The 128863-nt window shown below is 38.2% G+C and overlaps 3 protein-coding genes and 1 pseudogene across 5 annotated transcripts; 3 read left to right on the top strand and 1 right to left on the bottom strand.

Moving 5' to 3' along the window:
• Positions 1 to 14714: 14714 nt before the first annotated feature.
• LOC133861509 (anaphase-promoting complex subunit 5) lies at positions 14715 to 59709 on the top strand. 3 transcript variants are annotated; one of them, XM_062297293.1, is made up of 20 exons: positions 14716 to 15216; positions 15393 to 15552; positions 15673 to 15794; positions 18793 to 19042; positions 24668 to 24845; positions 24952 to 25030; positions 25168 to 25253; positions 26561 to 26690; positions 26829 to 26861; positions 27920 to 28168; positions 36082 to 36159; positions 36274 to 36536; positions 46722 to 46781; positions 46891 to 46958; positions 51283 to 51388; positions 51500 to 51641; positions 52186 to 52284; positions 52869 to 53133; positions 58542 to 58600; positions 59336 to 59709. In XM_062297293.1, the coding sequence occupies exons 1-20, from the start codon at positions 15046 to 15048 to the stop codon at positions 59495 to 59497; spliced, it is 2760 nt and encodes a 919-aa protein (XP_062153277.1). In that variant the 5' UTR covers positions 14716 to 15045; the 3' UTR covers positions 59498 to 59709. The 3 variants fall into 3 exon arrangements, with proteins under 3 accessions (XP_062153278.1, XP_062153279.1, XP_062153277.1); XM_062297294.1 differs by lacking the exons at positions 58542 to 58600; positions 59336 to 59709 and adding an exon at positions 53758 to 53976 and having other exon boundaries at positions 14715 to 15216; XM_062297295.1 differs by lacking the exons at positions 58542 to 58600; positions 59336 to 59709 and adding an exon at positions 53747 to 53976 and having other exon boundaries at positions 14715 to 15216.
• A 10637-nt stretch (positions 59710 to 70346) lies between these two features.
• Positions 70347 to 73306, top strand: LOC133860337 (pentatricopeptide repeat-containing protein At3g57430, chloroplastic-like). The gene is made up of 6 exons (XM_062295963.1): positions 70347 to 70376; positions 71288 to 71529; positions 71827 to 71972; positions 72187 to 72206; positions 72314 to 72511; positions 73229 to 73306. Exons 1-6 carry the CDS (start codon positions 70347 to 70349, stop codon positions 73304 to 73306), a joined length of 714 nt encoding a protein of 237 aa, XP_062151947.1.
• A 769-nt stretch (positions 73307 to 74075) lies between these two features.
• LOC133861501 (4-hydroxyphenylpyruvate dioxygenase) lies at positions 74076 to 75926 on the top strand. Its single transcript, XM_062297287.1, has 2 exons — positions 74076 to 75369; positions 75456 to 75926. The coding sequence occupies exons 1-2, from the start codon at positions 74201 to 74203 to the stop codon at positions 75640 to 75642; spliced, it is 1356 nt and encodes a 451-aa protein (XP_062153271.1). The 5' UTR covers positions 74076 to 74200; the 3' UTR covers positions 75643 to 75926.
• A 38896-nt stretch (positions 75927 to 114822) lies between these two features.
• Positions 114823 to 121470, bottom strand: LOC133859234 (GDSL esterase/lipase At2g42990-like; annotated as a pseudogene).
• Between the last annotated feature and the right edge of the window lie 7393 nt (positions 121471 to 128863).

The following is a 128863-nucleotide window of genomic DNA, read 5'->3' as shown; positions in this document are numbered from 1 at the left end:
CTCAGTCGACCCGGCATCAATCGAGAATTAATGGAGCCCTACTGTACTTATTGCCTTAGGCTCGGTCGACCAAGGCATTTATTGAAACAATATGTAATACTTAAAAAATATCATGCTTAGGTTAATAATGCGCATATAATAATATTTACATGTGTGTGTACATAGGTATAAGACTTAATTAATGTTAGTTATAGATTAAATAGAATTGTGTATATGTACATATGCATGTATAGAAATCAGATAAGTAAAGATATTATTAATCAAAGTCGATCGAGCGACTATGGAAGCGAAGTTGATCGATCGAATATTAAATCGATCGAGCGACTTAATAACAGTGAGTAAATGGGAATCGATCTAGCGACTTTATAGAAGATTGAGCGATTCTAGGTCGAAGTCGATTGAGCGACTTAATTATCCAGTGCGATACAGTTTACGTGTAAACTACAAATGTCGATTTTCTACCTTTGATTCAAGAACTCATTCCGTGTTATTGGTCTCAGGGGATTAGAAATTCGTCTAGTTAGTATAGTTAGCCCAATTTGATTCAATACCAACTAGATTTTATATATATATCAAGCAATCATTACCTAAAGATTTGAAAATAGTATCCTAGTGGATTTGGGCTATGATTTTGGGAGATTATTTGGCTCCAATCCGACCATTGAAGGGGATTGTACTGGTTTAATCTCGACCATTCAGGATTTCTATATAAAGCATGCATGAGCAACCAAAATCATCACCAAATTCAGCAAATTCTCTCTTCTTTCTCCCTCATGTAAGCTTCATGTTCTTCCCCTGTTTTAGTGCAGAAACTCCAATAGGAAAAGTTCTCTCATTTTCCCTATGAAACCAGCGCTTAGAAATCAGAAATGAAGCCTTAAACCACCTCTCATTCTCAGCAAAACACTAGAAAACAATGTTTGAACTCCTTCCTTGTTTTGAACCAAAAACCAGCAACCTTCAACTCAACTTTTGAGTGTTCTATTCCAGACCATTTTTCCCTTTCTTCATTGGATTTTTCCGTGTAAATTCCAGTAAGTAATTCTTCATTTTGTTTCTCTGGATTTAGTGTATCATTCCCTTAATATATGCTCTGTTTTCCCCTTCTCCCTTGAAGTTGTAACAACCGGATATAAATATAATTCTCCTTACCTTCTCTTTTATTTTCAATAGAGGAATTTTTCCTTTTGGAGACATAACCAGTCATCAACAGCAAAATAGTGAGTATTGAATAGGATATATATATATATATATATATATATTAGTTAAAGGAAATAACTGGTTATGGGGATAGAAAAGAGAGAATAATTTACAAGAACACTTGGAGAGTTTTGCATGTATTACCTGTCATAAGATGTTTTAATTGATTGTGTATATATATAAGTGCAGGTAACCTGTGTGTGTGAATTGTGTTAGTGGGTAATATGGGTGATTGATAAAAGTATATATATATATATATATATATATATATATATGGCATTAGGATGTGCATGTGTTTATAAAAGAGTGGCAGTGTATGTGTGCGCCGGTATCAGTGTATGTGTGTGTAAGTTATTTTAATATGTATATAAATATATATACTAGTTGGAGCTAATGGTTAATAAAAAGAAGATATTTGATTATATTAGTGTCATTTCATTACTCAATAATTTAAAATGGCGTTCAATATCCTAGTTAAGAGAACAAAACATTAATACCATTATGTCATTCAATTTTTATAAATAGAAGTATTAGAATGATTATTATATTTAAATCTGTAGCCGCTATAATAGAAAATAATTTATTGAGAATAATTATAGTAATAATAATAAATACTTTTGTAGTGCCTATTATTACATGGCTTAAATTATGCAGTTTTTAAGGATAACTGTTGAAGCAAACGAGTAAGTATCTCTATACTTACTAAGGACGAAGCTAATTGATTTTTCCTATAATATTATGATTACTGTTTTATTTACCTGTTTGCGTACGTGACTTTGCATATTTTATTATTTTAATAATCTGTCTAATAACAAGCTGTTTGATCAAGATCCACAGTGGGTACATTAGGCTTCATTAGAGTTCTTAGGTTCTCGGTGAATGAGGAAATACCTAAAAAGAGAATAATAAATACAAAAACTGGTATACCAAGGTCACCAGGGAAACCAAGGTTTCCAGGAGCCTAGGCTCCCAAAGAATATAATTAAAAGTTAAAGTGAGGAAGCCATGACTTTAAATAAAATGCTAACCGTGCCAAGGCCAACAGAGGAGTGGAAAAATGGAAATACTTAAAACTCTGCATTTAAAACTGTCATTACTTTATGATTATGTTTATATTCAATCTATGTCTATGCTTCGCGACCATAGATTATACATTGCGTATACATGTGATTATAAAGTCATTGCATTATGTTACATTTATTAAATGAACCAGCATTCATATTATTATGGGAAACAATGGACTCACTTTAGTATTTTGTGTTATTGTTTTCTCTCTGAATTATGTGCTAAATCAGGTTATGAAGAGGAAGAATATCAGGACTATTCAGACCCTTAGATGAATCCTGATACTAGTATTTGAGGCTAGACTGCCTCCTTTTTGGGAACTATTATGATGTAATTCACTAACCTAGTTCCAAAAACAATATTTATATTTCCGCCGTTATGTAATTATTAAACTCTAAACATTTGGCTTGTAGAATTATATATGCCTTGTGAGGCATAACTACTACTACTACTTTTGTAAAATTATGCTGACTTACTTATTATATCTATTTTGAGGTATTTTCAGTAGAAGCTTTGAAGTGTTTTTAAATTCCCAAGTCTGTATTATATTTATATATTTCGTTGCTAACATTTAACTCTGATGGGATAGTAATGTCACGTGAAAATTCGAAAATTTTCACTTACGCTTTTTGTAAAAGCGGGACGTTAAACAATCTGAAGTTACTACCACATGCTTGGTCGACCAGATCTATGTATCGGTTGATTGACATGTTACAAACAGTAATCCAAATTTCTAAAAGCTGTCCCAAAACCTCATTTTTCAACCTCTTTTCACATAACGGATCTGTATACTACCATATATACAATGAAATATTCAGATTAAAAATGTTAAAAAGCGTCTAACTTTTAGATTTATTACAAAAACTCTAGTTTTGTAAAAATATCATTTTTATGCTTTGATTTTATCATAACAAGGTTTGGGTAGCACAATGACGTATTTACATACAATATTAAAATGCATGCAAACCCTTTTTACGTGGTTGTAAGAAAATAACTATAAAATCTATATTTTAATAAAAACCAAGTACGATAATACAATGACTTACGTGGTTATCATAATATTGTCAGTATTCCTATTATACTACATATACATTATATACAACATTACATGAGCATTATAATGACGCTTTAACAACTGTAGTGTATCCACATTTGATTTTATACGTGTATTACTACGGCACTATAACGATATATCATTATCGTGTATATTCTATATGTGCATTACAACTGCAATATAATTATGTTCCTCAACCACGTATAACTTTATACGATTATTACAACGACACTTTATCAAATTATCCAGCAAGAAAAGCTAGAGTTTAGTCTTTATACCTCAAAAACTCTGCTTTTCCAATTACTTCAAAACTACTACATCAAGATTTCACTTTTTTAGGGCTTCGTGACTAAAAAACCCTTCCCTTATAACTCATATACATTTTTCAGAGAGAGAGAAAAAAGATTTTTGACTGAAAAATCATTCAGCATTTGTGTAATACCTCAAAATATTAAATAGGGTTAAGTAAGCCTTATTTGGATTAATGGTAGGGTTAGCAATTTTTTACATGACCTGTGAATCCGACACAAAGTTATATGGTTAGGGTTTAGGCTAAACGAGTTGATGGGTTGACCTGTTTAGTGACATGTTTATAAACGGGTTGACCTGTCAACCCGTTTATGACCCGCCAATCTGTTTCTGACACATTTATGACCTGTTACCCGTTTATAACATGATTAGCTAAACGGGTTGACCCGTTTAGCTAATCGTGTCGAGTTCGTGTTGGCAGGTTGACTAGAACCCGGCACAATAACCCGTTTTGCCAACCCTAATTAATGGGAATGCTGGTGTCAGTTAATGGAGTGCATTTTTTACTTTTGTTCTGACCGAATGTTCAAAGTATTGGCAAAACGTTCGACCCTTGCCGCTCGAAGAACATTCGAGTAGCTATCCCCGAACATTCGAACATTTGTCGTATGTACAATCGACCGTATATCAGAAAGTACAACCCACTCGTTTGGTATGTATGTTAGATCGTACACAGAACGTTCGCAGAAACCCTAATAGTACACGAACATTCAACAGTTAGCCCGAACGTCTGTCCGGCGGCAGTATTGTGAAAAACACTTCATCCTTATCCTTAGACCCTTGGGGCAACTATAACTACCCCTCATCTTCGCCCTCTCACCTCCATTATGCCCCTCCACTGCTTGACATTCCTAAAGTGAGAGAGAATGTGTGTTTTGGAGAAAGAATGAACTTTCTTTGCCCTTTGTTCTTTAAATGAGGTAACTTTTCAAGCCTAACTCAATTTTGTTGGTGTTATTAGGTTGTTATCTTCTTTCTTATATACTGTTTAGTTAATTTTGGTGCCCTACCTTATGGTTTTGTATCTCTAGTTAAGTTTTAATACTATATTAGTGTTGGGTTAGTAATTTGATGAGGTTTTACGTACCAAGTTCTCCGTGAGAGTGTTATTATGGTTTAAGACTCTGTTAGGAATCATGCTAAGACCTTAGAACTTACCTAGAAGAGGTTTTGTTGCTTTTTGGTCAAAAAATGGGTTTCTACCCAGAACCGAACGTTCGACTCTTCTCTGGACGAACGTTCGATGTCTAGACTGAACGTTCGACCTCTTCTGTCCGAACATTCGATGGTCAGGCAGTAAACCTATTTTAAGCATATTAGGATTTAGGGCTTGTTTAGCTCAATGTTAGAACTAATGATGAGTCATTTCTCAAATTTAGAAGTTGTGGAGCCTTAGGAGGACTTTGTGGAGAAACCTTACGATACAAGTGAATAATACTCACATGGATACTTGCTATTATATTTTCTGCATCAGCATAATTATTTTATATATATTAAGCATGTTTGTTTACAACTCAAATGAAATACCTTTAAGACAACTGGGAACTATACTTTGTGAAAATGAATGATAAATTAAGAAGATGATGAAAATGATGTTTTGTAAACACATGCATATATTGTATTACAGGTCACTCGGGATAACGCCTTGAGCTATGACATGATTCTCTTATTATAACATATATCATATCTATATTGCATTCATGATAACATTGTCAAATGATAAACTTTAACCTTGCATTGCTGCTTGTGATTATAAATAACTGAGTTCACAACATAATAACCTGTACACCATGTGTAATATTACTTACTAAGTTGTGGACTTACGCTTATATCTTTTCTACCTATAAAACATGTGTTGGTTTATAATTGAATTACCTTTAGATGTCACATTTAAGATGGACCTCGAGGCTGATGCGACCGTTTGACATAGCGATATCAATCCAGTTAATGTTTGATGACTGATTGCAAGATTTTGAAAGCTGATTATGGTAATTAGTACTTTTGGGTGATGTTGTAGGCTTAACATTTAAGGTTCAATTGTCTATTTTATATCGATAATTTGTATAGCAATTTTAGTTAAAATGTGATGACTCTTAGTAGATATTCTCTTTTTAATTATATCAATAGAAATATCTTATGTTTCTGCTAAGTAATATTATCTTTTCGAGTATAAAAATCCTTAAGTCTTATTCCTTGTGGAATGAGACTGGGAAGCGAACTGTGAAGTTAATTAATTTTTTGGTGTGTTACAATTCGGCCTCTATTTATAGAATTTTCAAGTAGTTACAGTGGTCGGTCGATCGATCGAGCCTTTATGATGTGGCTCAATCTTAGCTTGCCACGTGTTCCTTATCAAATTAGAGTGAGGACAAGTCTGAACCAACCTGATCTCGATTGATGGACATATGTCTCGGTCGATTGAGGTCCAAAAATATATTTTTGTCACATGTCATTAGCCTTCTTTCCCAAGTCAAATGGCCTTTTGCCATGTTTCCCACATTCTTGGTCAACCTAGCTTACCCCTCTGTCGACCTATTCACAAAAACCCTAGTCCTTCGTTTCGTGATTTGTTTAGTCCCATTTTTCTCAGGCATTCCTGTGCTTATATTAATGTATTGTAAATGGTTATTTCAAATATTCAATCACCCTTAATATTATTTTGTGATTCATTTTCTTGGGCATTACACTCAAAGTTTGCTTATGAAAACAAAACTAAAAGTTTTCGCTTGGGGAAGTGCTATATTACATGTTGCATCTTTAGTTCGGATCATACCAAATATTTACCAAAAATAATCCTCATTGCAACTTACATTTGGTTAACCACCGAATATTTTACACATTTGCATTTTTGGTTATATTGTATATGTTTCAGTTCAATCAACCCCCCTTCCCCCCAAGTAATGTTAGAAGTCATTCTTTTGTTACTCTTGTATCCCTAAAAAAATGATGTGACTTTTAAAATCACCATTGAAATTGTGATTGATCACTATTGAATTTTGATCAAGTGGTGATTTTAAAAGCCGCATCATTATTGAAGGGACACAAAAGTAACAAAAGAGTGACTTCTATAATTACTCCCCTCCCCCAACCCCTAATGCACAAGTATGGGTTTTAATGTAGACTTGAAATTTATTGTTGGATTTGATTTCCATTTATCATTAGATACCTTAAACCCTAATGGTGATATTATTAAGATATTTTTATAAAGTATTATCTTAATGAGATATTCTTCACCTCATATATTTCACGCCTATTTAATTTCAATCAAAATAATTATGTATTTCATCTTGAGGAGTAGTGTTCTTATTACACTACATGTGATTATCTAACACACCAAGATTTTAATCGTACAATCTCACTCCTAAAGTGACCAAAACTTTACATTTAAGTTCATGTTCCTTTCAGGATTGAGAGTCAATGCTATAAGTAGTTGTGAGTTTAAGTTATTCAATCAAGTGAATCAACAATAGTTTATAAAATAACAACTTACGTGGTTCAGTTCAGTGTATTCTAATCACACCAACAAATCAATTATAAGCCTCTACTTTTATGATCAAGATGTATCACCATAATTGATATGTTATAATCTTATTAGCTGAAATGCACAATCTCATCACTAACTATAAACTAGAGTTATTTCAAAAAAAGAAAAAAACTATAAGCTAGAGTTTATAAGTCACAAAGTATTATGGTTTAGATCTTTGATGTGATAATCTTAATAACAAACCTAAACCATGTTTAATGTAATTTAAATACTATATATATATAAGGATATGCCTAATGTACTAATTTATTTTAAAAAATTAAACAACGATATTATTAAATGACAATGTTATACAAAATAAATTGACTTTTAGGGGACTATCATTAATACAAAATACCTATGTATGACACTTTGCACCATTTGTTATTTTTTTTTCTGTCATTTTGAATGGAACTTACGTCATGTTCACAATGCGTTACATTTTGCCCCTAATCACCCCAAAATGCCCCTAGAGGAGTAAAGTGTGTTTTCTCTCATAAACTTTGGAGGTATAAATGCTAACTCAACTTTTCATTTACAAAAAAATAAATAAATAAAAAGAAAAAAGTGAACTTAAAAAAAAATGAAAAACAAAATAAACTTAAAAAATTGAAAGGTGGTAGAGAGTCTCTCATCTCTACCACATGAGAATGTTTGAACCACCCTTAAAGACAATTTTGGGTGGCATGGGCCACCCCCTTGAGAGTTTTCATGGGCGAGCCACTTTTGTTAAAGTTTTTTGGGGTAGCTCAGGCTAGCCTCATAAACGTCTTTAGGGGTGGGTAAACCCTCACCCTAGGTGGTGGTGGTGGTGGTGGTGGTGGTGGTGGTGGTGGTGGGGGGGGGGGGGGGAGTCCACCATTAGTTGGTGGCAGAGAGGGGAGCTTTCCTCCACCTTATTTTAGTTTTTTTTTTTTTTTTTCCTTTTTTAATAAATGCAAAGTTAAGTTGGCATTTATATTTTCAAAATTTAAGAGTATATCTATTTATCACCCTCCATCACCCAAAGTTTATGTGCCATGGTTCCCCTAATAAAAAAATCATTTTTCATGCACCAAATGTTATGAGAAACTACGTCACATAAATTTTGAGAGATGGAGGATAATGTATAACATTACTCAGTTTTCAAACTTTGGAAGTAAGCGCCAAAGTGGTGATACTTTGGGGTTTTAAAAGTAAAAGCATTCCTAATAACCTTACCAAAATAGTTTTTTAACTATTTTGGTGAGACAATTTGGTGAAAACACCCAAAAACTACTTACAACAGCCTCACCAGTTTAACAAAAAAAAATTGATTTTGGTGAGTACTGTTCACTCACAAAATTATTAAAAAACTATAAAAATTGTCATTCCTTTTTTTTTTTTTTCTCATTTCTTTCTCATACAAATCAGTCTCAACACAACCCCAATAGGAAAAGACAAATTTTTAAAAATATGACCATTAGAATAAGACAAATATTCATAAATATCACCGTTAGGAAAAGACAAACATTCTAAAAAGATTAAATAGAGAAAGAATAAAGAAAGCTGAAAAAGTATTATTTAAATGAAATAGTGATAGCTAGTGATTAGTTAAAATAGTGAGACTGCTGTGGGTGCTTTAAAAAAGTTGCTCACCAGAGTAGAGAAAAGTGGTTTTTAGCCATTTTTGTTAGTAAAATTTGGTGAGGCTACTAGGAATACTATAGTTTGACATTGCTTTATGTAACTTTTTGCTTTTTAGCTAAAAGACAAAACATTAACTAAGAGCATCTCCAGTAGGCTAGTCAAATGCCTCAAAATAGTTAAATTTGACTATTATCACGTTTTTTCTCAATCCAACAAATAAGGCAAAATAACTATTTTCCTTATATATTGAATAGTGAATAGGCTCCATAGCTATTCACTATTCATACAATAACTAATAAAATATTGAGAAAAATTAAAATTAAAACAATATGATATTCATGTATTCTACTCTCTCTCCCACCTATTTTTCATTAAAAAAAGCATGCATAATAATGCATAAGAGTATCTCCAGCAATAAAATCTAAAATAGCTGTTGAAAAAGTACAACTCTCTACTTTAATTACTGATTTTCTATATTCTCTCCAACAGATTCTCTATTATACTCTCTACTTGCATTTAAATATTATTTTCCATTATTTTTGTTATTTTTGTTATTTTTATATGTTTTGTCAACACTCAATGAAAGAGAAAATATTGAATTTTCACATATTCTTTGAGCTACATTGCACCAAATACGTAAAGCAATTTCTATTCACTTTTTTTTTTCTTTAAAAAAAAAAAGCAACAAAAAACAACAATGTAAATAGGAAAACAAAGCAACTACAAACATACAATAAGGATCCGTTTGGGTTTGCGATTTAAAAAAGTGCGATTTTAAAATAACGATTTTAAAATATGCGATTTAAAAAAATGATTTTTAAAAACGCAGTTAAGCATTTGGCAAAATCGTAGTTTGACCTTTAAAATCGTAGGTTAGCCTTTTAAAATACTGTGTTTTCAAAAAAACACCCTATTGCCTGTGATTTGAATAAGCACTTTTTTGAGTTTTCAAATCGCAATTTTTTAAAAACGCAGTTTTTAAACGGTTCATTTTCTGCGATTTGGTTTAAAATCGCACTTTTTCTCTACGAAATTGCAATCCCAAACGCACCCTAAGACTAAGAATTCTTAAGATTGACTATGCAATTGCCATAGGTGCTCGATAAGGTCTGATTGTAGCTGAGAATGAGTTTGACCATCTCTAATGTTCACGTGCCTTTCAATGAATTCCAAAAATCCAGGGGTATGCTCGCGAGAAATTTGTACATAGAGAATTTCATCAATTTGTTCATAATCAATGTCACTAGCATCGTCAGTATTTCGTTCATCTTCAATGATCATGTTATGCATTATTATGCACACTTTTATAATGTAAGTGAGCGTTTAACGACTCCAACCACGTGCAGGTCCACGAACGATTGCGAATCATGCTTGAAGCACTCCAAATGCACATTCCACATCCTTTCTTGCATGCTAACTCTTGGGCTGCAACAAATAGTTTTTCCTTTTTTCTTTGTGGACATGAAATTGTCTTTACAATGGTTGACCATTGTGGATATATACCATCAGCAAGATAGTATCCTATTGTGTAGTTATAGCCATTGATTGCATAATTGGCTAGAGGAGCACGCCCTTCAATGATATGAGAAAACACAGAAGACCATTCTAGAACATTGATGTCATGTGAGAACCCGGTAACCCAAAAAACACATGCCATATCTATAGATCTTGTGAAGCCACTGCTTCCAAAATCATTGTTGGTTCATGGTAATGGCCAGTAAACATACATTTCCACGCAGTTGGGCAATTCTTCTATGTCTAGTGCATGCAATCAATGCTACCCAACATCCCTGGAAAACCACGACTTTCGCCAACTTCTAACAATCTAGCAACATCATTTCTGTTTGGAGACCTTAAGTATTTATTAGAAAAAATTGAAACCACCTAACAAATCTTTGAAGAGATTCTATTGCGGTGCTTTCTCCAATTCACACATACTCATCAATGTTGTCAGTTAGTACTCCATAAGCGAGCATTCTAAATGCAACAATCACTTTTTGAAGGGAAGATAAACCGATTGTTCCAGCACAATTTCTTCTTTGGACAAAGTACGGATCATATTTTTCTACCTTAGACAGAATAAGACAAAAAAGATGATGATGCATTCAAAACCTCGTACGAAATATTTTTGGAAGATATACTGGTGAATCAGTGAAATAATCCAGAAAAAGCTTTTGGTGGCCTTGCAAAGAATCACATTGATGAACATACGTCCCGGAACAAAATCACGACGACGTGAACTAGATCCTCCATTTCTTTTGAAATATCTACGTGCCAAAACAATTGCAGAAAGTAGTTCAAACTCATTCTCGAAGTCAGAGTCTTCCAGGAGCATTTTTCTTATAGAATTGATCGACATTGTGTTGACACTGAAGTGTATTTATGTATTGAAGTGGTAGTATAAAACAAAAAAAGCTCCTGGATGTTAATGTATTCACCCGTCTGTGTATTGAAGTGCATATTTTAATACACAAACGGATGTTAATGAAATCACTCGTTTCTTAAATGCCACCTACTTCAGCAAGCAACCGTAATAAATAGAAAGAGAAGCAAGCAACCATAATAAATAGAAAGCTTATTTTAATCACTTCTCTCACCAAATTGCTATTGAATTTACCTGTGTGTATTGAAATGCCAGTTGCTTCAGCAAGCAACCATAATAAATAGAAAGAGAACCATTTTGGAAATAAAATTTCTGCAAGTTGTCTTAACTAGAATTTGGCTTCTATGGTTCACTGAGTCTGAGACAGTGACAACGATTTAAAATTATGACTTCGTCCAAGAGATTCACATCGTTTGTGTATTGAAGTGCAGATTTTAATACAAAGACGGATGTTAATGAATTCACCCGTTTCTTAAATGCCACCTACTTTAGCAAGCAACCATAATAAATAGAAAGAGAAGCAAGCAATGTATTCACCAACTCACCAATACTCTTAAATTGCAACAAATGAGATTCACACCAATACTCTTAAATTGCAGCAAATAAGATTTAGTAAATGAGATTCAGTACAAGAGATTCAGATTTAAAAGCATATTTTATGCAGTAAATGAGATTCAGATAGAAAATATGTAGAAATGAACTTCGGGAACAAAAGAGAAAAGAGAAACCATCCCTTTAAAATATAAACAATCCACAGATTACAACAATCCTTTTAAAATAGAGAAACTTTTACACCAACAAAAACTATTAGCCAGAAGATGCAACAAACAATAAGTGAAAAACCAAATGATTTCCAGCCATAACTCAAGCATGCTTTACTTCATCCTTCGACTTTCAAGGCATTCAGATAAGCCATTTGAATATGTGAGCATGATTTTGTCCTCATCTGCTCGTAACTTAGCTTGCTCCATTTGAATCCTCTTTGCCTCAACTTGAATTTTTTCTACCTCAACTCGAATATTCTCTCCCTCAAATTGAATCCTAGTATCCTCTTGAACACTCGGTTTTTTTTTTTTCCATAAGTTGTAGTTTCCTCTCAATTGCTATCATTGCTCTTTTGTTCATCTAAGTTAGTAACCCTACAACAATATCATCATTGGTATCATTGCTCTCTTTTTTATTCCATCGCTCTTTTGCGGACTTCCTGCCTTCAGGTCTCTCCAAATCTACAAAGTTACTAGTGGAGATATTATCTTCCCCTAGATTTATCGGACCTTGAGTCAAAGGCAAAGATGCATTTCCAAACGATCTTTTTCTTGTTTTTTCATTGTTAGTATTCCATTTTGGACAATTCTTCAATAAATTCCAGCAATGTTCATAAGCAAATGGAACGCCAACCAAACTCCGGTACAACTCCTTTGCCTCAACAATCTACAAAATTAAGAAATAGGAACATAGTTATACCTTCAATAAAAATTGGTGGATTGATGCGTTGACACAATAATCAATAGAAATTATACCTTGTCTTACTGAGTAATCCTACTTTGATGTGCTGACTCAACCTGAGCTAAGCATCTACAAAACTTATTTACGCTCTTATGAATTACTCCCCATCTATTAAGTAGAGATGTCTCATTCAGACTAGCATTGAAGATCTTATATTCATGGTACTTCTCCCAAATTCTCCACCAATATTTCTTATTTGATTACTCATTTCCATTCATCTGATCAACACTAGTATTTATCCATGATTCTATAAGTGGAACATCTTTGTCAATGCTAAAGTTGCCACCTCTGGTTTCTTAAGATTGGTTGCAATCTCAGATTCTGGTTCATCATTTTGAACTCTTGGATATGAGATCCTATGGATTCATCATAATCCTGATTTAAGAGGTTGATGAAAGATGTGTCTCCTTGCCCTTGAGAATCCATTCAACAAAACCTTCCCAATCAACAAAGTTTTATAGTTAATACATTAGAGGGGGAGTTAATACGTTCAGGCATGCAAAGGGCTTTCTAGCATATATTCTACTTGAATAATGCTAGTTCCAAAAAATAAAATTTATCATTTGCATTCTACTCGATTTTTTTTTTAGATGAATCAAATCTTTATAGAACAAACATAGTATTCTACAACCCTCTCCAATTAAAAACTAGATGCAAAGGTCCCTAAACAGGGAACAATGTTGTGCATAATCAAAAGTTAGGCTTTGGTGGATTGCGTACAAAATAGCCAAAACAATACCAAGCTAAACAAAACAAGCTGTGTGTGGTCTACAAGAATCACATTTTAATTTGATTTGGTTCATGGATGATTACCTCATAGGTTGATTGAACATATAATTATCACTCAAAACAGGGAACTTAATCAAAATCCAACCCAATATCACAAATAGAAATCTAACCCACAACTCAAATACCAATTTCATATCAAAATCACCTACAACTAAAAAAAAAAAAAAACGAATGAAACTCACTTGCTCAGTGGTCTCTCCTCAGCTGCTGCTTTGTGGAATTCTGAAGCTCTGTGGTCTCGGCTGGGTAGCAACGCCTTCAACCGCCAAATACCCAGCTTTGTGGTCTCACTCGGCTCCGTCGCTCTCTCTCTCTCACTCAACTCTGTCGCTTCGCTCTATCTGGCTCAGCTCCGTCGCTCCGCTCTCTCTCGCTTAGTTCTCTTGCTTTGCTCTCTCCCTGTGAAGCTCAATGCATTTTTGTTCGGGAATGCTTTTTCTAGAATATATGAGAAAAGTGTAATGAAGGGAAAGAAGTTGATTATTTTATTCGGTAACTGATGAACAATGAATAGGCAGTATAGCCTATTCATTGTTCATGTGTTAAGAAAAAAATTTAAAGTGGTTATTCTGCTGGAGAGAAGAATAGGCTAATAATAGTCAAATTTGACTATTTTGAAGGTTTTAGCCACTCTGCTGGAGATGCTTTAACATTATTATTGAAGACGAACGAAATAATGACGATACTAGTGACATTGAATATGAATAAATCGATGAAAAAAATTTCTCACGAGCATACCGCTGAATTTCTGGAGTTCATTGAAAGGCATGTGAACATTAGAGAATGTCAAACTCATCCTCAGCTGCAATCCGACATTATCAAGCACATGTAGCAATTGCATGGTCAATCTTAAGAATTATTAGTCTTATTGTATGTTTCTAGTTGCTTTGTTTTCCCTTTTGTATTATTGTTTTTTGTTGCTTTTTTTTTTTTTTTTTAAAAATAATCATTTGCTTTGTTTTTGGTTGCTTTGCTTTCATAAATTGTGTAATTTTGCTAGAATATTGACCAGTGCAACATTCATATGGTGTAACTCAAAGAATGTATAGAAAGTTAATAATTTTTCTTTCATTGAGTGTTAGCAAAAATATAATAAAAAAGAATATTTAAATATAAGTAAAGAGTAGAATATAAAATCTGGTGTAGAAAGTATAGAAAAAAAGTAACTAAAATAGAAAATTGTACTTCTCAATAACTGCTCGACTATTATTACTTTAAATGCCATAAGTTAAAATACAAAACATTCGCAAACTGCTCAAAATTATTTGTACATTTTTATGCTACTGCTGCGAAAACATCCCTCTAAACAGTTTTGTCAAGCTGGTTTTCTCCAATATTGAATAGATAAAAGAAGAAGAAAATGGCTTCGCGGTGAAATTAAGGCCATTTTCTTTCCCGGTTCTTTTTTGAAACCCCCTTGTTGCCCCCCGAAAACCCTAGCCAAGCAAGCAGTCCATTTCCACGACCACCAACTCTGATCCATATCCATCTGCAATCTCCGGCTTCTGAGGATTATCGACCACCGCAGAACCAAGTCACCCCTTTAGCTCGCGTTCACATACGCCCACTTCCTTTACAAGCGCATTGAGAGAGAGAGCGAGTGCCACAATGGCAGGGATTGTGAAACCGCCTGGCGCGTTCGCAATCACGCCGCACAAAGTCTCGGTCTGCATACTGCTTCAGATCTACACTCCGTCATCGCAAATGTCGGCGCCATTCCCGTTCTCCTCCGTCGCTCAGCACAACCACCTAGGCCTGTTCCTCTTGGCCCTCACCAAGGTACTCACTCTCAATGTGATTCAATTTCTCTTTAACTTACTTCAAAAATTTTCTTCTAATCTATTGGCCCCGCTATTTGACCCCGCTGGATAGCTCAGAGTATGCGGAAAAGATCGTAGAAAATCGTTGAAGTTGTTTGATGTTGATTTGTCTCGTTTGTTTTTCTGTCCTTGCAGTCATGCGATGATATTTTGGAGCCGAAACTGGATGAACTCATTTGTCAATTGAGGGAAGTTTGCGGCTCATCAAATCTTTGGTTTATTGATCATCTAACGAGTAGGCTATCAGCTCTGTCATCGCCTGATGATTTGTTTAACTTCTTCACTGATGTGCGAGGTGGGTTGGTCGTCATCCTTGCTGCATCTTTTCTTTGTTTCTTCTTCATATCCTCCTCATTTTTCGTGTTTTTTTTTGGCTTCTTTTTCAATACATGATAAATTTTTGTATGATGTTTAGGGATCCTTGGTGGCTCCGAATCTGGTGTTATTGAAGATGACCAATTTATTTTGGAGCCGGGTAGCAACCTGGGGATGTTTCTGCGTCGTTGCATACTTGCCTTCAATCTGTTATCTTTTGAGGTACCATGTTTCCAATAATGTCTTGATAGCTATTGCGGAAGGACCTCCTAAGTTTCAACTGTTATTTTTGCAGTATCATTGTTGGTTTGCGTATATGACAGATCAATTTCTTTTTAAGTTTCATTTTAATTCTATACCATGGTCCCACTATATTGCTTGTTACAAACTGCTGTGTGCATGCCTACTATAGTTGAACTCTGATTTCGTATTTACTGATTTACATGATAGTATTCAGAAATGACGCCTTCCATGTTCCACTCCCCTGCTGACCAAAAATGGAACTTATGTGAAAGTTGTTCCTGGCTCTTACTTAAACACGTATATTGCCATAAATTTTAAGTATGGTAATGGTAAATATAATCTTAAGACCACTTATATTGGCTCTGCTGTTACATTTTTCTCTTGCATGTATTTCTTGCTCCCTTTAGCCACACGCAGTAATGTTTGAAGTTTCAAAAATGCTTACAACTTGATGTTGGTTTTGATTATAGCTGCAAAATGTGTTTGTTCCTGTGTAGTAAGTACTAGTTGAAAGGAGATTGGCTGGGTGGAAGAAGAAAAACTTAATCAAAAGCAGGGGTTGGGGGAGGCGAATCTTACTTTTCAATACCTTAACTAGTTTGCCAATGTATTTGATATCTCTTTTTTTAGATTCTTTTCTTTGTTGCAGGTAAATTCATGTAGGAGTAATTTTATCTAGTTTTGCCAGTTTATCGTCTCCTTTTTTGATTCCTGTGTTTGTTGCAGGTAGTCTTTGTAAACTTAGAAGAATATTAGGGTATAAGCCTTAAGCACTTAATGCTTAGGTTTAGTATTGAGACAGTATTTATAGGGATTTACAATATGCCGTGTATATGGCATGATATAATATCATAGGCTAGATAAGGTAAGTAACATTCTATCCTAGGAAGGTAAAGATGGCAATATAGCCATTGAGTGTACAATAGGAATAGCGTGTGAGAATAATGAGAGATATGCTAGCTATAGGTTTGGTATGGTGAGGAAATTTGGATCTGTTCATGTTGAGGAAGGTTCCATTGAATCACGGCTGATTGTTCTAGGGTTTGCCTGCTGTCTATGAGTGAGGCTGAGTCTGTAGTGGCGGCTGCTGAGTAGGATCTGGGTGTGTTGTGTGAGTTTACTATCTTATCCTTAACAGTCTTTTGGAGGGATATAGAGTCATATAACAATAGAAATTTATGGGGAAGGAATATTGATTATTTACTTGTAAATTACAATAAGATTTTCCCCCAAATAATTTTGATGACGGACAAATATTTTGATTATTAAGAAAAGTATTTTGCTTTCTTCAGGTCTCAATCCAAACCCAACTTAAGTTTGGGAAATTAAGGCCAAGTTTATGCATAGATAGGGTTGTTTCTGAATTAATCTTCTGGGTTGTAGTCAAGTTGCAAGGACTTATTCACAGCCTATAAATTTTCTAGCTCCTCTCATTGACTCTTCACAATAGTATTCATTTAGAGGCTTCTCCTTTGTATTTGATGGGAAATAACTTTTTGTACATTTGTATCTGGCAAATTGGATGCTTTTCTTTCAATTTTCTTCTTTCAGATTTTGCTGGGACCGTTTGGTAAAGAGTTTGGTTGTGGTTTTTTTGTTTGAATAGTAATAAGAAGTGATTGATGTGATATAAAGGTGAAGGAAGATTCGAATTTTTGGTGAGGCAAAAGTGAAGAAAGTTGTTTAGGAAAAAAAGAGGTTGACTTTTTTTGGGAGAAATGAAAAAAAGGGGAGGAGTTTGTTGCCAGACACACCTGCTGTAATTTGGAAGTTTAGGTGCTTTTGAAGCCAAAGCTTTTACTGGGTCAATGTCCTAGAAAAATTTAATCCTGGTGATCTGCTTGAGGAGACCAAAAAGGCATTGTTTCCAGGGTTATGCATTATGCAAGTGTAGAAGAAGTGTCCACTAGCTTAACTGGTTGAGTTTCTCACGATTTTATCAGAGACCTGAGATAAATTCCCCCAATTGGGTTTAGGAAATGAAAGCGTCTACCTTTGGTTTGGTAGCCCATGGTTCCATCTTGCCTCCAATTGGTGTAAACGGCCCCTCCACCCCACCAAGTATATCATGTAAAGCTTCAGACAGATGCTACACTCATTTACCTTAAGGTTCACCTTTTCTTTTTCAACCTTGGAAACAGAAATAAGCATACTTAACCCACTCAAAATAATAGTTTAGGAATATTTGTCATATGCTAATCCGTTTTTCCTATGAATTATTAGCGGTGTGCACTTTTTCTAAACGTTGGAATTGACAGGTATCCTATCATTGCTGTTGGTCAATTCAACAACCATGTTAGGCCCATTTCTAAAACATGCTCGTGCTAATGCTTTTAATAAATTTTTTGATTACGTATATAAAAAAATGATATGCTCTCCATTTCAGAGGTAACAACTTTTAATTGTACTAATTTCCTCTAGAAGTCTGCTATATCAAATACATAAGAGTATCACTTGTTCATAATAGTTGTACAGATGACTCTCTGTCCCTCCTTGCTTAATTCAAACGAAAAGTGGTCACTTTTTCACTTTTTATCATTCGATGACTTATCTGTTGCCATACATCTATAGCAAACATGTCTAACTGCCTTCTGCATCCAATGCTTCAAACCCGTCTGATGATATTAAAATTTTGATCCATTATTTTTTATAAATTCTATGGAACTACTTCGCACTGTTTCACTTTTTCTATTAATTTGAGGTTGGATGCAAAAGTTTTAAAATCAATGGGTTAAGAGCTAAAGCCATTAACATTTGATTGTGAACCTTGCACATATAATGTCTTCCTAATTTTTATTCTTTTCTAGCTCTCTAAGATATTCAGAAATTATGTCACCTCTGTGCTTGCTTTTTTTGTTTTCCCTTTTGTTTTAGTTGTTGTACCTTAAGTTTTTATTGGAAAAAGTGAAGATTAAACATGTGCTTTACTGTCTTATTTCACTATGAGAAAATAATTTCTCTTACTTCTAACTTGCAGGGTATATGCCATCTTTTGACAAATACAGGGATATACTATAAGGAAGCCCTCTCAAGTTGTCCTTCTTATGAGACAACTGGTGTAGAAGATTCCAGTTTCAATTTAGAGGCATTTTTAGAATATGAAAACATGGACCTGGAGAATTTTGTTTTTGAAAAAGTGACTGAAGAAATTGAAGCAAGAAAATGGGCCAGTGAAAGAGTTCCTTTTCATCTTCATGCGCCAAAAGCACTTTTTCGGTTGGTTGAAGGTATAAATACCAAACCTTTTTCTTGTGACGCACTTGCAGATTTCATAAAGCATTAAAGCCCCTTTTACTTGATGGAACAAAACTCCTCAGAAACTGAGTTTTTAGCAAATGAGGTAGTTCATTCTCTTAAGATTCCTTTGAGAAGGTATGCTAGAATTTATTATGCATATTTGAGCTACTGGATCTCTCTGCTGACTATTATAATGTTTCATAATAGTCCACGTGGCGATTAATTAGTTATGGAAGCGGTTATCTGATGTCTTCCTTATTCCTCAGCAATTATGTGGGCCTTTTTTGTGTGGATAAGTGCAGTCCAGAACCCTGCTAGGTAGTATCTGTGGACGGTGGCCTTTTTGTCACCTATGTCGATTAGCTTTTCTGATTTTCTTGTTCGTTTTTCTTTTTCTAGTTAGGTGTTTCCTTTTGTATACTTCCAGTGTACTAAGGGGCGCCTTACGCTTTCAATAAATCTAAAAAAATAAGAATATGGATTTGAAATGTTCAAATTCATCTTCATTTTGTTGTGCCCAGTGAAGGAACTTCCTCAGTATGCTTTTTCAGATCCGAACTTCTTTGTTCTTTCTGAGTACTCCTCTTGTATATAAGAACACAACCATTGCAAAAACAGGGGCTTATTATTCAAATTAGGCTCATGGGGAAATTTCAATAACATATAGAAATGATCAGTTTCAAATTTACAACTACTCTCGGCTATTACATGTGAGAGGGTTATTTCCTTTGACTGGCAAGTTACACAAGTATCTGATGGGTCTTAAATCAACTTCGTCACCCTATTCTTACAAGGGAAAGAGGCGCCATTTGAGCTAGAGCTCTTTGGGGGTGATTCATTCTCGTGTATCTAGGAAAGATAACCTCAGGAATTCATTCTACGATAACTAGGGTGATATGCACAAGCATATAATTATATTTTCACTCTCTGTTAGGAACAAAACTATTTAAGTGAAAAAGTACTGTATTGCAGGTGGTAAATAATCTTCCACAAATACAAACATATAGGGAACAAATAAATAGATATGGCACCTCTTTTGCTTTGGCATACGAATGGTGCTATTTAGAAAATTGAGCAGATGGTACCATACAAAATTGTAGGTGCTCTAGGTTATATGACATGCTATATTAGTTGATAGCTTGATGAAATTTATATTGATGTACGTGTTTGAAATTTTTGTGTGTTACTGCTGATTACTTGAAAAAACTGACTACCCTAGGCTTTCTAGATTACATTGAATCACTGAAATAAATATTTGATTGCTACATGAGTGGATTTGTCTTTGCTCTATTAGTTGAGGCGTAATATCTTTTCTTTCTAATAAGTATTTATTTGGAATGAAAGAGGAAGCATGGGCCAATTAAGAAGAAAGGTACTTTGGGCATACCAAAGACTTGAAAATGCTTAGAGCAAGCTACAAGATAGAGGAAAAAATAAATTAAGGAAGGTTTTGTGTAAAGAATGGATTTGTGGAAAAGCAAGATATAGGAAACTATTTTTTAACTTCAAACTGTTGGGGTTGTGATTTTTAATGAAATTCATTTACATATAAAAAAATGTGTTTATTCTCGGTATTTTTGAGTTTCTTTGCTTTTTCATATGCGCCACAGAAATGAAGCATTACGATTGGGAGGTGGATGTTTTTGCTTTGTTTTTCAATTTTTTGTATTCTTTCAGATTGAGACGGGGAGGTGAAGACAAGCTTTGCTAGGCCCCTTCCAAGAGAAGGTTGTTCATGTCATGTGGAAAAGAGTATTAAATAAGAAAGACTTTAGTTCGACCACTGTCTTGTTATAGTATTCAAAACTTCTATCACTTATTTCCCTCTAAAGACGCCACATTAAAGAGGATGGAACCAACTTCCACACTGTTGAGCTCTGAAGGGTAATCGGACTGCGATTCAAATTTGGCGCATGGCTCCGTTGTGTTTGATGTGGTGCGTTTGGAGGGAACGGAATGCTCGCTGTTTTGAAGATTGTGAGACTTCTTTGGTGAATTTGAAGAGAAAGATGCTTCAAATGCTGTTTTTGTGGAAAGATAGATTTAAGTTATTGTATGATTGTTCCTATTTAGATTTCTTAGATAGATGTTCTCTATGTTCTTTTCATTAGGGGTTCCTTGTATACTTCCTGTGTACTTTGGGTTGCGCCCCTTTGCGCCTTTTTTATATATTTTACTTATAAAAAAAAAAGACTGTCACCCAGCTCTCTCCAACAAATGAAAAGGTCTACCACACAACTGAAAATACCATTCCATAAGGCCCTAGTAATCTCACAATGCAATAGAAAATGATCCACAAACTCTCCACTCTTTTTTTTTTTTTTTTTGATAAGTAAGAGAATTTCATTAAAAAAGTGTAAAGCGCTCCTAAGTACACAGGATATATACACAGAAGTAACTCAGCTAGCCCACATAAAAAACCCAATAAAACCACAAGAAAACCCCTAACAAGCATAATAGAAACCTTCACAAAACAAAAGAATCCCCAATAGTAACCCCCGAATACAAAAAAACCCTAAAAGCACCCAAACCAACCCCAAAAACCCCCCAACAAGACCTCCTAAACCCAAAAGAAAAAAAAAAACCTAGAACCCGAGAAAAACCCAAGAGAAACACCCCTCAAAATAATCCAAGCAAAAACCGAACCCGATGAATGGCCCACAAACCCACCCAAGCACACAAAGGCATACAACTCTACAACATAAGGCCCTTTCCTTTCCTACGCCTAGCGGAAGATTTAGCGTCGCCATAGTTGATAGAGCTATGCAGGTTTAGAAGCTCCCTCTTGCCTTTGGACTTTTGGCGCGATATCATCTTGTCACGCTGAAATTCTTCTTCCATGGCATCCCGAATGGCCAACGCCTCGTCCCCAAAAGCGCCCTCTAACGCCCAATCCAAAGGCGAAACATCCCAAAGATCAACATCCTCCTCCCAAACCACAATCTCCCCGTTATGATCAAAACCGATCGGCCAATTCCGAGATTGGGAGAAACTATTACCCTCAACAGGTGAAGAAATGGAACAACCTCTAGGAGGGGAGGAAGGCCCAACCATCCCAACATCGAAGACCTTTCGAGGCGAAGCAGGAGTAGCTGGCATCTTTGGGCGAGGGTTAAGAAACCCCTTTCTAAGAATGCCCGTCTTCACTGGAGACTCTGCAACCTTCTTTGTTGGAGGCTCTGCAACCGCAACCTTATTAACAGCTAAGTCGGCAACCAACTTCGAGGCTTTCAGGGAATCTGATAGAAGCACATCGTTCCACTTCAACGAAACCCCTTCCCTAAGTATCCTCGCCTTCTTGATATAACTTTGAAATGGCTTTGAGACCACGGGGAAAGAAGAGCGCAACTTCTCTCCCAACTCAGTGGCTCCAATGGAAGGAGGGGTCGTGAGTTGAGAGACCGTTCGAGAAGCACCATCAGGATTGCACCGCAGAGGAGGGGACACCTGAGCCGGCAGAGAAACAACCTGGACCACCGGAGGAAAGGACACCTGAGCCGGCGAGGGGGGAAACCCGAAAAGCTTAGGGGCACTCCTCTTACAAATACAGCATCAATCAATCACTAGGACATCCCACTTCATTAAGTTATCCATTGTGAGGATCTTTCCTTATGCGGCCAACCAAGTGAACAATGCCACTCTCACAGGGACTTTATTCCACCAAATACTCTTCCTTGAATAATGGTTGTCTCAGTTCTGATCTTGTCCTGATTTTTGTGAGTTTTAATATGAAAAATAAATATGAAAAGTATTGGGGTACTATGGATATGATCAACTTAATGTTGTATGTTGCTTTTGTTCTTGACCCGTGTTCCAAGATGAAGGTGTTGGTGTTTTGGTTGAGAAAATGCAACGGGCCTGTGTGGATGGATCAAATAGAGCCAAAAGTGAGAGACCTCCTGAATCGTTTGATTTGGGTAATACGATAAGTTTCATTGGGAGGGGGGGGGGGGGGTCGTCTAACATTGTTGTAGATATAGGAAGATCAAACATCAATCCTTTGAATGTTCGTAGTGATGGTAGTAAGGAATATAGAGAGAGACAATTTACTTATATATAAAAAAAAGATAGAGAGAGACAATTTAGGAAGATAGTCTCCCAACACCTTAGGATGAGAATGACTTGGAATGCAGGTCGGAGGTGGATTGATATTTGTTGGATGGGTGTGAAGCATATATCATAGATTTTGATATCTTAACTTGGTGGTCTTTCTAGCTAGGTGTATCTCTTATATTTCCTGTATACTTGGGTTGCGCCTTTGTGCTTATTAATGATATTTCAATTACTTATAAAAAAAAGAAATAAAGCATCACCCTTCGAGTGTACGTTCCTACTTTTACTTCCACAAGGAGTATCTGGACCTTGAATTTCAGATTTACACTGAGGAGAAGATGAGACTCCAAAGTTTTACAGGTGTTTAAATTTGGAGAAATAGAAGTCTGTGGTTTTATCTGCTTTGGAGAACTAGGTGGTCTATGTGTCTGTCTGGTTTACATGTTTGGAATGACCTTTGTCCTTTCCAATAAATTGATTGGCTCTTCATAAGCACTTATGTTAGCTGCCTTCGAAATGAAGAAAGGTACCTCCAATGGAGGACTGTTGCTCTACACCCTACGTGATGGAGACATCCTCTGACTTATATGTTGACCTGAAATGCATATGGACTAGCTTCTTAAGGAGATTACATTGTGTCTTCTCTCCAGCAATAATCTTATCACTCTTTACTAATAGTGTCAATAAAGCTTTTAGAATAATATTGTAACCTTTCTAAATTCCCATTCTTGAACTATCTAAAGGATAGTTTTCAATGGGTATCCTCCGTTTAAACCATATAGGCCTTCATCCTTCCCCACCACAATGGAGTTTAAATTTGCCATGGAAAATTCTTATTAAAACAAAGTGGACTTTTTATAGTTGAAATAAAGTTAATTATACTTTGATTTGTTTTTTTTTTTTTTGATAAGTTAAAAAAAAAAAATAAAAAAAAATCATACTTTGATTTGTTTTATCAATTCTTTCTTGATTTCGGGGATAAGGGGGATAGAACTATGGCTTTCCTCTCTGCCCTTGATGAGGACCATAGGCGGTGGGATATGATTGAAGATTGTAAGCTTTAGGGGCTTAGGGTTGGGTTGTTTTGTGGGCTGTTCCTTGTAGGGTCGGTGGTGAGGCTGTTGCTTCTTGTATACTCCGTGTGTACTAGGGGCGCCTTACGCTTTTTTCTTAATAAAATTGCAATTACTTATCAAAAAAAAAATTCTTTCTTGATTTGCTTCATTATTGTAAATGTATTTATTAATAATTTGTTAATTCAATAAAAAGCTGTGCATTGATTCTAGGGAAGTGACTTAGACATATCTTTTTTGTCGATAACCTCATACCAAGAGGATGCCGTTAAAATATCCCAAAATTGTTTGGCCTGGAAAGAAGTCCTTGAAAACAACCTAATATGTGAAGACCATTGTCTCCCTTAGGCCCAAGATTATCTGCCATTGGTTGCACCTCCCTCCACCTACATATTTTGGATTACTTAAATGATGCTGGTTCTTTCAGATTTGATGCTTGATGTCTTGATGAAAGTGTAATGGTAATCATATAACAAACTAAACATGCAGATATTGAGGTTGCTGCTGACCCAAGATCCAAACACAGTGACAAAGGCAGGGAGGCTTCTCCCTATATTCATCCTCCAAAAGATGCATCAAGAGATTTTGAGCCCAATAGTGGGATATTCCTACGAACAAACTGGCAGATACAAGGATACTTACAAGAGCAGGCTGATACAATTGAAAAGTTAATGATATGTTCACTTGTTCTATTTAAAGTAAAGCTTTTCATCTGCAAACTTATAAAAGTGCACTATAGGTTGTACTGAATCTCAAGTAAAATCTTGTGGCAGGAATGGAAGCTCTTTCTCTTTAAATGCTTTTGAACTTATTTTAAGGCGGCTCCATAAATTAGCACCTGAGCTACATCGTGTAAATTAACTCCCCTTTTTTTCATACGCTTCTTTTTTGGTACTACTTTTTTATTTTTTATTTTTTTTCTGTCTTTTCTCTTTTCTTTCCTGCATTTTAAATCTGTTACCTTTTCTCTATGCTGGATTGTGATGTAGGTTCACTTCTTGCGTTACTTGAATAGCCTTTATCATGATGATTATCTTGCTGCTTTGGAGAATCTTCACCGCTATTTTGATTACAGGTGAACAAAATTTTTAGCTTGCTATTTAATTTGGAAATGTTCTGCTTAATAAATTGCCTTGATATATTTAAAACTGAAATTCCTATATAGAAAAGACGTTTAATGCCCAATAAGCTTTTATAAAGATTTTTAGGCTTTTAGAGCATCCCTCCGTCCACACTAGACATTATCAGAGAAGAGAGGTTTTTTATTTTTTATTTTTATTTTTTGATTTTTTTCTGAGAGGAAGAGGATTTTCCAGGAGAGAGTTAAGCATGAGAGGTTTGAGTTTTCATAACTTTCCATGAAAGATTTGCTCATTTTATTTTCTAATTTTATGTTTCGTTACGGCCAGAGGACTCAAATGACACTTAGATCTTTTGGTAGCTTATTTAGAAATACTATAGTTCAATAACAATACATCTCTAAGAGCATTAGTAGCAGATGCCCTATAAGTAGTTCTATTCCCTAAAATAGGGAAAATTTGAAAAAAATGTGCAAAATACGAGTCACAGCAGCTTCCTCATTTTAGATGAAGATGCTTGGGAAGTACTGTAGCTTCCCAACATATTATTTTAATAAAAAAAAAATGTTTCTCTCTCCTCTCTTCTTCACACATCATCATTCCTCAATCTCAAAAAACAGCTCTCTCTCTCCTCTCTCATTCAGTTGTCCTCATTCCTCAACCACAAAGAAGATGCAGACAAGAGAGAGAAAGAAGATGGACGGAGAGAGAGAGAAGAGTTTATGGAAGAAAGAAAAAAAATAGATAGACAAAATAGGAAGAAGATGGAGACGAGAGAGAGAGGGAGAGAAGACGGAAAAAAAAAGAAAAAAGAAAGAAAGAAGAGAGACAGACGAGAGGGAGAAGAAGACGGAAAAAAAGAAAGAAAGAAAGAAGAGAGACAGATGAGAGGGAGAAGAAGACGGAAAAAAAAAAATCTGAGAGAGAACCGGAAGAGAGAAAAAAAAAAAAGTCTGGAGAAAAAGAAAGAAGAAGAAGAAGAGGAGGAGGAAAGTTTGCAATGAAATTAAAAAGAAAAAAAAAAGAAGAAAACAAAGTAAAAGATAAAAGAAATATTATTTTAATTTATAGGGGAAGATAAATGGAAGCTGTTGTGTGGTGTTTTTGTATAGGGAAAAAAAAAAGTGGTTTGGTTCCCTAAATTTTCCCTAAAATAGGGAAAATGGTTGGGAATCTGCTGCTAGTGTTCTAAGAATTTGATCTTTTTGTTGTCATTATCCTCTTTCCTAGTCCTCTTGTGATAAATTCAGGCAGAAGTTTATGTATAAAAAATGAACTAATCTGGAAAATGTCACCACAAAAGTGCAGGGACAGAAGGAATTGACTTCGTTCCCCCTGCATCTAGTTGGAATGATTTCGGAAGATATGAAATTGCTTTATTATTTCTTGGGGTGATGCATTTCCAGTTTGGGCATCCAAAGCAAGCTTTAGAGGTGAGCATGAGGAAAGCGTCCTCCCAAAAGAACCCTCTTTTCCATTTTCTCTATTATTTCTGATATTTCAGACTTGTAGCAGTTTCTGTTAATACCCCTTGCAGTTGTTCAATAACAGTTTTGCTTCACACTGTTTAGGTTTTGACTGAAGCAGTTCGTGTTTCTCAACAGGTAATCTCCTTATTTATCTGCAATTATTGTTATTATTGGTCTCTTGCACATGTAGATCACTTATGCTTTCAGCCTTTAGAGGCTTTTTCGCTGATAGCTTGGATCAGTTGAAGTGATCTACATTGGGGGAATTGTTAACTAGAATTTGAGAATGGTGCTTGATGATAATATTACTCAAACAAAGATAAAGCATATGAAATCCAAACCCTTTTTGGAGGAGCACTTTGCTGGGTCGTGGTCTTGTTCACCATATTTGGAAGCAGGTTCCTCTATGTGTTTTGTGGGGCTTGTGGCGTGAGAGAAATTCTAGGCTTTTTGAGGATGTGGAGGTACAAGTTGGGGCTCTTTGTAGAAATGTACTTAATATGTTATATCTTTGGGTGTCGGCGCATAGCTTGGGTAGTATGCCGTACGCTGATTTTTTACTTTCTTGTTCGTTTCTGTCCTCTAATTAGGGGCACCTTTGTATACTTCCTGTGTACTAGGGTTGCACCTCTCTGCGCTTTTTAATGAGTTCTTACTTATAAAAAAAAAAGAATGGTGGGAAATAATATAGCTTTAAGATTTGAAGATTCCTACTTATATATTCATAAAAAATTTGAAATTGGTTGAATGTTGTCAATTTGACATAAGTGGTTCAGCTAAAGTAGGATTACAGTCTGGCTTTATGTGACTATTGCGGTATGGAAATAGAAAGAAGGGGATTGGCTTTCCTCACACTGTCTTCGTTTTTGGGTAATGTAGGAGATGGAAAACCAATTCAGTGTCAGAGCCTGATTTTCAAGTGTTTGGGTTTATGTGAAATATGTAATAGCTTAAGATGTGTGCATTAAAACATGTAGAAAACAACTTTTGATGGAGCACATGGAAACCAAGATTTGAGAGTGGGTTTGTCCCCCTAGGTCACATCAGGTGTAACTTGAATCCAATAGTGCATTACAATATGATGGTTATTTGTTGTAAAGCACCAAAATGTTTTCCTATTGGTTGTATCCTTTTTCGTTCCATTATTTGATGTCTTTTGTGCAATGGGGACTGATGTATACCAATTTGTGCAGCAAAGTAATGATACTAGTCTTGCATACACTTTAGCAGCTATCTGCAACTTGTTGTCTGAAGTTGGTGTCTCAAGTACAGCTGGGATACTGGGATCATCAATCTCACCCTTGACATGTATAGGCATTTCGCTGTCTGTTCAGCAACAACTATTTGTCCTCCTCAGAGGGTCTCTGAAGAGAGCAGAAAGTCTAAATTTGAGACGATTGGTGGCTTCCAATCATCTTGCAAAGGCTAAGTTTGATTTGATGGTAAGAATTGGAATTTCTGTACTTTGTGGCCTTTTCTCTTTGTAAGCTTTATTTGTTATGTCTTCCCCTTAAAATGAAATACTATGCATGAGTTACTGGTGCAAATTAGTCCACTTTGTATTAGTGCTTTAATGTACATGTTTGTCATTGGTGGATGGCTATCAACTTAGTGTCCCCCATTTAAAAAAGGCTTTAAGATGCAACAATTATATGACATAATAGTACCTCATTATTTAGATTGTTCACAACTCTTTCATCCAGTGCTGACCCATGCTTGCCCGCAAGATTTTGTCTTTATTGTTAAATAAATATGGAGTGCCCATGGAGTGATAGTTATTTTTACAAATAGATTCTTGCGATATTAAAGTAGAAAACTGCTGCCACTTTGTTACCTTTCTATCATTCAAATTCTCCCCCTGGGAAAATTTAATATATATTAAAAGATCCATGCCCATCTTGTTAATAATCTCTCACAATTGGAGAAGATAATGATTCCATAATAAGTTTTGCTGGATAGAACTTGTGACTAATGAAGTAAGGACATGACTACAATTTATTGAATAAATCTCTTCCAATCAAGGTTCAGACCTTCTAACAGAAATTAATTTCAAAAGTTTAACAAAAAAAGTGGAGGGTTGACAATTTTGTAACTTGGTTGAGTTTGTATTAGTTTTAGCCTATTGAAAATAACAAGTGAAGGGCATGGCTACAATTTACTGAATAAACCAATTCTTTTTTCAACATCAATTCAGACCTTCAAATGGAAATGTAATTCTATAAAATAAATGAAGGGAAGGAGGGTTGTAACATTTGTAACTTGGTTGACTCAAACTTAATTTTTGTTTTGACCAGGCAAAAGTTTTATTTCAACTTGAAGAATTAATAACTTTCTTGAACTCTTAATGTGCTTTCATTGTTAGATTTGAGTCTTGAACATGACGCTATAACCTTGTAACAGTTTTTTTCAGAGCTAGAAATGTATCCTATATTTCAATTTGGCTTTCTCCCTACAGTATTATGCATTCTGTAGTAGATAAAAGTTGATAATGCAATGGTGATCTCTTTGTACTAGCCTCATTGTCTCAATAGGCAGTTAAGAAGAGAACAACCGAGTGCCAAATGATACAATAACTCGAAAAAGAATTCCCCCACACTTTTATGTTTCCTTCTAGATATGTTTCACCGTGATCCATATGAGGCCATTCTCTGGATGCTTTATTTTCTAAATCAATCTTTCAAGTCGTCAAGTGAAAATTGTCTCTATTCAGTTTTGGATGCCTTCAGCAGTCATGGAACCAGTGGGAATCTTTATTCTAGTTATCTTCTTGCTTGCCTACGTATGCCCACTTTACCACTCCCTCCAGATTTGCCACTCCCTTCAATAGTCCTATGTGTTTAGGAGCCATGTGCCAGTTAGAGGCCTAAACAGTCCTCTGTGTTTAGTCAGGGCTGGCTCGCACCCTTCAGACCTTTTGGTTGCTTCGGATTCTTCTCCCTCAATTTCTTCGTTGGTTTTTGGCCCCTTATCCCATAAGTCATCTTCTGGGTTGAGGGTTAGGAATGAGCTGGATATTGTTCCGATCTCGGAGGAGGAGGAAGTTTTTTGTGGGGGTATTTCTAGTAAGCAGGAGGGCTCAAAGGAGTTATCCTCTGTTGTTGCTCAATCTGTGCTCAGTTCTGTTTTTGTGGAGGGTGGTGTAGGTGATGAGGTGGAGGGTTTGGGCCCGATATCGGTTTTGCCTTTGGTAGTGGAGATGGACAAGGATTCCAGTTTGATTGTGTCTCCTAGATGGGTGATGAAGAGGGTGAAGGGTTACTACAAACTAATAGGAGTGTCATGTGACCAATTTGAAGATAAATTGTTGGCTTTGTTTGAACTAATTGAAGCCAGGCGGGTCCAATCTTTGGCTATGGTTCCCTTTGTGTCAGGAGTGAAAGGTCAGAGGGAGATTAAGCGGCTGGATTGCTCTATTAACTATGACAAGAAGGGGGTTCAATCTTATAGAAGGAGAGGAAAGGGTAGGGGCTTGTTTTGCGTTAATGAAGCTTAAAATTCTATCTTGGAATGTTAGGGGAATTAATGAGCTAGACAAGAGATTGCGTATTAAAGGGCTCATTAGAGATTGGAAGGTTGATTTAGTATGTTTGATGGAGACAAAAATGGAAGTCATTACTAGAGAGGTGGTTCGAAGTTTATGGGGTTGCCAACATGTGGATTGGTGTTTTATGGGGGCTAGTGGGGCGTCAGGTGGGATTCTAATTATGTGGGATAGGAGGGCTGTGGAGAAGGTGGATGATTGCGTGGGACGGTATACTTTAGCTGTTTCGTTGCGTAACGTTGATGATAATTTTTTGTGGGCGTTTGGGGGTGTGTATGGGCCTAATGATGATGGGGAGAGGAGGGCGTTGTGGAATGAGATGGCTGGATTGATGAGTTGGTGGGATAGGCCGTGGTGTTTTGGGGGAGATTTCAATGTGGTGCGGTTTCCAAGTGAGCGTTTCGGAATTGGTGCTTTTTCTGCTGCTATGGAAGAGTTCTTGGAGTTCATTCATGGGTAGAGCTTGGTGGATATTCCTCTCCAAGGAGGGCAGTTCACTTGGTCCAATAATCAGGTATGGTCTAAAATTAATAGGTTTCTGTTATCTCCGGAGTGGGAAGAACATTTCCCTTATGTGTCACAAAGTCGTTTGCCTAGACTTTTATCGGACCATTTTCCTTTGATGTTGGATTGTGGAGTGCAAAGAGAAAGGAAAGGATACTTCAAATTTGAAAACATGTGGCTCAAATCCGATGGCTTTGTAGAACTTGTGCAACGTTGGTGGGAGTCTTATGATTTTCAAGGACTGCCAAGTTATGTGCTGGCTAAAAAGTTGAAAGCTTTAAAGGTGGACTTGAAGAAATGGAATGCAGAGGTTTTTGGTGATGTGGGGAAGAAGAAGAAGGAATTATTGGAAGGTATTAAAGAGCTGGAGTGTTTTGAAGAAGCTCGGGGGCTAGTGGAGGAGGAGCGGGTTCAGAAGTCAGACATGATCAGGGAGCTGGAAAAAATATTCCTGTGTGAGGAGGTTAATTGGAGGCAAAAATCTCGGGCTTTGTGGCTAAAGGAAGGGGATAATAATACTAAATTCTTTCACAGGGTGGCTAATTCCCATCGGAGGCACAATCATGTGGGAGTCTTGAGGATCAATGGGGCTCTGTCTTCTGATTCGGTGGAAATTAAGGATCATATTGTGAATTATTATGACTCTCTGTACACCGAGCAGAGTTCGTGGCGGCCTAGGGTGGATGGGATTTCTTTCTCCTCCATTGACGCGGATGAGTGTCTCTGGTTAGAACGAGGTTTTGAGGAGCAGGAGGTGTGAGAGATGAATGGGGATAAGGCTCCGGGTCCAGATGGTTTTTCAATGGCGTTCTTTCAGCAATGTTGGGGGGTTCTCAAAAAAGATATTATGGCGGTTTTTTCGGAATTTCATAATAGTCGCCAGTTTGAGAGGAGTTTGAATGCAACTTTTATTTCCCTAATTCCCAAGAAGGCAGATGCGTTGGAGGTTAAGGATTTTAGGCCTATTAGTTTGGTGGGAGGAGTCTATAAAATTATTTCTAAGGTCCTTGCTAACAGGCTCAAATCAGTGTTGGGGAAAATTATCTCGAGCTCTTAGAATGCTTTTATTGGTGGAAGGCAAATCTTGGATTCAGTTCTTATAGCCAATGAATGTTTGGATAGCCAAATGCGGTCAGGAGAGGCCGGGTTATTGTGCAAACTGGATTTCGAGAAAGCTTATGATCACTTGAATTGGGATTTCCTTCTTTACATGCTTCAGAGATGTGGGTTTGGGGAGAGGTGGAGGGAATGGATTAAATATTGCATTTCCACAGTAAAATTTTTCATTTTGGTTAATGGTACCCCTTCTGGTTTCTTTCAGAGCTCGCGGGGGATTAGTCAAGGTGATCCTCTTTCTCCTTTGCTGTTTGTGGTGGTTATGGAAGCGCTTAGCAGGATGTTGTATGCGTCTATGCGTCAAGGCTTGCTGTCAGGCTTCTCAGTGGGCATTAGGGGTAATGAAGCTTTAGTGGTGAATCACTTATTGTTTGTGGATGATACCTTAATTTTTTGTGGAGTACAGGCTGAGCACGTTCGAAATTTGAGGTGTACCTTCTTATGTTTTGAAGCGGTGTCAGGGTTGAGGATCAATTTAGGCAAATCCGAATTGGTCCCTATTGGCGAGGTGGAAGATGTGGAGTCTTTGGCACATATTCTGGGGGTGTAGAATTGGGTCTCTGCCGATGACTTATTTGGGTATGCCGTTGGGGGCATCTTTCAAATCTATTTCTATTTGGAATGGGGTTATTGAGAAGGTGGAACGAAGGCTGGCTAGTTGGAAGAAACTTTATTTATCCAAGGGTGGTAGGGTGACGTTGATTCACAGCACTCTTTCCAGCATTCCTTCTTATTATTTATCTCTGTTCCCTATTCCTGTGAGTATAGCTAAAAAACTTTCAAAGGAATTTTCTCTGGAATGGTATGGGTGATGAGACTAAATTTCATTTAGTCAATTGGCATCGTATTTGTTCTCCAATCAAGGCTGGTGGACTGGGAGTTCGTAATGATATTAATTTTAATCAAGCCTTATTGGGGAAGTGGATCCGGAGGTTTTCTCAGGAGCGCGATGCTTTGTGGAGATCGGTGATTGAGGTGAAGTATGGGAGTGTGAGGGGAGGTTGGTGTTCTTTACCGGTGACGGGGCCTTATGGTGTCAGTGTTTGGAAGTTTATTCGAAGGGGGGGATAATGTTGCCAAGTTTTTGCGTTTTGAGGTGAGTGATGGGTCCCATATTCGCTTCTGGCATGATTTATGGTGTGGGGACAGGCCTCTCAAGCTCCGTTTTCCAACTTTGTAGACTGTTGCGCGTTCTCCTGATGCTTGGGTGGTGGATAATTTGTCTATGGTAGGAGGTGTGGCTCATTGGAATGTTCTCTTTACGCGCAATGCTCAGGATTGGGAGTTGGAGATGGTGATGTCCTTCTTCGAACAGTTATATATACTCTAATCGGGTTCGGCATGGGGAGGTTGATAGGGCGGTGTGGATTCTTTCCAAGAGGAGGAATTTTGAAGTGAAGACTTTCTATAAAGCTTTAGTTTGTCACGAGGCGGCTTCTTTTCCTTGGAAGGGTATATGGCGTGTTAAAGCTCCGAAGCGGGTTGCGTTCTTTGTATGGACAGCAGCTTTAGGAAAGATTTTAACTCATGACAACTTACGAAAGCGTGGTATTGTGGTGGTTGAGTGGTGTGTTATGTGTAAAAAACATGGGGAATCCGTTGATCACCTTCTTCTCCATTGTGACGTGGCTCGGGTTGTTTGGAGTTTCTTTTATAGTTTGTTTGGGGTGGAGTGGGTTATGCCTAGTAGTGTCTTGGATTTATTGAGTGCTTGGGGCACTTTGCTGGGTCGTGGTCCTGTTCACCGTATTTGGAAGCAGGTTCCTCTTTGTGTTTTGTGGGGCTTGTGGCGTGAGAGAAATTCTAGGCTTTTTGAGGATGTGGAGGTTCAGGTTGGGGTTCTTTGTAGAAATGTGCTTAATATGTTATATCTTTGGGTGTCGGCGCATAGCTTGGGTAGTATGCCGTACATTGATTTTTTACTTTCTTGTTCGTTTCGGTCCTCTAATTAGGGGCTCCTTTGTATACTTCCTGTGTACTAGGGTTGTGCCCCTCTGCGCTTTTTAATTAATTCTTACTTATCAAAAAAAAAAAAAGATTCTCTTGGTTCTCTTTTTGCAGATAATCTCCATATTCCATTTGCAAATAGTAGCTTATTTTTGCTGTTTCCTCAGCTATTATATCTCAAGAGAATCTCGTCTGTATATCCTCACATAATTTCCTAATAAATGCAAACTTTTGGGAATCCTAAAGTTCTATTTCCATCGCATGCAGGTGGTAAAAACCTATGCATATGCTGCCATCCCAATGCCCAACACCAGTTCCTTTCATATGTTCATGCCTATTTTGCTTGTTCCCAATTGCCATTGCTTTTCTGCCACTTCCTCAGACTAGCATCCCATACCGAAGCTGCTGAAGAAAATTCAATGTTCAAATATCAAGAGTTGCTGGCTTTCATTGTTATTGCCATGGGAGCTACATTTGGAATTACACAAGATGCCTTCTCCATTAGCGAGCTTGTTCTGCAATCTGTCTTTCATTGTCAACCAGCGAATAAATCCTTTCCTAAGTATAATGTCTTTGGCTTATAGTAGGTGTTGCCAAGCTGCTCTTCCCAAATTTTCCTTAAGTTCCCACCAACCTCTGTTAAAGGTAAATTGTGCCTTGCTGTTTGGTGCTGTCCATTCTTTCCTCAATTAGGTAGTTCAGCTCTTCTGTCCAGTTCTATGCCCTTAGAATACCCCTCTTTTCTAACGTAGGAAGAAACCATCAACATTCCTCCAAAGACACTTTTGCTTGCATTGGAAACCCTGATTCCCCTATGGCCTCCTTGCCAAATATGTCTACCAGAGTCCAGAGCACCTGCTTCAACCAGTTAGCACATTCTAAATTCGAAATATTTTGACTCTTCATTATGAACATGTGCTTTATTTACTTTTCATCTATTTCTCTCATATTAATGTTTTCCTCCAATCCCAGCTGTAAGCACACAGAAGCTTTTGGCTCTGCACACTTCTAATTCTCGATTAGCAGATTAACACTAAGCGCATTCACTTGCCTGAAGTATTGGTACTTCTGCAATATATGCCCACATCATCTTTATGATGGCTGCAATATTCCAGTCATTGTGTCAGCTTCCATCATAATAGACGTGCTTCTGTATTAAAATTCTGACTGTTACAACCCTCTAATTCGTGACAGTCATGATTTTGGATCTGAAACTTCACCTAATTTTGGTTGATTTTGAAATTTAGGGTAGACTCAATTAGTGGGGTTGAGTCCACCTTATTTGAGCTATTTGATTGTATCAGCTTACGAATCTTAAAATTTACCACTCATTTGAATGTCGAAAGACCTATGCAACAATATAATATATTTCAAATGTCACTTCCATATCTGTAGTAATAGAAATAATATCAATAGAAGAAGCATGCAGGAAAAAGCAAGCATCTGATCAGATCAATCAAGAGATAGGGGTTCAGCCAAACATCTTTGACCTGCCTCTCATGGTTAAAAAAGTGGTTAACCATCTTGAAAAATTGCATATCATCCACCCGAAAAACGCATCTGGACTACAGCCAACTCCCCTGCTCTCATTCACATACCGTGCTCTTAAGTAATTCTCCTGCTACTGAAATAAGCCACTGGTTCTACCTACCCTTCTTCCCTCTCATAGGTTTGAGGGAGAGCACCGGCCAGCACAGGCACACTAGCTAACCTAGAGCCAGAGGGTGAAGCAGTGTTAACCTCTCCTTTCCAGCCATTCTTCCCCTCCCAACAGTAGAACTGACTCGCCCCACATAAAACTACAAGCTTGAAGCAGCATTTCACAATTTAATCAGAGATAGCTCAGCAAGTGCTCCAGCCACTTGTCATAGCGCCTTTCCACCAAGCTTGTGCACTTCTTTATATTTATGAATGCCCAAATGGAAGGGAATGTTCAGCCCGCCAAATGCTGGCATTTGATCCACTATCTTTGCATGTGTATATGCGCACCCAACCACCCACATGTGCTTATATTCATTGATATGTAACCACTACTATATTATCTAGATGCATGGTGACATAGTTGAAAGGTGATATTGTCATGCATCTGTGTGAGGATGTAGTTGAAAAAAAATCCAATATTCTTTGATCCCTGTGAAGTGATGAAATGCATGTTGGAGAGATTTTGAGAGGACAGTGGAATTTAATTTCCTATAAGTTTACATGATCACATCAAGGAAATTGAAATAGTTATGTCTTCATGTGCAGCATGTGCAAAGACCTTTACTATCGTTTGGTCCTAAAGCTTCCATGAAGCTCAGAACATGCCCAATTAATGTTTGCAAGGTAATATGAGCCTTTGATGATTATTCTTTGCTCTTTGTCCATTTCAGATAAAATTCTAAATCATTGATTTCTTAGTGCTGTTGCTTTCTTTCTTATTGAGTATAATATTTGCAGGAATTGAGGTTATGTTCTCATTTGATTAGTGAATTTGCATCTGAAAGTTCTACAATGACGACAGATGGTGCTTTTAGTACTGCCTGGCTTAAGAATTTACAAAAGCCATTGGGTTCAATGGTTTTGTCCCAAGATGGAGGATCTGGAAGCAATACTAATGCTTTCCAGTTTTGTGCACAACCAAGTTCAATTCCTAGATCTGTATTGCAATTAGTAGGTTCTTCATACTTGCTCCGAGCCACTGCATGGGAGATATATGGCAGGTATTTTTAACACAAACACTGTTAGTCTTGTTCCTTTTTTTAATGCTTATTTAATTTAGCTCTTGATAATTGTTTTTTTTTTTTTTGTTAATTTCTGTATAGAAGTAGCAAAAAAATGACAAACCCTAACTTTATTTTGAGTTGATTTCTAACCTGAAATGATCAGGTTGATCTTCTTGTATATTGGTTGCTTTGGACCCTCTTATCTAGTACTATCTAGAAAGAAATTATTAATGAAGTTTTGAGTTTATCATAAAAAAGAGGGGTAGCGGTGTAGCTGGAGAGGTCTGGTTCTGTTTCCCGACAGTTGTGATGGGCGGGGCTGGAGCCATGTTTCAAGCGAGCTATCTAAAGTCTTGATGACATTTCTTGAAGACGCTGGGAAGATGGGTAAGGCAGCTGGGTCTATGTCGTTCGCGGAGGTGGTGCGTACGGCGGCTCCCGTCTCTGTCAAGGGCTACGGGAAGAAGCACGATGGTGTGTACGGTGGGTCTGAGTTGGAAACACGGCAGGCGGTGGCTTGGGGTGTTTTGGAGGAGAATTTTCCGATGGGAGGCGGTGGATTGTTTTGATTTGGAGAAGCAATCGTTTTGTCCCCTAGGTAATACCCTTCGTGTTTCTGCTGGCTCCAGGTGCAGTTCGATGAGTTGCAGGGTTACAGAGGGTGATGTGCCAGATGCTCAAGAGGGCTAGGGCGGTTTTAAGAAGGGATTGGTTTTGGGTTGGGTCTAGTAGCTTGGGTTCCATGACCAATACCAAGAAGGCTATTTTGGTGTTCTGATGCAGTTGTGGATTCGAGCTTGGTGACTTCGTCGGGTTTTGGAGCGACTGATGGGCAGTTCTTGGTTACTCGTGGGATTTCAGGTTTGTCGTCGCCAACGGCTGGCAATGGTCCTGATCCGAGTTCCCTTGGTCCTGTTTTGGTGTGTTATGGGCCGAAATCTTCTGTGCAAGCCTTCGGATTAGATGCTTTTGTTGTTATGGGTTTTGTGACTTCAAGTTCAACGTCGTCAGTGGCTGCGTTTGGTCCTGTTTCGACTTCCTCGGGTCCTGTTATGGAGTCTTCTGGGCCGAAATCTTCTGTGCAAGCCTCTATCCCTTTTGATTAAGCTTCCTTTGGGCAACCCTTTGCGCAAGCCTTCTTTCTGGGGGTAGACTCGACTGATAAGGTAGACTTGGCTACTGAGGGGTCTCCTTCGGAGCCCCTTCTTCGGGGGCGGCCACTTTGGATGAAAGGCTCTGCTTTTATCTTTCGATGATGTCAGAGTGTGGGGCTCCTATCTACCCATTGGAGTCCAAATCGGTGTTGAGATACTACCGAAGATCGAAGGTAGGTAGAGGAGCTCAGTTGGACGCTTCTTTGATTGGGGAGGCTTTGATGGCAATCAGTACTCTGATGCTGCTGCCTTCGTCGGAGCTTGGTGGGGGAACAATCAGCAAGTCTCCTTCGGCTAGCCTTCTTTGGCATGGCTTCATTCTCTCGAGCGTTGAGGCCCTTCTTTCGACTGGAGTAGGTGGGTATCCTCTCTTCGACTCAGTTTGTGGGTGTGAAGATGATGGGCGTGCCAAGGCTTGGGTGCCCTCCTCTGTTGTTGTCTTCCTTAGAGGTGAGTGAATCTTCGAGAGATGAGATGTTTTTGAAGGGGTTGGTGGTTCTCTCGAGCCCGCGATAGAAGTTGATGGGGCGCAGCGTCAAGAGGTTTAGGTTTCATTCTCCGCTCCTAAGTTTAATGGGAGTAGAGAGGTGAAAAACTTAGAGTGCTCGATTAATTATGATACTAGAGGTTTTGGTTCTAGCCGGAGCGAAGTCAAGAGTGCCCTTGCTGTGATGTAATGGCCTCTGGGTTTTGTGGGCTGGTTACTGTTGGGGTGTTTGGGTTTTCTGGGGTTTTTTTTTTTTCAATGTCCTTTTTGTTTGCTACTTGTGCTTAGGGGTGCCTTTACGCTTTTCATAAATTTCTCTACTTACCTATAAAATAAAAAATAAAAAAGAGGGGAAGCAAAAAAGGGAAAGATATGTTTGGCACGATGGGTTCCATCATGGTTTCGGGCAAGGGCGCAAATCTGAATCCCTCTTCTAGTGAACCCGTTGGTTCTCCAAGGGCCCTGCTGCCATATCTTGCAATTGTTGTTGGTTGTCCGGGCAAAGCTTCTGGGTATTCATCAGACGTTGCATACGATTCTTTGTCACGGGTCTAACCTTCGATCACCCACCCGCTAACACCACTATCTTCTGGAGCTCTTGGGTACTCCATAATCGTATCAGCAGTGACACAGGTGTCGGTGTTAAGGGTGTTAGTCTGCGGGTTGATGGGCTTTCACAGTTGGGTACTCCTTTGGGCTTGTCCTCCGACGTAGATAAGGTTGTCGTTCCTCTTCTTGGCAGCATATAATCTGTGAGCTTTCCTAAGGTCGTGGAATGGGCGGTAGATCTAAGAGATGGGAAGTGAGTTGTGGTTCCAAGACTATATTTTGGGCCTTTTTCTACTCCTATGGGAAGAGGTTGGGTGAAAGCTTGAGTATGGAGCAAGATCTCTTGCTCTCATGCATACTTTCCTGTTGTTAGGTAGAAAAGCTGGTTTAACCCTGGCTAGTTGCAGTGGGCTTGTAGAGTCTTCTTTTTACTTGGTCCTCTATCCGAGGGAGGAGCTAGAGGATAGAGAGCCTTTGAATGTTCAAGCCCGTGTAGTCATTTAAGAGCTTGCTTTGCCTGCTTTTGAGGCTTCAGATTGGGTGGTTTAAAAAGTTAAGAGCTTTCTTCATTTTGTGGGTTTGTCCTATGGCTTGAGGATGAGGTGATGGCGCTGTTTAGTGCCACTGAAGCAAGCAGGGATCAGAAAGGGCTGGCTAGCCGTAGTTTTATTGCCAAGTTAGTAAACAGAAGGCATCGCAAACTAAGGAGGTTAGTTTGTTCTGTCAACTATGACCTTAAGGGTGGTCAGTCTACTAGAGGTAAATGCTAGAGTAGGGTTTTATGAGAGGGCCGTCTTGTGTCTAGGGCTGTCTTGCGCAGTTTATGGGGTTGTCTTCATGTAGATTGGTGTTACTTGGGTTCGATAGGGGCTTCTGTACGGATATTATTAATACGGAATAAAAGGGTGGTGGAGAAAATTGAGGAGTGTGGGAGTAGGGCTGAGCATGGGGCGCGGGGGCGGGGATGTATGGGGTGGGGATCCGCGGGTATGGAGAAGAATGCAGAACAATCAACAAGACCTGAATTCAAAGAACGATAAAACAACCCAGAAAATCATATGTGACAACCACTAACAGAGCTTTAAATTAATTCCATAAATGAACAAATCACTGACAACGCAAAGAACATAATAAGCAAAATATTACAAGATAAAGAAAACCCAAATGCTAAATGTTCCAAAGAAAGCACAACCAATCAAGAACACCCTCAAACAAAGCATCAAAAAACAAACCTTGACAGCGAGCAAATCAAACAACCCAACAGAGACAGAGACGTTAGGAGGAGCAAACAAGGACATATTCTAAGAAGAGGAAGAAGACGAAACGAGAAACGAGCAGGGGCCTTCTCTTTCCTTTGCTGCGGGTGCATGCGGGGTGCGGCGCTGTGCTTCACTTTTTTTTTTATTTTGATAAGTAATTGCAATTTATAAAAAAAACGCGCAGAGGGGCGCAACCCTTATACACGGGAAGTATATAAGAGAACCCATAAAATGGACGAACAGAGAATAAATTTAAAAAGTCTACATAAGTAAAAACACTCAAACTATGATGGGGCGCTATCCAAATATATAACGTATTGAGCAACCGCTTCCGTAGCTCCACCATAGATGTCTCTACATCTTCAAACAGCCGCGCATTCCGCTCCCTCCAAATACACCACAACAAGCACAGAGGAGCTAACCGCCAAGCCTCTTTAGCATGACCACACCCAATCGCCGCCCCCCAACTTTTCAACAACTCCAACACCGTTTGTGGCATAACCCACACTACCCCAAATAAAATAAGTATGTAGCTCCAAAGATCCCGGGCGACTTCACCAAGTGATCAACAGACTCCCCACTCTTCTTACATAAACAACACCACTCAATCATTATAACATTCCTCTTACGCAAGTTATCATGCGTCAATATTTTACCCAAAGCCGCTGACCATACAAAGAAAGCCACCCTTGTTGGAGCCTTAACACGCCAAATATTCTTCCAGGGAAAAGATGGAAAAGATGGGCCATCTTTCCTAATAAGCTCTTCATAGAAGGATCTCACCTCAAATAAACATTTTTTAGAGGGATTCCACACTAACTCGTCACCCTCTCCATGTCGAGCCGAAATGGAGTATAGTCGATCGAAGAAAGAAAGGACCATATCCATCTCCCAATCCTGGATTTGTCGCGTAAAGAGAACATTTCACTGAATTACACCATTATGAACAACCAAATTATCCGCCACCATTGCATTTTTGTTCCTTACTATACTAAAAAGAGCTAGAAAGCATTGCTTCAAGGAACTATCCCCACACCACCAATCATGCCAAAACTAATATTTGATCCATTCCCCACTTCAAAACGAACAAAATTACGAAATTTCTCCCATCCCCTCCTTATATGTTTCCATACACCCACTCCAAAAGAATTCGAAACCTCTTTTGAGCACCACCTACCCTTTAAACTCTCAAATTTGGCATCAATCACCGATCGCCATAAAGCCTCTCTCTCCCTACCATATCTCCACAACCACTTACTCAAGAGTGCTCTATTGAACTGGATGAAGTTGTGAGCTCCCAACCCACCTGCATGCAAAGGAGTACAAATCTTGTTCCAATTCACTAGATGAAATTTGGCCTCGTCACCAATGCCACCCCAAAGAAAATCCTTTTGAATTTTATCAAGACGATTAGCCACCCTCACTGGAATAGGAAACAGAGATAAGTAATATGTAGGAATATTGGAGAGCGTACTATTAATAAGAGTCAACTGGGCACCCTTTGACAAATACATCCGCTTCCAACCCGCCAACCCCCTTTCCATTTTTTCAATAACACCATTCCAAATAGAAGTGGACTTGTAAGAAGCCCCCAATGACAAACCCAAGTAAGTCATAGGCAAAGATGCAAAGAGTGGCGCTGTGCTTCACTGCTTTGTGCGACTCAAAGAGCAGCTAGGGAATTTTCAAGGGCCCCACCCGCACCGCACCGTGCGGGGGGCCCAAATAGAGGCCCGTGGCCCGCACCATAGGTGCGGTTTTTATGCTAGAGGGGGCGGGGCAGGGCGGGTATTGCAGGGATTTGCTCACTCCTATGTGGGAGTATATTCTATGCCATGCTCCTTTAGAAAAGTCGATGACAACTTTGAGTGAACTTTCACGGGTGTTTATGGACCTAATGTTGATAATAATAGAAGAATACTCTAGGATGATTGACTTTTGTACTTGATGCAAAGGTAAGAACATATTAGTGCCAGATCTCGTCTTCCTCTCTGCAAAAAAAAACCCTTAGCCTTCTATGTTTTGCCTTGTGAGGGTGGGAGCTCCCTCCCTCCCTCCTCTACCGGTTCCCATCTAGTGTTGGTCCTCTGTTTTTCGTCTTCTCTTAGGTCTTTCAGCTTTGGGTTCTTCTTGTTGGGAGTAGATCTACGGTGGTGGGATCTTCTCCGGCGTGCTCGCGCCTCGCTTGAGACCTCACCGGCTTGTTCCGATCCTCTCCGTCGGCATAGATTCTGTGTATGGCCGCCACGTCGTTGTGTGTGCTTTTTGGTTCTTTCGCATCTTGGGTTGTAGATCTACGGGTTTTGGGACCTCCTCTTTGTGCACATGCCTCATCGGGGGATTCTCCGTTGTGGTCCAGTTCTTCCCAGCTGTCGGCGCAGTTGCGGGTGGCCACCATGTGCCGTTCCAACGCGCGTGGCCGAGGGAGTTTCTGATTTTTGGGTGCTAGATCTACTAATTTTGGGACCTCTTCTTCGCGCACACGCCTCTTTGGTGTCTTCTCCGGCATTTTTTGCTCCTCCGATAGTCTTTCAGGTTGGTTCTGCGTCGCGTTGGTGCACGTGGTGCCATGCGCTGCCGGTTCTGCTGTTTTTCCCCCCCTGTATTTCTGGCTTTTTCTTTGTATTTTGGATTTGTTCTTTGTCGGCTTCCGTCAGCTCAGGTTTTGGCTCTTTCTTGGGTTTGTTTGTTGTTTTTTGGGAGGGTTCGGGGTTTATGGTGGGTTTGTTGGGTTGGGGTAGTTTTAGGGCTGGTTTGGGTGTTTGTTGGGGGCTTCTACTGTATTTTGGGTTTTATGTGGGCTTTGGGTGTTGTGGGTCCTTGTGGGTTTTCTTCGGTTCTTTTTGTAGGCTAGCTGGGTTGGTCCTGTGTATACTACCTGTGTACTTAGGGGCGCCTTATGCTTTTTTAATAAAATCTTCTTACTTATTAAAAAAATACTTTAGGATGATTAGTTGGTGGAATACACCGTGCTATAATGGGGGTGATTTCAATATTGTCCGCTTCCTGAGTGAGAGATCTAGCGATTCTCGTTCGTCCCCAGCTATGTTGAAGTTTTTCGAGTTCATTTTTGAACAAGGTCTTATGAACATTTCTCTGGTAGGTGGTAACTTCATTTGGTCTAATAATTGTGATCCTCTGTCATGGTTCAGAACTAACAGGTTTCTCCTCTCTTCTGATTGGGAAGCCCAGTTTCCTAATGCCTCTCATAGGAGGCTCCCTATAGTTTTATTGGATCACTTCCCTCTATTACTTGATTGTGGTGATGTTAAGGGCAGATGATACTTCAAGTTGGAGAACATGTGGCTAAAATCCTAGAGATTTGTCGAAAAGGTAAATTAGTGGTGGTTGTCTTACGACTTTCAAGGCTCCCCTAGTTTTGTCTTGGCTCGCAAACTAAAAGCCTTGAAACTTGACTCTAAGAAATGGAATGAAGAGGTTTTTGGCAATGTTGAGAAGCAGAAAAAGGTTTTTTAGGATGAAATCTGCAATCTTGAAGTTATTGCAACATATAGACCATTATCTAATGAGGAAAAGGGTAGAAAGGCTGAGATTACTACTAACTTGGAGATGACTACTTTTTTGGAAGAAGTGAGTTGGAGATAGAAATATAGGGCCCTTTGCTTGAGGGAGGGAGATAAGAGTACAAAGTCTTTTCACTGAGTGGCCAATTCGAATAAAAGGAACAACAACGTTGATTCATTGGTTGTTGATGTATCCATTTCTTCATATTCTACAGAAATAAATGAGCATATCCTGTAGCTTTACATTTGCCTGTATTCAGAACAATTCAGTTGGCAACCTAAACTGGATGGTCTTTCATTTAATTCAATCGATGCTGAGGAGGCTTTGTGGTTAGAAAGTTCTTTTGAGGAAAGTGAGGTCTTTGAGGTGTTGAAAGCCCTAAATGGCGATAAGGCCTTGAACCCTGATCGTTTTTCTTTGGCCTTCTTTTAGGCTTGTTGGGGGGTTCTTAAAGATGATGTCGTGAATGTTTTTCACGAGTTTCATAATCAAGGAAAGTTTGAAAGGAGTCTTAATGTCATTTTTATCGCCCTTATTCCAAAGAAGGTAGGGGCGATGGATATTAAGGATTTTTTGGCTTATCAGCCTCGTGGGTGGCATTTGTAAGATTATCTTTAAAGTTCTAGCTAACATTCTTAAATTGGTATTGAAAAAGGTTCTTTCAAAGTCTTAGAATGCTTTTATCAGGGGGGACAGATTTTTACCTCCATCCTCATTGCAAATGAATGCCTTGATAGTAGAATTCGATCAGGGGTTCTAGGTGTGCTCTGCAAATTGGATTTAGAGAAGGCTTACGATCATTTTAATTGGAAGTTTTTGTTGTATTTGCTGAGGGAGTTGTGGCTTCAGGGCAAAATGCCACGAATGCATTGCTTATTATATCTCTACAATCTGTTTGTTTGTTCTAATCAATGAAACTCCTCCTAGCTTCTTTAATAGCTCTCGTGGCCTAAGACATAGGGATCCTTTACCCTTTTTGCTGTTTTTTGTCATGGAGGCCTCGAGTAGAATGTTGTTCGCCACTGTGGACAGGGAGCTTTTTTAGGTTTTTCAGTGGGGCCTAGGAATAATGGTGAGCTCCTTGTGTCTCGTCTCTTATTTGCGGACGACACCTTATTTTTTGTGAGGCCAATTCTGCTAATCTCCGTAACATGCGTTGCCTTTTCTTATGCTTTGAAGTTGTTTCGGGGTTGGAAGTTAATATGGCTAAATTAGGTTTCGTCCTTGTTGGCAGCTTCGTTTAAGGCAATTTATTTGGAATGGTATTTTTGAGAAGATGGAATGTCGTTTGGTAGGTTGGAAGTGGCTTTTATTTGTCGAAGGGTGGTAGCATCACTTTGATTAAAATGTATGCTCTGGTGATTAGACCTTGAAGGTATCTTTCCTAGTGTTGTTTAATGTATCTCTTTTTTAAGGAGGCCCTAGTGGAAGACCATATGTTGTTTTCTAATGACACCGTTCAGTGGAATATAACTTTTATCATACTAGTGCATGATTGGGAGGTGGAGATGGTCACTTCGTTCTTTAATCTTTTGTACTCATTTAGGATGAGTTGAGGTGGTGAGGATAGAATATGTAGGACCCCTTCCAAATGGCGGACGTTCGAGGCCAGGTCATTTTATCATGTGCTTAGCCTATGCAGGCTTTTTTGTTTCCTTGGAAGAGCACTTGGAGAAACAAGGCCTCTTCGAGAGTGGCTTTCTTTGTTTGGACAACAACGTTGGGGAACATTTTGACTTTGGATAACCTTAAGAAGAGGCACGTTATAGTAATGGGATGGTGTTGCATGTGCAAAAAGAGCGGATAATCCATCAACCATCATCTGCTCTAGTGCAAAGTTGCTAAATATTTGTGGGTATAGGTTTTCATTCTTTTTGGGATGAAGTGGGTCATGCCTCAACGGGTGTTGGTGTGGGCTAGTTGGAGAGGCCAATTTGATTGCCACCGTTGTATATATGTTTGGAGGATGGTTCCTTTATGTTTGATGTTGTGCATTTCGAGAGAACTCAATGCTAGAAATTTTGAATATTGTGAGAAAAAGATGATAGAGTTTAAAGCAATGGTGTTCAAAACTCTTTATGGGTGGACGGTTTTGAACAATTCTCGTTTTCAAATTTTATAGAATTTCAGGATTTGTGTTCTTCCTCTTCTTAATTTTGTATCCCTCTTTATGCTCCATGTGTACTTGGGTTGCGCATCTTTGCAATTTTTTTTTATATTTTTTTTTTTTATAAATAAGATTGAATTACTTACTAAAAAAGGAAGAAAGAAAAAAGGGAAAAGCATTTTGATTCAATTCTGAAAATAATTTTTCAAAACATCAAATAATCAAAACAAAAAAAAAAAAGAAAAAGAAAAAGAAAAAGAAAAAATCTTGGGCTTGATGGAGGGTGGTCTCCACGATTGGTAGTCGGTCACCTCTCGTCCGTGAGGGTGGAGGCTGCCACCACTTCATTAGAAGGTGGATGTCTCACCCCCCCTCCTCACGAGGGATGGATGTCCAACCCCATTGCTCCCTTCTTTGTCCAACCGTTCAGGAGGGGTGGAGTTCCACCTAGCCCCTCATGTTGCGGGATGGAGTTTCATCCTCTTTGCCCTTTGCGAGGGTGGACATCGGAGGTGGGGAAGGGAGACCCACTTCCAGTGTAGGGGCAACCTCCATTTTTTTTTTTAAAAAATATTTTTTTATAAGTAACAAGGTCCGCTTCCGCATGTTATTGTGCATATTTGGACTAACTGAGCCGTGTTTTCAAAGGTGCTTTCCCTCGTTTTAGAAAACTGATCATGTGTTTAAAACATTCTTTTATGATGGTGGGAGAAGTTTTCTAAAAAGTGTTTTGTGTTTTGTTTTGAAAGAGTGTTTGTGGTTGGGGCAACATTTGAAAACTTGTTTGGATGACAAAATTTTACCAAACAAGGCTAGGATTTTCACTCTCTAATATTTTAAGCTTTTGGGACGAGTTATAATTTAATGGTAAGTTTGAATGAACTCTTTGAAAACGAGAATTAATATTGGTCCAGCATGATTATTCCCATTGGCTGATTCATCAAGCATTTTGCCTGTTTTGTATCGAGTATCTATCCATGAACATGTAGGGCTTTTAGGAGTTACTCTGTGATGCATTTGTGTTTTGATGTCCCATTTTATGGGCTACTTTTTGAGGCTTGCATGGGAAACCTCACTGATTTTTGTGTTGTTTGTTATTAGTGCCCCCCTTGCTCGAATAAATGCGCTGGTTTATGCAACTTGTTTTACTGATGCTTTGAGGTAATCTCTAGTAGAAAGTATCAATTGATATCCCTGTTGTTGATTTTCATTTTTTTTTTCCCATTCAAGTGGTATTTAACATGAGGTTGAAATTTTCTTGGATACTCAGTTCATCTGATGCAGCATTGGCATATGTGAAGCTTATCCAACATTTAGCAGTTTTTAGAGGATACAAAGGTTAGATTGAAAGCTTATCCATCATTTAAAATGAGATTGACCCTTTTGTGGAATATTGTTCAGTGTATCCCTCTTTTGACATGAGATTGACCTTTTCTTGGAATATTTGTCTTCATTAATACACGTTTTTAACTGGTGCATTTTCATGAAATTATAAATATTCAGAATTACTTGCCCACGTGAAATCCTTGAGAGTTGTTTATTTACTTAATCAGTGTAGTATTGTATGAGTTTGACACTCACAACTTATACAAAATATGGATGCAGACTCACGCCCTGGGCAATTCATGTAGTCTTAACGATATATTCCAATCCTCTAGGCCTTTGCTTCAATATTCTTTCTTCCTTGGTACAGTACATGGAGAAGATGCTACTCTTGCTACTTGTGTATAGTCCCAGGTAAAATTACTGGTAGCCGAGGTGGGTGGTGCAGGATTGAGAGTTAAGCGTCATTGTGTATAGTGCTATGGTAACTTCAACTGGCATCCAAAGTGAGTGGTGCAGGATTGAGAGTGAGTCATTGGTCTCTATATGGTGTTTTAGAAGATAAGATGGCTTGGTCACTATCAAAGAGTCAGAAATTTGAGGTTAAATCTTACTATTATATGTTCAGAGGGGGATTGGGTACTAGTTTTTTAGTCTAAGAACAGGTGTCCATGATAGTTAATAAGATGAGAAAACTTCACAAAACTCTCCTGAATTTTCACGCGTTTTGAAATTACTTTAAAATTCAAAAACTCTTAATTTCAACCATTGAACTTCTAATTTGTTGCAATGTCCACCCTTCGATAGGTTTTACTTTAAATCGAACGACGAAAGGGGTGAAATGACCTTTATGCCCCTGAAACTTTTATAAAATTTCAAATTAAAAATTTTAAAAAGTAGTTATTTTATTTTTTATTTTTAAAGGTGACGTAATGTGGGTCATGGCTGACCCACGGCTGGGTCACCTGGTGACCCTTGGAATGGTTCATCAAAATCATCATTGAAAGAGTTCCTTCTACTACCTATCTTACTACTTGATCTGAATTTTGTGTCCATTGTGAAGTTATGATTGTCACGACTTTGAGACTTGTTTCGTCTTCTATCAGATTCTACAGTATTCCCTCTCAATCTATTTCTAGAAGAACGCATATCATCATTGTCAAAATCAGGACCAGAAAAGTGACCGTCTTTAACATCAAAACTTCCTTTGCTCCGGAAATCCCTCCTACCAGAACCCAATTTATGTCCATTCTTTTGCCTGGATTTGAAATTCTCATCTAAATCATCATCCACATCATAGTAGAGGCCAAGTTCTTCAACAGAAACAAAGCCTCCCTTGGAGGGAGTTGCTTGACCTCTACCTCTACTTCCTTCTCTAGAATTAGCAACATGACTAGATTTCCTGTTGGGATGAACTGAAAGATCTTCATCTGAATCCAAATCATCCTTACAGTGGGACTGAGACCCATGGCCAGCTTGGGTGTGGGTCTACTTGACCTATGGCCGTCGGCCATGCTTGGCCGTGGAAGTTCATAGGGTTTTGTGAAGTTTTCCCTAATTAGATGAATAATATGATATTTTCTTTTGGATTTACTTCTTTAGAGTTAGGGTATTTTCATGATTTTGGAGTGCTGGTTATGAGCTTTGGGTTTTATTTTAGAGTTAAATACCTTTGACTCTATGTGGTATAAAGACTTTATTTTTTGTCCCCTGTGCTTTATTTTGAATCGTAGATGGTACTTCCGTCCAACTTCTGTCCAACTTCTGTCCAAAAATTGATGGGGAGACGTTATCACCCTTAATAAATTGACACATGCCCTATTCCCCATTAAAAATAAAATTAAAAATTAAAAAACTAAAAAATATTAAAAAAATATAAAAAAAAACTTAAAAAAAAAAAAGACAGGTAGCTCGAGCCTCCCCCATGGCCGGTTTGGCCCTTGGGGGTGGTTCGGCCACCTGCACAAGGCCAAAAAGATTTTTTTTTTTTTTTAAAAAAAAATGGTCATAGGATTTGGCCCTTGGGGGTGGTTACTACTACTCCCGTTTTGCTCTTTGGGGGTGGTTCAGCCACCCCACTTTTTTTTTGTCAAAACATATATATAGTTCAGGTCGCCATTAAGCACCTAACAAGGAGAGGTCTCAAAGCCGCTGTAATGTTAGGATTAAGAGATGCCCACTTCATAGATTGGAAGGATAGTCTTCTCGGTCTAATCGAGGCAACTATGCATGATGGGCCAGTCTATTTTGATTGTTACCCATATTTCATCATAAGTTTAAGTGATCCCCATATATTAAAGGCTTTAACCTTGAACATTAGAACTCAAGGATACAGAATCCTTGAAGGTGTTCAGCCTTTAGCTTTAATTTATAGGGATCTACTATAAGTGCACTGGAACAAACATGAATTTCCAGAAATCCCAGGAATCAAACTATGTTGATTCAGAGCAGCCAGAGTAACGCGAACATTCACGTTCCTCAAACCATAAGATGGACTGATATATATATTTTAAGTTTTTATTATTATTATTTTTTTAATTTTTAACTAGGCATAGGGACACATGTCGGTTTTTTAAGGCTAGTGACGTGAACTTCCGTCAAGTTTTTGGACGGAAGATGGACAGAGGTACCATTTCCGTCTTTAGCTATAAATGAGGTACCATCTACGATACAAAATGAAGCATATGGAGCAAAAAATAAAGTCGTTAAACCACATGGGCAAAAGTGTATTTAACCCTTTATTTCATTAATAGTCAAGGTGAAATAGAGAGGGAGGGAGGGAGAGAGAGCACTAAAAATTAGGGTTCTCATCTTAACTTTAAGATTGTATGAAGGATATTACTTGACACTCCTTTTGTTAGAATATTTGCAACTTGTTTTCTTATATGGCGTCTAGATTAGATCTGCATGTAATATATATTATTTTAATAAAATGCCTCGTAATCTCAACATGCTTGATTCGGTTATATTGGATTGTATTGTGAGCATGGTGAATTGCAGCTTCATTGGCACAATACAACCACATGGAATCTTTAGAATCATACCCCCAAGTTCTTTATACATTATCTTCAACCATAACATTTCACACACTCCTTGGATGTTTGCTCTGAATTCTGCTTCCGCATTGGTTTTAGCATCCACAAACTGTTTTTTACTACCACAAGTAACAAAATTACCTTCAACTACTGTACAATATCCTTACGTGGACTATCGATCCGTAACTGATCCAGTCCAATATGCATATGTGTAAGCTTCTATTTTGAAGTGCACTTGTGAGTTAACAGCCAAACCTTCCAAGTTGAGGATTTTAAGTAGTAAAGAATCCGGTAGACTGCCTCCATATGAGAGTCGCATGGTGAATGCAAAACTGACTTATCAGTTACCACACTAACAACATAGGCAATATTTGGACTCTCACTACTAATCGTTGATATCTGGAATTAACTTGCCAACCAATCCTTGATATCTACCTTTCTCCACCTGAGGACTCTCACTACTTTCACCAAATTCAACATTCATCGCCACTGGATTATCTATGGTTTTACACCCTGAGCATCCCTGTTTCCTTGAGAAGATCAAGGACAAATTTCCATTGGGAAATAAATATATCATGTCTTGACTTTTCTTGGATATATTTGATGGGCTCGAAGTTTAACTAACTAGCGGAAGTCATAGTTTAAGAGTTCGCTTAAAAAATTTAATATGGTGGCTAATTAGTTTTCTTAACTTTTCTTGGAATTTTGAGAGTTGTTGAACTATAGAATGGTAGTTTGTTTTGCTTTCCTCTTCAAGTGTTTCTCTTTTTTACTCCATGTGCTTTTATAATAAATTCCAATATATATATATATATATATATATATATATATATATATATATATATTTTTTTTTTTTCTGAATCAATTTTTTCTTTTTGTTTTTGCAAACCCCCACATCTGGAAAGGGGTTTGCCCCATTTTATTTTAATTTTTTTTTCCCGTGTTGCAGTTGGTAATTTTCACTGTGTTGGACCTTGTTAATAGATGAGTGAGCCATTGCTATGCAAGAGTATGTGGGAATGATATTTGTTAAATCACGACTTATTTTAAAAGCGTAAACTGATAGGAAGAGGTGAATTTAATTAACATTTAAAATGCTGAATTGTTTTTTTTCAGACCAGCTACTTTCCCTAATTGTTATGCTTGCTCAAAATTTCTTGTGAAGTTTTATGATGTCATTCAACTGTATGGGTTACCATATCATTTTATTTTGTGAGTAGCAACTCTCTTGTGCAGACATGCATGCACACATAAGATCCTTTCATGCTTGATGAACTGTGTTTTATTTTTCTCTGTATTTCTAGAGGCATTTGCCGCTCTTAAAATAGCAGAGGAGAAGTTTTTGTCTTTATCAAAATCACGAATCTTGCTACTAAAGTTGCAACTGCTCCATGAGTATACTTTACATCGGTAAGTTTATATGTGCATTGTTTTCATGATTTTCTAATTTAAATGCTGTGTACATGCTGTGCACAGTGATCATGACGTTTGATATAAATTCAATATTGCACCATTATACAGAGGGCATCTGAAGCTGGCGCAGAAAGTGTGTGATGAACTTGGAGTTTTAGCATCATCTGTCCCTGGTGTGGATATGGAGCTGAAGACAGAAGCAAGCCTTCGCCATGCTCGTACATTGCTTGCTGCAAACCAGTTCAGTGAGGTTTGATATTTCAATATACCTTATTTGCTTAAGCTAGTTTGCTCCATTTGCCAATTGTGTAGGTGAGCTTCTTTATATCTTGCAATCTATAATAACTTTTGCTTTAGCTTGTGTTATAAATGAGAAATGAATGTCCGTACCTGCACAGATTCTAAACATCAATCCAGTAGGTACAGTATAGAAAAGATAGATGTTATATATATTGCAAAATAAAAATTAGTAATGACCTCGGCATATATACTAAATATTAGAATGCAAGTATTCCTATGTATGATAGTTGGTATGTATGAAAAATAATATTAAACATATGGAGATGTTGGTGGGAGTTTCTGGGTATTGTCAATTAAGTTGTCAAGAGGAGCTGAGACAAACTATTTTATTGGCAAATTAGTGCTTGCTTTGATGAAATACTAAATTGCATAGTCTGACATCAAGATGAATAATCTGGAAATTGAATGTAGCTATTTGATAGAGGCATGGAGTTCAATTACTTGTTTGTATTTCCCAAGTTTGCTCATCTGTTTTAATACAACGTTATTTGCAGGCAGCGGCAGTAGCTCACTCCCTCTTTTGCATGTGTTACCAATTTAATCTGCAGCTTGAGAATGCCACTGTTCTTCTTTTGCTTGCTGAAATCCACAAGGTATAGCACATTTGACCATATGCTTGGTGATTAAGATATATTAAAGTTAGCTGTCCTTTTTTTTTTTTTTTTTTTTTTTTTTTTCTTGTGGTTTCAAGGTGTTCTCACTTTCACACATGCAAAAGAATAAAAGCACAACCAATTACATCTCAGTGTATTGTACAGGTAGGCCTAACCTAAAATAAAATGTAGATTCTATTATAATAAAAATTACCAGGAAAAAGAAAACTTGCATTAAGAGGAGGCCACCTAATGTTTGTCAATGAGACCCTCCCACCAACATAATTTCTGTGGAAGTATAACCTTATCATAAATAAGATCCACAGGTGCTTTTTTCCATATTGGTTAAAATCCTTATGTACATGACTATTGGTGTTGTGGTCCACTGTTTCTATGTCATAGAATATAATTTATATTGCGTCAACAAATCTTAAATAGATTGATTAATCACCATCTTTACTTCTCTCCTCTAGGCCTTGTGGCTTTGGAGTTATTTGTCAACCTTATATTTGCTTTGAGTTTTCTCTTCTAATTCTATATATATTCAAGTGCTCTAAGGGTAAAACTTCATTTCTTTTTGTCAGCGATCAGGAAATGCTGTTTTAGGTCTACCTTATGCATTGGCAAGCCTCTCGTTTTGCCAGTCATTTAATTTAGATCTTCTCAAAGCATCAGCCACTCTTACATTGGCTGAGTTGTGGCTTTCACTTGGATCAAACCACGCAAAAAGAGCTCTTAGCCTCGTACATGGAGCTTTTCCTATGATTCTTGGTCATGGAGGTTTGGAGCTCCGTGCTCGGGCTTATATTGCAGAAGCAAAATGCTACCTGTCTGATCCAAGCTTTTCAGGTATTTTTGGTCTCTCTGTTTTTCATTTAAAGTATCAAAAGCATCAGCACTTTTCCATGAATTGTGGTAAACTGTTAACATTTTATTTTTCTTAGCAAGTTATTCATAACATTAAAAGAAAATAAAACTACAATTATGGGGGGATTGGGGGGAGGGGTTCAGACTCAGAGGAAAGGTGGAGGGAGTATCGTGAGATTTGAAGTTGTTTATAATCTATGTGAAGGCCTTAGTTGATAGCAACTTGTTTTAGAAAATAGAAACAAATGGCCATGAATAAGGCTAAATGGTTACTAGTTTAAATTGTTAACATGTTGTTTGTAAAGTTACAATGTCGATTAATTTTTATGCTCTGTGAGCTAGATATAGGACATTATCCTCGTGTTTAGTTCAATTACCAATATGATGTTTCCTACATAATTTGTATTAAGCTTTACATACTAAATAAGTTTGGTGTTACTATATACTATATTGTAGCTTAATCTATTTTCAAAATACCGGTGATGATGCTATTCAAGTTTGGTGTTTTGCTATCCAAATGTATATGTAAGGTCAAGTTGCTAAGGCCATTCCCACTCTTTTCATAGAGAAGGGTTTCTGATTGTATATATTTCAGGATTCGTTCAGTAAAAATGGCATATTCCACTGTGCATAAGGGGGCTGTTATCAGGCTTTTCGGTGGGATTCAGGAATAACATTGTGCTTCTTTTGTCTCATCTCTTATTCGCGGATGACACATTGATTTTTTGTGAGTCTAATCCTTATCAACTACGTAATTTGCGGTGTCTTTTCTTCTGTTTTGAAGCTGTATTAGGGTTGAAAATTAATTTGGCTAAATCTGAGATTGGCCCTATTGGCACCGTAGAAGATGGTTGATGCTTGGTCAGTATTCTTGGTTTTAGGGTGTCCTTGTTGCCTATGAATTACTTGGGCCTTCTGTTTGGGGGCTCTTTTTAAGGTAAAATCTGTTTGGGTCGGTATTATTGAAAAGATGGAATGACGATTAGAAGCTTGAAAGCGGCTTTATTTTTCAAAGGGTGGGAGGATCACATTAATTAAAAGCACTTTGTCCAGTTTGCTACCTATTTTTTGTCCCTTTTCCCCATTCTAGTTGGATTAGCTAACTAAATCGAGAAAAATTAGCAAAAATATTAGGGGGGATGGGGGGGATTCCTCTAGATTTGTGAGATTTAAGGTAAAAGACACGCATAAAATTCTGTTTTGGCGTGACATATGGTGTGAAGATAAGACCTTGAAGGAAGCTTTCTCAGTGTTGTTTAGTGTTGCCCGTTTGAAGTAAGGAGCAAACCATTTGTTGTTTTCGAATGACACCGGTTAGTAGAATATTACCTCCATCAAATCCGTGCATGATTTGGAGATGGAGATGATCACCATTTTCTTCAATCTCTTTGACTCTATCAAGTTGAATCAAGGTGGTAGGGATAGGATTTGTTGGCTCCCATCCAAAAGGCGAACATTCAAGGTCAAAACTTTTTATTATGCGCTTAGCCCCCGCTAGCCTTGCTTTCCCTTCGAAGAGCATTTGGAGAAATAAGGCGCCTACATGAATGGCTTTTTTTGTTTGGACAACAACACTAGGTAGGATCTTGACTTTGAATAATCTAAGAAAAAGGCACGTCATAGTACTGGAATGGTGTTGCATGTGCAGGAAGTATGGAGAATCCATTAATCTTCTGCTTCCTTGTGAAGTTACTAGAGACTTTTGGTAATCGGTTTTTTGTCTTTTTGGGACAGAGTGGGTAATGCTCTTTCGGGTGGCAGAGTTATTGGTTAGTCGGAGAGGCCAGTTTGGTAGTCACTGTAATTTAGAAGCATGGAGGCACCCTATTGTGTGATGTGGTATATTCTGGAGAGAACGCAATTCCATAAACTTTAAATATTGTGAGAGAATGGTGATAGAGTTAAAAGATATAATGTCAAAACGCTTTATGGGTGGATGACCTGTTTTTCTAACTTCCTAGAATTTATGGATTTGTGTTCCTTTTCTCCCTAAGTGGATTTTTCTCTTGTATACTCTCTGTGTAGTTGGATTGCGCCCCTTTATTCTTTTAATAAAATTAATTTACTTGACCTCAAGGGGTTGGCTCAAGTGGTAAGGGCATTAGTCTTTGTGGTAGTCCCATGAGGTCTAAGGTTCGAATCCCCTTAGGTGCAAACAATTCCTTGGGACTAGTTCGCCGGCGAAGCCGGAGTATTATTCGATTCGTGTGGAGGGAGCGCTTTACACGGATTCGAGGTTTACCTGACAAGGGTGGGTACACGAAGTGACCCTGCCTTGGAGGGGTTCTTCGTCATCAAAAATAAGATTGATTTACTTATAAAAAAGAAAGCGCATGCCAAGGTCTGGTTAGGTCAAAGGTGAATTTGTTCTGTTTGGTACTAGACCCTTGCTGTTGAAATCTTGACTTAGTGAAATTTATGGGACCAGAATATAGTGAATAGTTCAGGACTTCAGGCCTATTAGTTTGGTGGTAGGGGGGGGGGGGTCTATAAAATTATTTCTAAGGTCCTTGCTAACAGACTCAAATCAGTGTTGGGAAAAATTATTTTGAGCTCTCAGAATGCTTTCATTGGTGGACGACAAATTTTGGATTCAGTTCTTATAGTTAATGAATGCCTGGATAGTCGAATGCGGTCAGGGGAGGCTGGGTTATTGTGCAAGCTGGATTTGGAGAAAGCATATGATCACGTTAATTGAGATTTCTTACTCTACATGCTTCAGAGGTGTGGGTTTGGGGAGAGGTGGAGGGCTTGGATAAAATTTTGCGTGTCTACAGTAAAATTTTTCATATTGGTGAATGGCACCCCAACAGGTTTCTTTCAGCTAGGCAAGGTGATCATCTTTTTCCTTTGCTATTTGTGGTGGTTATGGAAGTACTTAGCAAGATGTTGAATGCGTCTATGTTCCAAGGCTTGTTGTCAGGTTTCTCAGTGGGCATCAGGGATAATGAAGGTTTAGTAGTGAATCATTTGTTGTTTGCGGATGATATTTTAATTTTTTGTGGTGCATACGCCGAGCATGTTTGTAATTTGAGGTGTACCTTCTTATGTTTCGAAGCCGTTTTAGGGTTGAGGATCAACTTAGGCAAATCCGAACTGGTCCCCGTTGGCGAGGTGGAAGATGTGGAGTCTTTGGCACATATTCTGGGTTGTAGAATTGGGTCTTTGCCGATGACTTATTTGGGTTTGCCATTGGGAGTGTCGTTTAAATCTATTTCTATTTGGAATGGAGTTATTGAGAAGGTGGAACGAAGGTTGGCTAGTTGGAAGAAACTTTATTTATCTAAGGGTGGTAGGGTGACTCTGATTCATAGCACTTTTTCTAGCATTCCTACTTATTATTTATCTCTATTCCCTATTCCTGTGAGTGTAGTTAAGAAACTGGAGCGGCTTCAAATGGAGTTTCTGTGTAGTATGGGGGATGAGACTAAATTTTATTTAGTCAATTGGCATCGAGTTTGTACTCCAATCAAGGCTGGTGGACTGGAAGTTCGTAATGTTATTAATTTTAATCAAGCCTTATTGGGGAAGTGGATGTGGAGGTTTTCTTAGGAGCGTGATGCTTTGTGGAGATCGGTGATTGATGTGAAGTATGGGAGTGTGAGGGGAGGTTGGTGTTCATTACCGGTGACGGGGTCTTATGGTGTGAGTGTTTGGAAGTTCATTTGAAGGGGGTGGGATACTGTTGCAAAGTATTTGTGTTTCGAGGTGGGTGATGGGTCTCATATTCGCTGTTGACATGATTTATGGTGTGGGGATAGGCCTCTCAAACTCTGTTATCCAGCTTTGTACACTATTGCTCGTTCTTTTGATGCTTGGGTGGTGGATAATTTGTCTGTGGTAGGAGGCGCTGCTCATTGAAATGTTCTCTTTACGCGCTATGCTCAGGATTGGGACGTGGAGATGGTTGTCCTTTTATGAACAGTTATACTCTATTCGGATTCGGCATGGGGAGGTTGATAGGGTGGTGTGGAATCTTTCTAAGAGGAGTTTTGAAGTGAAGACTTTCTATAAAGCCTTAGTTTGTCACGAGGCGGCTTCTTTTCCTTAGAAGGGTATTTGGCGTGTTAAAGCTTTGAAGCGGGTGACGTTCTTTGTTTGGACAGCGGCTTTAGGTAAGATTTTGACACACTACAATTTGCGTAGGCGTCTTATTGTGGTGGTAGAGTGATGTTATATGTGTAAGCATGGTGAATCCATTGATCACCTTCTACTTCATTGTGACGTGGCACGGGTTATTTGGAGTTTTTTTTATAGCTTGTTCGGGGTGGAGTGAGTTATGCCTAGTAGTGTCTTGGATTTATTGAGTGGTTGGGACACTTTGCTGGGTCGTGGTTTTGTTAACCGTATTTGGAAGCAGGTTCCCTTGTGTGTTTTGTGGGGCTTGTGGCGTGAGAGAAATTCTAGGCTTTAGATGTGGAGGTACCGGTTGCTGCTCTTTATAGAAATGTGCTTAATATGTTATATCTTTGGGTGTCGGCGCATAGCCCGGGTAGTATGTTGTTTGCTGATTTTTTACTTTCTTGTTTGTTTCTTTCTTCTGATTATGGATACTTTTGTATGCTTCCTGTGTACTAAGGTTGCGTTCCTCTGCGCTTTTTTATTGAATTCTTACTTATATAAAGAAAAAGGAATATAGTGTATGGTTTTTTTTTTCCCTTGCTCAACCAAATTGACATGTGAGGTCAACTTGCTGAGAACATCTGCGGTTCAGGTTTTCTGGGCTGTGGAAATACCAAAGAATCTTGGTTTCACGAACATAATGTAAAGATAAAATATTTGTTGCCTGTATATGTTCTGGGGCTTCCCTAAATAATATTTTTGTGGATTGTTACTCTGCTATCTGGTTTAGTCAGCGCTTATCTTTTTTGTATTTGCTACTAAACTTTTTTTAACTATTGCGGATGGTGAGGACTGAAACATATTCCAAGATATATGTCCGTTGATGATTTCTCCAACTTATAGTGCTGAATAAATTTGTCTGGGATCTTCTGTTATATATAGTTTACAATGTTGGTTATACAACGAAATCATGTGAATACTAAGGGACAATACTGCAACTTCTGCCAAGGCTTTATTTTGGCATTGCAAAGAAAATTATTTATAATTTGGTGAAGATGATGCTATTTTTTCTTTCCAGACCCATATGAATGTGTGGTGCTAGTATGTCCGGTGCAGCTATTGAATGTGTACATTTATTTTTCCCTGAGCTGTTGAATTTGTACATACCATAATGCTTTGTGGATACAGTTAGTGTGGTGTCATTTTGTGTTCATTATGGATGCCTATTTTATGTTTGCCCTTATTTTGTTTTTGATTTTTTTGGTCAAGTAGACTATATTTGGAAGTATTATTAGCACACTTACAACTCCGTTGGACTTTTTCACCAGATTCTGAGGTTGTGCTGGATCCTTTGAGACAAGCTTCTGTTGAACTTCAAGTGTTAGAGGTAAAGTTATCTTATGAGTATGAATGTGAGATATCTGTGCATTTCTCAGCCAAATTTATGGGTTTTGTGTTTTATCTTAAACTCTGTAGAACAGCATGGTATGGAAGTCTAAAACTATGTCATGATCTCGTATACTGTAAATAGTGAAATCTTCAAGCATAATCTTTCTAAAAATCGACTTAATTGAGTAATGCTATATTCTACATTTTTATCCCACAATGCTGACGTGACAATCTCAATCAATTTTTATTTGTTATTTATTTTACATGGATTAGGATTGATTGGGACTGACATATCAATATTGTGGAATAAAAATGACTATTATGAATTATTTATATTAGCCATAGGTATGAGTTGAGGTGAATTGTTGTTTTAACATACAATGGTTCAAATCCACGAATTTGGCTTATGTGTTGTAAAAAAAAACCAAGAGATCTTCTATAGTTTTTCTATCTCTTGGTTTTTTTTTTAATAATCCGGATTTAATTCCAATCTCTCTCTCATAGAAAACTTGTCCTCCACAAGTCCTCAAATCTTGGTGCATACTAGGATCTCAAATATTGCCAAGTTAAATCGTCCAGCCCATCCAGTTCCAATGTCTGCTTTCAGTATGCCAAAGTTTTATTTTGTATGGATTGGTGCGCTGTTTTTGTTCTCTCTTTTTTTTTTTTTTTTTTTTTTTTTAGTGTGTACGGTATTCTCAGAGATGAGATGACAATGCTTTGTGATCTACAGTATCACGAATTGGCGGCTGAGGCTTTCTATTTGATGGCCATCGTGTATCACAAACTGGGGCAACTAGAGGAAAGGGAAGAAGCTGCAGCTTCATTCAAGAAACACATCATGGCTCTTGAGAATCCTCAAGATGAGGAAGATCCTCTCTACAATATGTTATGAAGGAAACCAAACTTGTGTATTCTTCTAAACAAGCCAAATTACTAAGCATTATAGTTGTCCTTGTAGGTCATAGATTTGTTTAAACTTTAATTTAAAAATCTTGCCCGGATTTAAATAATTCTCTCTGAAATTTCTCTTCCATAGCATATGGTATGAACAGTTTTCTTGTACAATACTCATGTATAATTTTTTTATTTAAAAAAAAAAATGGAAGTTATGAACTCTAAATCTAATAAATATAGAGGTAGTAATATTGAAACTATTTAATTTTTAAAAAGTTATTAGAGTTTAAACTTTCAGAGGATTTAGCGAATCACATCCTATATTTTCTATTTTCAGTTCATACTTGTTCGTAATCTTTTGGATTGGGGGTAGTTGCAGGGGTTTGCAATTCTTAAGATACTGTTCATTCAAAGTTAATGGTTTGAATTTAGTCACGTTAGTCTTGAAAAAATAACAAAGAAAAGAAGTAAAGTAACTAAAAGGGTGATTAGACCAAAAGCAGAAGGTTTTTGGTTCATGGCGGTGCCAGGTAGTTCTCTTTGGTTAAGAAATTCACACGCCTGTGAGTATATAAATGTTTTGGCTAATGTGTTGGTTGAAAAGCACGGGGCGTGACATTAGTGTTCTTGGAATAATTACGTTTAATTTATGGATTTTATTATATTGGGAGGTTTAAAGGATTTATGTAAATGTACAAATTGGTTTGGTTTGGAAAAACATTTGTTGACCAATGTCACTTATGAGCATTTTTAAAATGACACTTGACACTTAATTTTTGGAAAGTGGAAATGTGCACCTTATTAATAATTTTCTGAATTGTTAATTATAATTGTGAGCACTTTGATTATTATTTGAAATTCCCTGTGATGTGGTGAGGTAAGCTCGGTACCAAAGTTGGTGTTGATATAAAGACATTCAGGGTTGGATTCTAAAAGTCGGTAATAATAGTAATAACCACGCGGATGTCTCTAGAATATCATAATATTTCTCTTCTCTCCAAGCTTTGGTTGGAAAATGTTACATGATTAAGGCTTATTTTGGGTTAAAGTTTTTGCTTCCAAATATCTTCACAATGAGTAGTTTTTGAATTCGAAGCCTTCGTCCACAGATTCCTGGTTATGGAAAGGTTTTCTTAAATGTATGCCTTTTGTTTAAAATGGTGCTTGTTAGATGATCTCCTCTAGTCTGAATTTGAAGATCTGGTAAGAACCCTGAATTCTTAATATTGAAGGTTTTAAACCTACCCCTCATCTCTCTCTCCCTTCCCCTTACAACCTGAATGTTTATGACCTCTTCGCTTACCCCTATGGAGGTTGGAATACCCCATTTATACAATTTCTCTTTGATGCCCTCACAACATCTAAGATCCTTGATATCCACCTTCCTCAAACCCCCTCTCCTGATTGATGAACTTGGATCCCTTCCTCATCTGGTAGATTCTCAGTTAAATCAACCCATGAAGTGATTAATCCATTATCCAGATCCACCATCTCCCCCCTGTGCCCTTCGGATTGGAAGTTGTTGTGGAGTCTTAATATCTAGTTTCGACTTGAGCATTTTCTGTGAAAATTAGCTTAGAATATCTTGCCTATTAGACATAACATTTTCAGGTTTTTGCCTCAGCAAGACTCGAATATGCTTTGTTGCCCTCTTTGCCAACTCTCAGTGGAGTCTCTTCAACATCTATTCTTGAGTTGCCATTTCTCTAGAATTATGTGGTAGAATTCCCTCTAGCCTTTGCATACGGTTTATTTCTCCTATATGCCTTTTGTTGATCCTTTGCATATGGTTTCTTTCTCTCATATGCCTTTTGTTGATTAGATTAAGGCTTTACTTCAGCCTCATTTGTCTCTTGGCATATCGGTGAAAGATGTGCATAGTTTTCAAATTTCTGGTTTGCTAGGAATAAACTTATTCATGAGGCCATTACCCCTGTACTTCTTAACACTCTTAAATGTATCAAGAACACTACTCATCATCACTTGCTGGTTTGGCAAAATAGTAACTTGACTGATTGGGATCCTCCTCCCTTAGGTTCTTTTAAAGTCAATTTTGATGTGGCCATCTGTCCTACTTTTGCAGTTGCTGCTGTAGTTCTTTGAGATCACTCAGGAAAATTCCTAGCAGTCAATACTTTGAAGTTGCCCCCTATGGATGCCTTGGTGGGTGAAGCCGATGCAGCTTTATTGCCCTCCAGATTGGTTGTCTCAATGGGTTGCTCCCCTCTGATCATTGAGGGAGACTCTCTCTTCACTATTCTGGCTTTGAAGGATTCTTTGCTTTTCTCAGACTGGGATCTCTGCACCAATAATTTATGACTCTCTTGTTCAATTGCATTCCATAAATGTTTGGAGTGCTCTTAAGATATGTAGATGTGCTAATCTTGATGCACACTTTATAGTTGGATGTGCCGCTTCCCACCTTGTGTTCGAAAGCAGTCATACTTTTTTACCTTTCATTTCCTCTATCAGATTAAGGAGTGGAAAAGATCTCTCTTTGTAATTTTCCCCTTTCCCCATTTTCTCATATTTGAATAGAAAAAAAAGAAAAGAAAAAGAAAGTCACATGATGCGGATACAAATACTTAAAAATGATAACCGCATTATACGAATGCATTTTCACCCCTGCTTAGGGCTGGATCAACCACCCCTATGTGATTCGGGAGTTGTGGCCACCCCGAACCATCAGAACCACTTGGGGGTGGTCTGGCCACCACCCCCAACAACCACCACAAGGAATTTTTTTTTTTTTTAGTTTTTATCTAATTCTGAAGTTTTAATTTTGGTATTTTTTACGTTAATAATGTGTGTGTGTGTGTGTGTGTATATATATATATTTGAGGGTATTTTCCTCCAACAAGATTTATCGTCTTAAAAAAAAAATATTCCATCTAATGTAACGAAATTTCTTAATGACATGATTTTTTGTAATAAAATGGTAATTCAATGCAACTTTGTGTCACATGTGTCCGTTTATAACTTTATAGAGTCAAATTGTAAATGAATGGTAGTTCACGACTCCAAGAAAATGAGATAGGGCTTAAACTATACAAAAACTTTTTCTTCGTTCTTGGGTAATGAGAAGAAGATTAAATTCCAGAAATGGCAATACCATACCTTGTTTAAACAACCAAGAACCAGATATTCCTGAAGAATTTAGATAATTCAATATTTGTAATGGATATTTTAAGAGCATCCATGGCCGCTTATTTATTCTGATTTCTCGATTTGAATAAGAATTACAGTTTTTTCAATGTTGTTCGTGTCAATCCAATACAATATGTTTATTAAACGAGTGATACGAATCGTGTCGTGTTATTTCTTTAATTAAATAACTAGTATTAGGATCGGAGGATTTAAATACAATCAATTTTTGAGTCAACAACCCGTGTGATTGATTGTCTAGCTACCACGACCGAACCCTACTATGAACCGAATGGCCACCCGTATTTATAACCTTGACTGCTACCTACTCCATCTCATGGGTTTGGATATATATGACTACGATTCTATGGTGGGAAAATTCATGACAACTTGCACGTAGAAGCAATCCAGATGGCAAAATAGGGCACAAAGAACAAATGAAGAAGCAAAAAGCAACTTGCTTAGCTCTTTCGAAGCCTCATCCAAAGCCCCAACACTGGACACCACCACCACCACCAGTGCACCACCAAACTTGCTCCAACTCAAATTTAAAGCTAAAACCCACCGACTTACCGAGGCTCAATTTTCACACATGGACAGGAAAATGGGCATTCTCTTAAGTTCACGTAGTAAAATTTATTATTAAATTTAAAATTTAATAATGAGAATTTTTATTGTCTCGTTAGATTGGATGCTTAATCAGATCATCTTCAGCAAGAGTAGTTAAAATAATTACTGAAAAAGTAAAAAATGTCTATTTTAACTATTCATTTTTATATATGCACTTAATGGACTATCTATTCTATTATTTATTTGCTTTGAATATTATCTTGTGTGAGAGAGAGTGTGAAAGAAAGAGGAAGAGAGAGAGTAGAAGGAAAAGGATAGAGAGAATATTAAAAAGCTATTTGTAGTGTGAATAGTGAATAGGCATAAGAGCTTATTTACTATTCATGCTAGAATGAAAAACTCTATAAAGCCTAGTCTGCCAAGATAAAAAATGACTCGTAATAATCAAATTCATCTTACTATTCTGTTTGAGAATAATGTGCGTACCATTTCACTTGTTTTATTGAATTGTAATTTTCCCATGTCTTAAAAATATGTAATAGGGTTAAACACAATTTAGCTCTCTAAACTACCACCCATTTTTCGGATGGTTCTCAAAACTACCAATGCTTGCATTTTGGCCATCCAAACTACCAATTACTTGTTTTTAGCCCCTTCCGTCAGCTTAAGCCGTTTAAGTGGATGGAAAATGAGTAACGTGCATGGCACATGACTCTTTTAGCCCAAAAGTCCGAAAACAACTCTCTCCTAACACTTTGAAATTCCCATCGTTACTGCACGTTCCCCACCTTCTCTTCCACCACCTTCGCCTGAGTAATGATAGGAAGCCGTCCCCAACCCGGCCCTTTCCTACGTGTAAAGGGCCTTTTCCCTTTTAATATATATATTTTTTTTCATTTTTTTTTTTAAAAAAAAAAGAAAAAAGAAGAAGCAAATATCTGATTTTGAAAAAGCGCAGTGCGTCTTCTTCTTCTATACCCATTTTTTGTCTCCAAAACCCATTTTCCCCCCAAATCTTTCCCTCCCTCTCTCTCTCCATCTCCTCTCCTCAACCCCACAGTGAACCCACCACCGTCGACGACTCACGAGCCCACCACCATCGACCACTCACGAGCCCGCCACTCCACTGTGCGTTCTCCATCTCCGGCCAAAAGTCACCGTGTGTTCTCCATCTCCGGTTCGGTTTCGACGACCCAACCATCGTACTGCCATGAGTAGCCCCAGCCGAACCACCACCACTACCGCCGCCGAGCCCATTCACCGTAAGGTTTTCTTAGTTTTTTTTTTAAAAAATTTAAAATTTAAAATTTTAAAATTTTAAATTTTAATTTTTTATCTTTCCTTTTGATTTTCTCTCCAGATCCCATATTTTTAGTTGTTTTTGGTTGAGAAAATGTTGGAATTAGAGGGACAAAGTTGTCTGAGATTTGAGCTCCCTCAGTTCCGGCGACCATTTCCCTCATTTCCGGCCTAGATCTCCCCCATTTCCAACATCGGTAGCGATCTCCCCCATTTCTGATTTTTTTAGTTGTTTTTTGATCTGGCTTTTTTAGTTGCTTGCTATGATTTGTGGTTTTTTGCGATTAGGTTTTTGGTTATAAAATGCCCTCTTATTACATGTTTGTTTATGCAATATTTGCTTGTATTTTTTGCTATTGATAGAAGTACCATTAAGAGTAATATTAAGAGATTTTCAGATGAAACCAACCAATGACTTAATGCATTTGATGTTCCATCTCCTGCGGTTTGGAGAGGACTTAGTTGTTACTTCATCAATTAATATTTGCAGTAAGCACTTACATAAAAATCCTCTATAAGATGGCACGACCCTTGAAAATGATCTTGAATATAAGTATCTTCCAAAGAATAAAAGTCTTTTCTTTATTCTAATCTTGTTCTTAATTGGTAAATCAATAAAGAAACCCATCCCAGATGCTAAATTGCTTCTACCCTTGTTGTTGTGAAATTTCAAACAGTCCCAACAGTACAAGTAAGTTGGTTCTGGTATGCAAATTTAACTGATTTTTCATTGTCATCAATTACATTTAACTGTTTTGGGTTGATGTTTTTGGCAGCTGGAAGTTTTGCATGGCTAGAACTGAATGGAGGGGAGGGGAACGATATTTTTGGGTGTTATTCCTTTTAGGGATTTTGGTTGTGACAGGGTTCGAATTGGGGGTGATGGTTGTTGAGCATTTTTTTTTTTCTGGTTGAAATTTATGGGTTTGTTACTTTGTTTTGGCCGAAAGATAATGGTTTTTATGTTGAAACTTCTGAAGCGCATTAATCATGGTATGTTAATAATCCATGATTGTATTCTTTCTTGTTTGCGTTTGCTGAATTATTATCTTTAAAAACAATATAAGTCTTAAAAAATTGTGGGAACCCAATTCTATGGAGAATTTGATTTCTCTTCTGTATTGGTTGTAAGCTTGATCAATTCAATTGATTAGCATGAATGTATGAAACTAAAAAACAGTGGCCCTTTGCATGCTGGTTGTCCTCCAAGAAACCTCCTTCAGGTAAAGTTAAGGGTGCTGTTAACTTGAAAAGCCACTAACTATGCTCAGGAGAAGATTCAGAAAAAAAAAAAGGAAAAAAAAAGAAAAAAGAAAAAAAAAGTGAGATTTTGGGGTATCTTATGCAAATTACATATTAGGTTTGTCCATCTTTGTAGCCTATTCTGGAAACTAATGACAAGATTTCGCCTACCAATTTTAATCGATGTTATTTTTTCTAGACTAAACGTTAATCATATAGCTAATAGCTAAATGGATTACTGGTCTATAAAATGCTACTAAAAGTGGCAAAAGTAGCCTGATTTCTGAAATCTTTTGTAAGTGCTTTGTTTTAAGGAATGCTCTTTTCGAGTTTTTGTTTGAAGCTAATGTTCGATTTTTAACAGACTTGTCTAGGTATTTGGGATTGATTTTGTTGTGTAAGTAAATGAGTTAGTTTTATTTTCTTGTAAATAGAGTTATTTCTTTTCGTTTTGTGTGATTTTTTTTAGGTGAAAAGATCAAAATTAGTTGCATGCTGATGCCGGTTTTGTTGTATAGGTTAGTGGGAATAATGGGTTAGTTTCATTAGAAGTTTTGCTTTTGATTTGTTTTTACTCATCTTTTGCTTAAAAAGTAGGGTTTATCTGTACATGTATTTGTTTGTTTGTGCAATATATACACTTTTCAGAGAATTGCATATGGTCTTAAGTTTTGGATCCTTGTGTTTGTTAAGAACCAATTCCTTTGAAATATCTGTTGATTTTCTCCTTATATGGCATTTGGATGCTATAAATGTATAAGCTTTTCTTTTTAGGGCATATATCTAGACTGGTTTGATCATGGAGGAGTTGATTGATTTGATCATCTTCTAACATCTTGGAATCTCAGGCCTATTTGGTACTATGACTGTAAATGAAGTGCTATATATACCTTAGCCCATTTTCACTACTTAATACAGTTCTAAGCTTTGGAATGGGTTTGAGAATTGTTAAGCTATTTAGTTGCTTCAAGCTTTGGAATGGTTATTTGAGTGCAATATGTTGTGTGGTGTTTCAGATTTTTTGTTATTTGGGTCCTTTTAATTGTTTTTGTATTCCTTCATTCATTTTTGACTTGTTCATTTCACTAGCCTTCTCTACCTTCAAACGATTGTTGTATTCACAAGGAACATATTATTGCTCTCAAAGTGTTGATACTGAGATGGTGGAACCCCTACCTTCCTTGGTGTTTCAGCTCTGCACGTTCTAGGGATTGTCATGCTGAAGAAACTTGTGCCATTTGGTTGGTGGATTACAAAGATGGGGAAATTCTGTAGTTTTTATTTTTGTGCCTGTCCTGTTATTAGTTTATGGTATTATAATTTCAATTCTTGTAATTGCAGTGTTTGCAACATAAGCCTTGTATTTGGGTGCTTGCAAGAAATTAAAGTTATTATAATTTTAAGTATTACAAACAAGCAATTTCTCTTGTATATTGTATTTTTTGTTCTAATGATGCTGTCATTTTGTTTCGTGAATGTGTTATGCAAGATGGTCGATAAATTTATCACAGTTGTTCATGAATCAATGTCTTTCCCTTTCACTATCTATATGCACTGAAAAGCCTAGCAATGTCTTGCCCTTTCACTACAAAGGAATCCACTAGACAGAGCAATAGCAAATATGATATTACTATAAAAGAGCAAAGATTGGATCAGTACAAAGGAACCATTAGTAACGTAATACAACTAGTAAACCGTACACCTATTGAATGAATGTGTGTAGCATTGAAAGTGAAAGTAAATAACATAATGCTCCATAACATAATGCAATTATCAACCAACTACAATACAATTAAACATGATGAAACCAACCATGAACAAAAGATTAACATTCATATACAATACAATAACGTTTCCCTTTTTACCTCCAACAAACAACACCATTCAAATTTTAAGATAAACCAAAAATGCCATCAAGAAATAGTTTAAAGCATCATTTACATTGTACACAAACGGCTTTAACTAATGTACACCCTAGTATTGCTCCACACCCGGTTACTATCATCACAAGTGTAGATATTCTAAAATTTTAAGCAAGAAATTGTCATAAATTCAATTGCACCAATGCAATGTTTCCTTTAATAAACTCATATCTCGTCATGCACTCTAGTGAATTGGTCTTCACCCCATTCTGAATGTTGCCCACTTGATCAGAAGCCATTTGACAAGCTAAAGTAGACCACCGTAACATTCAACCTGACAAAAATTTCTCAAGGTGAAAACTAATACTGGAAAAAATTGACCAAGAAAAAAATAAAAATAAAAATAAAGTTGCACATACCTTGCTAAGTTTGAAATTACTAAATCATCATTGTAACTGGGAAAATCTCTTTGGCTTTCCATTTGGTTGCCAATAAAGATTAAAAGAAATGGAATTTTGTACACATAAACTCCCATGCAACTACAACAAATGCATGCACATCAAATGAAAGTGTACACTGCTAAAACACATTCCACACGTGTTCATAAATGAAATGCAAATATAGAACATATTGTTCATACTACCACCATTCATCATACAAAACATAGTAAGCCAAACACAGAATACAACTAAGTCAGAATGAGTTAAGAATAAAGGGAGCATCATCATTTGCATCCGCTTCTGGATGCCAGTAGGGGGAATCAACAATTTCCAAACCATTCAATTTATGGGGTTTAGCTATAGCCTCAAACCCAACAGCACCAGCATCACCATCACATATGGCAAGCATCACAGAAGTACAACAGTTAACATCACACTCAACATATTAAGGAGAGAGCTAGAGAAAATGAGACCAGATTTAATGAAGCATGAATTAAACGGAAAATTTATTCAATTTAGAATCATTAAACACAAAACAAAACAATGGCCACAGGCCCACAAATCTAATGAAGCATGAATGACATGGAAAATTTTCAATTGTGTATGAGAAAAAGGGCGACTAATAAATCAGACAAATCAGTCTTTCATTTTCTCTTTAAAAAACAAGTATAGCAAAAAAGAGGTATTTGAAAAAGAAAGAAACACAAAACCCAAAAATTTTCCTCTGCTTTCCCAGCAACCAAACAGTAAAAAACTAGACCTACAAAGAAAAGGAACTAAACCGATTCAATCAAGGCTCCACTAGCAAGAAACACATCTTGTCAGTAAAAAAGTATCAACTTATTGTGCGGCCAACAAATTACTAGTTGGGGTTATCTGGTTTTATTTCCCTGATCTAATTTCAGAAGCTTCATAAACATGTTAAATATACTGAAAAATCATTAAGAAACTAATAGGAGGCCATGTTCTGAACCGTGAGAGAAAGAAAGTTTGTTTATGTGTGGACGAGGAAATTCAATTAACACTTTATAGCAAACATACCCAATCTCTGGTGCCACAAATCCTCTCTACTCCATACTCCATTCCCACATAAACTCCGGCCACAGTTCCTGTAAATAAAAGGGATTTCTTAGTATGGCTCCTCATTTTGCAAAATAAAATCAACAAAAGCATTTACCAAACAAAATTGCATTATCTCATTGATAATAAACATTAAATACGACTCGTAGTTACCCCAATAGGCGCCTTCTTTACACATCTTCTTCAGCTGCAATAGCATTACTTTTCATTAGCAGGGCAAGATTGGCATGTCAAATTCATCTGTTGCTTAACAACTTTGACAATATTAGCAACACAATTACTAGGAGTCTACTTGGAAAGATTAGTGAACTAAAACCCCCCAAAACCAACATCCCCAGACAACATAGAACCTATCGATCAAACAAGTAACATTGTACCAATCTGTATGTTCTTGTCAATGTCTGAAGTAAAAATGTAGCTACCGAAGGAAACCACCATGACATCACCGCACCACATGTTAAATATAGTTTCATAGATCTCGTGTGCTCAAAATTGTGACTTGAAATACTCCCTGCAAACAGCACAGCGTGTACATTAGAAAAGAACTTGATAATATCTTCTTATTTTTGGGCTGAGAAACTGTAGCAGAGTAAAAATTCTAAAAGAACAAAAAAGAATTGAATCTTAGAATATATATATTTTTTTTTTTCATAGGACACATCCACTCTGGATTTGCAAAAACAGTTTAGCGTTATCGGAATAATTCGAAACCAAAACAACGGCAACGTGAAACAAAAGATTGAAAGTATATCTTTTCCATTTTTCTCAGTGGCCAAATTCATACCTTTTTTCACGACGTGATATGCATCCTCTGGTAGCTGCAATCTGAGCCAAAAATCAAGAACAAACCGTCTATTTCTCGATGTTGCGGTCTCAAATACATTACCTAGAAAGAGAAGAAGACAAAGAAGAGAGAGAAGGAGAAAATTAAACTTACAGTAAGAAAACGGCGAGAGAGAGGGGGGGTGCTCCGATGAGTGGCGGTCGGTGGGTCTGCAATGAGAGAGACCCAAAATCTGAGAGAGAGAGAGAGAGAGAGAGAGAGAGAGAGAGAGAGAGAGAGAGAGAGAGAGAGAGAGAGAGAGAGAGAGAGAGACTTGGTCGGAGATGAGTAGCGCTCAGTCTACTGGGCTACGATCGGTCGGTGGGTTGGTGGCTGGTGCTCCGTCGACTTTTGGGAAATGGGTTCACTCGGTGTAGACGGTCAGAGATGGAGAACGCACAGTGGAGTGGCGGGCTCGTGAGTAGTCGACAGTGGCGGGCTTGTGAGTCGTCAACGGTGGCAGGTTCACGGTGGGGTTGTGGAGAGGAGATGGAGAGAGAGAGAGGGAGGGAAAGATTTGGGGGGAAAATGGGTTTTGGGGACAAAAAATGGGTATAGAAGAAGAAGACGCACTGCGCTTTTTCAAAATCAGATATGTGCTTTTTTTCTTTTCTTTTTTTTTTTTTTAAATGAAAAAAAATATATTAAAATTAAGGGAAAAGGCGCTTTCCATGTAGGAAATGGCCGGGCAGGGGACGGCTTGCCTATCATTACGTCCTTCGCCTTCTCTCCCCTCTCATGCGTGCTCCATGCAAACCCCAATAGACCCATCGTCTCTCTCTCGCCTTCTGTCAAGTCCAACTTTTGTCCGACAACGGCTTTCAATACGAGCATTCCGAACCCAAACACATCCCCTTGCTTGTTAGCAATGGTCGATTCAGCCTTACCCAGAAAGAAAAGGAAACTGTAATCACCCAATACAGCTTGATAATTATTATGACAAGTGCCTTTGTTTCAGCAACTAGAGGTTGGGATACCAACTAATTCTTGTTAGCAATCAACCTTGTTTTGGGTTGTTCATTAAATAACGTGTCATTTTATTTCCAACTATCTCAATCCATTTCTTTTTTGCCTTCATCTTACTTAATATTGCATGACAACACAAAATCTAGCTTGTACAACCTTCCTCTAGCTCTTTTTGAGATCCGAATAGAGACAAAAAGTTCTTTTTTGCTGTTGAATTCAATAGAAAATACTAAACTCTAGTGCTCCATATGAAATTACAAAAACTTTTATTGTTAAGTACGTAAATACCAAACCTGTTATTTTGTGACCATGGGATTTTCATTTTCCTCGTAATTGCTACTGCATTTTTACTGTATTCTCAGCCCCTTGAAACCGAAAATGCTCGCTTACTTCATGATGGACAATGCACTTATGGACAAAATGTGTTTCGATTAATGCTGTTTGAGAATGAGGCGCCTAGCTCGTTTACGTCGATGATCAATGGCGCGCTAGCTTGTTCAAATTTGCGTAGGCATGATGGTTTGCGGCTTGGTAAGCAACTGCATGCGTATGGTTTAAGAACAGGAATTTGGAGAGCGTATACCATCAATGCTTTCATGGTTAAGTATGCTAAAAATTAGGAAGGGTTGCTGACTCGCAAGCTTTATTTGAGTTATTTGAGGACCGTGATATGGTTTCATGGAACACCATGATAAGTTCCTTCTCTTAAAACGATCAGTTTTTAGAAGCATTATCGTTTTTGCGTCTTATGGTTCATGAAGGAACTAAACCGGATGGGGTCACTTTTGCAAGCGTACTTCCTGCCTGTTCTCATTTGGAGATGTTAGATAGAGGGAAGGAAATTCATGCTTTTGCCTTGAAAACTACTACCTTACTTGAGAATTCTTTTGTGTACGTGTAGTGCTTTGGTTGACATGTATTGCAACTGTCAACAAATTGAAAGTGGTCGCCGAGTTTTTGATGGTATCTTAGAGCGGAGCATTGCACTTTTTAATGCTATGGTTACTGGTTATGCAAAAAATGAGCATGACGAGAAGGCCTTGGAACGTAAGAAAATTGGTTTGAAAAAAACTTAGAAAACTTAGAATAGACCATCCCGTTCAAACGCGGCGTTCCCTATTCGATTAGAGACCTACAACAAGCGGCAGCTTGAGGGAAAGATCAACGGTTTAGATTAGAGTAGACGAAATCAAGTGACTCAGTTCACCTCTGTTTTCATGTTCTAAAACAGAACATGTTATGTTTTCATGTTCTGTGCTAGCTTCCTGTCTCTTCTCTCGTGTAATGTAAGTCCAAAACCCCTTTAACTCCTACTAATTCCTTTTCTTCCGCTAGCATTAAAAACACACACGTTATAATGTCTTACTGGGCTTCTTTTCCATATGCAGGCACAGGATGTAAATTTTGCAATGGAAGCCTCAAGGAAATCACGGTTTGCTTTTGCAGCTGCTAATGTAAGCTTGGGTGAGAACAAAGGTGGGGAGAGTATCTCTTCCATTAAAACGGCTCTTGATTTTTACTTCCAAGATGTTGAGGGATGTCTACGTTTGGTACCGCTTGCGATGGCCGTTAAAGAATCAAAAGTGGTTATGGAGACAATTCAACCCTGGGAAGAAAGTAATTTTTGTTGGTGTATCCTGTGTATTAAGCCTTTAAGGAACAAAAGAAAAGAGGCTAACCTGGATCTCTCTGCCACACTGCATGATAGTTCTTGAGAGACTGGTCCTCACCAACTTGCAAAGTTAGTGCACTCTATACATTTTTGTGATGCAAGATGAGTAATGGCATCTTCAAATGAACATTTTAAGGGGCTGTATCTGCTTTCTGAATTTGACAAGGGACAAATTGAGGAAGTGTGAATCAATTAAGTTTCTACCAAAATGATTTTGAGATTTTTGATGTATGTGGATGGATATACGATCCTTCAGGATTGTGGTTGAAGATATAATAGTTGGGGTGTTTGAATTTTGATACCAAAACTTCAATTGGCCTATTTTTTTCTTAGAAGGAAGTCGTAGTTCTTCTGTCCTGTCAATTTGATGTTTACTTTGTTTGGAGACAACTTGAAGCATGGGGAGCTGCCCGAATGTGCATGGACTCTGTCATATTGGTTTACCAGCACTGACACTTCAGAGTATAGAGCATAAAAGAAATGGCAGTCTCATGTAGGCAACTTATTTACATCAATCCTTTCTTTTCCATCAACCTTTTGTTTCTAGTTCTCTGTTTTTTTATCTGACTTTTTGTTTCTAGGAAGTTTGCCAGAGTGTGTAGTACTCTTTGTTTGACTGTTATCATCGCAGAGAGACCTTCCTACTGGTGAAGCAAATCCACGGGGCTTCCACGGACTATCTGGCGAGATGGAAAGTCCCTGTGTGTAGTCTCCGATTCTAAGAACTGCTACTTTGTTTGACGGTAAGAAGGTGTTGTCATCGCTGTCAAAACATTGGATGCAAGTGAAATAGAGTCCTGTAAGGCACACGCCGTAGTCATCGCACACGTCGCAACCAACGAGTGAGATCGTTGCCAGAGTTGCAGGTGGCTAGCTTCTCCTCCTTAGTCTTCACTTCAGTTTGTTTCGTCCCTTCACTTTAGTTTTAGCTTCCTTCCTCAATAACCGCATTCCTTGCCTTATGAGGAATCTACCCGTGACAAGTTCTCACTTCCCACTCATTCTCCAAGCAACAACGCCGTCTGCAAACTCACAAAGTCCTTTGTTTCAGCAACCGTCCCCCACGGAGCTGAGAGAGATGATGCAAAAGCTTGAAGCCGCGGAGGAAAAGTGAAGACGCGCGGGAAGAGAAAAAAAATGATATTAAAGCGAATGGCGTTAGAGCAAATGGGGTTAAATTTAGAGAGAGTTTATGACGGGAGTTAGTTTGGAGAAATAATAGAGTTCAATGCATGGAGTTTTTTGAGAAGTTTTTTTAATATTTAAAAAAAAGTTCAAAAGAGAGAGTCTGATACATATGTTCTCTGATAAGTCAACAATGCCCTGGATGGGTTAGTTTTGTACTTTACTACTTTGTAGGTCCCGTTTCTGAACCACTTCCTTTTATACAAATTACAATTTAGGTAATGGTGTTTGGTTTTGATTTGATTAGATAGTAGATAGATGCTGATAAACATGCCACCTCACTCCGCTATTTTTATCCCAACACGGCTAACCCGAACCCCCCTTCACGTGGCTCTATTTTAAAGCCCACTGACGACGACTATCTCTTCTTCCAATCTCCTCCCCCGTTTGCAGTTTTCACCCACAAGCTTCACCAGCCATGGGTCATGACCATGACGCCCACAACAACGGGGCTCCGGCCGACACCGGGTTCAAGCTCGTAGGCTTCTCAAAGTTCGTCCGGAGCAACCCCAGATCCGACCGTTTCGGCGTGAAGCGGTTCCATCACCTGGAGTTCTGGTGCACGGACGCCACCAACACCGCCCGCCGCTTCTCTTGGGGACTGGGCATGCCCTTCGCGGCCAAGTCGGATCTGTCCACGGGCAACCTGACCCACGCCTCCTACCTCCTCCGCTCTGGCCAGCTCTGCTTTCTCTTCACCGCCCCCTACTCGCCCTCCATAGCCGCCATGGAGAGCGTGGGCCCCACAGCCACCTCCTCCATCCCTACCTTCGACCATGCTGCGGCACGCGCCTTCGCTGCCAAGCACGGCCTCGGCGTCCGCGCAATCGCCGTCGAGGTAGACGATGCCGACACCGCCTTCCACGTCAGCGTCTCCCACGGCGCCAGGCCCGTGTCCCCACCTATCGTCCTCGCCGGCCGCGCCACCATCGCCGAGGTCCACCTCTACGGCGACGTCGTTTTGCGCTACGTGAGCTACAACAGCTCCAACCCCAACCCGCAAGAGGCCCACGACCCAGACTCCTGGTTCTTGCCCAAATTTGAACCCGTGGACGAGCTCTCATCCTACCCGGTGGACTTCGGGCTCCGACGGCTGGATCACGCCGTGGGCAACGTGCCGGAGCTAGCCCCGGCCGTCTCCTACGTGAAAAACTTCACGGGATTCCACGAGTTCGCGGAGTTCACGGCGGAGGACGTGGGAACGAGCGAGAGCGGGTTAAACTCGGTGGTATTGGGAAACAACGAGGAAATGGTGCTGCTGCCGATGAACGAGCCGGTGCACGGAACGAAGCGGAAGAGTCAGATACAGACGTACTTGGAGCACAACGAGGGGGCGGGGGTGCAGCACTTGGCCCTGGTGTCCGAGGACATATTCAGGACACTGAGGGAGATGAGGAAGCGCAGTGGTGTCGGTGGCTTCGAGTTTATGCCGTCACCGCCGCCGACGTACTACAAGAATCTGAAGAACCGGGCCGGAAACGTGTTGACGGATGAGCAGATAAAGGAATGCGAGGAGTTGGGGATTTTGGTGGACAAGGACGATCAGGGCACGTTGCTTCAGATCTTCACCAAGCCTGTTGGAGATAGGTAATTGGGCAGAAATTAATATTTGCATAAATTAATTTGAGTTAATTAATTTGATGAATTTGATGGAGTGATTTGATATTTGACAGGCCAACCTTGTTCGTAGAGATAATTCAGAGAGTAGGATGCATGCTCAAGGACGAGAATGGGAAGGAATACCAAAAAGGCGGATGCGGAGGATTTGGGAAGGGCAACTTCTCGGAGCTCTTCAAATCCATCGAGGAATATGAGAAAACACTGGAAGCCAAACGAATTCCTGAACCTGCTGCAGCATGAGAATATATATATATATATATGATTCTGGAATTGGAATTTACATTCAATAAATGATTACATTGTTGCATTGCACTCTGGTGTAATTGTAACTTGTGAGAAGAATAAATTCTGGAATTTACTGTAAGAATTTGTTTACCCACATGATATGGCACATACGAAAATATTAAACTCCTTTGATAATTAAAGAGGAAATGGGTCCTACTCCTAGATCGAATGTGTTGTATATTATATGTTATTACTCTTGTAATATGAATGTGTTGTATATTATTATCACTCTTGGCTTTGCTTGGTTATTGTTTTGAATAGATGTCTATAGTATAAAATAGTTTGATGGTCACCAAAATGATTTAACTAAATTTATAGATTTTCAAGTCTTATGTTTGAAACTTATACCCCTATCTCAAATATTAAGACAATGCCACTCCAAATTTTTTGACAGTATATCCTTAATTGATAGTTGGAATTGGATACCGCAAAGTAACAAATCTATCAAATCACATATGCATTTTTAATTATTCCCAAGTGAAAAAGGGAATCTTCAGTCCTGACAGATTGAGTATTATATATGTTTATGCGAATGATCATTGCGAACAATATTAGGTTAATGCTTCTTGAATGTGAAAGTACTATAAGTTTTGTTTTTTACACTCTGCAAGAACGTTTTTGATTAGCTAACAAATTTCTTTTTGGGATATTAATGGTTGAACTTACCACCATGAAATTTGATGGTACATGTGGGATCACAACAAAAAAGTTTCATTTACTAACGTGTTTACAGTAATGCACTTTCTGGTACGTCACTAAACTTTTTAGTGACGTGTGAATTCTGGTGCGTCACTACTTAGTGACGTGTCAAATTTGATACATCACTAAACTTTTTAGTGACATGTCTACATTAATGCACTTTTTGGCATGTCACTAACTAACGCACCATTTTGGCCCGTCACTAAATTTTACACGTATTTTTAATTTTTCAAAAAATATATTGAAATTTAAATAATTAGTGACGCGCCAATTTAACACATTACAAAAAGATAAAATGAATTTAAATAATTTGTGACGCGCCAATTTGACATGTCACTAAGTAGTGACGCATCATTTTTGGCACACCACTAAATTTAGTGACGTGTCAAATTAAATTTTACACGTATTTTTAAATTTTCCAAAAAAAAAAAATATTGAAATTTAAAGAATTAGTGACGCGCCAATTTGACTTGTCACAAAATTTAGTGATGTATCAAATTTGACATGTCACTAATTAGTGAGGCGCCATTTTGGATAACCGAATGGGTTTTGTAAAATATTTTTGGGTCTTTATCTTGTTTTGATTTGGGTCGATTGATTGTGAAATTTTTTGGGTTTTCTGAAAGATTTTCTGTAGAAGATGAATGGGCGTTATGAATTTTGCGAAAGTTTTGGTTTGAGTTTAATATTGGAGGTTGATGCTTTCATTGTTAACAAGGATGCAATTCTTTTGAAAGGTCTAAAGATTTTCCAGCAGCTAGTGTCTTCTCTACATTTTCAGCCGGTTGCCTTCAGGTCTTGATGCCTCTATACATTCCAGCAGCTTGGGTTTTGTCTTCTTGCTTTTCTCCCCAACGAACATAGCCAATGACTAGAGTTGACAATTTTTGACGCGACCCACGAATCCGACACGAAGTTATAGGGTTTGAGTTTAGGTAAACGGGTTTGGGTCATAAACGGGTTGATCTGTTTATGACACGTTTATAAATAGGTCAAACGGGCCAACCCATTTATGACCGCCAACCCGTTTACGACATGCTTATGACCCAATAAATTAATTGTGTCGGGTTCAGGCTGGCCTAAACGGGTTGGCTGGTCAACCGGGTCGACCCGAGCCCGACACGATACGTTTTGCCAACCCTTCCAATGACTAAAAGAAATTGGGATTTATTTATTTATTTTTATATGTATTTAATGACGTGCCAATGTTTGACACGTCACTAATTTTAGGGACGTGTCTATGTCTGACGTGCCAATATTTGGCACGTCACTAAATCCAAATTAGCTACAAACACATTAACCACGTTGCAGACACGTCATGTTTTGCCCGTCACTAACATTTAGTGACATGTCAGACCCCCTGACACGTCACTAAATCCATGTCACTATTATTATTATTATTATTATTATTATTATATATTTTGAATTTTGAATTTTGAATTTTGAATTTTGAATTTTGAATTTTGAATTTTGAATTTTGAATTTTGAATTTTGAATTTTGAATTTTGAATTTTGAATTTTGAATTTTGAATTTGAATTTGAATTTTATTTTATTTTATTTATTTATTTATTTTGTAGTGGATGCATGAGCACATCCTTGAAATGTAAAATATAGCTGCTAAATTAAAGGCTATTGGGATGAATATGGATGAGTTCTTACTTGTGCAATTTAATTTGAACTCATTGCCTCCTCAGTATGGGCAATTTCAAATGAAAAATGCTAGATGTACAAAATATTTTACCAATAGATAAGTACCAAAATAATGTGGAGCTTATTCATTGGTACTCGTAACATTTTTTTATTAATTGTTTTGATAATATCAAATGAATAAGCTACATATTATCTTGGTACCCATCTTTTGGTAAAAAATTTGGTACCCCTAGCCTTTTCATTTCAAATTCATTACAACACTATTAAGGATAATTGGAATATAAATGAATTGGCTAGTAAGCTTGTTCAAAAAGAGGCAAGGCTTAAGCAACAAGGACATCATTCAGTTCACCTTGTAAGTCAAGGGGCCAAAAAGAAGTGGAAGAAGCTTAAGATGGAAAAAGGTAAAGCCGCCTAAGGTTAATGGGCCTCCTTAAGTAATTGAGGTTCATAAGAATGGACAAAACAGTGTCAAGTGTCGTTTTTGTAGAAAATTTGGGCATTGCCATAAGCGTAATGCATGGTTTGAAAATAAAGGTAAGCCTTTAGCTTGCGAATGTTTCGAATCAAATCTCATTGAAGTTTATTCCAATACTTGGTGAATTGATGTAGGTTATAATGTTCATACTACTAATTCGATGCAAGGTTTCCTTACTATCCAGAATTTAAACCTAAATGAAAATTTCATATTCACGGTAAATGAGGTTAAAGTTCAAGTTGTTGCCATTGGGGCCTTTCGTTTGTTTACAGATACCGGTTGTTACCTAGATTTGTTTTAAACAATTTATGTTCCTTCTATTTCTCAAAATTTGGTCTCTTTGTCTAAACTTGATCTTGATGGCTATTACTTTACATTAAAGATTCAGTTTATTTAAAAACACCTATTTTGTTGGTTTTGAGAAACTATGTGATGGTTTGTATAAATTGAATATTAATAGTCATTTTGCTAAAAACCTTCTAACCCTAAATCATATAATGTTGGAACTATATGGCCTTATTAATGAAAATTCATTAATCTTGTAGCATAGATGACTAGGTCACATATATATATATATATATATATATATATATATATATATATATATATATATATATATATATATATATATAAAGATTAGTGAGAATAGTAAAAAATGAGATTCTTTCGAATCTAGATTTTACTCATTTTGGTGTGTGTGGATTGTATAAAGGGAAAACAAACAAAACACACAAATAAATGAGCTACAAGAAGTGGAGGACTTCTTGAAATTGTCCATACAGAGATTTGTGGACCTTTTGACTCACCATCTTTTGGTAGAGAAAAGTTTTTTTTATTACATTTATTGATGACTTTTCATGTTACTGTTATATCTATTTGTTGCTTGAAAATCTCAAGCATTGGATGCCTTGGATGTATACATTATTGAGGTTGAAAGACAATTAGATATATAGAACAGTGAAAGTTGTTAGATCAAATAGAGGTAGTGAGTATTATGGAAGGTATAATGGATTGGGTCAATGCCTTGTCCTATTTGCTAGACTCCTTGAAAATCATGGCATTTGTGTACAATACGCTATGCCAGATACGCCTCTGCGAAATTGAGTAGTTAAAAGGCGTAATTGTACTCTAATGGATATGGTTAGGAGTATGTTAAGTAATTCCTCTTTACTCATTTCAATATAGATGGAGGGCCTTAAGAACATTGTGTATTTATTGAATAGAGTTTCTACTAAAGTAGTTCCAAAGACTCTTTTTGAGCTATGGACTGGAAGGAAATCAAGTTTGAAACACCTGCATGTTTGGGGTTGTCCAACGGAGGCTAGAATTTATAATCCACGTGAAAATAAATTGGATTTTTAGAATTATTAGTTGTTACTTTATTGGCTATCCAGAAAAATTCAAAGGGTATAGGTTTTATTGTCCTACACATAGTACACAATTTTTTGAAATCGATATTGCTAGATTCCTTGAAGATGGTGAAATCAGTAGATATGATAAACCATTAAATGTGGTTATTCAAGAAATTGGGGTACAAGTCCCACTACTCATAACTTCTAAAGAAGTTGTTCCTACAATTGTAGAATCGTTTGACAATGTTGAACAACAAGCTAATGACCAATCACTCCACGATGACATTATCACCAACGAACCAATTATAAAAGAATCACAACAAATAACATTAAGGAGGTCTCAAAGAGAATGGAGATCTGCTATTTCAGATGATTATGTGATTATTTTACATGGATCTGATTTTGATATAGGGACAAGTAAGGACATGATTTTGGTTTTCACAAGTCATTGAAAGTAATGGTTTTGTTAAATGGATTAATGCCACAAATTATGACTTGAAATCAATGGACCAAAATAAAGTCTGGGATCTCGTTGAATTTTCTAAAGGATATAAGACAGTTAGGTGTAAATGTGTCTTCAAGATCAAACGCGACTTCCATGGCAATGTCGAATGATATAAAGCCATACTTGTGGCAAATGTTTTACTCAGAAATGAGGCATTGATTATAAAGAGACCTTCTCTCCTATATCCAAGAACAATTCACTTAGAATTATTATGGATTTGGTAGCTCATTATGATTTATAGTTGCACCAAATGAATGTGAAAATTGCTTTTCTAAATAGGAGTTTAGAGGAGGAAGTCTATATGGACCAGCTTGAAGGCTTCTCAATAAAGGGAAAAAAGCACATGGTTTGCAAAAGTTAATATATGGACTTAAACAAGCTTTCAGACAATGGTATATTAAGTTCAATGATACTATTACTTCCTTTGGTTTTAAGGACAATACTGTTGATCAGTGTATATACTTGAAGATTAGTGGGAGCAAGTTTTTGTTTCTGATTCTATTTGTTGACAACATATTGCTTGCTGGTAGTGATCTTGGTTTGTTGCACGAAACTAAGGAATTTCGCTCTAAGAACTTTGAAATGAAAAGTATGGGTGAGGCAGCCTATGTGATAGGAATATAAATATTCTGAGAATGATCACGTGGTTTGTTAGGGTTGTCTAAAAAATGATATATTGAAAGGGTTTTAGAGAGGTTTGGCATGGAGAACTGTTCAATTAGTGTTGGTCCAATTCAAAAAGGGGATAAGTTTAGTCTCATGCATGCTCACAGAATGAATGGAAATGTACACAAATGGAAAGAATTTCTTATGCTTCTACTGTAGAAAGCTTGATGTATGCACATACTTGCACTAAGCCATATGATGAGTGCCAAATATTGTGTATTTGGACCCCTTGATTTGCACTAGTTAGACCTTTAGCCTTGTTATTTTCTAATGTTTTGGTTAGTTTTTGTGTTTTCTGTTTCTGTATGACAATAAGAGAGGAATGACAAATTTCATAAAGAAATAGCTGGAAATTCGGAGACCCTGACAAGTTGATCGATCGAAATAAAAGTCGATCGATCGAAATTTCCCAGAAACTGCTTTTGCAGAGCGCGCCAGAACGCCCAATCAGAAGCCAAAAAGCAGTCCTCCCTCTGATTTCCGCTGCAGAACACGCTAGTTTCGTGTTTGTGGTTGTCTCTAGCTGCAGAGGAACCCTAGAGGAGGGTAGAAGAGTCATTTCTTGCCCTAAGCTTTCTTCTATAAAAGCCATGGCCACCCCCTTGTTGAAAGAGAGAGTAGTAGAGAGAATAGGAGAGGAAAGAATAGAGCAGAAACTCTGTAGATAGGTTTAATTTCGTGCTTCTTGTAGTGTAATTCAGTAGTTTATTTTCAGATACTTTCTCTTTGTAAAGCTTTTTTTTTTTTTTTTTTTTTTTTTTTTTTTTTTATTTCCATGGTTGTTCATCATTTTCTTGTGGTGTTCTTAGTCATGGAAGGCTAGTAACCTCAACTAGGGTTGAGGATGAAACCTTTCCATTGATGACACTCACAATCTTGCTGTACCACTTGCACATTTAATGATATATCATATTAGTTGTTCAAGTTCCATTCATTTAAAGCTTTATCTTTTGCAATGAATGTGGTTAGTGGTGGATAGAGGACATTTTATGTGTTTCAACCGACTAATACATTGTTTTATCGGTTTGAATGATGATATCCATTGTGATTGAATGATACATTGGATGTTTTGATTTCGATCGGTACTCTTTGTGATTTGTCAATGTGTTGGATTCATTTAATGGTTCTTGGGTTTATGGTTAAGAGACTTGAATAACACCCTAAGCTTAATGTTCTTTGGGTGTTCAAGTGGAAACCAAGAGTGTGAGTTGTAGGATTTGGTTTGGTGGATTCCTTAACCTTAGTTCCTTTTAATTTGCATATTTCATTACATCTCTTTCCATTAGTCTTTTGTTCTTCAATCATTTCTCAAACCTTTGGAACTAGGTTAAAATGGGGTTAATCAAGCAAGACACTAATATTTGACCATTTCCCTGTGGGATCGACCTCGCACTTGCATAACACTATATTGCAAAACGATTCGTGCACTTGAGAGTACTATTTAAAATACACATCAAGTTTTTGGCGCCGTTGCCGGGGAAATCGATTCAAAAATTGGTTTTTGTTTGATTGATTTTGTTTTTCTACTAGTTAGATAGATTCTTGTTTCATTTTTACTGTTGTTTAGCTTCTGTTCTGCATTCTAAGTCTTTCCTTTGTTTTTCCCGGATCTGTTCTGCAGCTTCTACAACTTACTGGGTGCCTTGAAGAATCGATCGATCGAAAATAAATTCGATCGATCGACTTTCGATCGGTCGACTTAGAATCTGCACTATAAAAAAACGATCGATCGACAATATATTCGATCGATCGAAGTATACTTCGATCGATCAACTTTCTGCACAGCAGCAGCTCGGAACTAGGTGAGTATCTCTGTTCCAGTACCTTTTTTTTATCCATTTTGTTCATATTTTGTTTTTGTTTAATAGTATTTTGCTGCTTGTTTAATTTCCTTTTAGTTCATTATAACTTAGTTCAAATTCTGTTTAGTTTGTGTTTTATATTATCCTCAATTTGCTGTATTTTGTTCTAAAAAAAAAAAAAAGAAGAAGAGATTTTCTGTTCTATTTCTGTTCCTGGTCCTGCAAAATTTCGAATATTCGATCAATCGAATATTAGTTCGATCGATCGACTTTCGATCGATCGACTATTACATTCGATCGATCGACCTCAACTCAGAAGGCAGCTCCTGGATAAGATCAGTAGCAGAAATTTTTTACCAAAAATTCTTTTTGGTCCCAACTTGTAAGTATTCTTATCTTTACTTTTACTACTGTCTTAGTGTAAATTGTATGCATTTGTGTTAGTCTTTACAGTTTATCGTAGTTGTGTTATTTTTCTTTGATAAAAAAAAAAAAAAGAAAAAAAAAAAGAAAAAGGAAAATATTTTGCTAGTAAGGGTACTTAGCAATCTAAGGGCAATGACAAGGTAAATTCTGGCAAGGATTGGTCTTGGGATTTAAGTGTGTCCATTGTGACCCCCCTCACCTACCTGGGAATTAGCCTAGATTGTACTTTGGAGAACTTTGTTCCCTATTAGCAAATTGTTTTCTTTATTTTTGGTTTGCTTGTTTCTTTTTCTTTTGGTTAAACATTTGTGTATGTTTGGTGTATGCTTGGTAGAAGATCATTGAACTTAGACTTGACATCGTTAGATCCCGAAATTGAAAGAACTCTTAGGAGAAATCTTAGAAATTCTGTTGAGATGGGAGATAACATGCATGCAAATGAAAATGAGAGGAATCAGGGAGAAAACGTGGATCATACTAGAACACTTAGGGATTTGTTTGCACCCGTTGCAACAAATTCTCCTTCATGTATCGTGTTACCCCCAACCAATGCCACTCATTTTGACCTCAAGCCTCATGTCATTCAACTCCTACCCGCATTCCATGGCTTAGACCTCGAAAATCCTTATAGCCATGTGAAGAAATTCAAGGACATCTGTGCTACCTTCAAATTTCAAAATTATTCTGAAGAGTCTGTGCATCTTAGGCTATTCCCTTTCTCACTCCATGATAGGGCCAAAGCATGGTTGGATTCAAACATGCCTGGTTCCATCACTTCTTGGGAGAACTTGCTCAACAAGTTCTACAACAAATTCTTCCCCATGTCCAAGGTCAATGAGTGTAGGAATGAGATAATCTCATTTACTCAAGAGGAAGATGAGAAATTTTCTGAGAGTTGGGAGAGATTTCAAGATATGCTGATTAAGTACCCTCCACATGGATACGAAAAATGAAGACTGGTGCAATTTTTCTATCAAGGATTAACTCAATCCAATCGTAGCATGATCGAGTCGATGAACGGAGGCGCATTTCTGAGTTTAACGGGAGAGGAGGCGTATAGGACCTTAGATCAGTTATCCGACAACTCCCAACAGTGGGATTTTTCAAGCTGTCGAGATAAAGCTGCTCGCATTAAGAAGAAGGGAGGCATCTATGAGGTTAAGGAGGATGTAGAATTAAAAATGAAGATAGATGCCCTTACCAAAAAGGTTGAAGCCCTAGTTGTTAGCAAATCCATGAATGCTGCCAACCCGTTCCATGTTGACTGCTGTTCCATCTGTGCTAGTCCCTTGCACTTAGCACAGACTTGCCCATCATTACCAGCTTTTGTCGAGACACCAATGGAGCAAGTGAACGCTTTCAACGACTATCGAAAGCAAGCCAGTGGACCTTTCTCTGAATCGTACAATCCAGGGTGGCAGAACCACCCTAACTTTTCTTGGAAGCAAAACCAGCCCATGGCTCAAGGGGGAGTTCCTCACCAATCCCATACTCAATACCCCCCTGGATTTCATCAGCCGGTTCACCATCAAAGCCGTCCAGCCCAGCCAGCACCATCATATCAAGCCCCGACTCAAGCCCCTGCCTCTTCTTCACAATCTTCGTTGGAAGACACTCTTAAGGCCTTCATCCAGATTACCGGCCAATCCATCAATGACGTGAAGAATGCTACCATGGTAAATACTCAAGCTATTGCCAAAATGGAGACCTAAATCGGGCAAATTGCTAGTCACCTGGGGGAGAGAGAAAAGGGAAAGCTCCCTAGTCAACCTGTGCCGAATCCAAAGTTGCAGTTCCATGAGGGAGGATCATCAAATGCAGTGCATGGGCAGGAACATGTGCAAGCCGTTGTCACCCTTAGATCAGGGAAACAAGTGGACAACCAAGTGGTTCACCCAGAGGAGAGCCCTGCTGCACAAGGAGAACAAGGAAGCAGGAGCGTCGAGCAGAGAGATGCCGAGCCATCTACATTAGCTCCGACCGTAGAGACTCCTCCTCCTAGGCCGTTTATACCTAGGGCGCCTTACCCTGACAGACTTCTCGCGCCCAAGAAAGGAGGAACATTCGAGGACATTCGGGAGGTATTCAAACAAGTGCAGATCAACATTCCATTCTTGGATGCCATCCAGCAAGTGCCGTCTTACGCCAAGTTCCTAAAGGACTTAATCACCGTCAAGCGGAGGAATAATGTCCCGAGGAAAGTTTGTTTGACCGAGCAAGTCAGCTCAATCCTCCAATACAGGCTGCCCATCAAATACAAGGACCCTGGATGTCCTACCATCTCTTGCACGATAGGAGTCAGCCACATTGAGAAGGCCCTGCTTGACCTTGGAGCCAGTGTCAATCTCCTACCCTATTCAGTTTACCTGCAATTAGGATTAGGAGAATTGAAGCCCACCTCCATGACATTGCAATTGGCTGATAGATCAGTGAAGATACCACGGGGAATAGTGGAGGATGTTTTGATTAAGGTGGATAAGTTTTACTTCCCCGTGGATTTCATAGTGCTTGACACCGAGCCGGTACAGAACGTTGGAGTTCAGATACCAGTAATCCTAGGGCGACCATTCTTAGCTACGGCTAACGCCCTGATCAACTGTAGGACGGGGGTCATGAAGATCTCATTCGGCAACATGACGGTAGAGCTGAACATTTTCACCATCAGCAAACAGCCGAGGGAGTGCGATGAGATCAACAATGTCTGCTTGATAGAGGAAATCTTGGAGGAAAGCATTGAAGAATCAAGCATACAAGACCCCCTGGAAGCATGCCTTGCTCAATTTGGAGAGGATCTGGACCTGGATGTACTGCTTGAGCAAGCAAATGCTGTTTTGGAGTTTGCTCCTCTGGAGAGCAAGAAGGAAGAGGAGGCAGCAGTACCTGAGCCTCCAAAGAAGGAACTTAAGCCCTTACCAGACAATCTCAAGTATAAGTTCCTCGGTCCAGCAGAGACCTTGCCTGTAATCATAGCTTCAGATCTTCACACCGCTCAGGAGGAGAGGTTGTTAGATGTCTTGAGGGAGCATAAGGAAGCTATAGGCTGGACCATTGAAGACATTAAGGGAATCAGCCCCTCGGTGGTGATACATAGGATACACTTGGAGGAAGACACCAAACCATCGAGGGAGCCACAGAGAAGGCTCATCCTAACCATGCAAGAGGTCGTCAGAGGAGAAGTCATCAAGTTGTTGGATGCTGGCATCATCTACCCTATCTCTGACAGCAAATGGGTGAGCCCCATTCATGTCGTGCCCAAGCGAGCTGGAGTTACAGTCGTGCAGAACAAGGAAGGCGAGTTGGTTCCAACTCGAGTACAGTCTGGATGGAGAGTCTGCATCGACTACCGCAAGCTGAACACCGCCACCAGGAAAGATCACTTTCCTCTTCCGTTCATCGATCAAATGGTGGAGCGGTTGGCCGGGCACGAATATTATTGCTTTTTGGACGGTTATTCTGGATATAACCAAGTCCCTGTGGACCCTGAAGACCAATAGAAGACGACCTTCACTTGTCCGTTCGGAACGTTCGCCTACCGACGCATGCCCTTTGGCTTATGCAATGCACCCGCTACGTTTTAGCGGTGCATGATTAGCATCTTTTCTGATATGGTGGAGCGTTTTTTGGAGGTGTTTATGGATGACTTTTCGGTTTTCGGGTCATCTTTTGAGGAGTGTTTGCACCACCTCACGTTGGTTTTGGAGAGGTGTAAAGAAAAGAACCTGGTGCTCAATTGGGAGAAGTGCCATTTTATGGTACAACAAGGAATTGTGCTCGGGCACGTCATTTCTCGTCGGGGGATAGAGGTAGACAAGGCGAAGGTAGATCTGATATCCAACCTTCCTCCCCCACGAACGGTGAAAGAGGTTCGCTCTTTTCTGGGCCATGCAGGATTCTATCGGCGATTCATTCAGGATTTCAGCAAGATCGCCCGGCCCTTGTGCAAACTATTGGTAAATGAGGCCCCTTTCATTTTTGACGAGGACTGCAAGAAGGCATTTGGGGCCTTGAAGGCAATTCTGACGTCCATACCCATCATTCGACCCCCGAGCTGGGGCACACCTTTCGAGATCATGTGTGACGCGTCAGATTACGCCATTGGAGCTGTGTTGGGGCAGTGCATTGACAAACTCCCCCACGTCATTTATTATGCAAGTCGGACTCTGAACGACGCCCAGCTGAATTATTCGACCACTGAGAAGGAGCTGCTGGCAGTCGTATTTGCTCTGGACAAGTTTCGATCATACCTATTAGGATCGAAAGTCATCATCTACTCGGATCACGCGGCATTGAAGTATCTTTTTTCCAAAAAAGATGCTAAATCTCGCCTCATCCGGTGGATTTTGCTCTTACAAGAGTTCGACATTGAAATTCGGGACAATAAGGGTTCCGAAAACGTGGTGGCTGATCATCTCTCGAGGATTACCGTAGACTTCACGGAAGAAGCTGCCCCCATTTCTGAGACCTTCCCCGATGAGCAGTTGATGCATATCGCTCATGCTCACTCACCATGGTTTGTTGACATAGTGAACTATCTTGTCACCGGTCAAATGCCTTTGCATTGGGGACGGCAAGATAAGTCTAAATTTATGTCCATGGTGAAGAATTTTTTCTGGGACGATCCTTACTTGTTCAAGTATTGTCCCGATCAGATCATTAGGAGATGCATTCCCGAGCCTGACCAATCCAGCGTCATCTCCTTCTGTCATGATCATGCCTGTGGAGGCCACTTCAGTGCGAAGAAGACCGCTGCAAAGATTTTGCAGTGCGGATTTTACTGGCCTACCATCTTTCAAGACGCTCACACTTATTGTGTTTCATGCGAGCGCTGTCAGAAGCTAGGGAGTATTTCACGTCGAAATATGATGCCCCTCAACCCGATTCTTATTGTTGAAATTTTCGATGTATGGGGCATTGATTTCATGGGACCTTTCCCAAACTCCTTCGGCTATCTGTACATTTTGGTTGCTGTGGACTACGTGTCCAAATGGGTAGAGGCAGTTGCTTGCAAGACCAACGACCACAGAGTTGTGGTCCAGTTTTTAAAAGACACTATATTTGCTCGTTTTGGTACTCCTCGAGCAATTATTAGTGATGGAGGAAAGCACTTCTGCAACCGGGTCTTTGAACAGCTGATGAAGAAATATTGCATTACGCACAAGGTTGCCACTCCCTATCACCCTCAGACGAGTGGACAAGTGGAGGTTTCAAACAGAGAGATCAAGAGGATTTTGGAGAAGACGGTGAACCCGTCAAGGAAAGATTGGTCTCTCCGGTTGAACGATGCATTATGGGCATACCAGACAGCGTTCAAGACACCGATTGGCATGTCACCTTATCGTATCGTGTACGGGAAAGCATGTCATCTACCTGTGGAGTTGGAGCACAGAGCCTACTGGGCCATTAAGCAGTTGAATTTTGATCTCACAAAGGCTGGCTCACAAAGGAAGCTCCAACTCAATGAATTGGAAGAGCTGAGGAACGATGCCTATGACTGTGCTAGGATATACAAAGCACGGATGAAGAAGGCTCACGACCAGAACATATTGAGACGATCTTTTGAGCATGGTCAGAAAGTCCTTCTTTACAATTCACGTCTGCATCTGTTCCCAGGGAAGCTCCGATCTCGATGGATAGGCCCTTTCATAGTTTGATCAGTGTTTTCTTATGGGGCCATTGAGATTGAGGATCCAAAAAATGGCAGCACGTTCAAGGTGAACGGGCAACGACTGAAGCCATTTTTGGAGTTACAGAGCTCGGAGGTTGAGACGACCCTTTTAGAGGACCCGAGTTACTTGGAGTGATTGTCGTCAGAATGGAAAGTCTAGCTGAAGACTGAAAACTTAGCGCTTGTGGGAGGCAACCCTCATCATTTTTTTCCTATCATTTGATTTTCTTGTGTTTTAGTTGTGATTTTCAGGACAGTGTCTGCCATTCAAGTTTGGGGGAGCGCTTCTCTTACAGTGTGCCCAACTTGCATCACCCTTCGGTATTGTATCTCTAGCCACATTGGGGACAATGTGTTATTCTAGTTTGGGGGTGGGGTAGACATTTCTGTCTGTTTTCATTTAATTCTTGTTTTGTTGCCTTGTTAATACTCATTCACAAAAAAAAAAAAAAAATAAAATAAAAAAATGCTTTATTGTTAGTTGAGCATGGTTACATCTTACTATGGTTTGCATCTCATTGGTTTGTTTAAAATGTTGAATTTTGCATATCATTAAAATCTGAGATCTTTTGACTCATCTTTGGATTAAAGAGACTTGACATGTTTAAACTGTTCATCACAAGCACATTAGCATTTGTTTCTGTGGGGTATGAGATTTGAATTAAAATTTATGTGTCTTGAGATTTGTAGGATGACTTGTTGATGAAACCTTGACTTATTGATATATATATATATAAAATGCTTAGAATAATATCACCAATTTGACTTCTCATTGAGTAATCGGGCCCCTTGCCTCATTAAGCATTGGGTGTTCGCGTAAAAAGATGAGAATTTCAGCTTGGATGATTGTTTGGCTAGTTTGACTTCGTAGCCTTTTTGACTTGAGTAATTAATCCCTTAGGGATGTTTTTACATCTAGTGCCCTAAGACCATCTGGTTTGGGAGTCACTGGCCCAACACTCGTTACATGGGTCAATTAGAAAGCTTAACGGAGTCAAACATTGCACAGCCGACACAAAATAATAATAAATGATAATAAATGTAAGATAAGCCTTGGTTATTTGACGGAAGTCCTGCGAATTTTTGGATATATGTGCTTTGAGGAAAACCGAAACACCATGACTCTATGTTATTCACACCTTACACTTTTGAACATGTGTTGTCTCAATTTTCCATCTATGAGTTGATCGATTTTTGATAACATGATAATGTGATATTCATTTTGATAAACATGCTCATGATGTGTGAACCATGTGTTTGAATGATGATTTTTCGCTCAATTGATAATACGGCATTTTAGTGTTTGTGGGTACCATTTCTGGCAAACCCTCACGAGACTTCACTCGTCCACTAGGGAGTCCTAGGGGTTTAAAAGGCTTGTTGCATATGCTAAATGCAATCGTTTCTCCCACAAAAGAGGACTTATGTTTCATGCTTTGATTTTGTTTTTCATTTTGTTTTTGCTAAGGGACTAGCAAAATGTAAGTTTGGGGGTATTTGATGAGTGCCAAATATTGTGTATTTGGACCCCTTGATTTGCACTAGTTAGACCTTTAGCCTTGTTATTTTCTAATATTTTGGTTAGTTTTTGTGTTTTCTGTTTCTGTAGGACAATAAGAGAGGAATGACAAATTTCATAAAGAAATAGCTGGAAATTCGGAGACCCTGACAAGTCGATCGATCGAAATAAAAGTCGATCGATCGAAATTTCCCAGAAACTGCTTTTGCAGAGCGCGCCAGAACGCCCAATCAGAAGCCAAAAAGCAGTCCTCCCTCTGATTTCCGCTGCAGAACACGCTGGTTTCGTGTTTGTGGTTGTCTCTAGCTGCAGAGGAACCCTAGAGGAGGGTAGAAGAGTCATTTCTTGCCCTAAGGTTTCTTCTATAAAAGCCATGGCCACCCCCTTGTTGAAAGAGAGAGTAGTAGAGAGAATAGGAGAGGAAAGAATAGAGCAGAAACTCTGTAGATAGGTTTAATTTCGTGCTTCTTGTAGTGTAATTCAGTAGTTTATTTTCAGATACTTTCTCTTTGTAAAGCTTTTTTTTTTTTTTTTTTTTTTTTTTTTATTTCCATGGTTGTTCATCATTTTCTTGTGGTGTTCTTAGTCATGGAAGGCTAGTAACCTCAACTAGGGTTGAGGATGAAACCTTTCCATTGATGACACTCACAATCTTGCTGTACCACTTGCACATTTAATGATATATCATATTAGTTGTTCAAGTTCCATTCATTTAAAGCTTTATCTTTTGCAATGAATGTGGTTAGTGGTGGATAGAGGACATTTTATGTGTTTCAACCGACTAATACATTGTTTTATCGGTTTGAATGATGATATCCATTGTGATTGAATGATACATTGGATGTTTTGATTTCGATCGGTACTCTTTGTGATTTGTCAATGTGTTGGATTCATTTAATGGTTCTTGGGTTTATGGTTAAGAGACTTGAATAACACCCTAAGCTTAATGTTCTTTGGGTGTTCAAGTGGAAACCAAGAGTGTGAGTTGTAGGATTTGGTTTGGTGGATTCCTCAACCTTAGTTCCTTTTAATTTGCATATTTCATTACATCTCTTTCCATTAGTCTTTTGTTCTTCAATCATTTCTCAAACCTTTGGAACTAGGTTAAAATGGGGTTAATCAAGCAAGACACTAATATTTGACCATTTCCCTGTGGGATTGACCTCGCACTTGCATAACACTATATTGCAAAACGATTCGTGCACTTGCGAGTACTATTTAAAACACACATCACCATACATCAGTTTTGTAGTTGGTATGCTGGGCAGATACAAAAGCAATCCTAGAATGGATCATTGGAAAGTTGCAAAGAAAGTGATGAGGTACTTGCAAGGAACAAATATTACATGCTCACTTTTAAGAGACCTGATCATTTGGAGGTGATTGGCTAATCCAATTTAGACATTTCCGGATGTGTTGATAGTAGAAAAATCAACTCTTAGTTATCTATTTTTGTTAGTTGGATGAATAATCTAATAGAAAAGTGTAAAACGAACCATCATTGCTGCATCCACAATGGAAGCTGAATTTGTGGCATGCTTTGAGGCCATAGTTCATGGTTTATGGTTGCAGAACTTTATTTTAGGAGTTGAGATTGTCAATACTATTGCCAAGCCGCTGAGAATTTATTGTGATAATTTTGCAGCTGTGTTTTTCTCCAAGAACGACAGATATTCTATTGGTGCTAACCATATGGAGCTTAAACAATTTGTCGTTAAGGAGGAAGTTCAGAAACAACGAGTGTCTATAGAACATATTAATACAGAGCTCATGATTGCAAATCCATTAACAAAAGGGCTACCGCCAAAGATATTTAAGGAACATTGATGAGTGCCAAATATTGTATATTTGGACCCCTTAATTTGCATGTGCTAAATCTTTAGTTTTGTTATTTTTTGATATTTTGTTAGTTTTGGTGTTTTGCATGTCATTGAGAGAAAATAACGATTTTTATGTGGAATTGCAAAGAAACGGGAAAACAAGTACATTCTGATATGTTGGCTCGAGCACATCTCTGCCCAAGATGCTCGAGCAAATTCCGAAAGAAAAGAAAATAAAAATGAATAAGCTATTTTGTAGAAGACCAAAAAGAAATGAAAGAAGAAGAAGAAAAAAAAATTGAAAAAAGCCAACGTGGGTGGGACCAAATAAAAGAAAAGAAAAGTGTGAAAAGAGGGAAGTGAAGTTAGATGCGTCATTTTTGGTCTTTTATTTCTAACCCTAACAACACCATATAAAAAGGGAGCTTTTCATTTATAAAAAAAGTAGAGTGCGTGTGGAGAGGCGTAAGCCTGCAGCCTCCAACCGAGAGTTTTCTTCTTTGTTTGTTTTCTTTTGTTCTTTGTAAGACTCTTAGTTTTTAATAAAGTTTAGCATGTTATTTTTAGTCATGAAAGGCTAAAACTTCAACTAAGGTTGAAGATAAAACCTCGCCATTATTTAGATTTGTATTTTCATGTTTTGTTCGTATAATCCGAATGTATGTTCATTTCAATTCAATTAAAGGATTAAAACATACTTTTTTAATTGATTTTTTCGATTAATATATGTGCAAACGTTGGATATTCAATGTGTTTTATCCAACGGATACATTGAATTTTTTTGATTTAATTTGCATATCCATTGTGATTTGTTAATCAAACAGATACATTAGATGTTTTTGAATTAAATTGGATATTTATTGTGATTTGTAGAAATAATGGATTCATTAAATATTTCAATAGGTAATTTTATGAAAATTAGAACATGTATAGGATTTTATTGCAATTCGCATGTATGAACAAACATCATATGTGCTTTGATTTGGCGAGGTGGATTCTGAAAACTTTAGTGCTTTTATTTTATTTTTAATTTTTTTAATTCAGTTTTATTTAGTTTATTATTTTAAAACCCCAAAATTAAAACTAGGTTAAAATAGAATTAGTTTAAATAGAAATTAATTTTTACAACACAATTCCCTGTGGATTCGACCTCGCACTTGCACATACACTATATTGCAAATGATTTGTACGTTTGTGAGTATTTTAAACTCACAACAAACATGTTAACAAAAGATAATTTAGCTTATAGTCTGTAACGACTGATGAGTGCCAAATATTGTATATTTGAATTCTTTAATTCACACTTGTTAGGCCTTTAGCTTTGTTATTTTCTGATGTATTTTGTAGTTTTGGTGTTTTAGCATTTTACAGGTCAATAAAGTGAAAAATGAAGGTTTTGAGGCAAAATTGTACAAAGGCTGGAAATTCAGATTCTAAGGCAATGGGCTCGGGGATCGAGCGCACGCACCCATAGCATGCCATCAACCCTCAACAATGCACCGTTCAAAGAGCCTTTCAGCCACATGAGCTCAAGCACAGACTTTTTGGGCTCGAGCACACCTACCCTTCAGCAGCCATTAGAGCACTAGGATGCGCGCAAGGAAGTCTTTCAAGCCTGAGTGAGCTCAAGCGCAGGCCTGTTGTGCTCGAGCGCACCCTACAGAACTGGCAAAAATGTAGACTTGTACCAGAATTCCAATCAGACCATTTCTTTTCACAAAAGCACTTCTCCCTCTGATTTTCGCAGCAAAGCACGCTGGTTTCATGTTTTTGGTTGTCTCTTGCAAGAGAGGAGCCCTAGAGGAGGGTAGATGAGTCTTTCTACATGGCCTTCAAACCTTAATGCTTCTTTATAAAGCCATAGCATTCTCCCCTTTGTAAACCAACGAATTGGGTAGTAGGTTTAGTCCATTTTCTCTTTTGTAATAGCTTAGTTTCAAAAACTCTTTACATTTTGTGGCTCTTTTCTTTAAGTTTTCTTCAAGTTCATGTTATTTCTTCAAGTTTTTGTGGTGTTTTTTGTTATGGTAGGCTAAAACCCTTAACTAAGGTTGAGGATGAAGCCTCACCATTGATAACACACACACTCTTGTTATGCTACTTGTACATTCTAACTTTTATTGATATGTTATTCAAGTTTCATTCTCTTTATTGCTTATGCCTTAAAGTGAATATGTGTTTATTGAAGTGGAAGGGCTTCTAATGTGTTGCAACCAATGGGCACATAGAGTTGTCGATTTGAGAGAGGGTATCCATTGTGATTTGTTCTTTGAATGAGTACAATGAATGATGATTTCAAATGAGTACTCTTTGTGATCTAAGTTGGATTCATTAAATAGTTCTAACACACGTGCTTAAGTACTTGATTAACAATGCAAAGCTCAAATGTTCTTGGGGTGTTTGAATGGAAAACAAGAGTGTGTATTGTTGGATTTGGTTTGGTGGATTCTTTAGCCTTAGTTATTTTTTACATATTTTGTATCATCATCTTTAACTTAGTTGTTATTTTGCATATTTAGATCTCAACACTTTGGAACTAGGTTAAAATGAGATTAGTTAAGCAAGAACCTGATTTTTAACCATTTCCCTGTGGATTTGATCTCGCACTCGCATACACTATATTGCAAATAATTCATGCGCTTGTGAGTATATTTAAAACTCACAACAAGTTTTTGGCGCCGTTGCAGGGGAAATTGGTTCAAAAATTGGCTTTTGTTTGATTGATTTTGTTTTTCTACTAATTAGGTAGATTTTCATTTTCTGTTAGTTTTATTTTGTTTTATGTTTACTAACAGATATATATATATATATATATATTGTTTATGTTCTGTTTCTACATTTTCTGCAGAACCGAGAGTTTCTATAACTCAGCTCGAGTGCACCCTTGGTGAGCTCGAACGCACCATGCCACGGCCAGCACGCTCGACCACACTCGAGCGCACGTTTGCAGCTTCAACAGACTAGAAGCAGATACGGAAAAATTTTCTTTTTATTTTCTGTTTAGTTTATTTTGTTACTGTTTCACATTATTTTATTGTTTATTTTATTTCTTTTAGTTTGGTTAAAGTTTTGTGGATTTTTGGTGTATGCTTGGTAGGAGATCCTTGAACCTAGACTTGACATCTTTAGATCTCGAAATAGAGAGGACTCTTAGGAGAAGGCTTAGAAACTCTGTTGAGAAGAGAGATAACATGCATGCAGGTGAGAATGAGCGTCATAGGGGAGAAAATGTAGACCACACTAGATCACTTAGGGATTTGTTCGCACCGGTTGCAACAAACTCTCCTTCGTGTATAGTTTTGCCATCGGCCAATGCCACCCATTTTGACCTAAAGCCTCATGTCATCCAGCTCCTACCTACATTCCATGGCTTAGACCTTGAGAATCTTTATAGCCATATGAAGAAATTCAAAGACATTTGTGCAACTTTCAAATTTCAAAACTTTTCTAAGGAGTCTGTGCACCTTATACTTTTTCCTTTCTCACTTCACGATAGAGCCAAGGCATGGTTGGATTCAAACATACCTGGGTCTATCACATCTTGGAAAAACTTGCTTAACAAGTTTTATAATAAATTTTTTCCAATGTCAAAAGTGAATGAGTGTAGGAAGGAAATAAGTTCGTTTACTCAAAAAGAGGATGAAAAAATTTTCTGAGAGTTGGGAGAGATATCAAGATATGCTGGTCAAGTGCCCTCCACATGGATATGAGAAGCGGAGACTCTTGCAATTCTTCTACCAATGATTGACTCAATCCAACCGTAGTATGATCGAGTCAATGAATGGAAGGACATTTATGAGTTTGACAGGAGAGGAAGCATATAGGACCTTAGATTAGTTGTCTGACAATTCCCAGCAGTGGAATTTTTCAAGCTGTCGAGATAAGGCTGCTCGCATCCAGAAAAAGGAGGCATCTATGAGGTGAAGGAAGATGTTGAGTTGAAGATGAAAATAGATGCCCTCACAAAGAAGGTCGATGCTTTCGTCGTAAGCAAGTCCATCAATGCTGCGAACCCTTTCCATGTTAATTGTTGTTCCATTTGTGCTAGTCCCATGCACTTAGCACAAACTTGTCCATCTTTGCCGACCTTTGTCAAGTCACCAATGGAACAAGTGAACGCTTTCAACGACTATAGGAAGCAATCCAATTGACCATTTTCTGAGACTTACAATCCTAGGTGGCGAAACCACCCTAATTTGTTTTGGAAGCAGAACCAACAAATGAATCAAGGGGGGGCCCCTCATCAAACCCATAATCAATACCCCCCTGGATTTCATCAACCGGTTCATCATTAGGATCGTCCAATATGGCTAGCACTGGCATATCAAGCACCCACTCAAGGGCCAACCTTTTCTTCACAACCCACTCTGGAGGAAACTCTCAAGGCCTTCATGCAGATTGCAAGTCAATCTATTAGTGAAGTGAAGAATGCCACCATATTGAACACCCAGGTGATTGCCAAACTAGAGGTTTAGATGGGTCAAATGGCTAACCATATGGGTGAGAGAGAGAAGGGAAATCTCCCTAGTCAGCTTGTGCCCAATCCAAAGTTGCAGTTCCATGGGGGAAGTTCATCAAATGCTGTGCACGTCCAGGAGCATGTGCAAGCTGTTGTCGCACTGAGGTCTGGGAGACTAGTGGACATTTAAGTGGTTCTTCCAGATGATAACCCTGCTAAACAAGAAGAGCAAGGAAGTGGCAGCACAAAGAAGAGAGATGTGGAGCCATCTACAGCCACTCCCCCTATTGATATTCCTCCTAGGTCATTTGTACCGAAGGCGCCTTACCCAGACAGATTACTAGAGCCTAAGAAGGAAGGGAAATTTGAGGACATCATGGAGGTCTTCAAGCAGGTTCAGATCAACATTCCATTCTTGGATGCTATCCAGCAAGTGCCATCGTATGCCAAGTTCTTGAAGGACTTGATTAAAGTTAAGAAAAAAACCAATGTCCCAAAGAGAGTCTGTTTGATCGAGCAAGTCAGCTCAATCCTCCAATAAAAGCTGCCCCTCAAGTACAAGGATCCTAGGTGTCCTACTATCTCTTGCATGATAGGAGTTAGCCGAATTGAGAGGGCTTTATTAGATCTTGGAGCTAGTGTAAATCTCCTACCCTATTCAGTTTATCTGCAATTGGGGTTAGGAGAATTGAAGCCTACACCCATGACAATTCAGTTGGCTGACAGGTCGGTGAAGAAACCTCGGGGAATCATTGAGGATGTATTGGTAAAAGTAGACAAGTTTTGTTTCCCCGTGGATTTTGTTGTCCTTGATACCGAGCCAGTGCAGAATATAGGAGTTCATATACCAGTGATCTTAGAGCAACCATTCTTAGCTACGACTAACGCCCTGATCAACTGTAGAATTGGGGTGATGAAGATTTCTTTCGGCAACATGACGGTGGAGTTGGAAATTTTTGACATTAGCAAGAAGCCGAGGGATTGTGATGAGATTAGAAGTGCCTGCTTGATTGAGGAAATCATTGAAGAAGCTATAGAAACATCAAGTTTAGAGGACCCCCTAGAGGCATGCCTTGCTCAATTCGGAGAGGATTTGGATTTAGATAAGCTACTTGAGCAAGCTGATACCATTTTGGAGTCTGCTACTCTGGTGAGCAGTGAGAAGGAGGACATGACAGTATATGAACCCACCAAGAAGGAACCAAAGCCTAGACCAGACAATCTCGAGTATGAGTTCTTGGGTCCAGCAGATTGTTTGCCTGTGAGTATAGCTTTAGATTTGATTGGTGTTCAAGAGGAGAATGTATTGGTAGTTTTAAGAGAACACAAGGAAGCTATTGGCTGGACTATTGAGGATACTGAGCCATAGAGAAGGCTTAACCCGACTATTCAAGAAGTTGAAAAAGTAGAAGTAATCATCCATCCAATCTTTGATAGCAAATGAGTGAGCCCAATTCATGTCATGCCGGCCGGATTGCTGAGAGTGAAGACCACGAATGACGAGTTTGTGCCTACTCGTATATAGAGAGCCTGGATAGACTACCACAAAGTAAATGCTGCCATGAGGAAGGATTATTTTTTACGCCCATTCATTTGGCCGATGGTAGAGCACTTGGTCCTACGTTGTGCCCAACTTGCATCGCTCTATCGGTATTGTATTTTTGGTCACATTAGGGACAATGTGTCATTTAAGTTTAGGGGTGGGGTAGACATTTCTATCTGTTATTTTTGTTGTTTTTAGTGCTTTTGTGTATATATATATTTTTTTAAAAAAAAACTTTGTTGTTGTTGATTAAGCATGTTTACATCTTACTATGGTTTGCATATCATTGGTTGTTTAACATGTTGAACATTGCATGCCATTAAAAATCTAAAATCTTTTGACTTAGCTATTGGATTACTGAGACTTTACGTGTTTGAATTGTTTATCACAAGCACATTAGCTTAGGATCTGTGAGGCATGAAATTTGATTTGAGTATGTGTTTCTTGAGATTTGTTGGATGACTTGTTGATGAAGCTTTGGCTTAACAAATTAAAAAAAGAAAAAAGAAAAAAGAAAAAAGAAAAAAGAAAAAAGAAGAAGAAAGAAATATATATAGAATAATATCATCAATTTGAGTTTTCATTGAGTAACCAAGCCTCTTGCCTCACTAAGCATTGAGCGTTCATGTAAAAAGATGTGAATTTCAGGTTGGATGATTGTATGGCTAGTTTGACTTCATACCCTTTTTGACTTGAGTAATTAAGCCCTTAAGGATGTTTCTACATCTAGTGCCCTAAAATAATCTGGTTTGGGAGTCACTGGCCTAACACTCGTTACACAGGTCAATTAGAAAGCTTAAGGGAGTCAAGCATTGCACAACTTACACAATATATATATATATATATATATATATATATATATATATATATATATATATATATATATATATATATAAAAGTAGAGAGAAAAAAATATTACATATTTTGATTCAAGCCTTGGTTATTTTCATCTGATAGAATTCTTTTGAGTCTTTGGGTACACATGCTTTGAGAATAGTTGAAGCCTCATGAGTTTATGATAATCACACCTTACACTTATTTAAACATGTGCTGTCTCATTATTCTAACTATGAGTTTATCGATTTTTTATGTCCCAATGATGCGATGTTTATGTTGTTAAACATGCTCATGATGTATAAACCATATGTTTGTGTGGGGATTTTTTTTTTTTTTTTTGCTTAATTGAAGAAATATAACACTGCAATGTTTGTGGGTATCATTTCTGGCAAACCCTCACGAGACTTCACTCGTCCACTAGGGAGTCCTAGGGGTTTAAAAGGCTTGTTGCATATGCTAAATGCAATCGTCTCTCCCACGAAAGAGGATTTGTGTTTCATGCTTTGATGTTTTTCATTTTGTTTTGCTAAGGGACTAGCAAAATGTAAGTTTGAGAGTATTTGATGAGTGCCAAATATTGTATATTTGAACTCTTTAATTCACACTTGTTAGGCCTTTAGCTTTGTTATTTTCTGATGTAATTTGTAATTTTGATGTTTTAGCATTTTGCAGGTCATTAAGTGAAAAATGGAGGTTTTGAGGCAAAATTGCACTAAGGCAATGGGCTCGAGCGCACGCACCCATAGCATGCCATCAGCCCTCAACAACGCACCGTTCAAAGAGCCTTTTAGCCACATGAGCTCGAGCACAGCCCTACTGGGCTCGAGTGCACCTGCCCTTCAGCAGCCATCAGAGCACTAGGATGCGCGCAAAGAAGTCTTTCAAGCCTGAGTGAGCTCAAGCGCAGGCCTGTTGTGCTCGAAGGCACCCTGCAAAACTGGCAAAAATGCAGACTTGCACTAGAACTCCCATCAGACCATTTCATTTCACAAAAGCACTTCTCCCTCTGATTTTCGCAGCAGAACGCCCTGGTTTCGTGTTTTTGGTTGTCTCTTGCAAGAGAGGAACCCTAAAGGGGGGTAGAGGAGTCTTTCTACATGGAATTCAGACCCTAATGCTCCTCTATAAAGCCATAACATTCTCCCTTTTGTAAACCAGCGAATTGGGCAGTAGGTTTAGGCCATTTTATCTTCTGTAATAGCTTAGTTTCAGAAACTCTTTACATTTTGTGGCTCTTTTCTTTAAGTCTTCTTCAAGTTTTTGTGGTGTTTTTAGTCATAGTAGGCTAAAACCCTCAACTAAGGTTGAGGATGAAGCCTCACCATTGATAACACTCACATTATTGTTATGCTACTTGTACATTCCAACTTTTATTAATATGTGATTCAAGTTTCATTCTCTTTGTTACTTATGCCTTAGAGTGAATGTGTGTTTATTGAAGTGGAAGGGCTTTTAATGTGTTGCAACCAATGGGTACATAGAGTTGTTGATTTGAGAGAGGGTATCCATTGTGATTTGTTCCTTGAATAGGTGTAATGGATGATTTGATTTCAAATGGGTACTCTTTGTGATCTAAGTTGGATTCATTAAATAGTTCTAACACATGTGCTTAAGTACTTGATTAATAATGCAAAGCTCAAATGTTCTTGGGGTGTTTTAATGGAAAACAAGAGTGTGTGTTGTTGGACTTGGTTTGGTGGATTCTTTAGCCGTAGTTCTTTTTTACATATTTTGTATCATCATCTTTAACCTAGTTGTTATTTTGCATGTTTAAACCTCAACACTTTGGAACTATGTTCAAACGAGATTAGTTAAGCAAGAACCTGATTTTTTACCATTTCCCTATGGATTTGATCTCGCACTTGCATACACTATATTGTAAACGATTCGTACACTTGCAAGTACATTTAAAACTCACAACAACGACCCACCCCAAATGACAAAATACTGTCCACTTTTGGCTCATTTGAACCAGACTGATCAGAAGGTTACCCATCCTGGTTCTACTCTCATAGAAGTATGCTTAACTGCGGAGTTCTGATAGATTCATGACCATCACGACTTTAAAACGCGTTGTGTCTAGAAGGGTGCAAATATACATAATAGCACATCCACATTCTCATTTCCAGACGATGTGAGACGTCACAATAACCCTTTCTTGGGACCCAGCGTCTCCGCTGGCGACCCTCTTGGGATCATCTCATTCTTGGGGTCCTAGCGAGTGCCCACATGTTGTGTCAAGAAGGATGCAAATATACATATGAGCACATCCCATTCTCATATCCAAATGATGTGGGACGTCACACAGCCACTAAAAACACAGTATAGAAAATGGGAAAAACTAAGCAGCAAGATTTATTGTTCACTCCTTCAGTGGTGGTATTTTATTCCATTATATCATATTCATCTACATGGCCACAAATTGATCCATTAAAAACTCCATTAAGCAAGTACAAGGAGAGAAGAAGAGGGGTGCACTACAAAATAGCAGATTAAAAATACTTGAGAAATTCATTAGTTATGAAACATCTCAATAATATTTAAAGTAATAATTGTTAAATAGTCATACATAATATCACTAAAATTATCTTTAAAAGAAAAAAGAAAAAAAAAAGGGTGATATTTGTACTAATAATTATCTATCCTTGTGCATTGTAGGGGCCTAATTTGCAGTGAGAATCTTAATATATATATATATGATGGTTAACAATAACTAATAAGCTTTATCAAGTAACAATATGAAGCTCGTACAATCTAAGGTTTCTGCTTTCATTAATATAATTAGATGAATAGCAACAAAAATATAAAAAAACAATACATAATGACTTAATGGTACGTTTGGATGTTCAATTTTTTAAAATTAGAATTCAACTATTATTGTAACGACCTAAGGAAAAGTGCTAGTCATATCTGCGCTATCACCCCTGAAAAATACAATTGACTTCTAATAAAATGGCAAGTGTGTGCTTAACGTGTCAACAAAAATAACAATGCGAAAAATAAATGACACAAGGATTTTTGTTAACGAAATAGAAACTCAGTTAAGAGAAAAACCACTCCAGGGCAGCCAAACCCAGAATATCCACTATTCAGAAGACAAAGCTAGATACAAGATAGTAACACTCACATATACCTGATGCAGTGATCGTACCTTGCTCTCTAACATGTAACCCAACACGAACGCTTCCCAACCAGGTCTCCTACTTGAAGGGGTCTTCAATGGAATCCTTTACCTTAGGGCCAACCCCTAAGATAGACTTCAGTCGTAGCGCAGGAACAGCACCCTTGCAATGGCTTCAGAGGAAACTTAATAAGCTCAACAATCTCTCAAAATAATTTCTCTAAGCACTTGTGGAATTCAATACCGAATTCTTTCAGTTCTCAATGCCTAGGGGCCTCTATTATAGGCTGAGGTATAGAATGGGCGACTTCACTGATATATGCAGGTGCCGTCCAGACGGTGGACATGGGCCGTCCGGACAGACAACTGTGCGACAGATTTTTCCAAAAATTTCGCTAAGAAATCTTTCCTGTTTAAGAGCCACGTCCGGACGGTGAGACACTGTCGTCCGGACGGTCGCACATCCGCTGCAAGTAATTTCCATATAAGGCTTTTGCGCGTCCGGACCATGGGGGATGAGCATCCGGACGGCTAATCTTCAACACGCAATTTCCATATTTGCTATGAGCAAGTCCGGATCATGATAGGTAGTTGTCCAGACGGTTGAAGTCGAATCGGCAATTTCCTTAACTGTTGAACGCGCATCCGGACCAAGGCTGACTGTGGTCCAGACGATGATATTTGAATTGCGATTCTTGCCTTATGTATGAGCGCGTCCGGACGGGAATCCACGTCGTCCGGACGGTTGAAGCAATCTTCCCTTAAATTGAACTAGGAAAGAATCTGAAGCTGATCGATCACTGAGAGGCGTCTGGACAGGATGCTGAGACGTCCGGACGGATGCAAGCTGGAAAAGTAGCTTCTCGAAACAGTGAAGGTCCGAACGGGAAAGCACGTCGTCCGGACAGATGATGCTTGATCTGTCGGGGCGTCCAGACGGTTTGGCAAGTCGTTCGGACGGATGGAATAGTGGACAGATGGTCGTCCGGACAGGATGACACGTCGTCCGGACGGCTGACAGGGAATCGAAATGTTTTAACTTGTAAGCAGTGCAGAATCTTCTGACATCACTCTGAATAGTGGAATCCATGATAAAGCATCTTTACAAACAAGTGATTTTGTCTAAACACAGAATGAGGCCAATCACAACCTAACAAACTCCCCATTTGGCCATTCTGGGACAAAAATCACTTGACCGGTTTGGAAATACATTCCCGGTCCAAAGATAAAAATTACTCCCCCTTTTTGTCACAAAGGGACAAAGGGTAAAACAGAGTAATAAAACACCCAACTGTAATAAAAATTACTCCCCCTAACGGTCTCAGAAGGACCCGGGAAGCAGAGTAATATTAGTTCAACAGTTTTAAAAGTAGCTAAATATAACACAAATGTCACAAAAGAAAACCGAAAAAAAAAATAGCTACCAAAAACAAATTACAGCCGAGAAACTTAATCATCCGCTGCCATGGGTGCATCCTCATCATCATTACTACTGCCAGGATGATGGTACTTGAGGCACTACTGGAGATCCAACTGATTCTGCTCTACCCGCTTGTTTATCAAATGCACCTCCTGCTGTATAGAAGTGATGGACTGCTGCATGGTGCTCATGCCTCCTTGAATAGCAGCCAAGGCCTCCATGATCTGTGAAAAATTGATCTCCGGCTCTGAAGGCCGGACTGTCTGAGAGGATGAATCCATATCTGGAAAACCGACTGGCATGGCAGCAGGAATGGGCATCTCATCATCGGAGTCATCTCTCCGCAGCTGTGCATTAGACTTCATCAAAGTCTGCTTGCTGATGGGCTGCTGAATCTTCACTTCGGTTCTCCAGTTATGTTGATGCCTGACTGAAGAATGATCTGAGTGAGCAGGCAGCCAAAAGGGAGACCGGTATTACCCTCATCACGAGCCTCCAGCATGACACTCATAATATGCTTGCACAGACAAAAAGGCAAGCGGAGGTGGATGGCATAAACAAATTGCGCCTTCTTCAGAATCAAGTCACTGCGCCTGACAACTGGCCATAGCTTGTGTTGTACTATCTTGGCCAGCAAGCGATGAGAAGGAGACAATGAGCCGATCCGGATGGAGGTAGCACGCTCTTCTCCCTGTGGAACTGCATGGAAGAACTCTCGGAGATCGTCCAGAGAGGGAGGAAGCACCACCTCATTATAAGGACTGTCGGCCAAATCGAGGACTGGTACCCCAATGAAGTGACCGATGATCTGAGGATCAACAGTGATGAGATGTCCGTCAACAGTGGACTGCAATACCAATCCACGCTCATCGTCCTGTGCCACCTCCAGGTTGGCATAGAAGAGTCTGACCAGCCTGGTGAGAACAATTCAGGCATAGGTGTAGAGGTATCCCCAGTGGTAAGTCTGAATAGTCTCATAAATACTATCAAGCGGAGGCACCATGATGTCAGATCGAACCACATTGCGCTTCGCAATGACTGTACGATCCATGATTTTGGTCTGTAGGGCGCTTCTCTCTTCTTCTGTCCTCTGGCGAACCATGCACTGGGAACTGATGGCAAACATGATTCTGCACAAAAAGACCAACAAGATTTTGCCAGGAATAGTCCAAAAATGTGCTTGTTAGGTCATGATAAAAATTGGGCAGAATAACAGCAGTAAATAGACTTTTATAAAAATAAAGACAGAGAATATCACAATTAAGTTCTAAAAACATCATCCCAAATAATCCCAACATGGCAGATATATGCATCTCATAATCTCAAAACATTCCCAAAAATTCTACCAGTTTAAAAATAAATAAACTGAAAAGAGAAAGACTGGAAGAATACCTGGAATGTGAGAGAGATGTAAAAAGACAAAAAGGAGTAAGAAAAATCCAAAGGCTCACTTTACTCACAAGTTGCCAAAAAGAAGGATTTGGTGGGGTAGGAAGAAAAGAGGCGAGCAGAGGTATATGTAGCACTTGTGGGGTCCCCGTCCGGACAGTGTATTAATGCCGTCCAGACGTGTGCTGCCTCGAAAATGAGCAGACTGGTCACGCGCGTCCGGACGATTAATCTTAATCGTCCGCCCGATGCTGGCCGCGCGCGTCCGAACATTAAACAACTCCCGTCCGGACGTCTAAGCTCCATCCCCGTCCGGACGCCAAGAAACTACCGTCCGGACGCTCCACACTGAAACATCAGAAAACTGAGGAAAATTTACAGAAATCAATTTTTTTCCAAGTCAGTTTCAGAACTCGCATGTATAAACCATTGATAACATAATCCGAGAGCATCTCAAAACTAAGCAGAGATATAAAAGAGAGTTGAGATTTTAATCAGCACAAATATTTTCCTGGACGTAGAAAATTCAAATAGTCAACTCAACTCATGCAATGCGTGTGTGTGTGAAGACTTAACCCACAAGGTATGACTTTCAATGACATGACAGATAGTAACCAGATTTTCTAGAAAATAGTGAAAATTAATGATAGATTAGTCAAAAGTCAAACCTTATAACTTACTAGGGCCTAGCCACCCTCATCTGATACACTCCCCCTGAGATGCAGCACCTAATTATTTTACTTGTACCATGAAGGACAAAGTAAATGGTTTACTTGCACGTAGAGGGCAAGGCATAAATCAAATTCAGCACATAAGCAGTGAATAATTAAAGCACATAATTCATATGATTTACTGCTTGATTCTTATGATGTTGTAATCTAGAGGGAATGCCAGAGTTTTTAGGTTATAGGTTCAACTAGCATGTGGTCAATTTGGCCATTTTATCGAGGACCTCTTCTCTTATCCAAAATTTCTAGAAACACAAAGTCAGAGAAGGAGAGAAGTACCTTTTAGGGGAGTCGTGGATAGTGCACATTTTTCATCGTATGAGAAAAGAAGTTATCCTACTTTTGCATATACAGGAAAACACTTGGAAAATTATAGTCAAACACTCTCAATTATATCTTAAGCAAAGTAAATCAATACCCAAAGAATTGAGATATCAAGAGAAAATACATGCAGTTATCTGTTATGCCAAGAGAAAAGAAAAAAAATCCTGCAAATTCTCCCAATTTTTTTTGTTTTTTGTTTTTTTGTTTTTTTTTTTAAAAAAAAAAACATAAGAAAACCAAACATGCAATATGGAAATGACATCATATGCAAGGCAAAATCAAACCTGATGATGCCATTACAGAAAAACAGTCACTCGACCTGCTTTTTCTGTCTTCCCTAATAAATACCTGCAAAGATCTCCAAACAAAATATAAGGGGCAAAACACAGTACCACTGGTTCCTAGATTGCATATAAAATATAACAGCAAAATAAGCAATCAAACCTGATGCCGTAGGATTAGGAACCAAATCCTAGGCATGAACACCCGAACTTGCTAGGTGCGTTTGTTCCCCCTCATGGGGTGACGGTCCTTTTTGATCCAAGTCTACCTTTCTGAGGATGGTTGTTGGCAGGACATCATCCACTCCATCATGCTCTGCATTCAGGTAGGTGGCTTACTGTGGTATTGATCTTCTTCCACCTTCTAGGGCCTTCTAAACTGCTTGAGTTTGTTTGAGGATTTGCTACTGTGATTGGCTGGTACAAACCGTTGCTGAGGCTGCTGGTGCTGAGATGCCTAGTATCGTGGTGCATGAGACCAAGGAGCTTGATATCTTGGTGCTTGATAAAAGGGAGCCTGATACCATGGAGTCTGAAACTGGGCCGCAGGTCTAGTGCCATAATTTTCCTGTCGGGGTACTTTTTTTCTGGCCTTGGTTTTCTGAGCCTTGAGAAGGGAGCACTGAGGACGAACATGCCCACTTAGGCCGCAGTGATGACATATAGGAGGTCTTCTGATGGAATGAGGCTTCTGAGTGCCTGGAACATCATCATTGACCTTGTCCTTCCCTTTATCTTCAGCAGTTGGAGGAGACTCTTGGACTGTAGGTTTCACAAATACAGTATTTGAAGTAGAGGGAGAATCAGAAGAGGGAGCTACATACCCGAGACCAGTCTTGTCAATTGGACTCTTCTGGATAGACAACATACGAGTCAGCTTCTCATCAGTAACTCGTTCTAACAGGAGCTGAGTTTCTAGTAGCTTCTCCTCGAGCTCTTGTATAAAGAGCAGCAATAAACTCTTCTCAGTCTGCAAACCGTTCAGATCATAGAGGTGCTGCTTGCGACCTTCCCTCACCTTCTCATACTCTATATAGAGTGTCTTGTAGGCCTCCTTGAGCTCTTCCCCATTGTCATTGTGCTCCGAATAGTAAGAGTCTTCTTCTTCAGCATGTGGGACAATAAAGGCCAGAAATTTCTCAGACTCCGAAGGTTCTTCTTATGGCTCATCACTGAGAGTCACATTATACATCTTCCCCTTGCCCTTCTTAAGATTTCCGCAATCGTCCCGGATATGCCCAAAGCCTGAGCATTCAAAAAATCGGGGTCCTTTGGGATCTTTCTTCTCTTCTTCCTCAGGTTCAGCTTCTCTGAGAGGTTTCTTTACTTTTTCAGAAAACTTCTTCTTGAACGGATCATCTTTCATCAGTCTTCTGAAATTTTTGGCTAACATAGCCACAGCTTTTTCTTCATCCTCAGAGTCATCTTTAGATGAGGCTTCTACCTTCTTCTTGGAAGCCTTTAGGGCAATGGTCTTCAACTTCTTGACCGGGGGCAGAGACAGCTCATATGTTTGAAGAGATCCTATAAGCTCTTCAATCTTCATCTCTTCAAGATCTTTGCTTTCTTCAATGGTGGTCACCTTGATTTTGAAACACTCAGGCAAAGATCTTAGAATTTTTCGGATGAGTTTTACATTCGAGATAGGTTTCCCAAGACTCACCATGGAGTTTCTCAGGTCCTCATCTTGGAGTAAAACTCCTCGAATGTCTCTTCTTCCAACATCTTAATTTCATCAAATTTCAAAATCAACATTTGAAGTTTGGCAGATTTAACAAGCTTAGTGCCTTGATATGTTGTTTCCAAAATTTGCCATGCTTCTTTGGTTGATTTGTAGTTTGAAATTTTGGCGAATTCAGATGGAGAAAGTGCTTGACACAGAGCATGGAGGGCTTTATCATTTGAAAGACGTGCATTTTTCTGAGGGACTAGTTCGAGTGCTGCATCCTCTGGTTTGGTCCAACCAGTTTCAACAATACTCCAACAGTCAATAGATTTCAGAAAGAAACGCATACGTGCCTTCTAATAGCCATAGTTCGTACCATCAAAGGCAGGAACAAAATTAAGAGTTTGAGACATATCAAAATATAGAAGTCAAAAATAATAACACTTTAGAAATAAATCTCAACAAAGTGTACCAAGCTCTGATACCAATTGAAAAATGCAATTGACTTCTAATAAAATGGCAAGTGCGTGCTTAACGTGTCAACAAAAATAACAATGCGGAAAATAAATGACACAAGGATTTTTGTTAACGAAGTGGAAACTCAGTTAAGAGAAAAACCACTCCAGGGCAGCCAAACCTAGGATATCCACTATTCAGAAGACAAAGCTAGATACAAGATAGTAACACTCACATATTCCCGATGCAGTGGTCGTACCTTGCTCTCTAACGTGTAACCCAACACGAACGCTTCCCAACCAGGTCTCCTACCTAAAGGGGTCTTCAATGGAATCCTTTACCTTAGGGTCAACCCCTAAAATATACTTCAGTTGTAGCGCAGCAACAACACACTTGCAATGGCTTCAGAGGAAACTTAATCAGCTCAACAATCTCTCAAAATAACTTCTCTGAGCACTTGTGGAATTCAATACCGAATTCTTTTAGTTCTCAATGCCCAGGGGCCTCTATTTATAGGCTGAGGTACAGAATGGGCGACTTCAGTGATATATGCGTGTGCCGTCCGGACGGTGGACATGGGCCGTCCGGATGGACAACTGTGCGACAGATTTTTTCAAAAATTTCGCTGAGAAATCTTTCCTGTTTAAGAGCCACATCCGGATGGTGAGACACTGTCGTCCGGATGGTGAGACACTGTCGTTCAGATGGTCGCACGTCCGCTGCAAGTAATTTCCATATAAGGCTTTCGCGCGTCCGGACGGCTAATCTTCAACATGCAATTTCCATATCTGCTATGCGTGCGTCCGGACCATGATAGGCAGTCGTCCGGACAATTGAAGTCGAATCGGCAATTTCCTTAACTATTGAACGCGCATCCGGACCAAGGCTGACTGTCGTCTAGACGGTGATATTTGAATTGCAATTCTTGCTTTATGTATGAGCACGTCCGGACGGGAATCCACGTCGTCCGGACGGTTAAAGCAATCTTCCCTTAAATTGAACTTGGAAAGAATCTGAAGCTGGTTGACTCTCGTCCGGACGGTGATATTTGAATTGCGATTCTTGCCTTATGTATGAGCGAGTCCGGACGGGAATCCACGTTGTCCGGGCGGTTGAAGCAATCTTCCTTTAAATTGAACTTGGAAAGAATCTGAAGCTGATCAATCACTGAGAGGCGTCCAGACAGGTTGCTGAGGCGTCCGGACGGACTGCTGAGACGTCCAGATGGATGGAAGCTAGAACAGTAGCTTCTCGAAACAGTGAAGGTCCGGACGGGAAAGCACGTCGTCCGGACAGATGATGCTTGATCTGTCGGGGCGTCCGGACGGTATGGCACGTCGTCCAGATGAATGGAATAGTGGACAGATGGTCGTCTGGACGGGATAACACGTCGTCCGGACGGCTGACAGGGAACCAAAATCTTCTAACTTGTAAGCAGTGCAGAATCTTCTGACATCACTCTGAATAGTGGAATCCCTGATAAAGCATCTTTACATACAAGTGATTTTGTTCAAACACAGAATGACGCCAATCACAACCTAACAACCCCAAAAAGACTGGTCGATTTGGAATTCCTTATAAAGCCCGATTTCACCTAATAACTAGGCAATATGGGACTTAGTACTCATGATTGTCTTTATAAACCACCCACTCTATGCTGGCTACTCATCCTCCCGATATGGGACCGAGGTGTTACAAACTCCCCCTCTTAAACTCCTGACGTCTTCATCAGGGCCATGTCATGCAGCGCTCCAGTACCACATGGTCTGGCGTTACTAGGTGGCTCTGATATAATTTGTAACAACCTAAGGAAAATCGCTTGTCACATCTGCACTATCACCCCAAAAGGTCTAGTCGATTTGGAGTTCCCTTAGAATTCCTTATAAAACCCAATTTCACCTAATAACTAAGCAATGTGGGATTTAGTACTCATGACTATCTTTATAAACTACCCACTCTACGTGGGCTACTAATCTTCCCAATATGGGACCGGGGTGTTACAATTATTTAGTGCACAAACTCAGAGGCAAAAAGGATGTTTGGTTGATTGATAGAATTTAAATTGTACTTGAAATCATGTTTAGTTGATAGTTGTATGAGAATATTTTTTCACGGATAACCATTGTAGGAAATGATTGGAGGTATAAAAAGTTGTGTAAAATGATTGAAGTTATGAAAATTAGTGTGAAATAATAATTGAAATAATTATTATTTTATATAAATAAATATGAATAATTATTATTTTCGGTCATTCAATCATCTGGAAGTGTTGGAGTTCATTTTTTGCTTTTGAAATGCAATTAAGACGCCTTGAAGTGTACCTTTTGCTTTTGAAATGCAATTATGACCTCTTGAAGTGTTGGAGTTCGGGTTTTTTTTTTTTTTTTTGTAAATTTAGGGTGAATTCAGGTGAAACAATGGATTGAATTCAGGTTGTATTAAACCCGAACATTGTAGCAAGTAGAATTTTTTATTTTTTTTTTTACTTGCATCCAATCATGCACAATCACTCTGAGAAAAAAAGTTCCTAAGAAAAATTATTAAAAATTTAGAGCTAGCAACGATCATCGTACCTCCTGGTTAGTGTAGGATGTGGGGTTTCACCTAAATTGAATAGCATTGCCAAAAGTGCAGATGCACCCCTAATCATATCATTAGGCTTTAAAAGACGATAAGACATAGATCAGAGAGAAGGCTTCTTATAAGATATAGAGGTAGGGAAGGGCTTGACTATAAGTAGCAGATATGGGATTTTTCACGTCGCTTGACTAGCTATCTAACTCTCACTTTAGTCTATATAGCCAAAACCTAATGGTTGTATGAGTGACGCAATGGTGTTGACCAAGGTGGCATCCCATGGTCATCAATTCTAAAGAATTTTCAATTACATATGGTTCAACTCCGAGTCTCATAGAATATCTCTCAATAAATTTTGCTTTTAGAAAGTTGATTGCTGTTGATACAGATTTCTAGTTGATGACATGTCACCCTGCTATTCATCTGTATTTTCCTTCTCTTGGGATCTGAAAAAAAATAACTGCATTGGAGGATGCCGACAATCCCACTCTGATGCTTAAGTCAGCACAAGATTCGAGAGATGTTGATTAGAGTAATTTTATGGAGATAAAAAAAAAAAAAAAACATGTTTTATACCTGGAAAACCTTGGTATTTATAGAAGTCTGAGATGCAGTTGAATAACCCTACACGTCCCGAATTCCCGAGAATCTACAGTTAGTGGCGACGTGGGTTCAGGACTTCGCACGTCCCAAATTTTCGGGGATCTACAATTAGTGGCGATGTGGGCTTAAATATGCAGATTGTTTGGGGTTCGTGCTGCAGCCCTGGTTGCACGTCTGGGGGTGAAATATCCGGGACCTCTCGAAGTTCCTTGGGAGGTTCCGAGATACTCGGGAGTTTGGGTTGCCTTGAAATATCTAGGGTGCTTCAACTCTGAGACGGGCTTTAATCCGAGGCTTTCTAGTGAGCTTTGTCACATAAGGTCTCGGTAACCTCTGAAGTGGTTTATGACCGAGGTGACATGATCGAGTTGATCATTCGAATCAAGTCCCTAGATTCGACTTTGGGCCTAGATGTCCTCGGTATTGATTATTCCCCAACAACTACCATCTAAGGTTGATTGTAAAACAGTACTGAGATCTTAGAAATTGTACTAACCAAAGTTTTAGATATATCTTTAATGCTCTAACACTCACACTCATGCTAACAACGAGAAAATGAGATTACTTTTGAGTTGGATTAGATTCTCAACGGGCATGCAGTGAATATGAACATATTGGGCAAGCACTAGAAAACACGAGCTACAACAATGCTAAGTGCAAAGAACATACGTATATATGAAAAACCCAGAAAGAGCAAAGCTACATCACGCCACCAGCTTTGATCGTGATCATGTTCATGGAGACGTATTTGTATGAGTCATCTACCAATGATGTTAGCAGCCACCAGTTGAGGTTCGTGCATCCCAACAAGTGTTTCTATTCGTGCATACCAAAATAGATTTAAGTTATATATGTTTTATTTTTATATTAAATAAATTTTAAATTTTTTTTAATATAAATAATGTCTAAAAATACTTTTAAAATTTCGAGCAGTATAACAACGCTTTTGTCAAACATTTATTTTTTACTCAGACATCACAACGGCATGATTTATTATCTAAATACGCCACTTGAAATATCTTGTTAAAACACAACTTAAAATATTAAATACTTAAAATAAATAAAATTGTTAAATCATAAAATATTAAAACAAAGTTACTAATTTAGAAATTACGTAAAATAAATCAAATCTTTTATTTTAAAACTTACTAAATATCTCAAAATAGTATTTTGAGATATTAAAAGGGACTAAATTTCAATTTATTTTTTTCCTTTATCTTTTCTTTTCTAAGTACTTTTTTTTTGTCCTTATCTTTTTCTTTTTACTTTTTATACTTTGTTTTCTTTAAAAGAATTGTACTAAAACCTAAAAACCAAATGGAGAGATTACGAGAGGGAGAGATGGGTCCTTTGTCTAGAGAGTTCTTTCTCTTTATATTTCCTTTTATACCCTTTTCTTTCTTAGCTTTTACTTTTCATTCCCTTTTGTTGACCAAGAGAGAAGGCTCTCTTCCTCTTTTATCTTTTCTTTTCCCATACCCACGAACACACACACAAGATTCTTTTTTTTTTTGTCTTTGTCTTTTCCCTTTTCTTTTAGATCGAGAACATTCTACCTCTCTTCTATCCTTCTCATTTTGTTTTCTTTGCTTTTTCTTCCTTTCTTTTCTTATTCAAGAGCCGAACACACACACATAATTAAGGATTTGGAAGGCTTGGATCGTTTGAGGCTTAAACAATCAAGGGTTGGGGAGTTTCCAAGTGATCGGTTTACGGCTTATATTAAAGGATAGAAACTCATTATTACTAACATAATATCTCTTATCTCTATTTAATGGAAGTTTTGATTCTAATAAGTCTCTTTGTGATTAAGTTAGGCCGAGTATATTGACATTTGAACTGTGGGCTGGGCTGGATATCATATATGATTGGGCTAGGTTCATGAAGAATAAAACGGGTTCACTAATGTTAGATATTAATTTTCGTCTAAATTAGAGGTAGTATTTTTCGTGGGTATTTTCGTGCCTTAAACGGAGTCCAAAAATTATGAAATTCGGAGGGTAGATAAAGGACTTCGAATAGAGTTTCCTGATTTTTGAATCAACTAAAATGAAGTTCGTTTGACCCTATTTTCAACGTTCCAAAGTTTAAGATCAGTTTAAACTTTTATCAAATTGAAACTATAAACACTTCTTAATTAATGAATATTTATTTTCATAAATATTCTTATTTATTCTTTTACCTCATTATTAGATCTTAAATTCTATTCTAAGACATTATATTTTATGTCTTAAAATCTGAGACATTATACTAGGGTCACCTAAAAGCCCATGAGCCCAAACCCCCAACAAGCGTCTAGCGTAGATGGCAAGTCGCTAGTAGGAAAACTCACTAAAGACAATAAATTCCAATAATTATGACATAGCAAATCCAGAAATGTCTCTTAATTCCTAGCAAATCATTCTCTTAAAGAAGGAAAGATCACTTACCAAGGGGAACCACCTAAGGTAACAAATCCTTGTAATTAATTATGACATAGCCACTAAAATAGCGATACTTACCTTATCCAGGCATCCAATCAAGTCAAGACCACGTCTATATAAGGTTGACCAAAGATAAGGTTTAGGTATACTCTCATGCCCTTACTTCACTTATATAGTTCTTTCATTTTCACCTTCATACTTTACTGACTTAAGTTTCAAAGGTTGTACCGCCGCCCCTTTCTCACCATTCTGACTTTTGGCTGTTTTGCAGAGATCCCAAATCGAGGATTAAACGTGTATAGTTACTGACTCACCATTGATTTTTGGCATTAACTTAAGATATTGGAATTTATTGAATGTTATGTAGATTTATTGTTCACATTTACTTGTCTATAGCGGGTTTGTCGTTAAATCTTTTCCTAATTAGCGTTGTTTGTTGAAGAAAGGTTTAAACTGTAATCCATGTGACAAATGGAATCATAACACACACATCTAAGCAGATTCAAATCTCTGCAACTCTTCAGCACTCTCTCTAAATATGCAATGAGTTTGCACCAAAATAATCTTAATTAATTGGAGGAGATCGATCTTGCATATCTAGAAATATCCAATGAGTTTGCACCAAAAAAAGAAAAAGAAAAAAGGTGGAAATGGCGTGGGGAACACTTCAAGTGTACGTACACAGCTTGAGAAGCAGAAATCACACGCTATGTATATATAACATGTCAAAGAAACATTGCTAGACTGTTTTTAATTAAATAATTCGAGATCATGTGGCTTGTTTTCTCTGAAGGATGGAAAGCGTCCCAAAACACATATTTATTTGCATCGGTGCACGTAAATGGACTTTGTGGATCGCAGAGGTAGCTCATCTCAAATCTCCCAGTGCCACAGCATCCCACTTCTGCCACCTCCATTCCTGCAAATTAAGAGCAAATAAAAGGGCACTGAAAAAGGACAGAAAATATCATATATATATATATCAAATTACAGAAAATATCATATATATCAAGTTAACTACATTAATTAATTCATTCTTTTGTATGGTTTGTTTGCTACCTAAAATAGGACAAGAAAGAGATCAGGGAGTTTGTTTTCTATTGTCTCGTAGCTACCAGACAGAAAATTAAGTTGAATCCATATAAATAGTATAAATTATATATTCTATCGGAGAAAAAAAGAAAAGAAAAGAAAAGAAAACTAGTCTTTTTCTTTTTATATCTTCTTTATTTGATTTCTTTTAGGTATTATATCTTATTTATTATGATGATCATATTGAAGATACTCATAATCAAATGGAAAAATAAAGGCAAGAGCATAATAAGAGAAAAATAGAGGCAAATTTTATTTTGTATGGTTCAATATTAGACACCTATGCCTACCACCGATAATATTTTCAATGCAAAAGGTTTCTATTTATAGGAGAATTGTAATAAACGGATATAATACAAGTATGGTAATTGGAGATATTATGAAATTTGATTTGCTTTAAATCAAAAAATACTTTTTTTTTTTATTTTAATTATTTGGTTTAATATCAAACTTTTAATATGCAAAATTACAGTGACAAATGCATTCTTAAAGAGCACGTTCATCCGGGATTATGAAGTTAGAAGGTTGTTCTCGTATGATCCGAAAATGGAAGAATTAATGAAAGAAATGCCCATCCGATTAAAATGTGGAGGAAAAATACAGGATCTATGCAAAGTCCAAAACTTAATTACCATATATATATGGAAGGTCTTGTAATGATTTGCAGAAAAATGTTATATACATCTGCAGACACCATTTTAAGCCCAGGAAGCTCCTTGTTCATCTTTGCCACCAAGCCCTTCAATTTTCCATTAAATTCCAAGGCCAGATTGTTGTATCCCTCAACGCAACCATGATGATCCATGATATTTGTTGTCCTCTCCAATGGCAAACACCCCATTGGAGGATCCCCAGTTAAGGATATTTTTCGAGCTCCTAGACCATAAAGTTCCTGGATGAAATTCCTGGCAATTCCGGCGAGGAAATCCTCATACTGCCTGATGGTGAATTGGGATTGTCGATCAGGTAATACGTAGTAGTTCTCAAGGAAGTCGTTCGTTCCTAGACTAATCAAATATAAAGCCTCGCTTAATATTTTGTTTGCCTTCTCCTCCCCAACATACTCTTTCAATTTCTTTTGGTAGTCCTTGTATTACTCCACTTCCTTCCACAGTGGTATCACAGCCTGAAACATGCAGATTATAAGTTGCTACGCGTGCCTGAAACATGTCCTTAGTAATATATGATGGACAAAGAATATGATCAAATTAGAGAAAGATAGCGGAAGCCGAGAAAAAAACTGATTAAACGTTAGGGTTACATCTTGTATTGAAGTATATAATTAATACTATTACGTACAATGGTCTCTATTCATAAAAAGACTAAGAGTGGTAAAGAAGTAAACCTAAACTAAACAAGGAAGATAATAAACCCTTAAAAAAAACAAAAAAAAAAAATAGAATAAAGTCTAATTTGGAGAATATAAAGTACTTTAAGAATGTCTTTAACATGCAGAACTTGATAATATGGTAAGAGGGAATGCAATGGAAAGTGCATATTGATACTTACCAGCACATCAGAAGTGGCATTGTCAAAGCCAGCTCCGGCAGAGGCAAAGCAAACTCCGGTAGCAAAATCTGAGATATTATACATTGGATCCAAGTAGGCAGGTACTGTTGGCTTGAGGCCAAATGCCTCGGAGATGAAGTCAGGAGAAATGCGACCATTGGAGAACCGTCCGGTAGGGCGGCCACCAAGAAAATCACGACCATAAGGCTCGAAATTGCTCTTGGCGATTGTTGGAATTTGGTTGTTGTTGTTAGGAAATAAGTCCTATTTCCCAGGACCCGTGAGAAGCGAAAAATTAAGAAAACAAGGGAGAAATTAAATCACCCACAAATGACACAAAGATTTAAGTGGTTCCCTCAAACCGAGGTACATCCACTGTAGGAGACGCAGAGAAAATTCACTATTTAAAATAGTTACAGGGAGAAAATCACTCAAAGCCCAAAGCCCCAATACACCCAGATTTCACTCACTTGTGTATTGTTGTACGACACATCAAGAAGAGAAAACCTCTCTTTCTTTTACTTTGTATCGCACACCAAGAAGGATAAACTTCCTTCTTTTTGCTTCTTTCTTTTTTCTCTCTTGCTATGAGATTTCTAGATTTTCTGCTTCACTTCTTCTCCCCTTGATTTTTCAGTTGGCCGGCTGTGTACTTCTTATATAGGTAGCAAAGCTTACTAAAGAAGCAAGCACTCCTTCTTCTACAAGTAAGCTCCACGTCACTTTCTTCTTGTGGAAGTTTACTTCTCCTACAAGCCAAGAGCAAGTCAAGCTCCAGCAAGTGACGTGCGTCAATCCTTCTCCAAGAAGCAACAAGTTCCTTCTCCAATAAGTATCCTTGCCACTTGTGCTACAAGTCAAGCCAAAGCTTACTAAAGAAGCCACCAAATGACATCATCAACTTCTCCAACAAGTTTCACCAATTTATTATTGAAGAGGGGCCCACACCAAAAAATCAAGTCAAACTTAACAATCTCCCACTTGACTTGATTTTCATCAAGTCCCGAATTTTCTCAAGATGTCTCCTCCACTTGTCTTCAAGCTCGAAGACCAACTGAAGCTGCACAAAACTTCAGTTCCTCAATAGTTACACTTTTCTGCAACTTTGAAGCCCAGCTGACAGCTGTACCACATAGGATAATTACAAACCCTGTAGTACCTTTCCTGCTATCAACAATACCCGCTAGATCAGCATCCACATAACCCTGCAGCGTCAAATCTGCACCTGTGAAACAAAGGGATATATCTGAAGTTCCTCTCAGATATTGTACAATCCATTTGACTGCCAATCTTGCCTTATAGCTCTTGCTACCATCATATTCACCCTTCATTCTGAACACCCATTTGTTGAACAAAGCCTTCTTACCTGCTGGCAATTCAGTCAGCTCCCATGTTTGGTTAGTCAATAATGAGTCCATCTCATCTTTCATTGCTAACTCCCACTTGATTGAATCTTCAACCTGCAAGGCTTCATCATATGTCTCCGGCTCACCGCCATCTGTCAACAGAATATAAAACAAGGAGGGTGAATAACGCTGTGGAGGTCTAATGGTTCTAGCAGACCTTCGGACAGCCGTTGTAGGTGTTCCTTGCTCAATCTGTTGTTCTTCAGTTTCTTCATCTTCAGAATCTTGTTCAGCTTCTGGATCCTCATCAACTTCTGAATTTCTTCTTTGAGCTGCATCATTAGAAATCTCATCCAAGCTGATAAAATCAGGCTTTTCAGCCTCAGATTCTATACTTGCAGGCTCTGCACTAGAATCATTTTTATACATAACATTCTCATTAAAAGTAACATTCCTACTTCTAATGATCTTCCGGTTTTGATCATCCCAAAACCTATACCCAAATGCCTCATCCCCATAGCCAATGAAATAACATTTTCTAGACTTTGCATCTAGTTTGCTACGAGCATCAGATTCAATATAGACATATGAAACACAACCAAAAACTTTTAAGTGGGAAAGATTTACCTCCTTTCCACTCCAGACTTCTTCAGGTAGTCTATGGCCCAAAGGAACTGAAGGTCCTCTGTTTATCAAGTAAGCAGCAGTGCTTACTGCATCAGCCCAAAAGGTTTTCGGTAGCCCAGCATGCAGTCTCATACTTCTTGCACGCTCATTGAGAGTTCTGTTCATGCGCTCAGCCACGCCATTCTGCTGTGGCGTTCCAAGAATAGTTTTCTCCATCCTAATCTCGTTCACCACACAAAACTGTTTGAAACTCCCATCTTCATATTCTCCCCCATTGTCTGATCTTAGACACTTTAATTTGAGACCAGTTTCTGTCTCTACCATGACCTTCCACTTCTTAAAAACTTCAAATACATCAGATTTAAGTTTTAAGAAATAAACCCATACCTTTCTGCTTGAGTCATCAATGAATGTAATATAGTAGCGCGAGCCTCCAAGAGATGCCACTGGAGAGGGACCCCACAGATCCGTGTGTACCAGGTCCAGCTTCTCTAGCTTAGGTGTTCTGCTAATTTTTACGAAACTCACCTTCTTCTGCTTCCCAAGGATGCAGCCTTCACATATGTCAGACTCAACTGACTTCAGTGCTGGTAGTTTACCTTTAGACAGTAGTACCTTCATCCCTTTCTCGCTCATATGTCCAAGCCTTAGATGCCAGAATTTTGAATTGACACTAGCATCTACAACAGCAGCTATATCTCTAATATTTTTGGTCATATAAAGAGTACCTGTTTTGTATCCTTGAGCCAGAATCCTGGCTCCAATGCTGACCTTCCACTTACCGCCATGAAAGTTAGTGGAGTGTCCTTCATCATCAAGTTGCCCCACTGAGATCAGGTTCTTCTTCAGCTCTGGGACATGCCTTACCTTCTGCAGTTTCCATACCGAATCACTGTGGACTCTTATGCGAACATCACCCATGCCCACAACATCCAGTGCCGATCCGTCAGCCAGTTACACCTTCCCGAAATCTCCAGCAACATAGTTTTCGAGAATTTCACGGATCGCTGTGGTATGAAAAGAGGCCCCTGAGTCCAAAACCCAGGAGTCAAGAGGACTATCAACAGAGAGAAGTAGTGCATCATGCACTTCTTCTGTCACCACGACGTTTGCAGAATCGTCGTTAGCCTTCTTCTTCTTTAATTCTCTGCAATTCTTCTTGTAGTGGCCTGTCTTGCCACAGTTCCAACATTCAGGTTGTCGCCCAGACTTGGATTTGCTCCTGGCCTTTTTAGATTTAGATCTGCCTCTCTCAGAGTTCCTTTCTTGACCTCTACCCCTTTCTTCAAGGTTTAAGCTGCACCAGAACCGGAGGTTTCACCAGCATCATTCCTGCGGACCTCCTCACCAAGAACCAAATCTCTGACATCTTCATAGCTTAGTTTACTCTTACCTGCAGAGTTACTCACAGCCATTCTCACGGCTTCCCAGCTATTTGGTAAAGACGCCAAGACGATCAACGCGCGAATCTCATCATCAAAATCAATTTCCACCGAGGATAGTTGATTTGTGATGGTGTTGAATTCATTTAGATGTCGCGCCACCGAAGCTCCTTCCGCCATCTTCAGGTTGAACAGTTTCTTCATCAGGTGCACCTTGTTGTTAGCTGACGGCTTCTCGTACATGCTTGACAAAGCCGCCATTAGACCAGCTGTGGTCTTCTCCTTTACAACGTTGTGCGCCACTGATTTTGACAATGATAACCTGATAACTGCCAGGGCCTTACGATCAAGCAGGGCCCACTCGTCATCATACATGTCGTCAGGTTGTTCTCCCAAAAGCGGTTGATGGAGATCCTTCCCATAAAGAATATCTTCAATCTGCACTTTCCAGTACCCAAAATCTGTGCCATTGAATTTTTCGATTACCATCCTCCCTTCTTCTCCTGCCATCGCTCCCACCCAAACCAAACCTTGGCTCTAACCAAGAAAAATGGCTTTGATACCAGTTGTTAGGAAATAAGTCCTATTTCCCAGGACCCGTGAGAAGCGAAAAATTAAGAAGACAAGGGAGAAATTAAATCACCCACAAATGACACAAAGATTTAAGTGGTTCCCTCAAACCGAGGTACATCCACTGTAGGAGACGCAGAGAAAATTCACTATTTAAAATAGTTACAGGGAGAAAATCACTCAAAGCCCAAAGCCCCAATACACCCAGATTTCACTCACTTGTGTATTGTTGTACGACACATTAAGAAGAGAAAACCTCTCTTTCTTTTACTTTGTATCGCACACCAAGAAGGATAAACTTCCTTCTTTTTGCTTCTTTCTTTTTTCTCTCTTGCTATGAGATTCCTAGATTTTCTGCTTCACTTCTTCTCCCCTTGATTTTTCAGTTGGCCGGCTGTGTACTTCTTATATAGGTAGCAAAGCTTACTAAAGAAGCAAGCACTCCTTCTTCTACAAGTAAGCTCCACGTCACTTTCTTCTTGTGGAAGTTTACTTCTCCTACAAGCCAAGAGCAAGTCAAGCTCCAGCAAGTGACGTGCGTCAATCCTTCTCCAAGAAACAACAAGTTCCTTCTCCAATAAGTATCCTTGCCACTTGTGCTACAAGTCAAGCCAAAGCTTACTAAAGAAGCCACCAAATGACATCATCAACTTCTCCAACAAGTTTCACCAATTTATTATTGAAGAGGGGCCCACACCAAAAAATCAAGTCAAACTTAACAGTTGTTACCTGAATCCACGGATGAGTCTCCAAACACTATAACTGCAGGGACTTTAGCTTTGGATTTGGCTACTAGTATTAGGATTTGAATTAAGAATAGCCTAATTGAAAAGTATGTGTATGCCATTAGACTTAGTGGCTCAGTTGCAGATCGGATATGGAAATGTGGATGTTATAAAGAATATTTGTGTGAGAGAAGAAGTTCTATTAATTTCTTGCATGAGAAAAATGAGGATGTGAACGAAATTGAATTGAAAGTTTGGTGGGAGTTCTTTATTGGTTTTAATTGGCTAGGACTAGGTCTGTACGACTGTTCCAGCATTATGAATTTATGGGTTGTAGGGTTGCTTAAGTCAGTAATAGGAGTTGGATTAAGATCCTTACAATTTCTAATCAAAGGCTCAAAATGATCTATGCAGTCTAAATGCATAAAAGAATGAGAAGTTAGTGCCGAAAGGGGTGTTTGAGGATGGTTGTCCACCTCATAATAGGGTGGGACTAGTCGGACCATCCTAAGTCCGTTTGGAAGTGATTGAACCACCCCTGAGCTCTTTTGAAAGTTGTTCCCTAATACTATCATTTATTTTGGAGGCGATTAATAGACCAACCACCCTCTTAATTGTTTTGGGTGGCCTAATCATTCTTAAGAGGTAGTTGGCCAAAGAATTGAAGAGACATGGGTTGAAATTTGTTTGTCCAACAATTGATGATGTGGTTGTTCATTGAAAAAAAAAAAAAAAAAAAAAGGAGTTTGAAATCAAAGAATTGCATACAATCTCTAGAAATTGAATTCAAAGAATTGCATACAATCTCTAGAAATTTTAGGAGAGTGGGCCTTGTTTGTTAAGCCTCGTTACAGTTCAGGATAGTGCTTGACACTATTCACTACACTTTTTCATTTTTTCCAACAACAATTCACATCAAAACATTTCTACTTTTTTCACTTTTTATATCACATCACTAATTTTTTTATTACTATTCAAATAAAAAATTCACTAAAATACAAAATTTTTTCACTTTTCTATAAAAATTCATTTTACTTTATATCACATCATTATTTCTTATTAATTTTAAAATTAGCAACTCCACTACTCTATTCTGTACCTGTCTTTACCAAACAATCCCACAATTCATATAAAACTTAGTCTGCCTTAAATTTTGGGGTAAAGTTTACAGTACTAGGTTAATAAAAATCATCAAACCAACAAAGGGTGAGTCAGCAGATTGTACAATGGCCTCATTGTGATTGCTCGAATTTATGATGCTGTGCGTGAATTTGAAGAGGGCCGTTTGGCAACCCCTCCCCTTTCCCTTCCTTCTTTTTTTACTTTTTTTTTAATTATTACTTTTTAAAAAAAATAACTTCAACTTTTTTACATTTTATATCATATCAATAATTTTTTATTACTGTTTTTTAAAATAAAAAAAATTCACTACAATACAATTTTTTTTCACTATTTTATATAAATTATTCATACTTTATATTATATCAATCACTTTTTACAACAACTAAAAAAAAAAAAAAAAATTTCCCTACTTACTTGAAGGGAGGGTGTTACCAAACAGGCAGGGTCATTTAGGATGATAAAGGGTGGATTAAGTACTAAGTAGATGATATTGGTAGATTAGAAAAAGAAAAAAGTAGATGATCGATAAAGGTAACTATTAAAATGCATGTACAATTTGTATTCAATTCCTCTAACTCTTGACCACGCACAGACGTAATCGGTTTAATTCCTCTAACTTACCAAAATAAATAAATAAAATAAAAATTGTGGGTGTCAGATAAATTTACTTGACGAAGTTCATATTTGAAAAGACATTTGGGATTTAGGGTCTGTTTCAGTTTGTAATTTCAAAAAAGTGAGATTTAAAAATAGTAATTTAAAAAATGTAATTAAGCGTTTAGTAAAATTGCAGTTTAGTTTTTAAAATCGTGTGTTTTAATTTTTAAAGCACACCTCCTTAACTACAATTTGAAAACACAAATTTTTAATTCTTTCAAATCCTAATTTTTTTAAAATACACTTCTAAACGATACATTTTTTGTGATTTAATTTAAAATCGTATTTTTGAAGAGATGAAATAGTTGTCTCCAATTTTATACCCAATGATAATTAAGTGGAAGAAAAAGCGAAATGAATAAAAAAATAAAAAAAAAATAAAAAAGAAAAAAAAAAAGAGAGAGAGAAAGGAATCAATTGATCTTTCAAGATCTTTTTGGGGCGAGATGCCAAAGAGAAAAGATGAAGAGAGAGAGGTCCATCAATGTGTAGCATATGATCAGGGCCATCTTCCTCGAGGGAAACATCCTCTCAATTTCATTTGAAGCCCGTTCACCACAAAAAAAAAAAAAAAAAAATTAAAAAAAAATAACAATTTTATCCCTTTAAAAGTAAAGAACCAATTCCTCTCCGATTCATTTAAAATATTGATCTCTTAACCTTTGGGAAGCTTTTAATATGCCAGTCATGTCATTTATTTGGATTTCATCATTTTCTCAACAATCAGGTAAACATCTTGGAAATTTAGTCGTAAAGCAAACATAATATATGAATGACTTCCTTGGTTTGGATTTCTTATTAAAATAGGAACAAGACATAGATTTTTCTCTCACAGATCCATATAATAATTTGCATTAAGACTTTTTAGTTGTGTGGCATGGTAAAATTATTCTTCGCCACTTTTTTATTTTATGGGTTGCAATTAGAAGAAAGTTATATACCCTACCCTACCCTACCCTACCCTACCCTATAGATTGGTTGCTATTCCGTTTCCGTGGTTCTCCCATTAATTAATCGCTTTTAAGTTTAGTCTTGGTGTTTTTTTTGATGTAATCTTTTAGTTTTGTTTGCCCATGTTCCCCGACTTATTGCCGATTGCTTGTGTAAGCTTCCTTTGCTTTTAGGTCGTCTTGTTTTTTAGGGGTTGATTGTGGATCCTTTATGTTTTAGTTATTCAATAAATTCTTACTTATCCTCTCTTCCCCCCCCCCCCTCCCCACAACAAAAAAGAAAAGAAAAGAAAAGAAGAGTTAAAACTTTCATTTTTTGTTTTTGGTGAAGAAGAGTTAACACTTTATTCTTTTTCTTTTTTTCTGATTAAAAGGCCATGAGGGGGTGACCAAATTTGACTACTTTACTTGGGTGTTATCATGGTAGTACTTACCTGCGGAAATTTGCTCACGAGGGATCTAGATAGCAAAAAACTGCAGGTACGGTGCTTCCTTAATACCAATTAAGTTATAGTCTGACCTACGCTTACTAGAACATCAGTAGGATTCAAGGTGACAAACACTAATCAGAAATGAATGATTTCCATTACAAGATTCGAACTCACTCTCTAATGCTTGCCTAACCTCATGGAAATTTCTTTGAAACTACTGAAGCACTGCCACTGGTGTTAAATTAACACTTGATCATAAGGAGTTATGGCTTACCTAAGAATTTTTTTATGCCCTTTGTGAAATTTGCTTACACGATCTTGCTCTTCCTTGAAAATTTACTTTGTTAAAGCAAAATATCATATACAACATAGAGAAATAGAGATTTCTTAAAATTATTAGGATATTCTACTTGATGGATTCCTTGAAATCTCAATCATTATTTTCAAATTAAATGATGAATTTTTTTTAATATTAGCAGTTATCACTTTTTATTATTTATCATATTAAATATAATAAATGATAAAATGATATAATATTGATATAATACAATTTCTATTATTTAATTTAAAATAATGATTAAGATTTGCTCATTAAACTACCCTATAAATTATCATGGATGCTGATGTTAAAAAAAAAAAAAAAAAAATCCTTTACTTTTATGTTCTGAAAGATTGGCCTACTAAATATATGGGTGGTCGAGTGAGGGATTGAGATCCCTTATAATTCCAGAGAATTTCAAGGGCTGCAATTCTTTCAGTTCAAGCCATTCATTCATGAACGGTCTGTATTAAGCAACAGAAGTACTAAACCAGAAAGAAAAAAAGAAAAAAGAAAAAAGAGGAACCAAAAACCAAAAGAAGTTTTGGGGGGGGGGGGGGGGGGAGTGCCCAAATGCATGATTGGGTGGATAACCACCCCTAAAACATTTTTTTTAGTGGGCGAGCACCCCTCATGCTTTTGAAGGGGTAATAAATAGGCTAACTTCAAAGCTCAATGACTAACCACAGAATTCTGTCTGCAAGGCTGAAGGCGTAAATAGACCTGATGGCCTACTTCCAAAGTTCTCTCACTCCTTAAATCTGCATATTTTTTCATCCGTTGTTGTGCCTGTTGTAGATTCTGCTGTAAAAGAATCAAAATCTGCTTTCTACTTCGAAGCAGATCATCTACTGCATCTACCTTTGTAATGCCTGGAATATAAGACAGTAACCGAGGAGGAGGTGGACAATAAACCGCTTCAGATAGGGTCATTTTGATGGAGCCCTACCAATTTGTATTATACCAATACTCAACCCATGGCAGCCCGACATCCATTGCTTTGGCCTATCATGAGTGAAACACCTAAGATAGTTCTCCAAACATTTGTTAACAATTTTCGTCTGTCCATCAATTTGAGGATGGTAGCTAGTACTCATCTTCAATGTAGTACCCTACTGTCGAAACAATTCCTTCCAAAACACACTAGTGAAAGTAGGGTCACGATCCAAGATGATGGAAGTTGGCATTCATTCAACTTGAAAATATTAGCTATAAACACCTGAGCCACCTTTGCTGCAATATACAGATGAGCAAGTGAAGTAAAATGGGAGTACTTGGACAATCTATCCACCACAAAAAGAATCACAGAATGCCCTTGAGAAAGGGGCAATCCTTCCACAAAATCCAATGATATATCAGACCATATGCGTGTAGGAATCGCAATAGGTTGAAGTAACCCAGCAGGCAAAGTGTTTTCCTACTTATTTTTTTGACAAACTAGACACTCCTGGATAAACTTCTTGAGATACTTCTTCATTCCCCTCCAGTAAAACTCTCGCTTACCTCTTTGCATAGTTCTTTCATAACCAGAATGCCCTGCAAGAGGATCACTATGCACAAACTGGAGAACTTGATGCTTAAGCTGTTGACAACTGCCAATATGGATTCGTTTCTTATATAGAAGAATACCTTGCTTAATAGAAAATTTCTGAGTGTCCAAGGAGTTGTTTTGCCACTTGGTAACCAATTTTATCAACTCTGGATCTTGTTGATACTACAACTTCAAATCCGCCACCCAATCTGTTGTTGGAATTGAGAGATACGATAAAGTAGCTTCTTCCTCCCAACCTTCCCTTCGAGACAAGGCATCTGCTACCTTGTTTTCTACTCCTTTCTTGTACTCCACACTGAAATCATATCCTAGCAGCTTAGTAATCCAAAAAAGAGTTCCAACTTTCTGTTCTAATAAGAATTTCAAACTCTGCTGATCAGTTTTCACAATGAAAGCTTGACCTAAGAGATATGGCCTCCATTTTTTAATAGTCGTAACTAAAGCAAACAATTCTTTCTCATAAGTAGACATTTGTAGGGTGCTCCCTTTCAATGCCTTACTCAAATAAGCAATAGGCCTATTAGCTTGCATCAATACAACTCCCATTCCCAACCTACTAGCAACACATTCGATAACAAAAGGCTGTGCAAAGTTAGGTAAAGCCAGGACTGGGGCTTGAGTCATTGCTGTTTTGAGATTTTGAAAGGCTTCCGGAACACTATCATCCCAACAAATAGCATTCTTCCTTAACATTGATGTCAAAGCAGCAACAACAGATCCATAGTCTTTGATGAATTTTCTGTAATACCTTGTTAGGCCAAAGAACCCCGCAAGCATTTGATGGTTTTAGGAAATAGCCAATCCACCATAGCCTCAATTTTCCTTGGATCAATACACACTCCTTTCTCCAAAATGATATGGCCTAAGTAGTCAACTTCCTTACAGCCAAATCTACATTTAGATTTCTTAGCAAGTAATTGATTTTGCCTCAAGACATCAAGAGTGATTTTCAGATGTTGTTGGTAGATATCCTCATTAGAACTGAACACGAATATATCATGAAAAAAGACTAAGATAAACTTCATGAGGTAAGTTTTGAAGACATGGTTCATTAGACTTTGAAAAGTTGATGGAGCATTGGTTAATCCAAAGTGCATTACTAAAAATTCATAGTGGCCCTCATGGGTTCAAAATGCAGTCGTAGGTATATCATCATTCACCACCCGAATCTGATAATAACCAGACCTTAAGTCTAATTTTGAGAAAATCTTACCCCCCCAAAGTTCATCTAGCAATTCATCTACAACAGGTATTGGAAATCTATCTTTAATTGTTACCTTGTTGAGTGATCTATAATCCATACACATTCTCTAAGTGCCATCTGCCTTGCGGACTAAGAGAACTTGTGAAGAAAATGGGTTGTTGCAGGACTAAGTGCCATCTGCCATCTTCCTGAATTTTTGCTGAGGAGTAAGCATCTACCAAGGTTTGTGGATTAAACATTCTGACTGGGAACCTAATTTCAGGCTTAAGTCCTCCTAAAACACAGATGAGTTTATGATGCTCGGGCAAATCATGTACTCTATTAGCCAAAACCTCAAATTGGCTTTTATATTCCTCTAACAACCCAAATTTTTGTAGTTTGGTAAGAGTTTCCATGGGATCATCATAAGATCACTTCCCAAATCTAACTCTTATAGCTTTCAAAAATTCATTCCAGCTAGTGAGATTATTACTGCAACAAAGTTCTTGAAACCAGATTAATGCTTTACCTTCCATGTGGACTGCAGAGGCGTTGAACTTTTGGTGTTATGATGTAGCCACTACAAAAAAAAAAAAAAGAAAAAAAAAAAGAAAAAAAAAGGGAAGATATTTAATGCAGTTTTAGGCTATATAAACGGTACTAAACACATAGTGCCGTTTAATTAATGCCGCTTCTCAAACAGCTTTAATGTAGTGGTCTTAAATTAATTTAATGCTGCTTAGGACACAAACGGCGTTAATTTATGCCTTTTCTGAGAAGTGGCATTAAATATATTAATGCCACTTATAGTAAAAGTGGCATTAAATTTAATGTCGTTTGAGTAATAAACAACATTAATCTCATTTTTTTTTTCAGCTTCTTTCATAGTTTTTTTTTCTAGGCCAATTAAAATTCCTGATTGGTTGATTCATAAATAATATATTCACAACCAACATGATACAAAAAATCAACTGATACAACTTGATAAAAATTGCTTAAAGTTAAGATACACAAATAGTATACTTACAATATAACTTACAAATTGCTTAAAGTTAACATGATCACAATCATTACAATTCAAAAAATGATTACACTTACAATATAACTTAAACTATAATACTAATGCAAAGAAATTGTTCCATTGTAAATAACATGATTCAAAAAACCTAGCTTGCATTCAAACGTTAAACGGCGTCTTAAACCAATAGTTATGCAAGGCCTTTCAGATATTCCACAATTTCAGATCCTCCGAGCTTTGAACTTATGTATACTCTATCAACAAATGTAGTTGGAACCTGTAG

The sequence above is a fragment of the Alnus glutinosa genome, chromosome 2 (genome assembly GCF_958979055.1).
Source record: "Alnus glutinosa chromosome 2, dhAlnGlut1.1, whole genome shotgun sequence".
NCBI classification, from domain to species: Eukaryota; Viridiplantae; Streptophyta; class Magnoliopsida; order Fagales; family Betulaceae; genus Alnus; species Alnus glutinosa.
Note: the sequence above shows the minus strand (reverse complement) of the source record. Positions and strands in the feature narration are given on the sequence as shown.

Excerpts from the sequence above, each read along its gene's own strand:
- LOC133861509 (XM_062297293.1), top strand. The coding sequence starts at position 15,046 with ATGGCAGGGATTGTGAAACCGCCTGGCGCGTTCGCAATCACGCCGCAC. Across the intron at positions 25,254-26,560 it reads CACCGCTATTTTGATTACAG|TGCAGGGACAGAAGGAATTG; the intron begins GTGAACAAAATT and ends TCACCACAAAAG. Across the intron at positions 36,537-46,721 it reads GCATGGGAGATATATGGCAG|TGCCCCCCTTGCTCGAATAA; the intron begins GTATTTTTAACA and ends GTTTGTTATTAG.
- LOC133861501 (XM_062297287.1), top strand. The coding sequence starts at position 74,201 with ATGGGTCATGACCATGACGCCCACAACAACGGGGCTCCGGCCGACACC. Across the intron at positions 75,370-75,455 it reads ACCAAGCCTGTTGGAGATAG|GCCAACCTTGTTCGTAGAGA; the intron begins GTAATTGGGCAG and ends GATATTTGACAG.
- LOC133860337 (XM_062295963.1), top strand. The coding sequence starts at position 70,347 with ATGGAGAACGCACAGTGGAGTGGCGGGCTC. Across the intron at positions 71,530-71,826 it reads ATCAATGCTTTCATGGTTAA|TGCTTTGGTTGACATGTATT; the intron begins GTATGCTAAAAA and ends GTGTACGTGTAG. Across the intron at positions 72,512-73,228 it reads CCGTTAAAGAATCAAAAGTG|AGAGACCTTCCTACTGGTGA; the intron begins GTTATGGAGACA and ends TTATCATCGCAG.